At 49.5% G+C, this 138,760-nt stretch overlaps 6 protein-coding genes across 22 annotated transcripts; 4 read left to right on the top strand and 2 right to left on the bottom strand.

Annotated features, from left to right (window-relative positions):
* Positions 1-1,853: 1,853 nt before the first annotated feature.
* On the top strand, positions 1,854-38,766 carry FUBP3 (far upstream element binding protein 3). Of its 14 annotated transcripts, none has more exons than XR_014936169.1 (19): positions 1,854-1,999; positions 8,767-8,872; positions 14,934-14,964; positions 16,275-16,324; positions 17,907-17,978; positions 18,799-18,856; positions 21,380-21,542; positions 22,396-22,494; positions 24,437-24,541; positions 24,920-25,022; positions 25,670-25,770; positions 26,838-26,979; positions 30,939-31,099; positions 31,929-32,002; positions 32,451-32,527; positions 36,070-36,141; positions 36,237-36,463; positions 36,624-36,751; positions 37,206-37,880. XR_014936169.1 is itself a non-coding variant. In XM_015879352.3 (19 exons), the coding sequence occupies exons 1-19, from the start codon at positions 1,913-1,915 to the stop codon at positions 37,212-37,214; spliced, it is 1,689 nt and encodes a 562-aa protein (XP_015734838.2). In that variant the 5' UTR covers positions 1,854-1,912; the 3' UTR covers positions 37,215-38,766. The 14 variants fall into 14 exon arrangements, 11 of the variants coding, with proteins under 11 accessions (XP_015734838.2, XP_015734837.2, XP_015734840.2 ...); XM_015879352.3 differs by lacking the exon at positions 36,237-36,463 and adding an exon at positions 14,394-14,444 and having other exon boundaries at positions 37,206-38,766; XM_015879351.3 differs by lacking the exon at positions 36,237-36,463 and adding an exon at positions 14,394-14,444 and having other exon boundaries at positions 14,931-14,964; positions 37,206-38,766.
* A 6,394-nt stretch (positions 38,767-45,160) lies between these two features.
* Positions 45,161-51,546, top strand: PRDM12 (PR/SET domain 12). The gene is made up of 5 exons (XM_015879264.3): positions 45,161-45,402; positions 46,094-46,284; positions 46,950-47,105; positions 49,394-49,505; positions 50,233-51,546. Exons 1-5 carry the CDS (start codon positions 45,189-45,191, stop codon positions 50,613-50,615), a joined length of 1,056 nt encoding a protein of 351 aa, XP_015734750.1. The 5' UTR covers positions 45,161-45,188; the 3' UTR covers positions 50,616-51,546.
* Positions 51,547-51,933: 387 nt separating this feature from the next.
* Positions 51,934-56,903, top strand: EXOSC2 (exosome component 2). 2 transcript variants are annotated; one of them, XR_014936168.1, is made up of 9 exons: positions 51,934-52,065; positions 52,139-52,240; positions 52,360-52,405; positions 53,727-53,816; positions 54,021-54,086; positions 54,233-54,301; positions 55,127-55,409; positions 55,590-55,718; positions 56,118-56,903. XR_014936168.1 is itself a non-coding variant. In XM_015879262.3 (9 exons), the coding sequence occupies exons 1-9, from the start codon at positions 51,941-51,943 to the stop codon at positions 56,196-56,198; spliced, it is 885 nt and encodes a 294-aa protein (XP_015734748.1). In that variant the 5' UTR covers positions 51,934-51,940; the 3' UTR covers positions 56,199-56,903. The 2 variants fall into 2 exon arrangements, 1 of the variants encoding a protein (XP_015734748.1); XM_015879262.3 differs by having other exon boundaries at positions 55,233-55,409.
* A 3,237-nt stretch (positions 56,904-60,140) lies between these two features.
* ABL1 (ABL proto-oncogene 1, non-receptor tyrosine kinase) lies at positions 60,141-118,408 on the top strand. 3 transcript variants are annotated; one of them, XM_015879259.3, is made up of 11 exons: positions 60,141-61,208; positions 96,123-96,296; positions 97,007-97,302; positions 101,825-102,097; positions 105,830-105,914; positions 106,280-106,457; positions 108,752-108,936; positions 110,977-111,129; positions 111,716-111,805; positions 112,046-112,210; positions 114,720-118,408. In XM_015879259.3, the coding sequence occupies exons 1-11, from the start codon at positions 61,073-61,075 to the stop codon at positions 116,417-116,419; spliced, it is 3,435 nt and encodes a 1,144-aa protein (XP_015734745.2). In that variant the 5' UTR covers positions 60,141-61,072; the 3' UTR covers positions 116,420-118,408. The 3 variants fall into 3 exon arrangements, with proteins under 3 accessions (XP_015734745.2, XP_085377054.1, XP_015734747.2); XM_085520928.1 differs by lacking the exon at positions 60,141-61,208 and adding an exon at positions 80,618-80,657; XM_015879261.3 differs by lacking the exon at positions 60,141-61,208 and adding an exon at positions 89,569-89,907.
* Positions 118,409-119,438: 1,030 nt separating this feature from the next.
* On the bottom strand, positions 119,439-122,451 carry QRFP (pyroglutamylated RFamide peptide). The gene has a single exon (XM_085520930.1). The coding sequence runs from the start codon at positions 120,891-120,893 to the stop codon at positions 120,531-120,533; it is 363 nt and encodes a 120-aa protein (XP_085377056.1). The 5' UTR covers positions 120,894-122,451; the 3' UTR covers positions 119,439-120,530.
* Positions 122,442-134,787, bottom strand: FIBCD1 (fibrinogen C domain containing 1). Its single transcript, XM_015879384.3, has 7 exons — positions 134,544-134,787; positions 130,171-130,647; positions 129,256-129,415; positions 128,463-128,599; positions 125,427-125,523; positions 124,793-124,972; positions 122,442-124,625 (listed from the first exon to the last, which is right to left on the bottom strand). Exons 1-7 carry the CDS (start codon positions 134,613-134,615, stop codon positions 124,366-124,368), a joined length of 1,383 nt encoding a protein of 460 aa, XP_015734870.2. The 5' UTR covers positions 134,616-134,787; the 3' UTR covers positions 122,442-124,365.
* Between the last annotated feature and the right edge of the window lie 3,973 nt (positions 134,788-138,760).

Below are 138,760 nucleotides of genomic sequence, written 5' to 3'. Positions count from 1 at the left end.
ACGAAGGCAAAAAGAGGGAGAGGGGGGAATTTTCTCATTGAGACCAAGTGAAGTGCCAAACAAGCTGCTATTACGGTGGCTTTGAGAGGCACAGGGAGGGGGCACTCGGGGGAAGGAAAGAAGGGAGAGGGAAGGGGGAAGAGGACTCAGGGAAAGGTGAGAGTGAGGGAGAGGACAAGGGGGATGTAAGGAGCAAAAGGTGCAAGGTGGGAGATGGAGATAAGAACAGGTGGTGCAACAGTGGCAGGGCAACCACATGCCATGTGCCATTCCCTGTGTCCTATATCCATTCCCATCCCTGTCCCTGGCCCCCTCCAGCCCCCGCACCCATCAGCACCAAAAGGAAAAAGAGAAAAAAATAAAAAATAAAAAAAGAAGAAAAAAAAAAAGAGAGATGGAAAGAAGCAAAACAAAATATCTCCAGTTGTCGAGACAAGGGGAGAAAAATAGAGGCAAACATCCATAATTTTCTCTGTGGGGCTTTGCAGTAATTGAGCCATTTGGATAAAAATAAAGGCAGCAGGCCCTTTAGGTAAGAGGGGCTTTTGCAATCCAAGAAGCCTGAATTATGCGTCTTGTATCACTTGAAATCCCCCCCCCCTCCATCGCCCCCCTCTGCCTCCCCCACGCGACACCAAACCACTTTCCCTTTTTCTTCTTCCTTTTTTCCCCCCCTCTCTTTTTTTAAGCACCCTGTCAAACATCGTCCAACGAGAAGAGAATTTCAGCTGTCACAACTAATTTCAGTGCGTGTGTGTGTGTGTGTGAAGGTGTGTGTGTCTCAGGAGCGGGGACAGTTGGGGGGAGAAGGGTGATGGAGGCATAGAATCACTCCTTTCTTTTGCTTTTTTTTTTTTTTTAGTCTTTTTTTTTCCTCTTCAAAAGGAAGATTTACATCAGAAATTTGTTTCTGCAAGTGTTTAAGGCCTGTAATTTCCTCCTTTTCAATTGCTGCTGCCTGATGTCTTGTTACTTTGCTTTGCTGGGCTCCATCTTCCTCTATCTGCCTGCAGAGATTTACATCTTGCTCATGTTCCTTAGGGTCAACCAAACACCTTTTGCCAAGCAGCCGGCACCTGGACCATCCCTGCCATAGGAAAACAGTGAGATGAGAAAGTGAGACGTGAAGATCTGCCACGACTACAGAAACTGCTTTGATCATAGAACCATTTCATAGGATCACAGGATGTAGGTTGGAAGGGACCTTAAAGATCATCTGGCTCCAACCCTTGCTGTGGGTTGGGCTGCCAACCACTAGAACATGGATAAAAGATACCGTTGATGCAGATTCATGTTGTTGTAAATCCTTCCATTGTCAAGCCACGTCCCTAGTCCCCATATAAATAGGGTTTTTTGCTTAGAGGTGAGATCTGCCCCCATATAAATAGGGTTGTTTTGCTTAGAGGTGAGATCTGCCCCCATATAAATAGGGGTTTTGGCTTAGGGGTGAGATCTGCAATGATGGGAGAAGAGGAAATGATGCTGGGAAGAGCAAAGAAGAACCAAGGAGAGCAGCAAGAACTTCCAACATTGGGATGATGGTTTGACTGTTGAATTGAACACTCTGCTCCAGCAGCTTTGGGAAACTCTGGGATGAGATGGCTGCTGTTAGAGCAGCATTCACCTCTGGGGGGGGTCACAGGTACGGATCTTAGAATGGCCTGGGTTTAAAAGGACCATATAAAGGACCATATAAAGGACCATATAAAGGACCATATAAAGGACCATATAAAGGACCCCGGCCAGACAACCAACCCACCGCCCCCCCCCAACCAGCCCTCCACGTGCCACGCCCCCCAGGCCCATTTCCGCCGGAAGTGGGGGGCTCTTTCCCTTTCCGGGTGCGGGTCCCCGGGCGGAGCGGCGGGACGGCGCGGCGGCGGCGTCAACGGGCGGGCGCGGGGCTCGTGTCATGGCGGAGCTGGCGCAGGGACAGAGCGCGGCTCCCGTAGGGATCAAACCCGAGGGATTCGTCGATGCTTTGCACAGGGTCCGGCAGGTGAGAGCCGGGCAGAGCCGGGCAGGGCAGGGCCGGGGGGTGGGAGGAGGCCGCGGGGCGCTGCTAGGCCGCAGGGCCGAGCTGAGGGGCCGGGCCGCCGCCACGCTGAGCTCAGGCCACGGTCGGGTTTAGGGACCTCGGAACCTGGGAGCTGCATGGAGTAAGTCTGTTGTAAGTGAGGCCTTGGTTAGAATTGAGGCTCAGCAGCTGCCCCGGTGTGGAAGAGCTGTGCTTTCTATCTTGGAATGAACCGGTACCTGGGAGGAGTGGTCCTGGAGAGCAGCTCGGCTGAGAAGGACCTGGGGGTCCTGATGAATGAAAGACTCAACATGAGCCAGCAGTGCGCTCTGGCAGCCCGGAAAGCAAATGGGATCCTGGGCTCCATCAGCAGAGGGGTGGTCAGCAGGGATAGGGAGGTGATTGTCCCTCTCTACTCGGCTCTTGTGAGGCTCCATCTGTTGTACCGTGTCCAGGTGTGGAGCCCTCAGTACAAAAAAGACATGGAGATTTTGGAAAGAGTCCAGAGGAGGGACAGGAAGATGATCAGGGGGCTGGAGCACCTCCCCTATGAGGACAGGCTGAGGGAGTTGGGTTTGTTCAGCCTGGAGAAGAGAAGGTTGCGGGGTGACCTCATTGCAGCCTTTCAGTACCTGAAGGGAACTTACTCCCAGGAGGGGAGTAAACACTTGGAAAGGGCTGACAATAGCAGGACACGGGGAAATGGTTTTAAGTTAAAAGAGGGAAGATTTAGGTTGGATGTTAGGTGGAAGTTCTTCACTAGGAGAGTGGTTAGGCCCTGGAACAGGCTGCCCAGGGAGGTTGTGGATGCCCCGTCCTTGGAGGTGTTCAAGGCCAGGTTGGACGGGGCCCTGGGCAACCTGATCTAGTAAAGGTGTATGTTTGGTGGCCCTGCCAGGCAGGGGGTTGGAACTACATGATCCTTGAGGTCCCTTCCAACCCGGGTCATTCTGTGATTCTGTGTGACATGCAGCCATCAGCAGCTCTGTGCACAAGGTGGGTTGTCTGCTGACTGTCTGTGTCTCACTTTGTATAAAGGGGCTTTGGGGATGAGTAGCTGTAGCCCCGCTGCATGGATGTGCTGAGGATTTGCTGTGGTTTGTGCTCTGTTCCTCTCACGTTGGATGTCCCAGCTGTGACCGAGCTGCCCTCCACCTGCGCTCAGTTAAACACACTGTAACAAAGTGTGATACAACCAAATGCCAGGCCTGGTGCTGGAAGACTGACTTGACTCTTTCTAATGTTGCAGGCCAGGTGGCAAGTATCTCCTGTTTCCCACACTTGCTTTTCTCACTTAAATGAGAAACTTTGAAGAAACTAATGCGGACCCTAGGACCTTTCAAGCAGTTGCTCTGGTGGGACTCGAGTCACTTACAGTCGCTTGCGGCTCACTTGTGAATCAGTGTGCCAGCAAATCCTGTTCTGCACAGTCTGCAGCAAAGCGTACAGAGGCACTCGCTGTTCCAGAGGAACACCCTGCGCCTTCCCAGAAGGACTCCCAAGCCAGTTTGCCCTTCATCTGCTCATTTGCTTCTTAACAAAAGCGTTTCAGTAGGCGGGTTGTGGTAGCTGCCTCCCAGGTGAGGCCGAGCGCATCCCTTCTTTCAGTGGCTAATGCAGCATCATGGCCTTGACAGTGTGCACTATCTGAAAGCTTTCCTATTACCTCAGCTTGGTGCAGTTAATTTGCAAGGTGTGCTTGTCTTGATCATCTGTAACTAAAGGCCTCTCTTTACAGTAATGTCATTGAGTTTTGATAATATAAGTGCTTGCTGGCAGTTGAATAATCTATCAATAACTTGTGTGTACACAAGAAAATCAATTACTTGCTGATCTGTGTTGGAAGTACCACGTTATATACCACCTGTCTGATCAGTAACAGGTTAAGTGTGAAGGTGGGATATCTTGGGCTGTGTTAGGCTAAGGCAGTGCTGGCTGAAAACTAAGTCACATCAGTGCTCTGTGGCTGCTGTTTATCATGCTTGTAGGTCTTGTGTTGACACGTGGAGAAGATAAAGAATTCTTTGATACTCTATTGACTCTGATTTTGCTGATCTTTTCAAGTCTGTTATACTTGAATATTTTGGATTTCTCCCAGCACACAACCAAAGTTAGTCTGATCTGATCTGAAATGCTTTAAAATCCTCATAGCTGTCAGCTTCAGGTCAGGCACTGCAGAACAGCAGCTTTCATGCTCCTTTCATTCTGGATACAAGTCTGTTGAGAAAACTGCTCTCTGTTTGTGTTCTTGGGAGCGCAGTGGCCTATGTTCTCGTGCTGTGTGTTGTATGCTGCCTGTTGAATGTTGTTTTATTTTGTTAGCATTTGTAGGATGAGAAACATCATTGCCAAGTGCTTTGCAGGCAGCTGTTTCCATTGCTGCCTCTGCAGTGTCACTTCCTGGCTGGGAATCAGGTGTGTTGCAGAGGCAGTTGCAACTGATGTTTCTCTGGAGGTGATGGCAGAGCTTTCACTGACTGTTCAATGCAACAGGTTGCCTGATGGTCCAGGATGTGGATGTCAGTTTTTGTATTGCTTCTGGCCATTGTAGCTGTTCAGAATATCACTTTTGCTCTAAGAAGGGTGGGAGCAGAGGGAAAAATGTTGGTTGTAGCTCTTGCCTCTTGCTTCCTGGTTTGGACTGGCATCTCTGATCTGATCTTTGCATTATTTCAAAGCTTAAGCTTGCACTTAAAACTAGTAATCAAATCTACTAAATTCAATTCTCATGAGAGCCATTACAGTAAACTTGAGCTGCGGTACACTGTGCTTAGTTAGTAATAACTAAATAATTCAGGACAGAGAAGACTTTCCTGATCAATCACAGTAACTGAGATGTGAGCTGATGTGGCAGTGAGACATCTGTAGTGCTTAAATACTTGAGATATACCAAAGAAGACTTTCACAAGTGAATGCTAGAGCTTTGAGACAGTCTATTCTGCATCTTCCACACCGTATCTTAAGTGAGTGGGTTAGTTTATGGGTTGTAAATGGTGACTGATCTGTACGTGAGGGCAGCTGCTCCCAGGTGTGGTAGCTTTTTACTGAGACATTTTGGGGTTGGAGAGTGGGGAAGGATGTTTGTTCCCCTCTCAAGTAGTGGGATCACACACACACAAAAGCACAGCTGCCAGTACTTTGGATAAGAATTGATTTCTGTTGGACTGTCCTTGGGTTTAGCTCTCACTGACAGAACAGCATCTTGTTTGATTCTTATCTTCTCTCCTGAGCAGTCTCATTATCTGTACAAGGTGTGCATTAGTGATTCCTTTGGTATGGATTCTTGTAACCTGCCATATGTACCCTGAATCTGGGTTTCCAGCAGTGATGAAGAAAGGCTGTGGCTTAGCAGCCTGCAGTGGCTGATCTTGGGTACCTTCAACATGGATGAAGTGGCCTGAATCTTACTGTGAGTCAGTGGGTTGTGTGTGTACGTTCCTTTCTAGTCTCAGGCTCCAACTCCTGATTCCCTTTGGAGAGAGATTGTAAGACTTACTCTTCTTTAGGGGTGCTTTTGCAGATCATCTTCAGCCAGATTTACGTCTTTGTAAGTTGGCAAAAATATTTAGGAAAACCACCTGTGACCTGAAACTAAACTGAGCGTGGATGGTTTTACTGCTTCCTACAGAGCTCTGGGGGTACGGCTGTCGTGCAAGTGTTCTGTTTGAGTGGGAAGAGTGGCAGAAGTGCTGTAACTGTGTGCAGGGCCAGGTGACGCTGCTTCTCATTCTATATCCTGCTCCTATCTAGAATGGCTGATGTGATCGGTTGCTGCTGTTTTGCAGGGCAGCAGGGAGAGGTTTTTCCTGGAAGCCAGGCCCTTTTTTGAAAGCTGAATTCTGCAGATCCTGGTGGCTGAGTCTTAAGAGTCTGGACATTAAACCTCTTTTAAAGGGTGTTAAAGTTATAGAAGGAAGGACACCTCAAGCAAGTCTTATTTAATTCGATTTTCTTGGCTTTACCATTGCAATCTTATAGCTCAGCTCTATGCTCTGCCCATTAAATTGTTCATTAGGGGGCTTTACTTAGGGGGGTATATGTAGAAACAGTTGTGTGCTAGCGATGCTTTCTTCAGAGTATTTCAGAGCTTAACAAAATGGATGTACTGGGTTAAAAAAAAAAGCCACTGACATGCAGAGGGGCAAAAGCAATGTGGAGCAGCAGCTTGCAGTACATTACTCAAGGTCATTTAGGCAGATAAGGGCTAGGTCTGCTTACTTTTGCTATGTTCTAACTTTGGTGCTTATCTCGCTGCTGAAGCTGTAGTAAAAACGGAGGTTCCCATTCGAAGCTGAACACAAGAAGTTAAAATGTATTTTAACTGTTATATCTACTTGAAAAGCTTAACTCTTAGTTTTGCAGCCTGTTTTCCCTACTGTAGTGAGATGGCGTGTTGTCTGCGTGTAATCCCGGGCAGCTGGGAGCCTTGGGAGATAAGGGTGTGAGTTTCAATAAAGGAAGGAAAAAAATACACGTATCCCAGAAGCTGATAGTGCAAGAATTGCTTTGACTCTCCTGTTTGGCCCCATGTTTGAGGCTCATGAGCTGGGGTGATGGCTGTGTGTGAAGCACAAGAAGGGATTTGCAATGCTCTCCTGCTGTAGGAGTTGGCAGCTCTGGTGATGAGGATCTGCTCATTCACACCTACGTGCTTCATGTTTGTAGGCCAGCCTTTTCTTCCCTGTCCAAGTGCGACGTGTGATTTTAGTTCCAAACTATCAGCAGTTTCTGTTTGTTTTTTTTTTTCCCTCAGTATCTTTTAAGGGATTTCACAAATTAAAATCAAATATTCTGCCAGGGTGCATTCTACTTGACTACAGCTCAGTGGCATACGTTTGGATTGTAAGTTACGATGTTGAAGCTGTCAATGGTTTATTGTAAAACCTTGTTTGTTTTTTTTAATCTCCTTTTCAGCATTGAAATAGTCAGGAAGTATCTCTGCTCTTTGTACCTTCATTAAAGTCCTCTGCATCCCAAACAAGGGGGAAGCAGGTGAGTCAGGGGCCGGAAGCATGGATTTAGTGCAGCATCCAACAGAAGAGCAGGGCATCTCCTCCTGCTTCCTAGTACAGAATGGACGAGTGCTTGTATGTTTTCATGCCTTCAGAAGTATGTTTCTCTGAGCTTATTGATTCTTGGAGATGCTGATGTGCAATGTGCCCTGTGTAGCTTGTCCTTGTGCTGGGTTATGGCTGAGCAGCACTTCCTTTTTTGGGTCTAGATCAGCCACACTGTAGGTTTAATGGTCCAGCATTATGTTTCCAGTTGCTCATCCCAAACTAGTTTTAAGTCCTGTTAAAGTAGGAAGGATTTATTCTCTAGCTCCTGGCACTTGATTAAAACCAAGTTGTTATCTTTCTAAAGGAGAATGGGAAGGAGTGGTCAGAATGCAAGAAAATGGTCAAAACTTGGAGCCCTATCCACACAAGGCATCGAGAATATTTTCTATTCTTTCTAAAAGCAGTGCCCTCAATCTTCCAAGGTTATTTCATATAGCATTTTTCACTACCCTGTGGTTCTACATCTTGTGCAGTTGTTTATTCCGCTGCAGCAGTTGATAGTGTCAACAGCCAGAATTACTGTGGATGTCTTTTTGTTGCAGTAAAACTGAATTTTAGAGACACCTTCAGTTATGTTTGTTGTTTGCCCTCGCCTTCGTTTAAAGCCTATCTTTGTAAAATGCTCTTTTTTCGTCTATTCCTTTTGCTTCTTCTCTGGTGATCTGCTAGGTGTAATAAAGCAAGATCATACTCCTAGCAAGGATCCTTGTGCTGGAAAAGGAATTGAGTGCTGTACAACACACAACATATTTGTTCTGCACTATAGCAGAGTAGGCAAGGAGTGCTGAGGGGCCATGGTTTGCCCGTCCCTGAAGGGTGTATTAGTCGAGCTACTAAAGCTGGTTGGCTCTCAGACTTGGCTTGCATTGGTTAGTCTGGAGAACAGGTCAAAGAGCTCACCTCTGTCTCATCAGTTCGTATAATTGTCTCTCTGTTTCGCTTGTATTAAGTGATGCCTCAGAGTGTCTCCTGTTTTATTTGCATTTTGTGATGCCTGAATGTCTCCTCCCTCAGTGTCTTCCTTGCCTCCCAGCTCACTCCAGAATGGCTGTTACTCCTCCAAGGGCTGGAAGCAGAAGCACAGGCAGCCTTAGCCGTGCTCATACTGCAGGAAATAGAAACTTACTCTGGGCTGATAGTTTGCCCACTGGCTTATTCTTCGTACAGTAAACACATACTGATCCATCCCTTTGACCAAACCTGTCCTTGTGCTTTGTATTTGCACATTCTTCTCCCTCCACTCCCCTCACCCCCCACTGATGTACAACTATGCATTGCTGTGTATCTGGGTATGCATGAATGCAGCAGAAATGTATGTCTTCCTACACTGCTGTGATGGTGGCAGCTTCTCCAGGACGAGGCTGGGGGACTCGATTTTAATTTGTCGGCTGTCTGCTGAATGAATGAACAAATCTGAATGTAATATTACAGGGAGTAAATGCGTACTCATGAAGAGGAGCTGGGTGAATGCAATCTTAATTACACAAATATCAAAAGCCAAGTGGAAGGCTGTTTACTTTACAAATAAAGCACTGCTTTCCTAGGACTTTTATAAAGCCATCTATGTAGAAAATAGCAGCCAAGAGATTGTTGGACTGGGATAAATGCTTTGTTGGAAGAAGGAATGTGTAGCTGCGGTGGCTGAAACTGCAAATATGCTAACTGAGTTTTTGTCATCTATTTTTATAGATTGCTGCTAAAATTGGAGATATTCCTCACTTGAATAATTCTACAACACTCGTGGACCCATCAGTTTACGGTTATGGAGTGCAGAAACGGCCCCTTGATGATGGAGGTAAGCTGGGTATGATTAATCAGTCTTGTGAATTCACTTCTGAAATCCATCTGTGGTGGCAGCTGTCTTTTTTTAAGGGCAGAAATTGATGCAACTTGTTGTGTATAGAATTTGTTTGCAAGATTCCCTGTGCTATTGAGTCTCGTGTAGCACTGGGTTCATAGGCATTAATAATAGTGATGTGAAGCAATTCTTCTCTTAGTTCTTGAACTCTGGAGATTAGCAAACTGATTTTGTAGTTAGTCTTGTCCCATGATCGTCTGGGGAGGATACTCCATGGGATTGTGCTGGGGCCTGTGTGCAGGATACCAGGAACACATGGGCAAGATGTCCCTCGCTTTCTGAGTTCATGCAGTGTATAGGAGCAGTATTCCTGCTGCTTCTTTCCATGAGTCACAGCACAGCAGCTGAGTGGATGTCATGTTCCCTTTGCTTTGCCTTGCACATGGATTTTAAGGTAAAACAGTGCTGACGCAAGTTGATCTGAGTTTGAAGGAAATTTCTTATATTAAACGTAATATTCATGACTATTCTTCTTAAATCTCTGAAGCATTTAATGTTGACTGCAACCAATGAATAATTTACTGGGGTAATTCTGCTAAACATAATGAGTTGTTTGAGTTGTTACACGTGTAAAGCAAACAATCTGTTTCTGGTCTTGGGGAAGAAGCAATGTTAGAATGGATGTTTTCTGCTATTACAAATCTAATGTGCACTGTGACAAGAAGAATGTCTGCACTGTGGTACCTGCTGCTGCTTAGACACAAATTGCTCGCTGTTAGTCATCTCTTTCTCTCCTAGTATTTCTAAGATAGCCCTGCAGGTTGGTTCTTTCCTCCATAGATATACTTAAGAGTACTGAGGAGATATGCGGAGCTTCAGCTCAGCACTTCATTTTGAAAAGATTTCTTTTCCGTTTGATAAAAAGCTGTGTAAGACAAGGGCTAAAAATACTGCCTGTCTGCTTCTTGTGCTGGTGCACAGGAGAAGCTGCTTTCATGTGGAGCCTCTGGCTTACAAACATGGCTGTTGTCTGAACATATGCCATAACACACTTTGTTCTCTGGCATTGGATCTATTTGAGCAAGAGGTTGCTGCTTGTTCAGTTTAGTGTTTTGGGAAAGTGTGGGTTGGTAGGTGTGAGCTTGGAGCGTCACTGTATGGTTATGTGCTGGTTTCTGCATAGGAAGGTGCTGGGCTGTCCAGCAGTGAGCAGTGAAACCTGCTGGGTTTTTTTGTGATCAAACAGATGTGTTCAGTGTGGGTCTAATTGCTCGGCTACACCAGCTGCAATGAAACAGTTTGCAAACATGTATTGGCCTTTTCCTTTCCATCAGTTTTCAGCTTCATCTCTGCTTAAGGCAGTTCTCAAGCAAACGTCTGATCATGGACGTTATTTCAAAGGGTGTCATCTTAAGATGTTTCTTCCATTCCTGAAACGTTGTTGGAGCAGGAGATGTGAATAGGTTCTATTTTGCTACGGACTTGAATAATATTCAGTGTAAATTTGAAGATTGCTGAGCTGTCTGATTGACTCGGATAAGTGTCTGTATATGAGAAATAATACATGTAGTCCTCAAGGAACCATTTACTTGGAACATTAGTCCTACTGTTTGTTTTCATTGATTCAGCAGACAGAACGTGAGTAATCCAGCCTCTTAAGGTGTCATTAAATGCATTTTTTTTAATATATGAAATAGCTCTAATGCCTGATAACAGCCCAGGTTAGACTTTGAACTTAAACTTTTACCAGTTAGCACTATTACTTGCTGACCCTTGTTTGTGTTGACACAAACCATGTCAATACGGCCGCAGGCTGCAGTGTAAATGCATGTTACCTCTGGTTCCTTGTGCTGTGATAGGCAGCCCCACGTAGCAGGGGTTGGCTTTACGAAAGCTTCCCAGAGTGGCTGGACTCCTGAGCGTTCCTCACATACATCTGTAGGTTCTGTAGCTTCCAGATTAAGAAAGCACTTCCCATTTGGACGATCTTTTACTGCCAACAAGGGGAATCAGGACCTCATGCCCACACTTTGCTGCATCTCCTGCTCTGAGCTATGGTTTGGGGCCATCGTCATCAAGAGGAGAGGGGTTCTGTCTTCATGCGTGCTTTGGAAATGTTATGGCGTGGAGGACTGGATATGTTCTGCTACTCCAGATAGCTTGAAAGCAAATGTGGTGGTAAATCTTGTTTGTTTACCTCTGTACGCTGTGTGCTCATGGCTACATACGGCTCTCACTGCTCCCTTAGCCCTGTGTAGCTGTTAAAAAATTACTTGTGTTCCTCAGACCACTGGAAAAATGGATTGAGAGAATATGAGAGTATTTAAGGTGACAAGAGAACTGTCTGGCTTTCAGGGATATCTAATTCTGCCTGTCCATTTTTGTAAACAGCTGCTGGCGCGGCTGATTGATGTCAGCTTAGGAAGTGGTCTTAAGACAGGATGACAGTGCGCTGGTCAAAACAAATTCAGCTGCTTTTAGAGCATTTCCAGGAAAAATAGACTTGTCATAGTATTGGAGGCCAGACAGCGTGAGTTCCTTTTGCATTTCCCTTAATGTAACATTCATCAAAAACAAATAGCTGCTGGGGCTGACCCTGGTGACCCGGCCTACTGGTATTAGATAAAGTTTGAGAACTATTATGTTTTTTTTCCTTGCATTTTGAAGGATGTTTCCAGAGGGGGAAAAGAGGACCACTGAGATGGGGTCCCTCCAAGATCCAGTGGCATCTTGCCTGTGGTTTGCTGCTGAGAATAGATCCTGGCACCTCCTATCCATGGCCAGCAGCAGCTCCTGGTCTCCATCCAAATGAATGTGTCCATCTAGTTTCTAGTTAGCACAATTTAATAAGTTTATTTTAGGCTAAACCAACCTCAAAGAAGCAGCTTGCTTTGCTTCAAAGGAAGCAGGGGTCTTGTCTGCCAGAAAGACAGTGATTGCCAGAACCCTCAGCATCAGCCTTTGTGTGCGCTGTTCTGGATTGCTTTGAAGATGCTTCCAGTGATGTAGCTCGGGTTCAGCAGCAGTGCTGTAGTTGAAGGCTGAAGCACCCTTTGAGCCTGGGGAAACAAAGACAAGACCTTGGAGAAGCCCCACGCCACCTCCCCCCTGCCTTCCCCAGGCCTCTGTGGTACATCCAGATAGGTTTTGTTCTAATAGAACCTGATTGTGTTAAAGCCTGGGGACTCAAACACACGTGATCCTTGCATAGCTCCAACATGTTTTCATGGGCACGAAGAAATCTTATTCCTGTCTTCCTAACAGAAGTTAGCAGGGATGCTCTTTGACGCATCAGCAGCATGACCAGGTAACAGAAATCCTCTTGGCAAAGGCTTTGTGTGCTGCACGAAATGGCAGCGTTGTTCAAAACTGCTCACGTCTCTAATAAGACAGTCTAAAGGTGCAAGCATTCTCTATAGAGATTCACAAGGAAGACAGGCAGGAAAACTGGTTTCGACCATTAAATTAAACACCTGCCAATATTTAAGGCTGAACAACAACTCCAGTAATTATTACCTTTCTTGCAGCTTTCTGAAGTTTATGATGATCCAATTTGGGTTCCGAAGTGTGAAGTGCAGCCCCATTCCACTGCTTTCCAGGAGCACTCTGGTTTTGTTCTAGCCACGAGGATATCCTCGATGACATTGTATATTCCTATCATGCACGTTAATTTAGTGGGAGGCACTGCTCTGTTCTGTGGGGTGGAAAAAAAAATCTGCATTTGTTTAGAGTGTCTGTTAGGTAGAATTCAGTTAAAGGTGAAGCCTAAGGAAGAGTGAAGAGTTATCAACCAGCAGGTGCCATTAACGGGAAATTGTGCTTGTTTTATTCAGTATTTTTCCTTATTTGCAGTAAAATGACTGCAGTTACAGTTAAATTGTACTCGATAGATGTAAAAAGGGGGAAACGTGGACGTGGCTTGTCAGAGTTCAGCTCCCTCCCCAGCAAGAGGAGGGAGGTGGGGGAACGGGATGGCAGCTTTGGTGCTGCAGCAGGCATGTGCTGCCCCAGCCTTGCCTCTCTATTAGCTTCATCTTTCACAGCAAAATGGGCATTTTAGGGGAGGAATTAAACCTCAGATTGGTGAGACGAGGAGCCACAGCAATCTTTTTTCCCTGCAAATAGAGAGAAATCGTATCTGACTTAAAGCAAGTCGCGCCAGCTTTCTCCACCTGCTCTGCTTCACGGCTCCTGGAGGCTGTCTGTGTGCAGAGGGAATGGTCTCCTGCTTTAATTACTGCGGCTTCATTTGCTTTTATCAAATTGCTTCAATAAATGTATATAAAGTAGGTGCGCTATCTGTCTGCCTGATTCAGCTTCTCATGCTCGTGCAGTTTTCCTCTGGGAAGCTGTCTTCTGGTGTTACAAAATGATGGCTCTTCTGTTCCTTGCATGAACTTTGGGATGTGATTATAGGATGCGTATCCATCTCATAATTTGTGGGCTGCAACTGCAGTGTAAGAGACTGCAATGAGATCTGCTGAGGTGAATCCAAATGCGAAATGGTTGTTTAAATACTGCTGAGCGTTAGGAGAGCTTCTTCCCACACCTTGGGGTGCCAAATGACCTGCTCCTGTCCTGCAGACCTATTGCTCTTGGCAGCAATACACCTGAGTGCTGGTTGGGGCAGGGTGCTGAGATTCTGGATTTGTTTGATCGCATTTGCTCAACTCTGCAGCAGCAGCTTATCAGCAAGAGCAAACATCCCCCATTACATCAGCCACCTTTTCCAGCTACAGCATTGATAGTTATCAAATTAGAGCTTTTTATATTCAGGGTGAGAATATGCAAAGGCAAATCTAACAGCGTCAATAATGCAACAGTTGTCTCATTGCTGAGCTGGAGAGAGTAATAAAATATATATGTTGTCGATATTTTGGTCCTGAACTATTATAGAGATATTGACACACCACAGAAATATGATATCGACTCTCTTTGTCTGTTTTATTGGAGTGTTTGGCCACAAACTTTGTGGGGCTTTTTTATTCCTACCGGATTCTTTGTGCCTGGGATGCATCCGCTGTCTAACCCTGACAGCTGATTGCCAATTTATTTCAGGTCAAAGAATGTGCAGGTTGCTGTAAGGTAGTTTGAAACAGCATCTTTATTATCACGGCTCACATGTTGTTAGCCAGTTCCATTTGTTTCGCTACTTGTGCCCTCCAGGCATGCAATATAATCTTCAACTGGTTGTTAGGACCAAATGGTCTGGTTTTTAGCTGGTTTGCTGCAGGCAAAGTCCTGCAGGAAGCCCAGCAGGGCATGTGTTCCCACTTTGCATGAGTTGGTCTAATGATATTTTCCCCATTAAGGTTTGGAAGAAGGATCTAATCTGTGGGGGCTGGGGGAAAAAGTCTGTCTGAGGGCTGTCAGCTGGGAGATAACTGCTAATGGTAACGGGCTGCCAGCTGACATCGCAGATATGCCTGGAATGTGTGTGATCAGTCAAACGTGTTGGGGGAAAAAAAGTAGAGTTTGGGTGCCACGAGGGTTCTGAACAGACTTCTTCCTTTAACAGGTCTCCGTGTAAGTGGGCTCCATGGAGCACAGATAAGAGATACAGAGAGAAGTATGTGCAAGCAATCTTCAATGCCGTTTGCCTAGACTAAATCTCCGAATCTGCTCAGCTTTTATGTTTGTTTGTAGAACATACTGATCACTTGACGTGTCTTTTCTCCCCCTGCAGTCCCACCTCTCCCCCTTCCTCTTTTTTTCACTGTGGGTTTAAATGGGGAAGGAGGGAGGTTAGCTGTGGGGATTTGGATTTGGGCAGGCAGGATTTTCTCCCATGACTCTCAGCATGGGAGACGCAGATCAATTCCCTATCCTGTGTTCAGCTGGACACTGGGTTATGGTGTGTGCTGATCAAGAAATCCCCTCCTGTTTTGTACCCTATAACGCATTCATTTCAGCTGCTGAACCTAAATTACTGTTTTGCTTTTCTTTCTTTTTTGATGAAATGGTAAGAACTCTTTTTCTATAGGGATGAAGTTAGTTTATCCGTGCTAATGCTTTGATTTTTTTTCTTTCCCCTTTTTTTCTCTCTCTGCCACAGTAGGTAACCAGTTAGGGGCCCTGGTACATCAAAGGTAAGCAGTGGGTTATGTTTTATTATTTATTGATCAATTCTAATTGTTTATTGATCCGCCATCTGTAGTAGTGTTAGGAAGTCAGAGGTTGGGAATGTGGAGAAACTGTCAGCTTGGGTTTTCTCCAGGCTGAGGCTTCTGCTAAACCCTTTAAAAGCTATTTGTTGTTAGGAGGAAAGAAGAGTTGAAGTAAAACTTGGATTTGATTCCTGTAGCTTTGTAGGACCGAGCAGAATAAATTCTCTCCTTTTCCTTCTCCTGCCCAGCGGGGAAGAAAAGGATGGGAGAAAAAAACAAGGGCAAACTGGCACTTTGACAGAGTTTAAAACTGTTAAACAAGCAGGTAGATTTATTGATATATATAAATATACAGTTTTGTTAATGTAGTATGACCTGGTCTGACTCCTTTGATTGTCAAAGATGGTGTGGGGAGACTGAAGCAAATGAGAGTTGTTGCACAGCATCTATTAGCATCTAATACAAAAGTAGATTTCTCAGTAGGGCTGAATAGAAACCATGGGCAGCGTTGTCTGCTCTGCTGTGATGTTTGTGCAGGGTATTATGCACTGCTTTTGAGACTGCTGTACGAACTGTGTGAAATGCATATGGCAGCAAACAGAGTTTGCAAGTTCTGTGTTTGTTGTTGTTTTATATGAGAATTGACCAACAAAAGCCCCATGAGGAATTTCCTCTGTGCTTCACTGTAGTCAGGTCTTAGGAAATCGCTTTGAGCGCTATGTGTTTAGGCACAGATAGGCTGAAAAAGTCCAAAGAGCAGCAGATAGGGAAATCTTGAGATGGTGAGGATGGTCAGAGACAGCTGTTATAAATTCCAAAGGAAAGAACTGTAAGGACAGGCAGGCGAGAAAGAAAATCTGAATATCAGAAGGGGCATTCAAATTGGCATTGGTTAGTGTCTCCTGGCAAGAGCGTATCAGAAAGTAGCAGGCAGAGGCTGCAGCTTAGGAGGTATAAGACTAAACATTGAAGGAGCTTTGCTGTTTTTCTCTTAAATCTGTCTGGAGCATGGATGACTAAATGGTTCTTCCACTGATGATAACAGACGGTAGGGTAGAAACATATTCAGTGTAGGAGTAACGAGGTGTGTTGTCTCTGCAGCCAGGACATAAAGCAGGGCCTAAAGGTCTCTTCCAAAACACACAGTTTTAATTGTGATGCAGTATTTACTTCTGTGTGAGCAGGAGCCTTATGCTGTGCCTTGTTTCCACAGCACGTCTTCTGTCATCTTCTAAACTGTTCATTGTAATGACTATTCGATTTCTTTTTTTTTTCCCCTCCTTTCCTTTCAGGGCTGTAATAACAGAAGATTTCAAAGTGCCTGATAAAATGGTTGGATTTAGTAAGTACCTTGCATGCTTTCGGTATGGTTCTTCTGTGCAGGAATGCTGCATGTTCTGCTAGGATAAGGCATGATCACAAGTGTTTGTGCTTGCTAGCTTTGGGTGAGCCTTGTCTGATGCTCTCTTTGTGGGGATCACATCATCTGCATTTAAAATCCATGTGCAAATGGCATGGAAAAGCTTGGTGTAAAAAGTAATGAGAACAAAGTCTGCATGGTACAGGCTACCAGAAACTCTAGTCGTTCTGTTCCTTAAACATGCTATATAAGTATATCAAAAGCGAATTCATTTCCCCTCATTGAAACATTTTACTTTTGACTATGCAAAGGTGTGGGAGGTGAGGGAGGAAAACAGTATTTAAATGTTAAAACAAGACTTGACTCAAGGCAAGATAAGCAGAATTTTAAATCATCCATGCCTTTGCTGCAGGGTAACGCAGCCAGTATGCATTGCTCAGCTGAGGTTTTTTCCCTAGACTTCTGTTCTTGGTGCTGTTCTCTTCTAAGCTTTATTTTAATTCCTCTTTTCTTTTTGATGTTCAATACTCTTTCCTTCAGTGGCACCCATCCTCCTTCTGTTGTGACTGTAGAGATTGCATTTACCCTTCCACTTACGTATCTGTGCATCTCTTCCAATTTGATATACAGAGAGTAAAAAAGAAAATAACAGCCCAATTACCCCTTAGGGTGGTGTGAAGCCTCATCCCAAATTTACACTGTCAAACTGTAACTCTGAAATTCCTGAGAAGGAAATCTGTCCTCACACCAACCCTCTTTATTTATCCATCCTGGTACCATGTGTATAGAGGAAGGGAAGTCAGAAGGGTTCTATGACTGGATGAGGTGGGACCCTGCATATTGGTGCATCATCCGTGTATTAAATACAATCCTGGTTCAGCAGCAGCCAGGTGTGAGAGAGGGGATCTGATTCATAGATTCATGGAATGGCTTAGGTTGGAAGGGACCTCGAGGGTCATTAAGTTCCAACCATCTGCCACAGGCAAGGCCGCCAACCTCCACATTTAATACTGGACCAGGCTGCCCAGGGCCCCGTCCAACCTGGCCTTGAACACCTCCAGGGAGGGCTGGGAGGTTCTCCTGCTGGAGCACCTTGAGCCAGGCATACCTGTTTAACTTGACAGTTCTGCTCTTTTGCAGTCTGCAAAGGATATAAGTGGTGATAGGTGCACACTGTCTCTCCTCAGTGTGTCTGTTTGTGAAACAACTGATAGAAAAGCAAAAGTCTGTAGCTTTTTTAGGTTCTCAAATAACTGATGTATTTCTTTGGGCTGAAATACACCTAAATGACTCTCCTAGCAGCACTCAGACTTCTGCCTTCTTTCTTACATACTATGCATCTCCATTCCAGTGCAAGACAGGGTTGTTTTTTTGTTGGTTTCCTTTTTGCTTTGTTTTGTTTCAGTTTGGTTTTTGAATGTTATCATACTGTGGATGCCTCTTCTACAATCCTGTAGTCAAACTGTACCTTTATAGAGAGCTGCAACAGAGTGGAAGTGGGGAAGTTGCTCTGCAGTTTTTCAGGATAAGCAGCGTGTGCTGATGCTTGTTGAACTCATTTCAGTAATCGGCAGGGGAGGTGAGCAGATCTCACGGATTCAGATCGAGTCTGGCTGCAAAATTCAGATTGCTCCAGGTAAGATCCTCTTTTGTGGTGGGTGAGCAGGTTTTAGGGTTGGAGAATGTCATGTCCGTTGTATCAGGTGCCTTGCTCATCATTTGTGAGTGGTGATAATTCATTATGTACTAGGCTGACGTGTTGGGAGGGCCGTTGTAGGACTGGCCTCCCTGAGAAAGCAGGTTTGTCAGGTGGTTTAGGGAACTGAATAGTTAGGGAACTATGTTTAACCAACAGATGGATACAGTACAAATGGACAATCCACGTTTTTAAAGCAGAAATTGCTTCTGCTTAGTTTTCTCCTGGCGGTACCATTTAGCTCAGCTCATGCAATTTATCTCTGATTAGTCTGCTCTGCAACAGCTCCTGGCAGAAAACATTTCTGGAGGGTGGCAGCACTTCTTCATACAATTTGCCTTGCATTGAAAAAATGCGAGTGTGCCATTTGCTTTGCTTGTGCTGCAGCCTGTTTGCTTTGGGGAAGGCTGTACTACAAGTGCTAAGCAGGACACTGCTGATGAACGTAATCTAGGTTTTAAGCCTCCCTTTATTTGGTGGGGAAGGCTTGAAAATAATACAGATATGCAGCAAATCATTTAAAATATATTGGCCCTGGATGTCTCCTGCTCTGTGCGCAGAGGGGAGTGTTTTCATTAGTACTTGTCAGTTACTGAAACTGCTGCTATTTCTTATTTCTGAATATTAATGTAGGATTTCTTTTAGCTTCCAAGCCATGAGAGGAGTCAGTGCTTTTCTGCCTTCCTGGCTACTGAAGACAGTTTGGGTGCTAAGAGTTGGGAAGTATCTGATCCCTGTTGTCTTCTTCTTTCCTTTGTAGACAGTGGTGGGATGCCTGAGAGGCCCTGTGTGCTCACCGGGACGCCAGAGAGCATTGAGTGAGTTCTGATTTTATTCTTCTCCTTTCTCCTTCTCTCTTCTCCCTAATGCTGTGCTCTGTCAGTGGTGCTACTTGGTTAGCCACACCAGCAAATGTTGGCCTAGAGAAACTTGAGGGTCCTGGAACACAGAGCCTCTTGGTCTGATGCTTTGAACTGTGCACCTCAAAGGCTTTTTTCCAGTTTCAGTTTGAACCCTCTGCAGAATTGTCCATGGAATTCCCCTCCGCAGGGCAAGGTTGCTCCTAGGGCACCTAGAATGCAGTTTTTGAACTGCAGCTCTCCAGAATATTTAGATAAGCTGTTGAAGGGCACTTGTCTTCCCCCCTTCGCTTCCCTCCTATTGAGCTGACATTCTTGCAGCTGAAGAAGGTCTGCATGAGGCCTCCAAAGCCTGTCGGTGCCACTCCAGAGTTACCTGGAGGTGTTGGTGTTGCTGCAGAGCAGCACGAGGCCCATGGGTGTGCTTGCCTCTGCACTGCTGCCAAAGAGAAGCAAAGGACTGAACCAGAAATTCTTGAATTCTGATCCCTGCATGGTACAGACACATGGCTAGCCAGCAGGGGTTTCTACTCTTTAGGCCTATAGAAACTTTAGGGACAGTGTTTCCTCCCTCCCCCTTCCCAGGAGCTGAGTTTGAGACTCTCACAAACCAGTTGAGGACCTTCTGCTGGAACTGGATCCAGGATCCTCAGGCTTACAGGAACACACTTAACATATGGAGCTGCTCTTTCTCTCCCCAGCCTTTGGGTAGGTGGGTTTTTTAAAATCCATCTGGAAATCTTTGAGTTGCATTTGATAGTGAAAATACATGGGCACAAAGACTGTCTCTCTAAAGAGACGACAACCATCATTCTTCCATTCCTAAGAGATCTAAGGGTACTTAAAGCTTCTTATGCTACCATAATGATGCAAGTGATGAGCCAGAATAAATACAGTTGGTACTCTCACTTTACAGGGCAGGCAATGTATTCTTGCTGATGCTGAAGTGTTTTTTCTCCCTCTGCTAAAGGATATTTCAGAACAAGAACAAAATATTAAAAAACTGGGATGCCTCAAAATGCAGATGGGGCAGAATGGGGGAGAGGTACAGCGAAGACCTCGTTATGCAGAAATATGCAATTAAATGTCTTTAAATCGAAATAAAAGGAAAGGTGCAAATATGCAATCTTTGAAGCAGAACAAAGTATTAAGGTTGTGGAACTAGCTGAAATTTTGTTTGCTTCTGTGCTGAAATTGTTGTCAAGTTAGTTGTTTGGGATACTTCTTCAGGTTGCTCGGGGAAAATTACCTGAAGTGAGAAGACACTTCAAAAACATGAGATATCTCAATTGATTTTGTGTGGGGAGCATTTCCTTTAGTTATATCTGGAGGCAAACTAACAGAGCTAATTTCCCAGTGACCCCTTCTCATCTGATATGCATGGTGTAAAAGAACGTTGTAATCTCTGTTGCCACATTTTATGCAAAATGTCAAGGTAAATGAATAAAACCTTCTGAATCTTTCAGAGCATTTGAATCAGGCTTCCAGAAATTCCACCTTTTGCCTTATTTTGTGAGAAAGTTTAGAGGGGGCAGCACACTGATCTTTGTGTAGCCTCAGATCACTGTCCCTTGAGCTGTCTTGCCTGCTTGCAACAGATAGTTTCATACCATTTCTTCAAGTTTTTAGTGTGAAGGCTGTCCGTGTGTGGTGCCTGATGTGCCTGGGTATGAAGTAGGGAAGACTCTGCTTTAGACTGAGCAGGGAACCGGTGGCTTTCTTCTACCTGTTAGAGAGGTGTTGTTGGAAAAGGACAGGAAAAGAGTGTGTTGATAATAGCAATCCTTGTGATGAAGGGAAGATGTCAGCTACTTCTGACATGCTAAAAATGCTCTGAGAAGGTATCTTTGCTTTCTCGTGTCTGCCTCTTTTCATGGGGAGGAGAAGAACCCAGTCTTCCACTGGTTGCTGCTACAGTGTCCTTGCCTTGCTTCCTGGTGTAGCTTTAGCAACTGCTGCTTGGGGCAGAGGCTGTGTTAGAGCAGTGTTCTGGTGCTGCTGGTAAGGGAGAGCAGAGAAGGGCAAGGCATTGTCTGTGAGGGTTCAGAGTGGTTCAGCAGTGTGCTGTGTTAGTATTGAAGCGCCGTCTGTTTTGTCTTGATCAAGAACAGAGCTCGAGTTTGTTTTTTACCGAATATTGCATATACGTGGGGGAAATAAGTTTAAAGGAGTTCAGGATGTAGAACATCTTCATTCAAATTGTGCACCCCAAATGTAACAGCTCCTTAACTTCCAAAGATGTTGGAGCATGCTGCTGGCTCTTCCTTCTCTCTTCCCCTTACAAAAAATCAAGCTGCTTATAAGTGATCACGATAGGGGAAATTGGATACTGCTCTCCCCCCCAGAAATAAAGTTGTGCTAACTGGTTTCCTTCATCTTTTCACTTCTCTCCCCGATTGCTTCACATTCCAATGGTTCCAAGTCTCTTGGTCACACGGAACAATGTTGTCTAATGGTTGTTTCCCTCGATTCTTTTCCAAGACAAGCAAAACGGCTACTGGGGCAGATTGTAGATCGCTGTCGGAACGGACCTGGTTTTCACAACGATGTTGATGGCAACAGTACGATTCAGGAGATTTTGATCCCGGCATCCAAAGTGGGTCTAGTCATCGGCAAAGGAGGTGAAACAATAAAACAGTTGCAGGTGCGCAAGATGCATTTACTTTAGGGCTCTCTTCCCTACTGCAGCTTCTCTAGATCAACAAGAGCGTGCTGAAATGGAGAGCCTATAAATGCTCTAACCTTCTACAGCAGGGACTACTCTTCTGCCTTCGGAAAGCTGGACCCAACCTTGTGTTGCAAATAAAATCGGTTTAGCCCCAGCTACACATGCAGAGGAATTTTCACAGAACTCATGTGCTTTAGATAACATTTGGTGCGTGCTGTTCAGGATGGGATCCCTGTAGACAAGAAAAGTCTATCTCTAGTCTGCTGCTGCAATAGTTTTTAATGCCAGCCATGCTGTTGTAGAGTGCTCCGCTTCTCCTTTGTTGTTGATCTGTGATAAAGCTGGCATTTGTCTTCCTTTTTCCTCATCCCACCCTTTGTAATTAAGTGTTTTGTTATGTATAAACCCATGTTCCTAGACATTCTTTATGCTGACATCCTGTACAAGTTTTTAAAGGATAGAGGGTTCCAGAAAGGAACCTAGGTCAAAAATGCAGGTTTTTTTGGTCGCCCTCTGTCATCCAGTAGTTTTAAGGCTGATCACGTAACAGCTACAGATTTTGGAAAGGGCTTCAGAAATCAGTTGCCAAGGTAGAGGAGTTCTATTTTTGCAAGAGATTCAGCTATTTCAGATCGTCAGGAGTAGCACACTTTCTGGCAGTCGTTTACACTCTAGGACTGTTACTGAATTTGTGCTCTAAGTACTTGTGAAGAGCTACGGTAGTGTTCTGCAAAGCTGCTAACGTGACCTACCTAATGTCTAGTAACCAAAAGTAGTCCCTGGTTTTAGGGACTCTGCTTTAGCAAAGTGCTCTGTGCTTTTTCTTCAGGAGCGAACAGGTGTGAAAATGATTATGATCCAAGATGGTCCCATGCCTACAGGAGCAGACAAACCTCTCCGTATTACTGGAGATGCATTTAAAGTACAGGTATGTAAATAAAGTAAGCAGTTGCCCCAGAGTGTTGGGGGGAAGTTGAAACATATCTGTGAACATCTAATGGACTTGAATCCTGTATAACTCCATCATAAATGCTATGATCCCTGCTGGTTTTGTTTGTTTGGTGAAGTTAAGGTTTGAATAGAGCAAGTCAGAACAAAGGTCTAGCAAGTATTGGCCTGTCTATGGTATGACCTGGGGATTCTCACCCCATGTAGATATTAGACCTGGGTAGAAGAGCTAAGAAGGAAGGTTTGGAGAAGGCAGAGTTGAAAAACTTTCTAGTCCTGAGGCACAAGTCATAGCGACGTGTTACTTAAACAGCTGGATTCACAGTGACAAACTTAAGCAGACATCTGAGGAAGTTTTGTGGAAGGCTCAATATCTCAGACAGCCAACTGACACAGGTAATTAAAAGTAGAAAAAAAGAAAAATGTGAAAAGTACAACTCCTGAAACCAAGGGGTTTACTTAATGCTGGTGTGTCATTCTCCTTGTGTCAGGGTTCTGCAGATACGGTCATGCTGCGGTTTCCTAACAAAAACCCACGATCATCCGGAGGCTGGAAGACTGCAGCATGATAGGAGCTCTCGAATTAAAGTTTAGGTGTGGCGTGTTCCACTTCCCAGCAAGTGCCTTTCATACCTTGCTAAATGCTTAAATCTAGCTTAGCATTCCTGTCTCTAATAAAAATAGATCTGTTTCATTGGATCTTCCTAATCATAAACAGCTGTAACGATTGATGTTGGTCAGGTGTGTTTGGGTAGCACTTTTCAAGCCACTTATTAGTTAAATCTGAAAGCCCAGTTTGTGTTAATTTCCACAACTCTTATACTTATCGCAATGGTATAAACACGTAGAAAGTTTAATGAGATTCTTGCTGCTTTTAGCCAAGTCATACTGTGAGTGGTGATGCTTTCCAGATGGTTCCTTCTGCCTCGCAACATTTGTTGTCGCATCTTCTGTGCCATAAATCATGGCAAGCGATTGTGAAGGCTTCATAAACTGGAAGATCTTTTGAGGCACTTAAAGTTCAGCACACTTAGAAGGCACTGAAGAAGTTCATTGAGTCCTTGGCTGTGGGGGGAATCTCTGCATGCTGCAAATTGCAGAGTTCCTAATGATCTCGTATTGCCAGGAAAGGTCTCCGTTGCCCTTATTTCTGTCTTAACATCTCTGAAATGTCTTGAGTTGTCCCCTTCTGTAATAAATGCCACGGGGACCTGGAGAATACATAAGAACAGGAAAGGAGGCAGATTTATTTGCCACTGTCCCTCAAACTTCCAAATAGAACCTGACCATCCAAACCTTGACAAGAAATATATAGAAACAGTGGTATAGGTTTTGACAGGCAGTCTTGTTTTTAACGGTGGCTTACTGCTGCCTTATTTCCAAGGTATGCTTTTACTAGCTGGGCATATCTGCAAGTTTGTGAAAGGCCTGGAGAGCTGTGAGTAGGTAGGAAGAACATTCATTTTCTCCAAAAAATAATAAATGAAAGCCTTGCTGGATTGCTGCAGACTTGAGTGTAACTTGGAGTGTCAGTAAGCTCGCTGCTGCTCACCTGCCTTCTTGTACATGCTCTGCCTCTTAGCGGATATGCTGACTACTGTGCTGCCAGAGCATCTGCTGTACTGTTGGTTTCAGCTCTGTCCAGTAGGAGAGGATCTTCCTTCAATTAAATAATAATGATTTTTTTAAAAGGTGAGGGAAAAGTGATGGTTTTAAAAGCAAAAGCTCCTTTTTGAAAGACTGGAGTATGCGATTGCACATGAGAAACTGCAGCTTCGCACACCTGGCAGACTTTGACATCTTCCACATCTGATGAAAGCAGATCTCCTCTGACAGTGGTAAAGGAGCCACTATCGAGGCCCTAACGCCCAGATGGCGAGCAGAGTATTTATAAGCTAACTGTAACTTCTTTCCCCATGTAGCAAGCAAGGGAAATGGTACTGGAGATCATCCGAGAGAAAGATCAGGCAGACTTCCGAGGCGTACGCAATGATTTCAGTTCTAGAATGGGAGGAGGCAGCATAGAGGTATGTTTTCTTCACAAGTACTCTGCTAACCTCCCCGTGGGACGGGCAGTGGGTGGAAGTCCTCAAGTTTCATGTGTAACCTGTAAGCTTTATTTTTTTTTAAAATGCATTGTTTTCTGTTGCCAGAAAAGTGAGTCTGGCTGCAAAGGGGAGTTCTCATGGACTCCCAGATGGCACCTTTCTAATTGCCTTTTGAAGCTGCATTCTTGTAGCGCAGAGTTCATTTAGTGGGGAAGGAATTTGTGGCCTCGTTTGTTTTTTTTTCTTATGGAATATCTTTGTGTAGCCTGGAGCTGCTTAACGTGGCCCATCTCCTTGTTTAATCAGAGTAACTCAGTCTAGTTCTGAGCTTTCATACTGCTTTGCCTTTCCCATCAGGTCTCTGTGCCCAGGTTTGCTGTTGGAATTGTGATAGGAAGAAATGGAGAAATGATCAAAAAGATTCAGAATGATGCTGGAGTTAGGATTCAATTTAAACCAGGTTTGTGTGAGGATGGAGAGCCATTACTTTCTGACCAGTGCTCCAGTTTGGGATCGCTGCAGTGGTTCTGCTCTGAGGTTACAGCAGCTAGGCTTTCCTCGTTTAAGGGTGCATTGTCTCTTTCTGAAAGCTGTTTAATGACCTACTTCTTCCTCATGCACTTTCTGTTTTTCAGAAAGTAAGATTATTTATGTCTTACTTACAGACATTAGATGTCACAACAGTAATGTCTTGACTGGTAACTGTATGGACAAACAAAGTAACACTTCTGTTTCCTGTTAAGGAGTTCTCCTTCAGGACATGAAAGCCTTTGGGGATCAGGAGTTGACTAATTCTAAGTAACTTTCTCTGGGTCCTTGGCTGTCTGATCACCTATCAAAGCTGCCTTTGTCCTCTTAAAATTATATCGATCTCTCTCGTGACTTTTTGACATTTGAAAGTGTTGTCTTTTAAATGCTGTCCCCTTTGCAATGAGATTTTGTCTCCTTTCAGTATGTGGAAGTGTGGCTGAAGGTGGAGGGGAGAGAGAGTTTGGGCTAGATGTGTTACATGAGAGTGCTGCTAGCAGTGTGGTGCTAGGAGGAAGCTTTTGTTAGTGAGTGGATATTTGCTTCTTTTAATTTAGTCTTTGCCACTTCTCTTCACAGATGATGGGATTAGTCCTGAAAGAGTCGCACAGGTCATGGGGCTTCCCGATAGGTGTCAACATGCAGCACACATCATCAGCGAGCTTATTCTTACAGCACAGGTGGGTTCTAGAAGCTCCTGGGGGGAAAATGCTCATATGAATGTCCATGCGAGCAGCTGTGTGGATGAAGAACATCAGTGTTGAATTTTTCTTCTCGTAGGCCATGCGTGCTGCTGCCAAGGAGAGAGCTGCTGGGTTTGATATTGTTTTGTTTTTAAAATGTGACCAGGGCTGACTGAGCTATGAGAGGAACTGAGCTATCCTGTTTTGAGGCAGTATCAAGAGGCTTTGTTACAGTTCTACGTTAAGCTGTTTTTCAGAGCTACTTAAAAACAGTGACCTCATGGACCGTAGTCCAGCATTACAATGAGACAGAGGCTGGAGGCTCTACTCAGAAGGGCTGAATAGCACTCTGGGCAGCAGAGCATTCACAGTGCTCACAGCACCTCCTTTACCACCTCTCCAATCTCTGGTCCTTGGGTCTGGTGACTGTGGGAGGCAAGGGAAGGCAAAATCTAATTTCTCCATTAGTGTTAGGTCTCGGTTTCTCTTCGTGCCTTGAGATTTGGTTTGAATACTTGCTTATGTATGATTTTTGAGATGCCCTGGTAGCCTTTGGCTGCCTATAGCCTTTACTTGTGGAGAAATTAGTTATCCAAACCAGGTATGTCCTTTAAGTGTCTTTGAACTTAAAAGCTTCCTTTGGAATTTCTGGAAATTGTGCATTTCAGCTGAGTAGTTCCTGAAGTTCTTTAAAGAGTGACACTTGAAAGAGTTTGGATGCTAACTTGTGCATATGTCAGTGCCAAGATCTATTATTGGTTGTTCTAAGCAAACCCCTCATCACTGAATAAAAGCAGCTGATGCATGTTTATAGGTTTATTTCGGCAGATACAAAGGCAAAAATATTTTTATCTTCCTGAGTCAGGAAGGCAGCCATAACCCACGTCACTGACATTTAAATTGCTCCTAAGTCTTGAACGTGGAAGTCCAAGAATATCTTAATTCAGCGCCATTGATTACAGTGCAGTTTAACTTACCTTGCTTTATTTTGTTTCTAATGTATATTGAGGCAGACAATAATAACAAAAATAAAAAGCACTGACAGAAATTCTTTGCCTTCCAAGGAACGAGATGGCTTTGGAAGTTTGGCTGTAGCCCGGGGAAGAGGTCGTGGCCGCGGGGACTGGAGTGTTGGAGCACCTGGGGGCATGCAGGAAATAACCTACACGGTGCCAGCTGACAAGTGCGGTCTCGTTATAGGCAAAGGTAGGTCTGGTGACACTAAATACTCAAGCGTCCAAGTTTTTAGTCTTGGGATGATCACGTTCTTGCTGCCTGGCAGTTCTCTGAGTGCAGGTATTTAGTGGCCAGTGAATGCAGCACAGGGGTAAGCTGGGAATGCTCTTGGTTGTTTACCTTGTGGTGTTCTCAATCATCATTGTACTCTCCAGGCCCTTGTTCACAATGTGTAAGAGAGGCTCTTCATGTGGAGCTGTCAGACAAGCCTGTTGCAACAAGCAGCTGGCTGAGAAAAGGCAGTTTCATTTGCAGATCCTTTTTTAAAGAACGCATTTAAAAGGCAGTTTGTCAAGGAGAAGCAGAACAGTCGTTTCGGCACATTGAATTTCTGTGAGTGCTATGTGGTTAAATGGAAGATGTGGTAGTGACTGTATCTGCTTCCAGCCACAAACCTGAGTTGTGTGATGAGTAAAGCAAAGGAGCATGTTTGTCTGTGTCTCAGCTGACATCTGGGACTGGCACAGAGCAACCTGGTGTCCTGCCTGATGTACACCTCGTCTTGCTCAGACAAGTGTCTTTTGCTGCCTAAGCCACTGAATCACTCCATGCAAAGCACACAGGCAGGGCACCTGGCCTTCCTCTAAAGAATCTGCATGCTGCCAGGTCACTCATAAAACCAGAGCATCTGCAGCAGTTGTGTTGCGGAGCATCAGGGAATGCCAGTAAGGAAATCAGAGCCAGGAGTAGCTCTGTTGCTCTGAATTGTTGCAGTGCTTTTGAGTTAAGACACTGACGTATCAACAGAATTGTACTTAATTTTTTCTATCTGCTTATTTCAGGGAGAATGACATATGCCTAAACCAGCATTTAAGTAATCACAGTTGGCTTTTAGTGTCAGCAGAGGTGAGATGCATAGAATAGGAGCAGATTAGCTGCCACGGTAAAGGAGGCAAAGGCGTGAGGGCATTGTGCCATGTTTCAGTGGCACTTAGTTCCCTTCCGTCCTGTTGGGCAGCAGTGAGCTTGCAATGAAACGTGTTGTGGCCTTTTCCCTTACCACACAGCCCTGCTGCACCTCACTTGTTCCCTTTCTGGCCCCGGTGGCACCCTGAGTGCTGCCTGATTGGTTGACTAGGGGCACAAGTATGCAATGCAGGCATGTTAGGTATATTTCAGATGTTTTTCTTTGCTATAAACCTGTTCACAATCCTCAAAACTTTTTCAGTATGACTCTCCCCACTATGCAGATATTGCAGAGTGATTGTACTTTATCTCAGTGAATAGTCCAGCTGGGCAAAGATCAAGCAAAGCAAATTTTAAGCCCACAAGTGAGAGCTATATATATGGAAAAATCAAATTATAATGAAACTTTATTGCTGTATCCATTAGTCATCCTTAATAAAGGAACAGAAAAGGTCACTTGTTGTTCAGCTGTGCACTGAAGTGGAGCATTTGTGACTACAGAGAGCACTGTGCTGAAAAGATAAATGCAGGTAGTGGAGTTAGATATCCTAGCATTCAAGTGCAAGGCCTGGCACGGGCTCACTGTGGGGGTGAAGGGTGGCTTTTTACCTTTGTTTCCACAACAGCAAAACAAGGATTCTTACCCAGCCAGATCAGAAGCTTTCTGGAGTGACTAATTACTAGTTGTATGGTGATTTGAATGCTTGTAGCTTTGTAATACCACCTTGCAATCGGTGCTCTTACAGTGCCTGTGCTCTTAAATACTGTTGCAGCATTCATTTTTTTGTCAGGTGAGTGATGGCTGTAGCATTGCCTTTTGGGGTCTGGATGGGGATGGATGCTCTGCAGTCTCCATTTGTTGAAGCAAGATATTGTTGTCTGATTCTTGTTGATTCTTCTCCCACGGCCTATGGGGCATTATAGGGGTGAGGGGATGTTAATTTGGGGGTTTAAACAGCCACCGATTGCAAAACCTTTGCTCACCCCTATTTTAGTTTCTCAGCAGATTCTAGCTGGTAGTGTGTCTGTTTGGCTGTTAGCCCTCTGTACAATTCAGCCATGTTCTGTGGGCACACACAGCTTTGCCTCTGAGGTCAGCACCTGAGCAGAGGTTCCCTTGGGATGCAGGGTCTCAGATGTAGCCAGGTAACTGCTGCCTTGCTTCAAGCTCTGTGTAATCACTCCAGAATCTGGGAGAAGATGGGCAAGTTTGCTGTAGCTCAGTCTCTGCAGTGTCTGTGACAGAAGATCCAGGGCCCTTTTCCTATGACTATTGCTACTTTGCTTGGCAGTCTGAGCCTTTATGAGCTGATAAGGAGTTCCTGGCTCCCTGGAAATCCTGTATGTAGCTTTTTCCTCTAGAGGGTGGGTAGGTGCAGCTTTTCTTCTGTGAAAGACTCGAGGAAGGGTGGAGACGAGCACCATACACATGTCAAGTGCTTTCTCTGTTTGGTGGTGCATGGAAACAAACCGCAGCCTCTCTGGGCCCCCTCTGGATTTCCATGATAAATACAGCAATATTGACAGATAACGTGGCTGGCCTGGCTCTTGTCAGCTCTGCCTTTTAGCAGGTTTGATTAATTGCTTTACAATTTCACGTCCAGCTGGGGGGCCACTCTTGGATCACTTCTGCCCCCCATCAGGTAGAAGAATGGAGTGGGGCTGCTGAATGCGGCTGCAGACAGCCACCATGTGCCGAGCGGTTGCTGCTTTATGGGAGCAGATGAACTCCATCCAGCCCTTGCAGCATCGTGTTGGCTGCGTCACTTTGTTTGTACACTGCTGAAAATCAGGAAAGCTTGGATGGGAGGGGACACTTGGGCATGTAGCAGAGTGGAGGGTGAGGAAAAGAAGGAGGTGGGAGCCTGCAGTCTGCCACCAAACCTGGAGAACAACATTCAGGATCCTTCTGTATGGCCAAGGAGGGAGCTGGTGAAACAGCCCCACAGTAACCAGTTTGGTGCTGAATGCTGAGCAGAGAAATAACTTGAAATCTATGTCCTTCTGATGAGAATGCTTTGGATTTCAGTTCAGTGTTGGAAGGAAAAACATAGTGTGCAGCGCGAGCAGCAAGCTGTGCTTGTCCCTCTATCCTGAGTAAGAAAGTTGTCCCACTCCATTGCGATCTGAAGTGTGTTCGGGTGCCACTCTACTGTGTTTTTATTAAGATGAAGTAACTGCTGAGTCAAATTTTGCCTTAACGTATAAAAACAAAGGCACGAGGGCTCGATATGAATCTGCGTCTGACAAAAGCATAAAATCAAACGTCTTGGATTTGAGGCTCGATCTTGTGCCTTTCCCATTCTTGTCTGAAAGCGAGTGGCCTTGCTTTGGCTACACAGTACAATCCCTGTTGTCTGCCCAGCGATGTGACATGACTACCTTTTGTTAAATGCATCTTCTAAAATTCATTTAGAAAGAGTTAATTGCCCTTTGGCAACTTTTCCTCCTCCCTTCCCCAGAAAGGCTTTAAAATGTTAAAAAGGTCACGAGTCCATTACAATGAAACGAACAAGTGTCTGCAACATCCACAGTTTGTTTTTGAAGTTGTGCTGGATGTATAGAGATGGAAATGTGAGCAAAATGGAGGAGATTTTTAGAGACTCCTTTTAATTAAAGGCGAACAAAAAGCTCTGGTTACTTTACTTCCCTTTCCTTCCTGCTTACTGTGTGTACTTCAGGCTGGCGATTTTGGTTTGTGATTTGAAAACTGTAAAGCCCTTTCCTTCCATTACCCTTTAATTTTTTCAGTTGAGTGGAGCTGGTCTGTAAGTGTGAGCTTCCAAAAGAAGAATCGAACCATTGTAGTGTTGGCTGAAGCTTTTGTTAAGCAAATTTCATTAAGAGACTGGGATCTAGTAGGTCTTCAGGAAATCAGGCTGTGTTGGCTGAGCTGTCCCATCCTGCTCCAAGCACTGCAGTGCTCTGCTGTATCTAGATGGCAAACTGTATGCCATTAACTTCGTTATGTTCTTATGGAAAGAGATGCTGAATATCCTCTGTCTCGATTTTCTTTTCTTCAGGTGGTGAGAACATCAAGAGCATAAATCAACAGTCAGGAGCCCACGTGGAGCTCCAGAGAAACCCACCTCCAAACACAGACCCTGGTGTACGAATATTCACAATCAGAGGAGTTCCCCAGCAAATTGAACTTGCGAGACATCTCATAGATGAGAAAGTTGGTGTAAGTTCCATCTCTGTTGATTTTGATCTGTCTCTTTCAGAAGTGTTTCCACCTGTATGTGTGTGTAGGCCTGGACTTACGGGGTGGCACAGTGTGCGTTCTTAACATTATTTAGCATCAAAACCATTTGCCTGTTAGCAGCCATCTTGAGCTTTGGCCCTTGAGCATCCGTTGGACTAATTTTTGCTGTGGTCCCAGGAGGATCCGACTGCTGACATAATCAAGTGCAGTGTGCAACTATAATAAGGCATGAGAAGGCTGCCAAGTGGGATTTTGGAGAGAAGACTATAGCGTTACTGTGTGAAAATGACATAATCTTGGCATCATAACCTTAAAAGTAACACTGCTCCTTGCTCCAGTAAATCCAGGATGATGTTTATCTTCTGCTTAATGCAGTGCTGTGGTATTGAAGCTTAATAATGTCAGGCTAGAGTACTGCTGAAGGGGGAAACTTGGGTAAAAGGAGGTAAGGAAAAATACTGAACTGGAGAATAGTAGAACTGAAAAGCAACCTTTGTGTTGAATTACCTGAGGGGAGAAGGCTTGATACCAGCCTCAGGGTCCAAGCTATTCAAAGGAAAACTTCCAGCTCTGCTGTAGTCCCATTAGCCCCTTTGTAGCTGGCCATGGTTGCTTTTGAAGCTGAGCTCCTGAAGCATGCTGACTGTCCTGAGAACTTCATTCTTGGAAGATCAGTCTTTACTTTTGGGTGCACGGGTTTAATGGAACATAGCCCAGGCTGTCTTCTCCCCTCTCATATTGTTCCTACTAGCTATCTGCACCCTCTCTGTGTAGAGCTGCCATTAAATATTTCTGGTTTCCATGACAGGGTACCAGCATGGGTGGACCTGGAGGATTTGGTCAGAGTCCGTTCAACCAAGCACCCACTACACCTCATCAAAAGTAAGCTTCTGCATCTTGTTACAGATGGGTGGTAGGGAATGACTGGGAGCTGTAAAAGCATTGAGAGAAGTATGGTGGGCCTTGGAGGGGTGGTGTGCAATTGCAGCCTTTTAAAGAGGGAGCTGGAACCTTTAAGACTGACTACAGGAGGGATTTCAGCTATGAAATGACAAACAAGGTAGGGATTTCTGTCTCCGGTGCAATGAGAGCATGGAAAGAAGCTGGAGCCTCATTTGCTGGGGTGCTGTTCAGTACCCCACATGTCCTTGACTTCACAGACAGTTACCATGCAGTTAGCAGTTGCGCCCGCATGTTTCTTTCTGTTCCATGTTCACCTGTTTGCTCAGCAGTCGCTGACTAGAAGTAATAATTTTGTTTCTGTGGCTGATTTCATGCATATCTCCCGTTAAGTATTGCCTGCTTCAGCATGCCTTTTTATCCTCTGCAGTGGTCCTCAGGCGTTCATGACGCAGGGTTGGGGCAGTACCTACCAGACGTGGCAGCAGCCTGGACAGCAAGTCCCAAGTAAGTTTTTAGGGCCTGGGTTTGAGAAAGGCTGGTGTTGTCTTTGCCACCGGACACAGATTGAACCATGAGACCACTCATTTGAGCTGGTGTTAGAGCTTGGAATAAGCCAAAGTCCACCATAACCTGTAATGCTTTCTGTGCACTTAACTGCTTGTTTCTGCTCCCCTTGTGTAGAAAACCTACTTGGTAACATTTCTGCCTTAAGCTTTTTCTTGTGAGGATTCTCCAGACAAGCACTTGCTATCCTCTATTAGTGTCTCCCTGACAGGCACACCGTGTCTGGTGGTGAGCCCTCCCATCTCTGCATTTTAACTCATCAGTTCTTGATTATCTTTTTTTTTGTACATATTCTTTATGAGCTCTTCTCTCTTTCCCACATTGACAGAAGTCTGGGAAATAGATGCAGAAAATGGAGAAGATAAGTGTGGTTCCTATCCTGCTTCATTCACGCTGGCTGTAGTAGTGTCCTCATTTCCTTTTGGGAGCTGTTAACTGCTCGGCTTCCGCAGCACTAAAAGCATGGAATGTGACCAGCCAGATATTAACATTAAGGCAAAAGTGACAGTGCACAAATATCTGCAGTAATGAGTTCAAAAGCTGAACTCAGATCACTTCTGCTACTGGTCTTAATGCTTTGGGCCACTGGCACAGTGAATCGAACTGGCTGTTGTTCTTCAGGACTCAGAGTGTCCACTTTCTCACAAAACTGTTCAAAATTCATCAGGTTGGAATGAGAGGTTCCCCCATTTCAGAGTAACTGAAGTAGTGGTGATGTTGGTAATGGCGTTATCCTGTCTTCAACAACCTGAATGATGCTTTGAGCAGATTCCTGGTCTACTTGTTAATCTCAAAGCTCATGTGATGGACTGAGATGCCTTTCAGTGCTCTGACTGGCTCAGCGATGAAGTAGGTGGTTAAGTTCAGTTTAAATTCCCTCTCTTTGGTTGCCTGAGATGGAAGGATAATTGGCGTAACGATGCCAGCAGCTGCATTTGCGATTCCCTGTGACGCAGATCACGTTTAATGTAAATGAAATTGTGCATATCTGAAAGCTGGAAGTCCTCAACACCGTGTTTTTGACACTGTGCGCTTCTGGAAACCCTGCATGGGACTGGGGGCTTTGTGTTAAACATTGAGAATGTGTATTTGGAAGAGGTTTTCATAGCTCTTCTGTAGAGCTTTAGAGACAGGCAGCAGCGGTTGTGCTTTTAGGATAGGTGGGCTTGGAAAGAATCTTTTATTGTACAGGACTGGAATAACATGATGCTGAAAAGGGAGAATTTCCCCACTAGTTTGTCTTAGAGGAAAAATTACTGTTCACATCCTTTCTTGTGCTCTCCTATGAGCACTGAACCTTCCTGAGGAGCAGAGCAGGGAGATGTACAACAGGGAAACCTCTACAAAAAAATCCTCGACTTTCAGCTTAATGTAAAACCTTTGAATAGAGGCTGATGAAACTTGCTTTTCCAGTTGCCTTCAGAGATGCCTTTAGAACTCACATTACATATTTATCTTCTTCCTTGCCTCCCTCAGGTGTCCTCCCACCCTCCCCAGCAGACACCGGGGGAAATAATCTCCCTTTCTGTAATGTATGTGAGCTGTGTCCTGTGCTCACAGCCCTTGGCTTTGGAGCTTAGTGGTGTCGTAAGTCCAGACCCTTTGAATTTCCCAGTACCAGCAGTGTGGCTTGTCCCACTGGCAGCTGCTTTGCAATGCATTTGTGAGGTTTCTGGTGGCTCCAGTGATTGTTCCCCTGCATGGGATTAGTACCACAAAGTTGTGATCTGGGGATAAAATATTTAATTTCTGCTGTTGAACGTGATGGAAAATATCAGTGAATGTCAGTTCAGTAGGTTCATGTCTGCTTAGGGTCCTCTGTACTCCTGTTTATGGGCAGACACACTGAGGGCAGTCTTGGTATGATGAGAGGACAGATGAGAGAATGCTGTGCTTTAAGCAGAGCTGGCTGCTTTCTTTTCCTGCTGCAGATAGCAATGGTCCCCTGTCATGCCAGGTGGAGTTCACGAAGGCATGGGAGAATTATAATGAGAAACTAAGCAAATACCTGGTTTTACACTGTGAGTTTTAATCTGAGAACAGTCTGGTGAAGGGGCCCTGCCCTGTGGCTCTGCTTCCCCCAGCAGAGCCGTCCCTTGACTTCCCAGGGACAGATCCCAGAGTGCCCTCCTTGTGGGAGGAGGGGCAGCCCCCACCCCTACACATGTATTCAGATTTTAATTACTTCCCCCATCTTAAATAAATTAACTGGCCAGAGAAACGTTTTGCCGTGAAATGCATTTAGCTGCGTGTCCTTTCAGCCCGCTGCGGACTGTAATTCTCCGAGAAGAAAAGGCATTGAAGGAGGTCCTTTGTTGGCATTAGCAGGTGGACAGTTGAGGCAGCCTTGACCTCTGCCAGAAAAGGTCCTGACTTGTAGCGTTGGTCAAGTCTTTTAACCTGCTTTTATGCCCCTGGACAGGACACTGCTGCCCTGTTCCCTCCACCCACTTCACACTCACTCACAGTGCATTACGTTCCCCCTTTCCCCTCCACTTCAGAGCCCTCTGAGATGAAGCCGAGGCGCTCGGATGGGCTGTGAGAGCTGCTGTGTGTGCGTGCTGTCCTTGCCTGCTGTGTGTGCAGCAGCTTGTGCTTTCACCACGCCTGCCTTCCTCTGCAGTTTTCTGATTGCTGTATTTTCTGTCCAGGGTTGGTTGGTTTTGTTTGCTGCATGTCTGGCTGAGGCTCTTTGCTCTAACTGCGGCCTCTGCAGCTGGCAGGTTGGACTCTCCCTTGCAACAACACTTAGACACACTGGCTTCAGTACATCTTAGCGTTAAAAGAGGGAGATTAGTGCTAGGTGCAGGCGGGCTTTGGGCTCTGTGGTCTGTCCCTATGGCTCTTAGTGCAGTGCAGGAGCCCAGAGCCATCCCTGCAGAGCTGGCTGTGTCTGTTCAGAGAGCTTACAGGTGCTGCTGCATGGGGTGGTGCTGGGGCTGGCAGCTCGCTGTGTGCTGACCGCACTGTGTGGGTAGGCATTGCCACCAGGACTCCTTGGGATGTGTCCTGCTGCAAGAGCAGGGGGTGCAGACTGCAGGTGACTGCAGGCATGGTTGTATCCATGGCAGCTCTGTGGCTGGAGGTTGAGGTGATAGGGCTCTGCTGTCAGGGTTTGAACCCTGGGTCCCTGTATTCAGTGTGAGCAGGCTGGCAGCTTTGGGTGGTTGATGTGCAGACCCAACAGCTCCCAAACAGCGCATTTGGCCTCGAGCAAGTCCTGACACAGTGGAGGGGAGGGGTGGAATTTGGCTTTGTGCCCTTCAGCAGCACTCAGGTGAGACAGAGTCAGGAGCTCGAGCCTTTCCTTGGTGTTCCCCAAATGGAGGATGCCCAACTCTATAGAAACATGGAAGCTAAAGCTTGGAGTTATGGGCAACTGAGGTGGAGCCGGGGCCTGTCTAGTGGAGAGGTAGATGTCACTAGCTGGAAACTGTCACCTGTTCCATATTGACATGCCCCTTATTGTCATCTTTGCACAGGCCAACAGAGCCAGCAGCAGAACAGCCATCCCGATTACAGCAAAGCATGGGAGGAATATTACAAAAAACAGAGTGAGTGAAACAGGGTTGTTGGAGATTAAGGAAACTTTTGTTACAGAGTTCACTCTAATCCGATGACTTGCGTCTCCATCCCCTGCCATCATTAGCTTCCAGTCCTCTGCAATTCCCTCTGGTCCCTGCAGTTGGTGATGGTGCATGGTAGTTCTTCCACTGGAAGCTGTCGTGGTGCCTGCTGCTGGGCCTCAGGAGGGCTGCTCCTGCTGAGCTTCAGTGCGCAGCAGAGCCCGTGTCCGTGCTGGGGAAGCATTGCGTACAGCGAGAATCGATGCTGGCAAAACAAAACCCAGCACGTTGAAGCTGGGTTGTCAAATAGGTAGGAGTGCTCCGCACACAGGTGTGTGGACAGTCATGGCCCTGCCTTCCTCCGCTCCATTAAGAGGCGTGTGGTGCCAGCTTCTGGATTTGCATTTGGCAGCCTGGGCTTCATCTTACCAAACACCTCATCTCTCCCTTTTTCCTTCTCTTTTCTCTAGGTCATGCTGCCAGCGCTGCTTCTCAGGCAAGCTCCCAGCCGGACTACACGATGGCCTGGGCAGAGTATTACAGACAGCAGGCTGCCTACTATGGGCAGACATTAGGGCAGGCGCAGGCCCACAGCCAGGTGCGTATTCACCCTTGTCCGGGTGTGGGGAGAGCTTTGGAGTCATACAGTGAATGAAACACAGGGATGTTTTGTGGCTGAAGAAGTCAGAAGTTGCACAGTGCTACCATTGTATTATCTCAGCATCAGACTGACTTCCCTGTGCAGGGTGGATCAGTGGGGAGAACTGGGAGGTTGTTGGTTTATTTTCCTTAGGGGATTTGCTCAGGGTCCCCAAGCTGTTCCATGGCTGTTGGGGGGAATTGCACGAGCAGGGATGGGGGCAGTGAGCAAGTTGTGCTCCCTGAGCTGAGCTGCTGGGGCTGCTGGAGGAGCACAGCCCTGAAGCAGCGATGGAAAGGAGCTCAGCTGGCACAGGGGGGGTGGGATGCAGCACAGCACAGTGTGGTTGGTACCAGGGGGCTGGTTGGTGCTGGGGGTGTTGGGTGACGTCCCGCTGTCCCTCTGTCCACAGGAGCAGTAGAACAACGTCCTCACGGCCATCGTCGCGATTTGGTTTCTCCCTCGGAATCATTGCAGAAGCAAAAACCTTTTTTTGTAACAGAGGTTTCTAGATTTGCAACGTTTTGATGAAGACTTTTTTCTGTTGGTTTGTGAAACACTATAGCTGTAGGATAATCCGTACTGAACTTTTCTAAGAATCAGGAGCAATTAGTAACGTACTAAACTGACGGACATGCTGGTAATTTTGTGTCTAAATTTATATGAAACTGCAAAAAAACAAACAAACAACCCATAAAAACACACACATAAAACCCCCTCCGGGATCCCCTTTGGATGGAGCTGGGGGAGCTGCAGCTCCAGCTGTGCACATTGGAGCTGTGACATTTCAACGTGCGGCCGCTGCTCTCCACGTGGGGTTGGTTGGGTGGGATTTTTTCCTTCCTTTCTTTCTTCCTCTCTTCCTTTCTTTTCTTCCCCCCCCCCCACCTTTTCCATTTCATTTTGGAACCTTTTCCTGTTGCAGCACAAAGAGTGGCTTTGGGTGTCTTAAGGAATGAATGTGGAACGAATCCTTAATTGAGGGGATGGGAGGGGGGGGGAAAAGAAGAAAAAAAAAAAAAAGGATTTTAAACAGTATTTAAATATTCTTAAATATGTAAATTCATTAAATGTTTTACTTCTCGTCTTCTCGCATCCTTGATTCGTGCCGCATTGCTGTGCTGTAAGGAAGAGCAGTGTATCCTAATAAGGACTGTGCTGCCCTGCTGTCACTGCTGGCCTCTCCCAAGGGCTCCATAGGGAAATGGGGGTGGCTTTTTGGAGCCTTCTCCTCCCCATCCCAGAGCTGAGACCTCAGAGCTCCTTTGGTAAAGAAAAAGAGTAAAGAAACAACCCTGTAAGCTTCCTGTAAGCTCAGGCAAACACGGTTACCGCTAATGCTGAGCTGGAGCCGCTCCTATGGGCACCTTTTAGCAGGCGCCATCAGAGGTAGGAGAAGTAGTTCGTTGGGTTTTGGTTTTTAAACTCCAAGGTGGTTTCGTTTTTATTTTGGCTTCTTTTTATGTCGTCATTGTCGTTCCTTTTAAATATTGCCCTATCTAATATTGTCAGGGTTTGAATAGAGAGAGAAATGAGTCTCGTCTTTAACCTCCGCGCTGCTCGGTAATGTCGATGTAATCAGAGAGATGTTATGATCCGCGCCGCCGGCCGTAGTGTTCCTTGTACAGATAACAGTGTATTTTTTAAAGGAAGAATGGAATCGAAGCTATTTTTTGCCTTTGGAGAGTTCCCTGCGGGACGTTCCCTTCTGCCATGTACCCCCACGTTGCCGTTCTCGGGTTCTATCCTTGTTTTATCCCCCCTATGCTTGAGATGTTTTAACTGTAAAGAAGCCGCCGCCGGGTTTAAAATGGAAAAGAGAAGTTTAAAAAAAAAAAAACACAAGAAAAGAAAAAAAAAACCCAACCCCAAAACTGTTCTTATTTTATTTTATTTTTTTTTCCTTTGACTGACAGTTGCATTTTACACTCTATATAATAAAACCTCCACAAGGGCGGCTTGTGGGCGAAGGACTGCGTGTGCTGTGCTGTGCTGTGCGGGGATGGGAGCGCCGAGCCCAGCTGCAGGGCTGAGAGCCGGAAGAAAAAGAGAGCGGCCGAGTGTCTCAATGTACCTCCAGAGAATCGAGGGAGACAGTGAGCGATGGGATGGTAAAAGCCACTCGGATAGAGGGAGGGGGGGGAAAAAGGGGCTGGAGGAGGGCGAGGGGCTGCTGATGGGAATTGGGAGCGGGCATTACCGAGAAGACTTCCTTCTAATTCATCTTCCAAGCTCTGTGCCAAAACAGCATTTGGCATGGTTCACAGGGAGCAATTGTGTGATAATGAACCCTAAGGTGTCCCTTAATTGAAGACTGAGTATTACAGATTGTGCCAATAGTCGTAAATGGCGCAGGATTGTGGGAGGATGCATTTTCTTAAATGTATCTGTAAGTACAGATCAGAGAGTCTCCCCAGTGAAATACCCATACTATAAATTATGGAAATATCTCTTTCTGATGCAACCTTTTATTGAGGGGGCGGGGCGGGGAAAGAAATAGTTTGCAGGGCTTTGAGATTTGGCCTGTCATTAAGATGGTGCCTGCAAAGCTGGGTTTTCAGCAGCACTCTGCTGTCCTGGCAGCCTCGAGTGCTCCAAATGTTCCCAACTGCAGCGGTTTGTTTTCCATTATCGCTACAGCCATTGAACCTCTGCTCCGCTAAGAGCTGGGGCTGGAGCTGCTGGGAGCTCCATCGCTTCAATAGGGCCCAGGGCTGTGGGTGATGATCCTGGGTGTGATGGAAGAACCTCAATGCGATGGGAGGACACCAATCCAGGTGTGACCGTGGCTCCGTGATGTGATGGAGGTCCCTCCCATGGCAGCACCTGCTGCTCTGAGGTCTGTGGCCAAGATCCCTGCAGCCCATGAGCTGCTGTGGTGCCTCCATTGCTCCTCCAGCAGAGGAGCAGCCTCCTGCTCAGCTCTGCACAGCTGTGATCCCCCAAATGAAGTGCATTTAAACCCCGATGGGGGCTCAATGCCCCAAATGCTCACGGTGAGGTGCAGGGGGGGGCAGGTACTGTGACCTCGGTGCATCTTCCCACCCTTCCCCTTATCACTTGAGGAAATCCTATTTCAAGGCCGCTCTAACGCAGCCTCTGATCTCCGCTCTCCCTCTAATCCGGGTGCAGGTGCTGCGGGGTGGGGATTAGCGGTGCCTTCCCTTTGTGTGAGCCATCACTCATTGCCCAGAGCTGCTCCCAGTGCTGGGGCTGCTGGACAAGGGATGTGACAGGGACACGACTGCCCTGTCCTCAGCTCACAGATGGATGGGAGGACACAGACACAAGTCTTCCCACTTCTCCAGTCCCAAACCCTCTTTGCTTCTTCCTGTTATCTCAATCCATGGGGAACATCCCCAGCACCCAGCCCTGGGTGGGGTCCGTACACGCTCCTTGTTCTGGGGCAGCTCTGATGGTGTTGGCTGCAGGGTCCCACTCCCCAACAGCTCCATGATGTGCCACAATCATCCCTCATCAGCACCTGAGCTGTGCTGAGCGCTGGGACAGAGCTGGGAGCTCACAGATGGGCTCGTTCCTTCCCTGTTTGTTTTTGTGCACCACGACCTCACCAAGATAACCCAGGAGTTACTACTTATAACAAGACAAGAAATGAAGCAAAAGCAGAAAGGAGGCACCCAGCACCTCCATCCACAGCTCCGCTGCCTCACACAGTGAAATGAAGACAAATAATGCCCTGAACAACTTGGAGCAGTGCAGTCAACCCGGCTCTGGGTGCTGCGCTGGGGGTCTCTGCACTCTGAGCCCCCATAGGACCCAACCAGCACCAGCACTGCTCAGGGACACCCCAAACCCACCCAGGGGGGATGCTCAGCTCCATCCTACAATGCAGCACTTTGGGGACGGGCACTTTAGAGGTCCCTATGGGGGCAGAGAGGTGGGACACACACACACACCCCCCATACAGCCCCATCTCAGCCACGGGGACATCACCACGGGCTGTGTGTCCCCGTCCCCCTTCTGTCCCCATCTCCATCACCGGGCGCTGTGGACACACAGGGAACATTTGGGTGCATTCCCATAACCAAGTGCTGCCAACTGCTGCCTTGCAGGGCCGCAGCCCCTCTCCAGAGCCGCTGTTTGCTTTGCAGCCCCCTTAGCCCCTATTGAGGCTTTTCAGCCCCGGCCCCTTCAGAGGGTTGAAGTAGGTAAAACCTGAGGAAGAGGCTATTTTCCTCCCTCCCTTTTGAGCCCTGCCTTGTGCCCAAAAGGCCCCCTTGTTTCACGCGTGCCAGTCACCTGGCTGGGCCCCCGGCCCCTTTCTCTCCCAGCCTCCCTTTTCTTTCTCCTTTCTCTCTTTTGACTTTTCCAGGAGCCCTCGCTCTCCAAACGAGCTTCAGATTGGATCCAGATTGAGGTCCTTTTGTCTTTCAAGGGTTGTACTAAGCTAATTAAATGTGATCCCAACAAATAAACGCCGATCTCCCCATTACATTCAGTCCTGCCTTTCAGGCAGCACCGGGCGGCCCCTCGCCCCCGCCCGCTGCGCGCAGGGTCCCCCTCATTGAGTCCCGGCCATTGAAAGCACTGCCAGGATTTCTTTTGTGCCGGGGGTCTCCGAGCCCTTTTTCCATCAGAAAAGACCCCCAAACAGCAGCTCGGCCTTTGTGAGTTTGCAAGCAAACGCCAAAGAAAAGCCCCCTGAATGCTTTAATAAATGACACATTTAGCAACTTCGGAGGCGCCTGGCTCCTGCGGCAGCCGCAGGGGTGCGGTGATCCCTCCTGCCCCGGCTCCCGCAGGGTGCGATGATCCCTCCTGTTCCCCCCTTCCTTCCTTATCCCCCGGCTCCGGGGTATTTGCAGCGTTGATGGTGCAGGGGATGCGGCCGCCGCACCTGAGCCGCTCTCAGCCCCGTTCTCGCCGCCCTCTGCCCGCAGCTCGGAGCCGCCGATGGGGTCGGACGGGCCGCGCTGCGCCGGGTCGGGGCACCAGGACGGCGGGCAGCGGGGAGGGCACCGCCCGGTTCTCGTCGTTTCAGCTCGGACCCCCCGTGTCCCTTCTACCGGTATTAGCGGTGGTAAATCCAAAATCGTCTTTAATGATTTTTCACCCCCTTCAGCACCGGCTGGGGGGGGCCGCGCTGGACTTTTCTCAGCTCAACTAATATCTTTTTAATGACTTTGGGAGGGGGCAGAGCCGTGCCCTAGAGCTTGGATTGCTCCAAACAGATGTTGGGGCAGAGGGAGGGGGGGATGCTCTTCGCTGCCAGGGACTTTCTTCTTAGAGTTCAAACGAGAGGGGAGCTTTCAGTCACCGCTAAAAATGTATTTCTCCCCATTGAACAATGGGCTCCTTTCTGCGCCCGGGGGGACTGCGCTGAGCTCGCGTTTCTGGTGCGAGAGAGGAGAGAAACCGGAGGTTTTAGGGCAAGGAAAACTCCGCTCCGAGAAGGGCTCTTCGCTGCGCCGCTCGTTTCGTAGCTCCGCATCCCGTTTGCGTTCACTGTATCCTTTAAAAATAAAAACAAACCCAAATACACTCGCGCATATAAAGGTAGATACGGCGACGGCGGTCATTAAGAAGCAGAGCAGCAAAGGTCCGTCCGCTTCTGCCGCTCGCAGCCGCGGAGCGATGCGCGGATCCGACGCCGTTCAGAGCCCGGAGCGGCCGCGATCCCCCGCTTATCCCACAGCCCCGGAGCGATCGGCCCCACAAGAGTTAAATTTTAAAGCAAATCAAATTCCCATTGGCCACTGTATATTATCTCAGCAGTCTTCATTTGATACCTCTTTAATACAGAAAGGAGCTTTTCAAACCCCTTTTCTCTCTTTTCTCCCCGCCACTCTTTAAGAGCAATAAATGTTCAACTGCAATAACTATAAATCAATCTCAGCTCTGTTCAAATCCTATTCATGCCGAGGGCTGGAAGAGGGGAGAGAGCTCCCCCCCTCCCCCCCACCCCCCAAAAAGCAGCTGCTGGGCTCTAATCTCCTTTCTTGCACTGTCATTCACCCTCATTTTTCCTCCATCACCCCATCCCTGCAATCTTTTCTTGTTTTGCTTTTCTTTTCTCTCTTTGCTGCATTATGATCCCATGTCTCCCCTCATCAGACCCCAACCTTGTCCAGATCCTGACCATCCCCTTGTAGGCTGTGAAAGAAAAGAAGAGTCCATGGATGTCAAATTGGTCTCAAAAAGACCATGAAAGATTGATTTGCTCCACTTTTCTTCTGCCTGACATTATTTCTGAGGGTCCTGAATGGGAAACCAGAAAGTCTGGGACTGGAATAAAGATGTTCTCTCTGTAAGGGGGAGACGGGGGGGAAAAATGCCCATTTACTCCTGGCCCATCAACCCTGCAAAACAGAGCAAAAGAAAAGAGGACTGTGGCTATTCAAAGTCAGACCAATATGTACACCTCCCAACAATATGCCAATATACTGAGGGCTTCTCTATTAACACCCATGAATATTAAAGTGCTCACTAAACGCTCAGAAGGAACTTTGGGAATATACACATGAAAATACAAGCGGCATTGTGCGGGGCTCGGAACAATGGGGCGGCGATAATGGCCCTTCTCTATTAACAGCCATGAATATTAAACTTGTTTCCTCTTAAATGTTAAAAAGGAGGGATAGCTGCGATATTAAAAAAGAGAAACGAGGAGGGGAGGGCGGCTGAGGGGGGGGGGGGTGGTAAAGCACCTACGGTGGGGAAAAAGGTTTGGGAAACAGCTGGGGATATTTAAAACCCAGCACAAAACGGGAGGATTTTTTTTTCCTCCCACCTTTTTCCTTCCCCCCCCCCCCGAACCTCCAACTCGAGGAGTTTGGGGTGGGGGGGGACGGGACACGCATCGTTTTGTAGCGGGACGAGGAGCGGGGCGACTCGATGCGGGGATGGAGTGCGGGCTCTGCGGCTCCACCTGATGCGCTGAGCGCGGAGCTGCCGCTCCGTTCGGAGCCCAGAAACCCGAAATCAACTCGTTTGCACCTGCATTAAAACCAGCCCCGAGCAGGTTGCGAACCTTCCTGCTTTAGAGGAGCGTTGCTTTATTTTTTTCCCCCTGAGGAAGCGCGTTCGTTAATCAACATTTTGGGTGCGTTTCTGACATTTGCGCATCTTCTTGATGAGGTCAATGGGGAGAAGCGGTCGCACCTGGGCTGTAGCCGCGCTCTGTGTGCGGAGGGAGCAGCCCGAAGGGTTCACCCCGCTACAGCCGCCGGGGGCTGCGGGGTCCCGGTGAGTCTGGGGGCGGCCCCGGCTCTTTGCGGGGCTCGGAGAATCGGAGCCGGCTCTGCTGGGTGAATTTGGGGGCCCGTCCTCTTCTCCCCCCGCCTCCCGGCCCTTTGCAGCCCCTCGTCCACATGAAAATCAAAAGAACGGGGCTGCAGAGAGGGCTCTAAGCTCCGACACAGCGGGATCGGGTTTAAATCCAGGGAAGGTTAACCCTTTGCTGAGCCGGCACGGAGCCCCGGGGGAGAGGGGGGTAAAGCTGCTTCTGTGGGGAGCGCTCTGTCACTCCGTGGGGACAAATGTGCCACCGCCGGGGACAGCGGTGGTTGCGAAGTGCCCGGGGCTCGGAGGGAGCTGTAGGGGACGGGAATAAATACGGGTTCAGATGTAGGGATACTGTGGGTAGAGTCTCGGAGATGGGGACGCGGTTTTGCTCCGAGGCACCTGCCCGGTCTGTGCCTCGCAAAGCGCAGCGGGGCCGCGGGGTTTGGGACCCGCTTATCGCAGCCGGGGGAGCCGACCCCGATCCGGGGCTGCCGGCCGCGTTTAGGGAACGGCCGCCGGTTCCGGGCCGGCCCCGAGCTCCGTGCGTCCCCCCGAGTCCGCTCCACGGTACCCAGAGCGAAACCCGTTGGGGGCTGCCGGGACAGTGTGGGTCCGGTCCGCCGGAGCTCTGCCCGTTACCCCGCGGTATCGGGGGCAGAAAGGCTCGGAGAATCGGCGTGTAGCGGCGTCGGGGAGGCGGATTTCGTTGTTGAGCTCCGCGGCCCCAAAACGCAACGTTTTGTCCCCGAAACGAGCTCCGGGACCGGCTGGGAGATACCGGGGGCGAAGCGGAGCGATCGGAGAGAGCGGGGCCCGACGGGGCGGGCGGGAGGGGGTGCGGGGGGTGCCGAGCCGGTGCGTGTGTGTGTGTATGTGTGTGTGTATGTGTGTGTGTATGTGTGTGTGTATATGTGTGTGTGTGTGTGTGCGGCTGTGTGTGCCGTGTCCCTCCCTCCAGCCACCCCACCCCCGGGGAGGGGAGGGATGCAGAGGAGGGGGGCTCCGACGGCTCGCCTCGCTCCGGCAGCCCCAGTCGCTCCTCCAACGTCAGGGAGGTCATTAATAACCAATTAGGAGGGTCAATGAAGCTCATATATAGGCGGGCGGGAGCCGCGGAGCCGCACGGAGCCCGGCCGCCCGCCTCGCCCCCATGATGGGCTCCGTGCTGCCCGCTGAAGCCCTGGTGCTGAAGCCCGGGCTGAAGCCGCAGGGGCTCTCCCTGGCCGAGGTGATCACGTCCGACATCCTGCACAGCTTCCTCTACGGCCGCTGGAGGAACGTGCTGGGCGAGCAGCTCTTCGAGGAGAAGAGCAGCCCCAAAACCGCCTTCACGGCCGAAGTGCTGGCGCAGTCCTTCTCCGGAGGTGAGTTGCGGGCTCCCCCCCTTCCCCCCGGGTGTGTCACAGCGGCTGACGGCGAAAGAAGGGCTTTAAATTCATGTGGTTAACTTGGGCTTGACCTGAGAAAGTTCCCACTTAAACCGCGGGGGTGGGGGCCGGGGCTCCGTCCCCGCCGCATTCAGCCCCGCACAATGTCCCTTCTCGCGGCCCCGCTCCCTTTTCCCCCTCTCGGATTTCTGTTCCTCTCTTAATTTACCATGAAGGCTAATTCCATTTCCATTCACGATATGTCAACCATCTCATCTCCCCATTTTGTAAGAGGAATTCCTGGGCCCTTTTAAACAAGCCCTCTCTCCATTCAGCCGCAATGTACCGCTACAGCATTCCTAAAGGACTAATGAATTTAGAATTAGCAATTTCTTTCGAGTCGAGTTTAATGAATGCAGATCACTTTAACAGCGTGACAAATTGCTGGATGGGCCGAAATAGACACCATTTAACCCCCTTTCCCAGCCTCGCTCCCTGCCCGGCCCGGGCCGCTGTTCCCAGGTACCGCTCAATGCCCGGAGGGATGCGGGGATCGCTTTGCAGCGGAGCGCTCGGGCGTTCATAGGGCTCAGCCCGGGGCTGGGGGCACAAAGCGGCGCTTTGTGGGTGTTCCGGGGGTCGGGGGGGGTTGGGGGGCCCCGTTGTGACCCCGCTCCCGTGGCCGCAGAGGTGCAGAAGCTCTCCAGCCTGGTGCTGCCGTCGGAAGTGATCATCGCGCAGAGCTCCATCCCCGGGGAAGGGCTCGGCATCTTCTCCAAGACGTGGATCAAAGCCGGCACCGAGATGGGGCCGTTCACGGGCAGGGTGATCTCACCGGAGCACGTGGATCTGTGCAAGAACAACAACCTGATGTGGGAGGTAACGGCCCCGCAGGACGCGGGGTGACACCGCTCCGACCTGCGATTCGGGCGCCCTTCCCCTGCCTCAGTTTCCCCTGGTCTCCCCCAGGGCAGGAGCTGCTCTCACAGCCCTCGGGGTGTCCCCATATCCCCGATGCTGTGTCACCTCCTGCTCTTCCCACTGAGCTCCCGGGCGGGCGCTCCCTGCCGCATTCCCGGCCACACAATGGCTCTGCCCCATCCCCTGCTTTATCCCAGCCCTGCAGTGGTGCTGTGGGTGATGTGATCAGCCGGAGCACTGTGGCTATAGGGAGTGTTTTGCTCAGACTGAGCTCCAGCCTCACGCTCGTTATGATCTCTTCCTTCATGACAAAGCTTGCCTCAAAGCTTTGCCTGCTCAGAATGGCTCTGGCAGGTTTCCTCCTCCTCCATACAGGGGAAGATCTCCCCTAGGTGATGCCCTATAACAGCCCTTTTGGGGCCATAGAACCAATGCAGAGAGCCGGGCTGCCAGGCTGTGCCCACCCGGCCCCACAGCCCAACAGCAGCATCTCCCCGAGGTCTCAGCCTTGAAGCCGTGCTGGCTTTGGGGCCGTTATCTTAGAGCATCCCCTGGCACTGGGGCTGTGGGAAAGGCTCGTTGTTGTGGGCAGCATTGCTGCAGCTGCTGCGCTGCCCTCCCAGGTCTTCAATGAGGACGGCACAGTGCGGTACTTCATTGATGCCAGCCAGGAGGATCATCGCAGCTGGATGACCTACATCAAATGCGCCCGCAACGAGCAGGAGCAGAACCTGGAGGTGGTGCAGATCGGGAACAGCATCTTCTACAAAGCCATTGAGGTACGTGGGGTACAGAGCTCACCATGCTGACCTTCCCTTGTTGTGGGGGCTGCTGCTGGGAGCACCCTGGTACCCAGACCTATGGGGTAGCACCATGTGTGGGCTTTGGGGAGGCAGCAAAGCTCTGTTCTCTGCTCCCTCTTGGTGGGCACACCATTGCATGCTGTGCAGAGGGAGAGCAAATGCTGACCAGGCTTTGGAGCACAACATCCCTGCAATCCTGGCACTGCTGCAGCTTTGGGCAGCATTCCCATGTTGTATTGAGAAACAGGATTTAGTGTAGAACCACAACCCAAAGCTGGAGGCTCCTGTGAATCCAGGTGGAGGCTGCGCTCCACTCTGCAGCTTTTACCTGGAGGTCAATGTGGTTGTGGCAGTAAATGCATCCCCATGGACCACTGCTACTGAAGGGTGATGGCATCGCAGGGATGTCACCAGGCGGCTGTGTGGGCTTAGAGGGGTTGGAAAAGGGACAGCTCTGTCTCAGCTGCCTGTCCCATGGCTGAGAATCAGCTGCTCTATGGGCAGTAACACAGCACCGAGGCAGCACCCCAATGGGGACAGGGATAGGAGCCATGGGGTGGGGAGAAGGAGCTCCGAGCTGCCCTCCCTGCTCTGCACATCCCTTTGCAGGCTCTCGCTGTGCCCAGCTTTAGATCCTGATGCTCCAGTGGGCAGCTGTGCCTGGTGTAGCATTAGCAGCATTAGCTTAATTGGTTTTGATTCTTACATCATGCAAAGAAACAAAACAATTCCAGGCAACACCCGTGCCCAGCCATTGGGGTGGGTGGCAATGTTATCTGCAGGCTTTGCACAACGATAATGATCTGAGCGCCGGGGCAGCTGTGTTTAATTCCCTGTGCTCAGATAGTAAAGCTGAAGCACTGAGAGCTCTGAGCTCTGTGCACAGGGGATGTGGGTACACGAGGTGCTGCTGTGCTGCTGTGCTGCTGCCATCGGGGCATGGAGCCACTGAGAGCTTCTGCTGGCTCCAACTGTTGGTGCAGCAACAAGAGGAGGTTCTGGTTTTCCTCCTGTAGCTCACTCTGCTCATTAATCCCTTTACCCAGAGCTGCATGGGTGGAATATTGTGGGGCACAGACCATCTCAGTATCTTTCCAGCAGTATTAATTTCTATTTGCTTGTATTAAACGGAATTCATTTTCTGTTATAAGGAAGTGATGGGGAGGAACGGCACTGGTTTGGGATGGGAAGCGATGGTCCCATCTTTCAGATCTGTAACCACAGTGATGCTGAAATAGAAACGCATGGAGCCGAACCAGCACTGCTTTCAGGTGCATCAAATCAGGCACTTTAACAGTGCTGTGGTGACCTGACTTGCAGTTCTGCTTCTCCTGAACTCTGTGCATAGAAAGCCAACCTCTGAAACTCAGTATTCTCTTGCTTCTAAATTAGATCCATAGCGCTAAGGACCTGCAAGGGGGAGATACGTAGTTTTGTAGGGCGGTGTTGCTATGAGTGCTGCCTGATGCTGTTGCTGTGAGCACATCCATCCTCTGGCCGTGGCTGTGCTGCAGAGGCTGCTTGGGCGCTGTCCCTGCTCTCACTGCAGTGCAGAACCAGAACCCAAACATCAGTGGTGGGAGGAGTGCTGTCATCCCATAGGAACAAGAGCAGCGCTGATAGAGAAGCCCTTCCTGTTCTCTGCTTGAGCTGGTGGAGGCAATGGGGCTTTGGAACAGGCAGCGTCTCATGCCTGGATCATGCTTTCCTGCAGCAGCCGCTGGGATCTGGGCTGGTTCCCTACGCTGGCCGAGCCCAAGGCTGCATCTACATTTCTACCTCCATTTCCACTGCTGGGGAATAACCCTGCTGGGCTGGGAGATGCTGTTGTGTCCTGCAGCACAGAGTGCCAAGGGCTCCATGCAGTGCACTGTGTATAGCACCGAGTCCGATCTCTGCATCACTTGCACCTTGCTGCAGTCTGTGGGTGCACAACAGCTTAATTCTACACGTCAATGTGTGCTGCTACACCTCCTTCTCCTTGAGCTATGGGGATGTGCAGGCTCTGTGCCCTACTGCTGCTCCTTTGCCTGCTCCTGGACCTGGGCAGACTGAGGTGCAGCTCAGTGCCAGCACTACGTGGTGCTGCAGTACGTGGTGCTGAGTGATGCCATCACTGTCAGTGTGCACGGTGTCCTGGCAGTGCTGTGGGCACTGAGCAGTGCTGATGGCAGTGCTGACCTTGCAGGAGTCTGGAACAACTGGCTGAAGATTGCTGGCTTGCTGTGCCATCCCAACACCCTCATGTCTGTGTCCTTCTTTAGATGATTCCTCCGGATCAAGAGCTGCTGGTCTGGTATGGGAACTCACACAACACCTTCCTGGGCATCCCAGGTGTCCCGGGGCTGGAAGAGGAGCAGAAGAAGAACAAACATGGTAGGTAACAACAGAAAAAGCCATGTCATTCCCTTCTCACCCCAACCCCAGCTCTGAGGGCAGGGTGGGCATGGGGCAGGGTGGGCATGCATACGGAGCTCTGAGCAGCACAGCATATCCCATGCTGGGCACACAGCCCTCCATATCCCCATGATCCTATAGAGAGGAGCCCATCAGCCTCACCTATAAGACAGAGCCCACCTCCCACAGAACAGAGCCTGCAGCTTGGGCAGATCCCCAGCAATTTGGGACCCCATGGTCCACTGCCTGAGCAAGTGTGGAGCTGCCAGGTGGGGAGGAAGGAGCCCCAATACACCGTGAGGTGCTGGGATGCACTTATCCATTTCCCTGCTCTGCATTTAACCTTATTTCTCTGAATAGCCAGTGCAGGAGGCTTTGGCTCTGTCTATCCCAGCTGTGCCATGTGCAGGCAGTGGAGCTCCTGAGCCTTATTGGGAACGCTGTGCTCTGAGCTGTGTCCTGTCCCATTCAATCCCCCCTTTTCTTAGTGCTGCATGCTCTGAGTGAGCCCCAAAGCAGATCCCAGCGGGGCTGGGGGAGAAGCTGGGACTGGAGCAGGTTTGTTACAGCCACAGATCCCCACTGAGAGCTGCTGGTCACAACACTGCTGTGGGTGCAGTGTGCAGCATGGGGTGTTTATATAGGACATGGAAAGGGGTGTGAGCAGGGCACAACCTGACCTTCCATCCCCTTGTATTGCTCGCAGAGGACTTCCATGCAGTGGAGACCGGGGCCAGCACCACGGGTCGCATGCGCTGCGTCATCTGCCACCGCGGCTTCAACTCCCGCAGCAACCTGCGCTCCCACATGCGCATCCACACCTTGGACAAGCCCTTCGTGTGTCGCTTCTGCAACCGGCGCTTCAGCCAATCCTCCACCCTGCGTAACCACGTCCGTTTGCACACCGGAGAGCGGCCCTATAAGTGCCAGGTGTGTCAAAGTGCCTATTCCCAGCTGGCCGGGTTACGGGCGCATCAGAAAAGCGCCCGTCATCGACCCCCCAATGCATCCCTGCAGGCTCATTCGCCTGCCCTACCCGTGCCCCATCCCGCTTCCTTGGCCCATCACATCCCCACCATGGTGCTGTGAGCCATGGAACGGCAGCAGCACGTTTCTGGATGGTCGCTGCCCACGTGCAAAGACTGACATTGAGATGTGAGAGGAACTGGGAGCCCGTGGCAGAGCCGCTGCTCTGAGTTTGCATTGGGAGCATCAGTGTTTCCATAGGGTTTGGTGGGAAAGGGAGAGTGGGAGGGCACGGCAGGACGTCCCGTGTGGATTTTGCTGGTGTGTTTGGAGCTGCGGCTGCACCTGGATGAATCAAAGTTGGGTTTTATGGATCATTTGATAGGAAGGAAAATTGCTTTTGTCCTTTCTCCTCTGTGCCAGCGAGCGCCCAGCAAGGAGACGTGGCACAGCATCACTGGGACCATCAGCTTTGTCTGTTCAGCCGAGTTGGGTTTTCCTCCCTCTATCCCCAGCTGTGCCGTGGGGTTTGTCTACAGCTCCACCAAGGGATGGGAGGCTGAGATGGGCTGTGAGACACCCGAGGTCAGGCTGCCCGGGGCTCTGAGCACTGTGTGTGTAGGGAGTTGGACCAGCCGGCCTTTAGGAGGGGTTTGAGGGGGGGTCCCTTCCAACTTGGACCATGCAATGACGGCCCAGCAGCTGCTCAGCCCCATCCAGCCCTAAGGGAGCGCTCAGCTCTGCTGCCCTCTGGGGACCGCACAGCCCGGAGCGGCTCTTCCCATTAACTTGGAAGGTTGTTGTGTTCATCCTAAATCCGAGGTGTATAAAAGCTCTCATAAAAATAAAAACACTGCGTTTTACTGCCAGAAAAGGGAAAAAAAGAAACCCAAGAAGGAAAATATATAATAACCCGTCACTTTAACTTTGTAAATATTTATGTAAAACATTATTTACAAGCCTTTGATATTCTATATTATGGGATTGTATACGCACAGCGCTGTAAATACATTTGTACCTCTCTCTTGTACTCGAAATAAAAAGCGATTCGGGACCGAGCGTGGTTTAACTTGGTGGTGGGGGGGCTGTGGGTCCAACCCCATTAATGGGGGCTGGGACCCATAGGGGAGCACTCAGCCCCATAGGGATGGCTGAGACCCATAGGGGAGCACTCAGCCCCATAGGGATGGCTGGGACCCTTAGGGGGGCACTCAGCCCCATTGGGATGGATGGGACCCATAGGGGAGCACTCAGCCCCATAGGGATGGATGAGACCCATAGTGGAGCACCCCCTGCCCCATTCACATCCCTGCCCCCCCCAACCTCCCTGCCAGGAACCAAAATGGCCGCCCTGTACCCAACCCACGTGACTCTCGTTACGGCCCTTGTTCAAGATGGCGGCCGGAAGTCACGTGTAACCGCAAGGCGCAGTTCCGCCTTCAACCAAGATGGCGGCGGTGTCCATGCGGCTGCCCGTGATCCGTAAAGCCGTGGGGCCCAGCCGGCCTCGGGGCGGCGAGAAACACCTGGTTGTACCCGGAGACACCATCACTACGGACACGGGATACATGAGGTGGGGATGGAGGAGCATTAGGGGACGGGGCAGCCCGGGGTTTGGGCTCTAATGGCGTCCGTTCTGTCTGCAGGGGACACGGCACTTATGTGGATGAGGAGAAGCTCGTCGCCTCGGTGGCTGGAGCTGTGGAGAGGGTGAATAAATTGGTGTGTGTGACACCGCTACAGAGCAGGTGAATATAGGGACGGGATGTGCAATGGGATGGGTAATAATGGTGTGTAATGTGTGTTAATGCTGTGTAATAATGCTGTGTTAATGCTGTGTTAATGCTGTGCTCTGTCCCACCGCCAGGTACAATGGGGAGGTCGGAGACATCGTGGTCGGGAGGATCACGGAGGTGAGGAGCTGGGAGGACACGGGAGAACGTGATGAGGTCTGACAAAGAAAGAGTGAGATGTTGGAGCACAGAGAGCACTGCGCCATGCAGCGCTGCATGAGGGAGTTGGTGGCAACCGGGGTGCCCATCTGGATTCATTGCAATGAACTGCTGTCTAATGGGCCCATAGGGGGAACCGGGACCCCACACTAAAGGGGGGGACCCATAGGGATGGCTGGGACTCATAGGGGAGCACTCAGCCCCGTAGGGATGGCTGGGACCCATAGGGGGAGCACTCAGCCCCATAGGGATGGATGGGACCCGTAGAGGGAGCACTGAGCCCCATAGGGATGGCTGGGACCCATAGGGGTGCACTCAGCCCCGTAGGGATGGCTGGGACCCATAGAGGAGCACTCAGCCCCATAGGGATGGCTGGGACCCATAGGGGAGTACTCAGCCCCGTAGGGATGGCTGGGACCCATAGGGATGGCTGGGACCCATAGGGGAGCACTCAGCCCCATAGGGATGGCTGGGACCCATAGGGAAGCACTCAGCCCCATAGGGATGGCTGGCACCCATAGGGATGGCTGGCACCCATAGGGATGGCTGGCACCCATAGGGATGGATGCGTGCAGTGCAGTGCGAGCTGTGGGACAGGGAGGTGGCTGTGTCCTTGGGTGAGGCCTCATCTGTAGCACTGTGTCCTGGTGGGGCATCCTCGGTGCAGGATGGACACGGATCTGTTGGAGCACATCCACAGGACGGCCATAAAAGTGATCCGAGGGATGGAACAGCTCCCTGCGGGGACAGGCTGAGAGCTGGGGCTGTGCAGCATGGAGAGGAGATGGCGCTGGACAGAGCTGAGAGCAGCCTGTCATTATCTAAAGTATCTTTCTGTAAGGAAGAAGGGGACTGACTTCTTAGCAGGGTCTGTTGTGATAGGACAAGGGGAAATGGTTTCAGTCTCAACAGGAGAGATTTACATTCAGTATAAGGAGGATGTCTTTTACAATAAGGGCAATGAGGCGCTGGCACAAGTTACTCAGGGTGGTGCTGGTTGCCTCATCCCCACAGACACAGATCAGGGCTGGATGGGGCTCTGTGCACTGAGGGACCTGCAGGTCCCTGTTCATTACAGGGAGTTGGACCAGGTGGCTTTGAAGGGTCTTTTCCAACTGAAACAATTCCTTACTTCTCTGACAGCCCCTGCTGCACTGGTGGTCATTTCTTATGGCTGTCACAGTGCTTTGCTATAGAGTCAGTCATCTGCATGACTTCCCACTTAGATTAGAGATTTAGTTCATTTTCTGAGTGTACATTAACGTTGTTTTTTCTTCACCAGGTTCAACAGAAACGATGGAAAGTGGAAACCAATTCCAGGCTGGATTCAGTCCTGTTGTTGTCGTCTATGAATTTACCTGGTGGGGAACTGGTGAGTGCAGTTTGTGCAGAGAAGGACCACAGTGCTGCAGGGCAGGATGCTCTGAGCCCCTCCTGCAGTTAGCACACGTGTGGTTTTGACTTCCCATGCATTTTGCACAGTGTCCTAAGGAGATGATCCTCTCTTTGTGTTGCTGTTAATTAATGTTTTCTCATTCTACGTGACCCATAACTTTTCTTGCATTGTCCATTTTAGAGGAGGAGATCAGCAGAAGATGAGCTGGCAATGAGGGACTATCTGCAGGAAGGGGATCTCATCAGTGTATCCTTTCACTGCTTGTACTTGGACAGAAGAGTCAAAGGGATTGGAAGGGGGAACAGCCAGACCTCAGGCAGGCAGGGAAAGCTCTGTTGGTGGCTGTTGGTACAGGGCAGCACGAAGTCTGTTTCCTTAAGAGGCACTGACAGGCAGAGGTCCAGTCTGTGTTTTCGGATGGGGCTGTATCACTGCACACCAGGAGTCTGAAATATGGGAAGGTATGTTGTTCAAAAGTCTCATTTTGTGCTGGTCGGATTGTATGAGTCTCTAACCCTTGTGCTCAGTGGTCTGTTAGAGGGTCAGATCTTGTTAAATACAGTGCAGTTCTATCCATGTCAGTAGAATTTCTTTGTATTTAGATCGAGATAGCAGCAGGATAGAGGTTTGGGGGGAGATCCTTAAGGAATAAAAGGCTCTGGAGTAGAGTATGATATTATAGCCCTTGTCAGTAGGTTAGGAAGAATTTTAGCTCCTACGTGGGAGCTCAAAGCAGAGTTCCTCATTGCACACAGAATTCCCTCTGAACTGCTGCTGTCCCTCTCCACAGTTACTGCATGAATCCATTTCTCCCACCAGTTGCTTGGGACTTGAGCTCTGGGAAGAAAAATCTTCTATCTCAAACTTTATCACTTTTCTTCTGCAGGTCATTGTCCCCATGGCTTGCTTCTCACTCCAGGGCTCTATTTTAGGCTTTATGCAGTTGGCATTTATCTCTGTTTTTGCACATTGAAATAAGCCAAGGGGGCTGCAGTTGGGATTACTAGACCAAAGGTATTAGCACTTAAAAGATGAAAGCAAAATGTGCTTTTTGCACAGAGGGTGAAGGACAGAGACTGGATTAAGAGGGAAAGTGTTCTGCTGAATTGGGCCTCTTGCTCCTCATTTTTCTGCAGGATGGTTGATGTCTAGTTACAATCAAGACATTATTAACATTTATGCTAAGCACTGAGAGTATTCTTCATCTTCAAAGGGCTGCACAGGGCATTAGCTAATCCTCCCAGCACTCCCAGAGGCAAGCAGGTTTTATATTCACTGTTTCACAGGAAAAGATGTTAAATTGGCTGGTTCCTGGAGTGCACGTCGGTGACTGGGTATTACCTGTTGGCAGCACGTTGTCTCTCATGCTGAGTCTCATGGTCTCCTCTTCAGCTTGGTCAGGGTGTGCTTGTTCAGGTCTCACCCTCCCTTGTGAAACGCCAGAAGACTCACTTCCATGACTTGCCCTGTGGTGCATCTGTGATCCTCGGCAACAACGGTTTCATCTGGATCTACCCAACTCCAGAACAGAAAGATGAAGAAGCAGGGGGCTTCACAACCAACTTAGAGGTGAGGGGATGGGGAAAATGATGAGCCGTGTTCTACCAATGGTGCTGTGCTAGTTGAGATCCAGGAGGCATGTGAATCATTTAAGAAGTGGTATTAGATTTGTGGCAAAATGTTACTTTTTTCCAGGAGACTTGCATGATTTCCCTACATACTCATCTCTGTTCCTCTGTCCTTCCTCAGCCAGTTCCCCTGTCTGACCGGGAGGTGATCTCACGGCTCCGAAACTGCATTGTAGCTCTGGTTACTCAGAAGTTGATGCTCTTTGACACTAGCATCCTGTATTGCTATGAGGCATCCCTTCCTCATCAGGTACAGAAACCAGCACTGTTTGCTTTATTCCACAGCGTGGGAAAGGATTGGGAAGGCTGAGTCTGCTGCTGCTGAAGTCAATAAATTAGGCAGCAGGGCTTCCTTTAGTCTTCCCAAAAGGTTTGTAGTGACAGCACGAACTTCTGCTCTCATGCATGACAGAAATTGCCTTGGATGTGTATGATGTCCTGGCCAAACTTAAACAATCACAGAGAAAAGGTACGCAGCAAGAGCTCCAACTGGGGGAGCCTTCCAGTCAGTGCAGAATGGCCTTCAGTGAAGGTTTTTTAGCATTTCATTTCTTATGATCTTTATAAGAGATATTAGCCCAAAGTTATCTTCAGGTGCAATGCTAGTAGCTGCTCTTTGTTGCCAATGTGACCTGTCTTCCCATTCCAGATCAAGGACATTCTCAAACCAGAGGTGATGGAGGAGATTGTTCTGGAAACCCGACAGAAGCTGCTGGATCTGGAGGGATAGAGCCAGAGGAGGTCGTTTTAAAATCCCCACCATGGCAGCTTTTGGTTCTCAGTACTTTGTTTTAATCAGTGTTGCAGTCACCAATGTCCATTCCACACTTCAGAAACTACCACGATGGGTCATTTAAACTCCTCAAATATCTCCCGAGCCCTTTTAGTACAATAGCACTAAATAGTACTTAAGTACAATAGCCTTTTGGTGCAGCAGCCCGGGAAATGGATACCTGACCTTTATGAAGACACAGATGCAATTGGGACATATCTTGTGACACTTGTATAGTGCTCCTTAACTTCTAGGAAGTTAGGGAGGAGGGGATGCATTTTGTGATTGGTTTCTTTCTCCACAGAGGCTTTAAAAATGGTTTTGATTTTCCTTTATTGTGATGCAGATCTGCCAGTCCGGCCTTTGACTCAGTTTGGGGTGGGTTTTCTTTTGAGACTTCACAGGTGTGAGTCCTTAGACTGTTTTGAGCCATGTTTTGTGTTGTGCTGTTTGTGGCTTCTGCGTCCTAAGGGTTTGAGTTTGGACCTGGCTGTCAACATGGGCCATATAGCCATGGGTGAGCAGTGCCTTCTTAATCTGTGTGTATCCTGCTGGTCCCTTTTATATTCATGTTGTGGTGAGCTCTTCGTCTGAGGAGGCTCTCATGTTGTTTTTTATGAAATGCTTTACATTTAAATAAAATTCTTGTACATTAAATAGTCATTCATTGGTGCGTGCATTGGCTTTTCTTGCTCCCAAATTAATATGATCTAACTAGAGAACTACAGCTGCCTTAAAGTTTTCTTCTACCTGGAGACTTAAATGGTTGAAGTGTCCTCTTGCCTCTTCAGTAGTTTTTCTTCAGCCTTTTTGAGCAGTTCACCTTCTTCAAGTTTTCCACGTGGGATAAATAAGTAGATTGCCCGGCATTGTTCATGGTGGCTTTCTCTCAAGATTTCCTTGCAAGATGCCATGGAAAGGTGTGTCATACAGCTTTTGTGAGGGTGGAAAAGGGGAGCCCAGCAGACACTGGCCAAGTGGCCACGTCCTTAAGGCAGTGGCTAGATGATTGCACTCCATCATTTGCATTCCCTGCCTAAGAATGAATGCGATGCTTCTCATCTGGTTCAGATTCTCATCTGGTTCAGACTGCTTTGCCTGTGGTTAAGAGTAAGCACTAGGTGGCACCTTTGGATCAGTAATCTCCAGCAGCTTTACTTCATTTCCTTCCGAAAAACAAAGGCTGGGCGTCTGCCACCAACACTGCTGCCTAAATACTGGAGCATTGTGGAGCTTGGTGGCTAAGGACAAGCAAGGACACAGGTAATCCATGCTGCTGCTGCAAAACTCAAACTTCACTCCATGCTGCCTCTGTAAAATAGCACATTCTCAAGGATGTGTTGGGCTGTCCCATGCAAGGTCCAGGAACTGTTACTATTTCTGAGTGTTTTCACACTTCTAAAGGAATCTTCCAACAGTCACATCCTCAAGATGATCTGGGGAGGCTGAGGACTAAAGCTCGATGGTGACACTGACATTTGTGTGGGCAGGATCAGCACAAATTGGCTAAAAGCTTTAGCAGACTGCAAGCTTCCAACCCACTCTTCCCAGCATGAACTTTCTTGGTTGCTTATGCACAATAAATGAATATTCAACTTAAGAAACAGTGAGCTCAAGGTCTAGACTGCCTCAGCTGCTCATTGCCTTGGGGATGTGGGTACATAACTCATCCATTTCCTGGTACTTTTGCTCTTTGACCCAAGTATCAGAGCACCAGCAGGAAAGGTTTGTTGATCATTTCTGATCAATATGGGGGACTGTCCTGGTACTTTTCTCCATGGCCACGAGGGGTCATTGCTGTTCTCTGCAAATTCAGCCAGGGCTGTGCCAAGCCCGGAGCTAAATCCTTTAATAAGGAGAGGGCATTGCTGACCGTTCCTGCAGCTCCATCTAGCGCAGCTTTGCAAACCAGTAACAAGAGATGGGAGGGAGGAACTTCCTGGGGTATCTAAGAGAAGTACCTGCCCACCAGTCATGTACAGTTCATTTGATTGAAGCCCTGTGGGTTTTTCTCTCAGATAAACGGTGAGAGCTGCTGGTGCTCATCCACTTCACAGGCAACTGGATGTGCTGCTGAGGCTCACAGTTACCATAGAGGCTTTAAGTATTAGTTGTGGCCTACAGTATAGCAAATAGCTTTTCCATATTGCCCATCAGAGATGAGTGAGAAGGTTGGGGAAGCCAGGGCCCTTCTCTCAATGGCAGGTTCACATATAAGTGTAAGCACTGGTGAGTGTTGTCTGCAGAAACTACAGTGCAAAATACATAGAAATAAATGTCCTGTTTCTTGGTGTCAGTGTTTTATTCATGTGCTAATATGGAGAATGGCAACCCCTCCCTTCACTCCCAGTTAATAACCACTGGGATTTCGGATTTGAGCTAATGGATTGTTAATCCAGTTACTGCTGCTATTATGTTACTTCTGTATCATCTGCGTGCAGTTTTTGCTGCTCACATGAATGGTATAAATGCAAAGCCCAAGGAGATACTGAAATTCCACCGAGACAAAAGGCAGCCTTCAAATGGTCGTTTCGGGTTCCTGAGGACCAGCAATTAACGTGCTGAAGTTTGGCATTTGGTAAAGAAGTTTAATATATTGTTATGGAGGGAACATCAGAGCAGCTGTTAGGTGTAACAACACACACAGAGTGGAAGGTAAACAGAGAACGTGCTGAAATACCTTATGGAGTTCACTCTGCTTCAGTCCTATTGTGGTGTCTGATAGAGAGTGTCCAAAATGCTGCAGTTGCATCCAGAAAGGAATAGCTTTTACAATAAAGGGTGATGTTTTAGACTGACCTGTTAGCAGCTCTCTTGTTGCTCAGCTTGTGTTGACGGCTCTGTTTCCTCAGTTGGGATCATGCAGGGTCTGTGCTGGAGCAGAGAAGGTTAATATCATCAGTGAGATAAACCTGCAGTAATTCTGTGGGGCTGAAGGGATGTGGCGTTGGGTTTGTCTCAGCACAATGTACCTGAACTCCTTTTTACTGCATGGAAACACCCTCAGTTACCTGCAGTCTGAGTCACCGATGGGGAAATGCAATAAAAAGAGGATTGTGATCCTTGCTGTGAATTGGGTGCTATGGCAGAGGTGAAGGATCCAGTCGGCCTGAATGAAGTACTTCATTTCAGACACTGATGGTGAAAGAAAGCATGTCTGCCTTGGGGACAAGGGACCTTGAGCATGGCGTTGGAGCTGTGGAGGATGTTTGCATTTGTCACAAGGGAGGAGCTGATATAAACAAGGCAGTCCACGTCCAGATGGCCACCTCGAGCAGCAAGCAGAACCACATTAGTGTGTTTTCCTATTGTGAATGAGAGCAACGGCAGAACTTTGACCAAGCCGCCCTGACCTCAAACTGCTGCCTCTGTTAGTTTCAGTTCTCAAGGTGAAGTAAAGAACATATAAAAACCATCATCTTCCTGCTCCACATGGCAGGGAACACGTACCTCATGGGCAGTGTGAGTGATGTGGGGGTTTAACTTCGTTTTTGCCTCTGTGGATGGGGTCGGTGTCAAGCTGTGAGCTCACAGCACCGTAGGGAATGCAAGGCCTTTGTGCGGGGAGGAGGGCTGCCCCTATGAAGTGAGGGCTGCCCCTATGAAGTGAGGGCTGCCCCTATGGGGTGAGGGCTGCCCCTATGAAGTGAGGGCTGCCCCTATTAGATGAGCGCTGCCTCTGTGAGGTGAGGGCTGCCCCTATGAGGTAAGGGCTGCCCCTGTGAGGTGAGCGCTGCCCCTAATGAGATGAGGGCTGCCCCTGTGAGGTGAGGGCTGCCCCTACGAGGTGATGACTTCCCCTATGCGGTGATGGCTGTCGGATTCTCCTCACCGCCGCTTTCCCGCAGCCGGGGCCGGGAAGGAGAAGGAGGAGGAGGCGGTGGCGGAGGAGGAGTGGCCGGAAGGGGTTTGCCCGCCCGCCCCGCCGGCCGGGGACGGGGCTGCGCCGCGGGTTCCGGGATCTCCCCGATCGCTCCGCCGCCCCCCTCGGCCCTTTGTCCCCCTTCCTCCGCCCTGCCTTGCCCTGCCCGCGGTGATGCCGGCCTGTCCTTCCCATCCCCACCTCCTGCGGACGCGCTGCGGGCTCCATCTCCACGGACGGCCTCGCGCCTTTCGCCCGGCGGCCACCGGGCCCTTGTGAGGCGGCCGCCACCTGCTCGGGCCCAGCGCTGTTCGACGCCGCCATGGCCCCCCGCGGCCCACCTGCCTGCTCGGGCCCGGCCCGGCCCCGGGAGAGGTAGCAGAAGGAGGGGACGAGGGGACGGCGAGCTGCGGGCGGGCATCGGGTCACCACCGGGAGCTGCCGGGATGGTGGTGGTGGTGCTGGGAGGCTCCGGCAGGACGTGAAGCCAGACGTGAGGTGCTTTGGACTTCGCTAACCCAATGCTATGCAAAAGAAAAGGAGAAAGAGGAAAAAGAAGAAGAAAAAGAAGAAGAAGAAGAAGCCTTGACGCTGGTTGTGGTAGGAATGAGTGTTTCCTGACCACGGTGAGCCTGAACGTGGTTTCGTGTCTGTGAGGTGGACGGGTTCTCCTTGGTGGAAGACATACCACGTCCAGGGAGGTGAAACTTACAGCGTCGCTCATTAACGTGTTGTTGGAACTTTTAACTCATTTATGTGTTGTTCATAACGCCGTGCTGCTGTCTGCAGAATCATCTGGTGCTCCGCTCCATTGACTGCACCCACCTGGCACGGGAGCACCGAACTGTAGGGGCTGGAAGGGGATCTGGACATCATCCGACATAAAGGTTCTCCTTCAGCCTGGAAAATAAGGAATCACAGACTTCTGCAGAAGCTTATTGTCCTGGGAGAGGCTGCCCAGAGTTGCTTTATGGGGCAGCAGCCTGGAAAAGTTCTTGGGGACCAAAGGAGGCCGAGTCTGCCTGCCCTGCACTTCATCAAGGGAGCAGGGAAGAAGGAGTCATCGAGGCATGGGGGCCCTCACTGCAATGTCTTTGTGGAACACGGTGAGAGGTTTCAGTTGGTTTCACTTTTGGTTTGATTTTGATTTGCTGAGTTGGATGTGATGTGGGTCTCCTAAAGAGCGTAGTGTAAGATGCAAACATGCTGTGCTTCTTGGAAGCTGTTTTCTTTCCCTTGCCTCTTAAGGTAACACTGTTGTTTTTGTTGATACTTCACTTATGTCAGATTATGAGAGGTTATGGCACAACTAGATCTGAAATACAAGGAAATAACTCTTTAACATCATATAAACTTCACATTTCTGCCTTGGATGTGTTGTGGTTTAAGGCCTAGAGAAGTGTTTGATCCTCTTTGAGTTGTTTGTTATAGGTGCAGACCAAAGCCAGCTGAGGGCAATGCTCTTGTGAGTGATGAGTGTTCTTAATTATCTCTACAAAAGGGGGCTCAGCTGCTTGGAAACAAATCTGGGCTGCTTTTGGGAAGTTGCTGGGTGCTGCTGTTGTAATAACTGGTTGGAATGAAGCAGTTTCTCGTTCATTTGCTTGGTGTGCTTACAGCACTGTTGGTTTGTGGTTTCTCATGGCCAGTTAAACATGCAGCTTGTGTTGGAACAGGGGTAAGTGTGGGAGGATACAAGCAGCCGGGTGAGGGGTACAGCAACCCGCTCACCTCTCTGCTCCAGATTAAAAGGAGGCAGAGAATCTCAGGAAATACAGCAAATTGAAGTTATTTGGAGTTCCACAGAGCTTTTAAATGCCTTTTCTTTTTCTTTTTTAATGAGATTTCCAACTGAAGGCATCTCTTTCAAAAGGCACAGGCAGAAATGTGTCGTTTCAGTGACCCTTTATGGAGTAATGCTTGGTTTTGCATGGCACTTTATGGTGTTCCTTGAAGGGACGTACACCAGGCTGCTGCCTCAGGCTGGAGAAATGGGATCTTCATAAGGTTTCTTCAATAGTTTGACCTATAGTTTTTCTCAGCTCTGTGATATACTTCTCCTCTGGCCTCAGTTTGGTCACTGCTTGTACTGCATTGGACAGAGTTTCAAGGTCAGGGGAGATACAGTGAGCACAAAGTGCAAGCGGTACAATTTTCTCACAGCCTTTGGTGCTTTGATGTAGCAAAAGAGCCAGAAATGCTGCTTTTTGATCATCTGACAGGACTAGGCAGATGGTACCTTTCTGCTGCTATGACCTGAGGTCAGAAAATCCCAGCACATTTGTGAACAGAGATAGCATCTCCAGTGTCCACGTACCATGTGTCTACGAGAGACCTTGGTTGATTTAGAAATCAACTTGAAAGGGGACATGGAGGTCAGTACAGCTGGTAGGAGAGCTGCAAAAGATCAGTCTCGCTTAGCAGCACAAGGAAGAGTTTCCTCCTTTGTGTATGTGAAATGGTTCTTCATCACACAGGCAGGAGAAGACTGCACCATGGGTTCTGTGTTGTCTGTCTCTGGGCCTCCTTCTAGCCTGGTACTCTAAAGTACCTACAAAGGTAGGTTATTCTTCCTTGATTGTTTTGTTTAATAGCTGACTTTTGGTTTTGAAATGCCTGTACAGTCTGACACACCGACCTTCTGACCATCTATAGTTAATGGACAGAACAGTATTTCATAGTGTAGCTTTCCTGTTGTGGAAGTGGCTTTTGGTAGAGCGGCTCAGAACCTTGGTTTGGTGGTTTCAATGTGAAATTCAATGTGAAAAATTGTTCGTATTGCATTGCAGAACATGTCAGAGCTTGTACAAACTTCATATCCAGATATAGAAAGAGGAGGAACTTCCTATTGGGTCTGTATTGTGCCTTAAGAAATCTCTTAGAAGAGACTTCAGATTGAAGTGAATTTCTTTGACGCTGTTAAATATTACGTTTCAACTGTTTTGATTGTGAAAACAAATGAAAAGCTGTGGTTCCTTTCTATGGATTCAATGACCAACCCACATATATGAGCTGTTATCAGTAGTTTGAAGACTTTGGAACATAGTTTTGCCAGCCAGGAGGACCTGCTGTGATCAAGCAGTAATACGACTTGGTATTTATTACCCTTTATCTTATGAGTGAGCACAAGGCGTCTGCTTCATACGCAGTATAAATTCATTAGGTAGCCAATTGCCTGTACATGGAGGTTGTTTAAATGGGATTCCTTCTGTGCTAGATCTCTGTTCTTTAGCATGCAGGTGGTTCCAGGCCTTGCCCTCATACCTTTGCATTGTTCCTATGGGTGAATGACCTGGGACAGGAAGGGGACTGCTCTACTGCTCCTGCTTTGGGCTTTCCCCTTGAAGCTGCACCATTAACATCAGTCTAATGGAAGCTCCTTTGGAAGCCTCCCTTCAGTATCTGAGTTGATGTTCCAAACTGACCAATCTTTTTTCATTGTTAGCTTAGAGATTTGTTGGCACCCAAGCTTTAATTTCCATCTCTGTTCAGAGGGAATTATCCCCAGCTGTTGAGATCATTGCTATGTATCCATCCTTTGATGTGATTCAGTATTAATCTGGTTAATGCTGACATTGCTCCACGTGGAATGCAGATTTGTGTACTGCTTCTGCCTGCATCCCCTTCTATCATACACTGTAATTCCTGTTCAATTACCAAACACAGGCAAGTTCCACTAAGAAGCCCCTGTGCAGAACTTGATCTGGGCTTGGGATGTGTTAGGAGAGAGGCCTAAGACTTGCTAAACTGCTTTCCACGCACCGAGGTGGAAGATGAGGCAGTGGAAAGGCTAATCCTGCGCCTGGGCAGAGCAGCCCTGCTCTGTGTGCTGATCTCTGAGGCCTTGCTGTGTGTAAGCAGCTCATCTCCTTTGTGATGAATAAGCGTCGTTTCTCATATGCCAGAGCTCCATTAAAAGATTGTGCTGGTTCTGCGTTTTGTTGTTTGCAAGTGTTAGTGGAAAGGCGGTGTGAGGAGATGAGGACAGGAAGGCAGGAGGAAGTATTAAAGCAGAGATGGGCGCTGTGAGCCATCCTCTTGTTCCACGCACTTTAACATTTACCAACAAACTTCTGGGGTTTTAAATGGAAGAGTTTAAGATTTAAACTTGAAAGTGAGGGCATGGCAGAGTCCCATAGGGGAGAGCTGGGAGCTGTATGGTGCTGTGTGGGACCTGCCCTGCACTGTGGGCAGACTATAAGGGCAGCCCTGGGAAGGCTCCCACCCAGCAGCTGTGTGTCTTGGAGCCACGTCATTATCCTTCCATGTGCAGCAGGGCTGCCTGGTTTATGTTGAGTTCTCTCTGTGCTGTCAGCTCGTGGTGGTGACCCAATGATCTGATCAGCTGCCCACGGTCTCAGTTCTTGATGTGACCACACTGGGCTCCTGTGCAGTGAGCCCAAGTCTTTCCACTTGGATTTTTGGGATAACTGAGCTGCCATTGGGTGTGCTGGCCGCTAGGTGTCTGTTGTGAATCTTTTTCATAACATACTCTGGTTAGAGCATCCCCTGCAGTAAGGAGTGTCTGGGAATCCAGCACTGGGGGCCAAAGGGACGGCTGTGAGTTTGGGACATGGTGCCTGTCAGATCTCTTTAGTTACTTAGAGAGCTGTAATCTCCCTGAGCTCACTTGCTGGTGGAACAGGGCCAGCAGGTGATGTTTGCTTTTGCACTTAATATGAAAATCCTGCTCCCTCATCACCTCGAGCCCCGTTGCAGCTCATTCTTCATCTTCTAAACACAACAGAGAATAGTTTTCAGTGCTGTCTTCCCTTTCACTTATTGTTGCCTTCCTCATGGGATCTGATTTTCCCCTCCTCTATAGCTACACCACACAGATTCCTTCTACTTGTATATTTATTCTCTTCCATGAAATGCTGTGGTCCTCTCAGTACAGGAATTAATGCCATAAATCCTCTCGCTGCGTTGTGTCCATCATTTCTGGATGGGAGAGCTCCCCTTGGCAGTGGCTGCAGGGAATGGCAGAGAGCAGTGTTGTATCTGCAGCTATTTACACAGTTGTGTCCCAGTGCCAGAAGTGCCATCACAAAACTAATAGTGGAGTTAAACTTTCATGAAGTCCTAACAGCGCTAACCAACGAGGAGCTGTAATCCAGCAGCGCTCCGTTTTACTCTAATCACTTTTGGATGGGAGAATTTTATTACAATTCAGAAGATTTAGAGCGTCAAGCGGAATAGTTTCAGCTATAAATATCTGTACTCAAAGAGTTGATTATTTTTATTAGCTCTAAGCTGTCTCTGTACCCTCTGTGAATCTGACAGTAGCTAATGTTGGTTTAAAAGGTACCTCCTCATTTAGGCAGAATTATTGCAGTAGCTCTTAGAGCTGCTGTTGTGTGGTTGCACCTCCTGTTTGCAAATAGCTCTGGAAAGCTTGAATGAGAGGTATTGAGTTAATGCTGAGCTGTTAGTCCTTCTTATATGTATTCAATTTGATGGATTAGAAATGCATTCAAAATTACTTGTTGTTTAACCTTTACTGTTTGTACGGCTGATGGATTCCACCAAATATGTTTACTATATATATTTTCTCCAAACTTCGAGTTATTGAATGAGAAATAAATGTCCTTTACTGGAAGGCAACCAGAGGGAAAGCAAAGCCATGGCTGCCATTCAGTGCCAAAGCTGCACTTCCATTGGGTTCTGTGCTTTGTCTGTCACTCTGAGCAGTGACCCCATGTCTTGGCTGCCACCTTTCACTATCAGTGATTACTGCAAGGTAGTCACACAAGAACACGTGTATTTCTCAACCCTTTGTGTTTGATATCATTGGGAATGAAAAAGCGTTGGGGAAACATGGGTCTACTGAACCTCACTGAAAGGATTACTGATGCCTTTCCCATTGTTGGCTGGAGATGGGGTGTGTGCTGAGGATCAATGTGAGGACAAGGACAGTGCAGGTTGTGCAGGAGCTTGTTTTGACCTGCTGCTCTGTGCTAATAAGAGCCAAGCAGAAGGTGCAGTGCTGTGGCATTGCAGCTGTGCATAAGAGCGTGGGATTTCAGTATTATTAGATAGAAATAGTGGTCAGTGCTGCAGTGGTCATCAGGTCAGGATTAATAGAACTGAGGTGTTCCAAGCCCATGGAGATGTGGCACTGAGGGATGTGTTCAGTGCGTTGGGAACCTTACAGACCTTTTGATTTCACAGAAATATCTTGATCATTCTGCCATTAGCTTAAATAGCATCATGGATGTCACTGTTTTTAGGTTCCAGGTTTGGAAGGGCAGCAGCTCAGATGTGGCTGAGGCTCCATCTGCTGAAGCTGTGCTTCTGGAAGCTGACAAATGCTCCCCTAAGGCAAATCAGGCCCTTTAGGGAAGGAGGCTGAGGGCTGGAGCGAATCAGACAGGCATTTTATGTTTCCATTATTAATACAGTATGTTTTACGGTTCTCAAATTGGAATTGCTAGCAGCTGGATTTTAAAAATGCACTACCACTAAAAAATTCAGGAGTAAAAGTGACCCAGCGCAAGTAACAGTGCTCCCTCCTGCCTTGAGACCAATGGGCACAGCCTCACACAGTCACACTCGGGCTGAGCTCCTCCTCCCTGCCCCGTTGTGTGCTGTGCTGGGACCCCAGCAGTGTTACTGGGTCCCTGCAGTGTCCTTTGGAGAGGACTGAGCCGACAGCAAGGTGTGTTATGAGAGGTGTTGAGCAATTCCTGGCTTATAAGGAGATTGTGATTTATTTAATGTGAATACAGACATGCAGCAACATTACAATAATTATTAATGGTGGATACGAAGCTGAAGTGCTTGTAAGCAGGCTCCATTTAGCCAGGAGCTTGTTGGGGTTGCAAGGCAATAAAAGCAGATAAGGCAGGAGAGGAGGTGAGGGTTCTTGTGCTGTTTCCTGCTGCACCACAGCCTCTGGGATGCTGAAAAACCCCCCGTGTACATCTCATTGTGCAACTAAATACATGGAGACATTCAAGGTCAGGCTGGACGGTGCTCTGAGCACCTGATGGAGCTGTGGGTGCCCCTGTTCCTTGCACAGGTTGGACCTTTAAAGGCCTCTTCCAACTCAAACAATTCTTTGATTCAATGAAGTTGCATCTCCTTGCTCTGTTAGACGCTCTCTGCAGCTTGGCTGGTCGCTTTGTGTTCTATCAGACTATGGAAATCCTGCTGTTGAGCTGAAGGAACTGAAATTGTTGTTTAGAAAAGCAAATAGTTATTTGGAGCTGCCTGCTAGGAAAGCTGTTGGCCTGAGCTTGTGGGTGAGCTGCCAAAGATTTAAGAAAGAGAAATTGGATTTTATCCTCTTTATTTTTTTTTCTTTCTGTTTTTAAGATGGTCAAAGCTGGCATGAAGAATGGGAGCTTTCTAAGAGGGGTTTTGTCTGCCCTAAGTAGCAAAAAAGAGCAAGCCTAATCCTGTTTTTCTTCTCAGGTCACCTTTTAAGCTCTGGGCTCCATTAGCTTGCTCTTGAAAATAGTATTTCCTTCTTTCTGCCTCTTGCTGTACAAGGAAGGAGATGTCTTGCCCACTCAATTTGCTGTTTCGACAACTTCTTACCCTCGTTTTGCACCCTGTTGTTGCTTTGGGAAGGTGACATTTGGGGACAGCTGTGCCCAGCAGTCCATGAGTACAGGGATGTTCCCACTGGGTCCCGAGCTGTGCCAGCATCCAGGCAGCATTGCTGCTGCCTCTCATTGCTGCTGCCTCTCATTGCTGCTGCCTCTCATTGCTGCTGCCTCTCATTGCTGCTGCCTCTCATTGCTGCTGCCTCTCATTGCTGCTGCCTCTCATTGCTGCTGCCTCTCATTGCTGCTGCCTCTCATTGCTGCTGCCTCTCATTGCTGCTGCCTCTCATTGCTGCTGCTGCACGGAGGCCATCTTTGCTTCTGCCATCCTTTGGGCTTTGAGATTTTGGTATCTTTTCCCTTCATGTCAGGGGACGTTTTATCATCCTCCTCTTTCCCATTCTGAGCAATTACCATTTATTTTATCTTCAAGCAGCAGCCTGTGGCAATAAATTTGAGGAAATTCCTTCCCTCCCTGTATTAAGCCCTACATAATGGCTTCCTCTACTCGCTCATACGTTCATTAAGAAGAATTAAATGAGTGCTGGCGGCCATTAGCAGAGCATTTAATAACCTCTCCGAGGGAAGGTGCAGCAGATCGGAATAAATGAACGGGAGTGAAAACAAATGAAATAACTCTACAGAAAACGCTCAGCTAATTTGTTCTAAAAGGAAAAAAAAGAAGAGTTACTTACATGAACAGAGCGTTTTTTACAAGTGCAACTTGGAGATGGTCCCCAGTGCTGAGCTCTGCAGGTTGGCACAGTGTGCCTTGGCTGTGGGGTCTCTGGGAGGCTTTTTTAGGGTGAAAAAGGGCATTTTGGAGTGTCCTGCCCTCTTCTGTGTCTGCTGGTGGCTCCTGGTGGCAGGCTGTGCCATTCCTTGTGTCCTGATGGAGAACAACCAGAGGCTTATGGTGATGCCAGCTGCTGTTTCACCATTGCATTTGTAAAGGTGAGCTTCAAAGAACCCGCAGTGTGCACAGGTGGGATTTCCCATATGAGGGTAAGTGCAGTCAGCCTTGCTCAGTAACCTTCAGGGCTCGAGGACCTGGTGGCACTGCAGGGTCTGAGCACACTGCTTGATTCTCAATCTCGATCGACAGTTGAAAAACAGATTATAGTAAACAGCAAGTCTGAAAACTTTACATAGCAAGTGTTTATGGCTGCTGTTTAGTAAAGGAAATACTGTCTGTGTTAATGCCATTCCACCATCCCCTGTTGCAGAGGTGAAAATGCTTCTGTTTAGAAGTCACCCAGGTGCTGCAGGTGGCAGGTTTTGGTTGAGATCTCATGGTTGTTTTCACTTCATTTTCGCTGCAGTCATTTCTGCTCTCACTGGAGGAGCTCAGCGAGTTGAGGACAATGCCAATAATTGCTGGTATTGAAGCGAAGATGCAGTTTAACAGTTTTACCTGGATCACTGATTGATATTTTAATTTGTTTCTGGCAGGTGAGAGATAATGAGAATCAGCTTCCTCGTTTTGTTCACTACCTACATAGGCTTCCTATTGTAAATTATTCATTATATTTAAAGAATCAACAGTATGTGAAAAGAGCTAATCTGCACCAATCTGATACGCTGCTAACACGCCCTGAATGTCTTATTCTGGTCCCTGTGCCAGGTATGAATTCAGTTAATAGCTTTCAGGTGCGTTGCAAATAACATGAGAGTATTGGTATGGGTGTTTGTTTGTAATGAACAAATGCGTGTACAAATGTGGATGTTTGCATTGCTTTTTAAATGGCCTGAATCCCCTTTCACTGATGGAGGAAGGATTGGGAGGGGAAGGATGTTGCTTGAGCTGATGGGTCTGGGATCTGTCTGATGTTGTGGGCAATGAAGTGTTAGAGCAGCAGGCTGCAGCATAGCAGAGCAGGGCTGAACTGCTGCTGGTGAGCTAAGGTATTATTTGGGGTCTCTCCCCTGCTAGTTAGTAGCAGTGTTGGCAGTTGATGCTGTTTTCTTGCCTGCCTGCAGTATTTTGTGGGTGGGCCCGAGCTTCCGAATGCAAGCAATAAAAGCTGCGTTTTTAATAAAAGGGATATTAAAACCAAATAAAGAACAGCCTTGCTTCAGCATTTCCCTTTTTATTTGCCCCGTAATTTTCACTGTGGCTTGAGCTGGAAGTACTGGAGTTGGTTTTGCTCCACTTTAGTTATGCTGGAAGCTTTTGTCCCACGTTTGAGACACTCGGTTCAGGGGACGATGTAAATTGCAAATGCTTGCCCTCATGTTAATAAAAGCTAAAAATTGTAATAATATCTTTATTGGTTTGAAACAATTCCCTGGCCCTTTCCTCCTCCCCAGTAATGTAAGCCATTCAGCACGCTGACATTTGATCTGGAGCTGCGGCAGCGTGGAGGCGAGCAGCAGCTTGCTAATGGATTTCTGATTGTTCTCCTGGTCCATTCCCATCTTGATGAATGGTGCAGTCGGCTCATGCAGTCTGGGGAACTGATAAAAAACACTTTGCCCTCGTGTTATTACGTTTCTCCAGGAGAGTAGAAAAGCAGATTTCCTTCGCTGTCCCGATGGCTTGCTATCCTGCTCAATTAGAGAGGGGTATAAAGAAGCAGCCTCCCTATTTGAGGCTGAAATTGGTTTTACGGCTTATATTGGGTCTGTCTTTGGTGGCTGGTGTGGAATCCCTGCTTGCTCAGCTTGCTAACACTGCTTTCCCTTGAATGCTGCTGCTGTTTTATGGCTGCTGGTGTAGGGCACAGAGCATGTTTGGGAGCAGGGTGGCTGCCTCCAATGCAAAAGCCCCTTTTGTGTCACACCTCTACATGTCAGGGTAACATGGAGCTGTTATGCAAGGATCTGTTAATGTATTAGTTTAGGAAATAGGTTTTTATGGGTTTGGGATGCCTGTCATAAGACTTGGGGGTGCTAATGGGAAAATCCAGGATCATCATTTTGTTGCAGTTGTTGTAGGATAACAAACATCTTGACAGTGAAATAAGGACAGTTGGTTAACATGTTTTTTCTTTACTTGATAATGGTGTTTTTACCCTGATCACCATCCCTAACAACTTTATCCAGCTCTTGCATTCCCTTGATGAATTAACCTCATCCCCAGGACGCTGTGAGCTGTGAAAGTGAATTTCAGGCTTTGCAATTAAGGTATCTTGAGTTGTTTCTGATTTGTCAGCATGACTAATGAGAAGGGCTGTGTTGCAGCTCCCTCCATAGCTGCACAACTGAACGTGAGGGGATTTCAGGGGAAAGGCTTCAAGCACCCTGGTAGCTGTTGGAGGGACAGCACAGCAGGGGATAAGGGATCCAGGAGGAGGTTCCTGGGTTGCATTGGTGATAACTTGCTTCTCTGTGTGATAGAGGAGCCAACAAAGAGAGGTGTTCTGCTGGACCTCGTACCTGTACTGAGGAGCTTGTTGGGAAATGGGAAAGTTGGAGGCAGCTGTGGTTGCAGTAGTGATGGGATGGTGGAGTTCAGCATCCTTAGGGCAGAGAAAAGGGTGAAAGGCAAGACTGTAGGCCTGGAGTTTCCAAGGATGTGCATGGAAGTGTCCTGTGGCATAATGCCCCAGAGGGACGGGGAGCTCCTGAGAGCTGGTTAATGCTCAGGGAACACCTCCATCAAGCTCAGGAGTGGGCTGTTCCTAAATGCAGCGAGTGGATGGGAGAGAAAGGAGCTCCTGACCACAAAGAGGAGGTGTGCAAGGAACCTGGGAGGAGCAGAGAGACATTGTCCAAGCACACAGCGCTAGGCTGATGTAGCTGACAAGTTCAGGCTGTGCCTTTCTTTCCATGACAGGCTCATTATATTCCACAGCTACCTCTGTTGGCGTTGTTCAGATAAACAGTATTAACTTGCATTAAACCCAAAGCCTGCATGCATAAACTTTGCTGTCTTTCTGTTGCACAGATAAATGGGATTGAGGTTGAGTCATCTCCATGCAGGCAGTTGCCTCTAGGGAGTGCCAATGTGCAGTGGAGGATCCAGCTGAGCTCAGTAGCTTTTCAGCAGCAATATTTATGGGGCTCATCTTCTCATGAGAAGAGCAGTGTTAACTCAGCAGATGCTGCCATTTGATGGGACTGGAAGGCAACGCTCCTGTCGTTGTAAGAAGCTTTTAGGCAATCTCTTCATCTCATCTTATAAAGGAGAAGGCCTGGTTATCTTGCTGCTCATCGCTCACTCTTACCAGGATTCTCATTGTGCTCAGTTTTCCTATTCTCACCATCTTTCTGTCTCTGGTCACTTCAGAAAATGCGAGCACGACTTGCCCAAATCCAGCATGGCCAACAGATCGCTTCCAAAGGCCTCCAGTGTGAGACTCATCACAAGGTAGCTGGGTTGGGAGGTGACGTGACAGTGCCCAGCTCATCCCAGCTGGGGTTCTCTGTGCTTTTTTGTTTGGTTCCTGACAACAGCCAGTTGAGTTTTTCAGCTGTAACATTTATACCCCTGGCTTGAGGATGGGGTAATTCTAGATGTCTCTGCAGGCTTCCATTATATATCTTCATGTATAGTGCAAAACATGTAAAGAAATGTTATTACTTTTCCTGTATGTCCATAACACGTGGCTTAGTAACTGCTTGTGGGCCTCGTCTACTGTCTGAATTAGAGCCATCTGATATTTGCCTTTATTTGAGCGGGTGCCAGCAATATGCCACATTCAGATGTTTCCAAACTTTCCCCACGGCATCTCATAGAGCAAATAACCGCAGTGCCAGAACCAGCAGGAATCTTTCTTATCATACATGGGCTTTTCATTGGTTACAGCCCTGCAGAAGGGCAGCATTCAGGCACACATCTCTCCGTGCTCCCTGGGATGGGCTGTCAGCATTAGGCCTCCAGCAGTCCCGTTTATCCACATATGCCTATGGAGAAGTTGAGGCTCAGCAGGTCGGTTTCTGCCTTTGTTCACCGCTAAGCAATTAGAAAATGATTTATGTCTTTGTTTCTGCTTTCAAATCCCTTCAGAAAATGATGGTATATTCTTAACCTAAGAGTTATGATATTGAGACGTCGGCATAAGGCAGAAGCTGTTCCTCATCTGCGTCAGCGCTGTCTTCAGTGCTGGGGCACTCTGCTGCCCGCTGGGCCCTGTGGCTGTTACTTAATTTTAAGTGAATAATGAATTTCCCCATTCAGGCAGAGCTAGGTAAGTGGTACAGTGATGTACGTGCTCGATCCTTGCCTGGGAGCAGCGATGTGACTGAAAATCAAATGCGCTGCTCAGGCCTTGGCCTCATTAATGCTGGAGGGCCCATCTGCCCCCTGCTACCAGGTAGTTGGGATTCTATATAACCCCATCAACGTTTGTGTTGTGGGCATGGAATTAGTGCCTGGCTTTATTGATTAGTTAATAGCTTGGTCCTCTGCTGTTGTACCTGCTGGAGATTAATTAAAAAAAGGAATGGGTGATGCCGTGACCTTGTTGTTAATCTGAATGTGACTGGGCAGAAGTGAGCTGTGCACTGATGTTGGTTTACAGCCTCCTTTAGATTCCCTTCCCTCTGCCCACTGGTCTGCGCCTGGCATTTCTTCCCAGCTCGACATAAATATTTGGCTAAGGCTAAAAGGATGAACAGAATTGCATGCTATCAGCAGAATTAGAGGAAAAGTACTTCTGCCAATCACATCATGCACTGGGCACAGACTCTCCTTAATGCATCTCATTGTGCTTGGCGTATGCTAAGCAGGATGGAGAAGCAGTGGGTGCAGGTCATCGCCCACGGTGTGGTTCCCAGGCCCAGGGAGAGCCCTGGTGCAGGCACTGAGGGCTGCAATGAGCTGCACATGGTGCTGCTGGAGCTGCACCGTGACCCCAGTGCGTTCCTGGGCTCATTCCTGGCATAGCTCTGCTGTCCGCCGCCCCTGGCCTGGCTGCTGCTGCATGAAGGCTTTGGGCTGGTGTAACCTCACTGTGTGAAGGTGTTTGTCCTTGCATAGCAAACTCTTCCAAAGTAATTTAAGCTAAAGAGAAATAGAAATCAATAATGCTGGAGTAAGTGTCAGATAATGGGTTCTGCGTCTCTGTGTGATCTTGGGGTTGCAGTGAAATGCTGAACGGGTCAGACCTCTTGCCGTGGGTTGTCTTCCAGGGTGATGATGGGTCTGAGAACAGCTGTTTGTGCGAGGCGTAATTAAAGTTTAATTGGGGATGTCCATTATTAGGAGGTCAGGACACCGGGAGAAAGTTCTGAATAGGAGAATTTAAAGAAGAAATGGCAGCTGAGATGATGTGGGTGTGAGGCAGGAGAGGGAGGATGGCTGAGGATGTGCTCTGGAGCCATAGGGCATTGGGAGAGGGTGGGCTTATAGGATTGGAGCTTGGGAGTACATAAATACAGCATGAATTCCTCTAGGACAGGAAAGGAGAGGAGCTGAGGAACATCAGGGCATGAATATGGGAAGCCAGCAAGCAAAAGGATGAGGTTTTGACGTGGCAGAAGTGTAAGTGCAGATGGCAGGTGGAGCAATGGTGTGTCAGGGAGAGGTGTTTGGAGGATGTGTGTTAGCACTTGTGCCCCCAACAAGTGTCAGTGAGTGCTGGATTACAGCAAAATGCCTTTTCTTCAGGGTATCGTTGTTCATTTCTAAGTGTCAATGCTGTGTTTACAGCCTTTGCTTTTGTCATGTCGGGGTTTCATGGGGCTTTATGTCGAGCATGTTTGTGGTGGCTCAGGGGAGGTAAATTGCTCTTTCAGTTGTTGTGTTCTGCTTGGTGAGAGCAAAACAGCAAAACCCCACAGATCAGGGCCCCCTCCAACCAGTCCAAAGGCTCTTCTGAGCTCTGTTCTTCCTGCTGGAACTGAAGGCTGGGGAATGCTCAGTGCTCCATCCCTTATCTTCCCTGTGGCTTTGCTGGAGCCGAGGCATTGAGAAGCGCAGTGCCTTGGCCTTGGCTGCATGGGAAGTCCATACTGGGGCTGACTGTAGGCTGGTGGTCATAGAGGCATTAAGGATGGCAATGAGCTTCCTCTCTGGGTGACCCCAGTGGGTCCTCAGACCCCTGCACATCACTCAGCCCAAATGGGAAACCCAAGGCAGCAGCAGAAGCTTTGCTGGGAGCCAGGAGCCTGCAGCCACTAAGTTACTGTAGGGAATGGGGAAACAAAGTCAATCATGAATTAGCATCAGGGAGGGAGCGCGCGGATTGTTTTGTGGAATTATTTTCTCCTTAAACATCCCAAACTACGTTAATGGGGCTGAGTTTGAATGGGGGTGAAGTGATTTGTGCCATCCTACCCTCCAGCAAAGAGGAAAAAAATAGATGTAGTCACAGTTTTCCTTTTTGTCAGCCTGCTTATGGAGCCCGTGGAAATGGAGTTAATCAATATTTCTATTAGACACGCGCTCGGGCCTCATGCCACAAGCACTCATTTTTAAACCCTTCAATCTCGTATCATTTATGGAGATTGTATTGTCAGAAATAGCGCCGTAAATAATTTATTTTGCTGCCAGAGCTTTTCTAAAGGTCTCTGGGCGCGACACAAGATTTCCTCCAGGAGCTGTAAAGCTTCCAGCTCCGTTTGCTATGGCAAAGGGATTTTTTTTAGAGAGAGAGAGACGAGGAGGCTGGTGGAAATGATTGGTTATTTCAGGAGTGGCTGGCAGCTGTTTCCTTCGCGTTGCTATTGTAATCTAGAGCAGAGCAATTAGTAAGTGAAATTATTCCCATGTTCCACGGTCTGTGCGGAACAAGAGGAGGTTCCCAGCACACACAGCTGCCTGCAGCCTGGGCTCTGACAGTCTGGGATGTGCCCTGTGTGCTTGCTTGGGGGAAATATACACAGGGATCCTGCTTCTCTGAGGGTGCTGCTGCAAGGGGCACTGTGGGCATCCCAATAGTTGATGTCCTTTGTGGTCACTACTGTGTCCTTGCGAGGCACTGTGGGAGCTGCCATAGGTGGTGTCCTTTGGGGACACTGATGGAGCTCTTCCCATCGTGGTGTGCAGCTTCTCAAAGGCTGGCAATTTTGCTGATTGAGGAGAGAACCTTATAGAGCTAAATAGACACTGGCTGTGGACTGGGAGGCAGGTAAGAAAGTCACTATTTCCAATTGACTCCTCCAAGTTCCAGCTGGTCAGCAGCAGCCCTGACCCACACGGGTTGGTTGTGACTGTCATCGATCCTATTGACTCCTTGAAATATCCCTCCCCTTCAGTTACACACAGAGAAATCAACAGTGTCAAATACATTAAATCTATAAGGAATCAAAGAGAGAAACTCTGCGGCACCAACTCTGTTGTTGCATTGCAGATGGCAGTTTCCAGGTATGGGATGTAACCCACACATCTGTGCTCCCACAGCAGCTGGGGAACCCAGCCCTGGAGGGGATGCTGGTGCATCAAAACAAACACACACAATGCATGGTTTTGGATGGAAAACACTGTGTTTTGACTCGTGCTGTATGTTAAAGCAGGAGGCTGGGACTCCTTGCAATAAGCTGCATCCTTCCTTTGCTCCTCCTGCGCGCATCTGGCTGCTGTTTCATAGGAAACACTGCCTTCAGACTTTGTTGTCAGCAATTCTCCTGCTTCTAATGTAAGGATCAGAACCTGAATTTATCAGTTTATATGCTGAAAGAACAGCCCTCCCAGGAGCTGAAGTTTTCTCCTCAAGGGATGTTTTCCTTCACTCAGTTTTGCTGCATTCCAGATCCAGCGGCCGTTCATAGCACTGCCGCGTGGTGACAGCCTTACCAAGTAAACCACTGCTGGCAGGAGGGCTTGGGCTCACTGCACTGTGCTCTCCTCTGCAAACCTCCATGTAGGCAGGGAGTTGTTTCTAAGCACTTTGTTTCTGCCTTCCAGCTGTAAATAGGCAGTTCATTTTGCCAGCTTGCTCTGAGTGTCACATCGTCAGCTCCCCGTAAATCACCGCCTGGGACATCGGGTGCTGGTGGAACTGCTTTGTGGAGTAACAAAAGGAGCTCATGACAGCTTCTTGCTGCTGGAGCGTTGCTCAGAGGGGCTGTCACCTGGGGGGACACCTACCCACAGATTCTCAGCCTCCCACAGGCTGCTCCTGTGCCATTCCCTGCTCCCTGCGGAGATGTGCACAAAGGCACTCCAGGTGTCAGGTAGGCTGTCACTGATCCTGTTTTGGCAGCGAGCTCATGAGCTGACTGTTTTCCAAATGAAGAAAATTCATTTTAAGCAGGTTTCCTGTGGGCCACCTCTCTGTCCATCAGGCAGCTGCTCTGTACCTAATGACATGTGAGGAGCAGCAGCATAGCACCCGTGTTTCTTGTGCTGGCACAGCAGCTGGGCTTGGACCATGCCTGCCTGCTGCTGGGCTATGTGGCTCTCCTATCTCATATCTCCTTCCCTGCCCTCCCCAGCCACTCATACAGCTCTTGCTGGTACTTCAGAGCTTTCTGTTCCCAGCCTGATTTCAGTTTCCTGGCACAGCACAGAGCTGATATTCTCTGCATTCTCCATCTAAAGTTAAAAGAATAAAAAAGGATGAGAACTCTGTATCTTTGAAACACTATGCTGGCCGTTATCTGGGCTTCAAACATGTACAGCAAGTACAATTACTCTGTCAAAGACCGATTTCTGTCTGAGTTGCGGAGGTGCTGCAGTCCCACTTTGTAGTCCTTCTTTTCCATTTACCCACTGTGATCAAGGGAAGCTGATGCTAATGTCTGAATGAATCGCTCTGTGCTCACAAAAGCTCCATCTCGCAATGCATCCATCGCCTTGGGCAACTTGCATTTGGAGAAGAGGATGACCACTGCCATGTTTGTGCTGGGATTTATTTTGACCACCAAAATTGTATGCATTTAAATCTTCGACATGACTTCTGTTTATTGCACGTTTAATCCTTTAATTCCACTGTATTTTATCTTCCATTTTCACTCAACACCAGCAAAACTCTCCCAGAATGTCAGAGCAGAAGAAACAAAACCTGAGCAGCTTGTTCTTTTTTGTGTTCCTGCACAGCAACACGCTGGCTTTTGAAACATTTATGAACCCGTCTTGTATTGAGTTATTCTAGTGGATTTTGTGCTGCTGGTACCAGGAGACCCTTTGTGGGAGATACAGACCTGGAGCAAATGGGCAATCTGAAGAATTCGGGATCAATGTGCTGGTTTTGTGAAGTCTTGTGAGCTACAAACAGCGTGATAATTTGTGTTATGTTCAATTCATTGCAGAGCCGCACAGCGCGTGATGAAGGCAAAACACTGCTGCTTTTTGTGTTTGTAATATGCAGCAGTATCCCAGGGCTGTAGGAGCACAAGAAGAATACCAAGCATAGACCAGAGCTTCCTTTGGAATCATCCAGTTGAACAGGTCTGTTGGAGACGACAGATGCTGATGTAGCACCTGCTCATGCAAGACTTAAAGTACAGACATGATGCTGGCTGGTCTTCTGAGCCCACATAGGGAAGGATAACAGGATGCCATTTTTTTTTGCATTCTTCTTTTTTGTTGCATTTCCTGAGACACCGATGGGGCTGTTGTGCAGCAATGGGCAGTTCAGCTGGCTGTGGCCATGCTGCTGATGTTGCCTGGCACGAGCAGCTGCCAGGTGAGTGGATGTCGAGCTGCAGTTGTGGAGGGAGTGGAAATAACGTGGCCTGAGACATGTGTATGTAATTTGTTCAGATGATTCAAGTGAGAGCCATGGCAACTGAAATAAACAGAGGAAAAGATACTGGAAAACCGGCAGCAGCTTCTTTTTAATGGCACAGCCCTTATTGCAGACAGCTCAGATGTTTACTATGAGAGCTCCGTCCCCTTGCGTCTTCCTCCCACCGCCCCCATCGCTTTGCATGCACTGAGTCATGAGATCCGATGGCTTCTTGGGTAAAGCACTGCAGGCCAAATTCCACAGCTTCTACTGGAGCAAAAGAGCCATTGACTGTCTTCAGATCCGGATTGCAGAATTCCTCTCCCTTTTTTCATGGAATCATGGGTCGGAAGGGACCTTAAAAATCATTCAGTTCCAACCACCCCTGGCAGATCAGGCTGCCCAGGGCCTCATCCAGCCTGTCCTTGGATATCTCCAGGGATGGGGCACCCACAGCTTCTCAGGGCAGCAGTGCCAGGGCCTCACCACCCTCTGATTGGCCTTAGATAAAATAATAATAATCAAAGCACATCGTACTGGGGTTTCTTATGGCTCAAATGTACTTTCCACAAGCATCACAGGTTTTGGGCTAGGTGGGAAGGCTGAGCACGAGACAAGCTTCTGCTTAAGATGAAGCTGTTGGGCAGCTGTCAAGGTCGTGTCTGACATGGGAAGAGCAGAATGAAGAAGGCCACTGCCACGCTTTGAATGTGAAGGTAAAGATTGGCTGCTGTATGGCTGTAAAATAACCAACGCTTCTGCCCAGAGAGGTGGAGGAATCCCCATCCCAAAGGGAGATCTAGAACCACAGGGATGTGGTACTGGGGGACATGGCAGTGGGGTGTGCTGGGGTTGGGGCTGGGGATCTGAGAGGGCTTTTCCATTGGGGTTGTGTAATGTGTGCAGTTGGGTGCACTCATCCCAAATCCCACCCCCGGGGGGATGTGGTGGTGACTCACCTCCTTGACTCATAATTCCTGACACTTTGCTAATCGCTCTTCTCCCTGCCTCCTTGCTTCCTGGGCTTCAAATCCACTCCAATGGGAAGGAGCCTGCTTGCAAGCAGTCCCAAAACTGGCTGCTTTCCTACAGCAAAGCGTTCAGCCCACTGCAGGGTTGTGTCTTCGTGGCCCCATGCTTATTTTCTCTGTCACTTTAGAAGTGATGAGTTTGGTATAAAAGTCCCGGTGTCCATACAGAGGATGCTAATGATGTTCTGTTACAGGCTTTTAACTTTTTCTCTATGACTGACAATACGGATTAAAGCTCATTTTGCAGATAACCCCTCAGTCATCGTAGTGACCTCTTGGTCCACAAACCAGCGAAGCCTCCCTCTGTTGCTTGCTGTAAGGAGTGAAGTACAAGCAGGTTTGTGTCAGACATTCATCTTGCTTGACCTGGCTTGAGGAGGGGCAAGAAGGCTGTGTAGGAAGGACACGTTCATCTGGAAGTTTTGATTAGCAGCGTTAGTGCTGCTGACTAAATGAGGCATTCTTCATCCTTCTCTGATTCTTTTTGTATTCCACTTCACTGTTCAGTTTTACATCTTCTCGTCACTCCCAGCTCTCTTGTCGCAGTGACATCTCACAGAGCAGACAGATGTGGGAAGCTACAATCAGAAAGAATGTTTCAGCTGCCTTTGCTATCAGACAGCAAAGCCAAGACAGGAGCCCAGGGTTTGTTTTGCTGTTGTTACCATCCTGGTAAGGAGCACAGATACAGGACAATATACTGATGATACAGTATACAGTAGTAGATACTGATGCTGGTACAGTACTGGGTCTGTCTTGTGTGCAGCCATCGGAGGAGCAAGAAAAGCTGAGTGAATGAATTCAGAAGGAATCAGGAATTTGATCTCTAGACAAGGAAGAAACCTTCCCAGTCTCATGTTTTCACATGCACCTTTCCACTCTGTGGCTGCTCAGGTCTTTGTGTAGTATCTACCTGTTGGCACAACTGCACCTAGAACATCTCTCCTCTTTAACTTCCCAGTTTTCTGCAGGTAGAACCGAGGAACTAGGGGCTAATATGGAAAAGGTGGGGCAGATGTTGTGTTTTGGGTTCTTCAAGAGCCCGAGGGTGGAGATGGATACCCAGTGGCACGAGGGGACAGCAAGGTGATACAGGCAGTGCTGAGCTGGCCGGGCTGCAGGAGAGGCGGGCCAGCCCTGCTGGGTGTGCAGTCAGCAGGGAACTATTTTCCACTGGATCTCAGGGTGGAAACTTGAGCATTCCTAGAAGTATTGCCTAGGAATGACAGTACTGGTGATTAATTCATTTCCAATCAGAAAAGAAACTGAAGCTTGCTCCCTGCTTCGCAGGAATGATGGCTGCACAGTGAGAACACCTGATTTATAGGGATCTTTAGTGGTCATTTTGTGACTGGAAACGCTTGGAGCCTGTTTTGAAGCTGTGCAGAAGAGCATGCTTGCGTCATCCCGAAAATGCAGTGAGTCAGTGGGGTCCTGAGGGAGCTGTAACGGCTCAAACAGAAACTTGGAAGAGGAAACGGGGATAGATTTAAAGTTGCAGCATTGGTGGCTGCTGCTTGGTTCAGGGATGTTCAGAGCGCATGGAAGGCGCTGGTGGTGAAGGGGTTTGTGGAGGGCTTTGCTGCTGTAAATACAAGTGAAGCTTTATAGCAGTGATCCACCCGGGGCAGGGTGTGGAGCTGGAGGAGGGCGTTCAGTTAGCTCTGCTTGCCGTTATACTCAGAATTTTGGTATTCAGGGAATCTCCATGAATTCCTCATTGCTGTGCATGTTTTGGTACGTTAACGAATAACTTATTGGGAGGGGCAGGAAGGAATAGAGGGGGCAGCCCCTGGCATAGACATTCTCACTGCCACAAATCCCATCCTGGTGGTGTTCCAGAGCTGTGGGGATGCAGCACTGAGGGCTGTGTCTGTGGGCACGGTGGGTTGGGGTTGGAATTGATGATCATAGAGGTCATTTCCAACCTCAGTGATTCTGTGATTCTGCCCTTGAGACATTTTCTGTTCTTCTTGCAGGTGAAATAACACAGATCTGTTGTGATGCTGTTGGTGTTGTGGTGGTTTGAGTTGAACACTTTGTGATGTTATTGTGCTATTCAGGGGCCTCCGAACCACAGATGAGTTTGTATTTATGGAAGGGAAAAAAATCTCTGTAGAGGGACAGCACAGTGAAGTTAAGATAAGGTTTTGGGCTTCATAAACTCTCTGTTGGATCCCTAATATATATATATGTTTCTCTTTTTTTGCCCATCTACAAAACATCCTGCTGTACGGAGCAAAATGAGACCATGCTTCCTGGTAAAGCTAATAGAAAATACAAGCAAAACCTTGAAGAAATGCCCTCTATGGACCAGGCACATTCTGCTCTGCAAAACTAAATGACAACTCATCCTGCTCTCAGTACTTGCCCATGGCTGGGTGATGCAAACCCTGGCAATGTCTATGATGGGGTTCCTCACCCAGCAGCCTTACCCTGGGAATGCCCACTCCTTGAGTCTGCTTCCACTGTGCTCTTATTGATCAGTGCATTCTTCTGTGTCTGTGGGCTGCTTTGACACTTCACCATCAGGAATATAGAAGCGTTTTGTGACTGCGATGTACTCACGCTTCAGTGTTACGGTTTAGCTTTAGCTAATATTCAGGCCACGAGAGCTCCATTAGTTCATTGTGATTGAAGAACAGTCTGCTTCTCAGCAATGCTTATGCAAATTAATGACTCATATCTTCAGAGTTGAATTTAAATATCTATAAAATCTTAGAGTTAGGCGAGTAATTGCGTTACCACTTTGCAACTGGTGAAAGAGGTGGGTTTTTTTTTTTGACTCCTAAGGCATATTTCAGAGCTGTGACCTCATTCCCATAAAGCAAAGCTATTTCATTACATCATAGCTGGGCAATTTGATTTTCGATAGCTAGTATTTGCATTTATGTTGACTCCATTGAATATTTGTCCGCTGAAAAAGCTGCCAGCCATGAGGCACGTTGGCATGTTGGCAAAAAAATATACATTTAAAGAGAGAAAAAGCTGTTTTTTGGGCCTTTTTGCTGGCAGTTCTGTTGAAAACAAAAGGATTGTAGTTTTCCCTTCCATCACCATCTGCTTGGTTTGTAGAAAAGCAAAAGATCAATGATTTATTTATTTCTTTTTGCATTTGCAGCTGCAATATTTGATTACAGTCGTGACCTCAGCAGTGATACATTCGGAAATACTTCTGCATTTAGTTGGAGTTTTATCAGACCCGCAGTGGAGTGACCAAGGTTGTACTCAGATGGGGTTGTATTGCCACGGGCAGGTCCACCATCTTTGAATCCTCTTGTATTCCATCACTAAACCCCCCTGGTGAAACAGGTTAAAACAGGCTTTTATCACCATTATGACTTCCAATCACCCTTTTTTTCCTTCCTCAACCCTTTTCTATCACCTCCCTCCTGCCAGCAAGCCGCGTGGAAGAAGCATCCCTTGGGATCCAGTGCATCCGCCTGGCTGGCTCTGAGTGACGCAGCTGGGGAGGAGCTGCAGCCCTGTGCCATGGGGCACAGCTCTGACTGCAGCCTTCCCTTATAGCACCCAGGGCTCTGGAGCTGTGGGGTTAATTCCTACCCCCTAATAACACCTCCGTGCCACTGATCGATCCGTGTTAGAGAAAAACCATGAAGGGATAATAGCCCGAATGCTGTAAAATGGCTAGTTCTGTACAGTCAGCCTCAGATGGCGTTTGACCCTTAATACAGATGGTTTCACTTAATGGATTTTGTTCAAACAATCCCTGTTCCTGGAAGTGGTTTCAGAATGGGCTGTTCCTCAGTGCTGTTCATGTTTGCTTTTTCTTGCCATGCTACAAGAGGCTGGAGGAAGGCACCTCCAGAAAACACAGTTGATGCTAATGGGCACTGCCAGAAGCTGTAGCCTGGTCCAGTTGCAGGTTTGGGGCACGTTGTGCTGCAGAGCTCACTGAATTTCACTTGTTCTGCTCCATTGGAGACCTGGGGGAGCCCCAGCACCTTGATGTGCTGCAGCTGAGTGTGAGATCCTGAGATCCCTGCTCCTCCTGTTTCCCCAGGGAGGGGCTCCTGGGTGTTCTGACATAGGAAACCTTTCTCCTGGATGCCAATGAAGCATTCCTTTGTGAGTCTGGGGACCAGGCCCTGCTGTGTGCTGGGTGGTTTGTCCTGAAGGCAGGTGGCACCAGGACCTTCGACCTTCAGAGAAAGTGGAGGCACAAGCAGGGTGAAAGCTTTGCCTGTGTGTCTGTGTGAATACAGCTGTGCTGCATCTACTCCATGAGTGTATGTTTAAGCTGTGAATGGATAATTTCCCCTTAATTTTTTTTCCTAAAACATTTTTCACGTTAAAAGCCAGATCAAATGTGAGGGTTTGACACGAAGCAAAAGCGAACCGAGCTATTATCAGCTCTTTGCAAAATGATAACCTGCTAATCCTCCCAGCAACGTGGTGACATCCTTTATCCAGAGCTCCAGGTGTAATTACAAGATGAGAGCTCACATAATCTGGGGGGCTTTTCCTCTCTGTGTTTCTGGATCTGATAACTGCAGCACTGCACAGCTGAGCTCTCCCTGTGCAGTATATTGTGCCTCACACACGTTATGGGCGATGCATTGCCTTCGTCCCCTCTCAACTCCAGAGCTGCTGCAGATTTCTCATCTGTTTCTTTCCCCAAACCTCCTCCTGCTTTGAGATTAAGTTTGTGAGGCTCTGCTGGCACCCTAACTAACATGCACATCGCCAGAGGATTAGGGAACACTGCAGCTCTTTCACCCTCTGCAAATCCTCGGGCTGTGTTCCAGGAGCAGGACTCGCACAGGCTGAGCTGAACCGAGTGGGGAGGAATTGGGGACGTGTGGCCCACCAGAGCCCAGCTGGCCTGCTCTCCTCCTTCCCACCTCTGCTTGGCTCGGGCATAGCATCCCTGTTCCCAGAATCGTGGAGTCATTAAGGTTGGAAAAGACCTCACAGATCCCCAAAGTCCAACCCCAGCCCACCATGCCCACTGCTACGTCCCTCATTGCCTCATCCCTACAGCTATGGGACACCTCCAGGGACAGAGATCCCAGCACTCCCTGGGCAGCTGTGCCACTGCATTATCACTCATTCTGAGAAGAAAATTGACCTAATATCCAACCTGACCCTCCCTTGGCATGGAGCAGGTTGGAAGCTGACAGCATGGCAACTCGCTATTCAGCTGGACTTGTGCATTTTTATTTCCTATGTGGTATTTGGGCAGAAAGCATCTCCAGCCTTTCTTCATGCCAGCAGCTGTAAACCTCAGCCCACACATGATGTATCTGCTCTGTGAATGGCTCTGATTAGAGGCAGACAGGTAGGGGAAGGAGGGAGTGAACAGAAAGGAATTTTGGCTGGCTCAGAACACATGGATAAGGCAGAATTTGGGGTGATGGCTGATCAGGAGCACAGATCTCATTTTTTAGGCCATCTTTCATTGCTTTCTTGCCTAACTCTTGTACCTGGAAAAGCAGAAAACGGGGAAGGCATTCCAGAATCTCATGCCATTTTCTAACTCTGAATGTAAATACAAGTATTACATCCTACACACACTGAGGAAACTCATTCAGAAGGGATTTAAACTAAACACTTCTGCACTGATGAAGCACTGCATTGGGTTTTTGCTTTGTTTCTATGGTGCAGCCTGGAGGGACTGTTACCTCTCTTTTCCAATAAAAAAAAACAACCCTAAACAAATTAAAATGCTTCTTTAAATGTTGTTTTTGTTAATGCCCAGGAATTAACAAGAGCACTTCAAGCAGTTGTGAAGATTCAGCACAGGCCTCGTGCTGCGCCGCACCCCATTGCACACCAGTGCAATGCAAATGGATGCTTCTCTCCCTGCAGCTGGAAAGGGAGGTGTGTACATGTCTGAGTTTGCTTTTCTCCATGGTGAGATAGCTCAGTTCTGGCTGGAGCCTGAGCCTGTTGGCCCCCACATTCACCAGAGAACAGAACGCTCCTGCCTTTACGTCACGGTCCCAGCACGGCTCTTCCAGCTCCTTATGTTGTGTCCTGACAGCGCAGCGCTGGGCTGGTTGGGGATCACTGCTAATTAACTGGAAGCTTTTGCCTTCCTGGTAGTGTATACTTAATTTCTTACACTGGGAATAATTAGTGCTGTAGAGCACTGGGCATTTCACCTATAAACCTAAGGAAGGTCGAAGGTAGCTGGAAGTGGATAAGCATTCATTGAAGTCATTGTAGATGGTGGTGGTTCGTCTGTTTTGTTTTCTTTTTAAGCACTTCAGTTTCCTCTACAAATATATCCTGTAAATGAACCAGCATCAACATTCAGAGCAATGGAGTTGGACTGATGCTGGGACTGATGGATACGTCCCTACATGAGCTGTGCCCTGAGCTCTGTGCAGCACGATGGCGTGGTTGAGTGTGGTGAGAGGGGAGGTGCTTCATTGGCTCTAGTAGTGCCCATTCAGTCCTGTCCTTCCCAGCTCACACCTCTTCTGGTTCTAGGAGAAGGTCCCTGATGTTGGCCAGAGCTAATGTATTCAGTGCAGGATGGTTCCTGCTGTTTGAATGGCAGGTTTGGAGTCACAACAGCACACGTGTGTCCTCGGTGCCTCTCACTGCCCCAAACCAGCACAGGGGGAGCGTTGCCTCCTCCCCACCCTCCTGGGCCTGCCTGGCCTAACTCAGTGCAGTGCTCAGAGAACTTGTTTTCTTTCCTTCCTCTCCCCTTCCACCCCCTCCTCATGTGTAACTTGATCTCCAAGGCCTGGTCTTCTGCCTTGGCAGATTTTTCAGCTCTTGAGTGGAAGGAATTAACTGCTTAGGTGCTGTCACAGCAGAGCTGTGCTGCTCCTCCCGGCTGCTCTGGGCCACGTGTTGGGGTTGCACAAGGTACCCGTGAAGTCAGCGACTTTGAACACCTTGGTTTAACCTCTGCTTTTATCTTTTTGTTTGCATTTCCATGTATTTTATTTAAATAAATTTAAAAAAGAATAAAAAAAAGGAAATGCTCCCACTCAGATTCTGAGTCAGGATTTGGCAAAGAAACTTTGCAAGAAAAAATGTTGTTTTCTGATATTTTGCAAGCATGCATCTTTTCTGGCTCTGTGCTGGCTTTAAGCCTTCTGCTCTGGGCTGGCAGAAGATGCTGAACGTGGTCATGCTGCTCAGCTGCTGTCCTGTGCCCACCACAGCAGCTCTCCCTGCCCATTCCCTCTTCCACCCTTTCAATGAGCCAACCAGGTGATGAAAGTCCAGCAGTCACAATAAGGTGCTTTGTGCTGTTTGCTGTCCCCCAGGTAAGCCTCTGCTTTTTTCAGCTCTGAGAGCTGCAAGGTGCCTCCTTCTCTTTCATTGCCTGCAGATGTTTCAAAAAGCTTTTAATGGGAGAGACCAAAAACTTTCAGAGGTTTATAAAGAGCTCCTTTGGACCTGGTTTAACCTCTCAGGCTTCAAATGCCAATGACACAAGCAGCTTTCTCTGGAGTTTGCAGTCCTTGCATGGTCTCCCATAGACAGCCAGCTCTGCAGGAATTGAGCTGTACCCTCTGCCTTGTTGCTACCTTAAAAAGGAGGATTCTGCCCTGCTGCTTGCAAGGAATTTCAAATAGCTGCACGTTTCTCTAATCCCACCACTTCTCAGCGAGTCTTGAGTCCTGAAGATTGCAGATAACAAACATCTGTTAAATCAGGGAGCAAAACCAACAAACGCACATGCTGCACTGCAAAACCTTTTGTTGTCTTGTTGGGGTGTGCAGTGTGCTCCTTGCAACCTGCTGGGTTTATTTCTTCCCCGCTGCCAGAGGCAATGATGTCTCTCTGTACAGGCAGAGAGCTTTGGGCTCTTGGTTCTCAGCTGGCTGAATGGGTTCTGAAGGAGGGAAGATTCTTTGCACTTTGAGCAGCCTTTGATGGGTAGGTTTGTGATATAGGGCTGCTGGGGGGATAGGAGAGGGAATACCTGCTCTAGAGAGATCATAGCGAGAGGGTTTTGGTTTTAATGCGCTGTTTTAACTAGCAGTGATAGATGCTCTTGTAAACACGCCAGCTGAGCTTTGAGAAGAGATTTAAATGGAGGTGGAGTAATGGCCTCTATAAGCATTCCAAGCAGGGACTGAAGAAAGAAAGGCAGAGTGTCCTGGTCTCTCAAGTTTCCTCCTTATGTGTGTGAGCAAATGTGGGAAGTCTGAATGAGCTCATGGAGTCAATCCATGTGCAGCCACCTTTTGGCTGGGGCTGTTGGCACCCTCACCTGTGATGTGGCAGGTATTGCTAAGTGACCCATGAATGCTCAAAATTACAAATAACCTTCGTGCTGGGTAAGAATAACGCGTCTTACAAGTGATGTGAATCAATTTGTTGTTGCTCTATGCATCCACAGACGGCAAAGTGCTTTACAGCCTGTGTTCAGTTCCTTTACACCCATCTGCATTTACAGAAGAGCTAGACAAGGCACAGGTAATCCATAATGGGAAGGATTGCTCTTTTCCTAGTACTCTCCTTTGCTCCTTTCCTTTGCCCACTGTTTTGAGCTCCTTCTAATTCACATGACTTCAAGTTAAACGCACCTATGGAAAAAATCCCCAGTGTTTGGGCCTTCCAACTCCATCATCTTTCTGTGTTTCAGAAGAGGGTTTTAAAATGAAGTTTTGCTTTTAAATGGGTGATGAGCACTCAAGCTGTTTTTCATGGTATCACAAGAAAATTGGCTCCAGCTGTTAGTGGGGTGGGACTACGCCAGAACTCACTTTCTGCTCATGGAGCCCAGTCCTTTCACTGCTGCTGTCTTGTATGTGGATGTGATCACTCACTTGGATAAGGCTGTCCTCAAATGTTGCATAGCTTTAAGAACAGGGTGAATAAAATAGCCTCTTAGAAGAAGCTCAGACATTAAAGCAGTTGGCTAAAGAGGCTTATGCTCTTGTATGAGCATAAACAATAAGGGCTGATGGCGTACTGGGTTGCATTAGCAAGAACATAGCCAGCAGGTCAAAAGAAGTGGTTATTTCTGGAGCTAGCAAAGCCACATCTGGAGGGCTGTGTTCAGTTCCCTCCTTATACAAGGAGATATCAAAGCAGTGCAGGTTGGGGCTGCCTGGGGACAGGTGATGCTTGGGGCTGAGCTGCCTGTGCCAAAGGGGATTGAAAGGAGAGGAAAGGGAAGGGAAGGCATTGTGCTCTGTATGGCAAAGCAAAACTGGTCTGCCATTCTGTTCTGAGTTGAAGATTGCATCAGTCACTCCATAGCCCAGAAGTCTGCACGCTTTTCATGACAGATTTTACTCTTTAAGATGCGAATACAACAAACATTAAAGGGATTAATAGATGTTAGCACTAAGAGTAGCAGCGTTTAGTGTGACACTGCCAATGTGGCTTTTATTTCCGTATCGCCAGCTAATTTCATGGCACGCACTAAGTGCAGAGAGCTCTTGCTCTGAAGCATTTACAGTCTGGCTTGCTGTGACACAAATGAGGAAGCACAGAAGGATGAAGTTTGTAGCAGAGGGATCACACGAGCTTGGAACAATAAAGGGAATTAATTTTAGGCTTTATCTACAATGGGAGTTATCCCAGGATGGCTCTTTGTACTCAGCTCCCTGAGTGGAAGCGCTGCTCCAACAGCAAGGTTCTTCTGCAAGTGGGTTCATTTAATTTGAAACGAGGCATTCTTCTTCTGGAATACCAACCCCAGGAGTTCACCAGGAGTGTAATCCACCTTCATTCTGCTGCTGTAGGAGCCCTAATTGTGTTGGTTGGGTGCTGCTGCCTTCATACCTCCAGGGGAATTTTATGGGAATTCCATGCTCTTACAGCTGTGGTTGAACTCGAGGCAGGATGGGGATGCTCGTCACATACAGACATTGCGTGCACGATGCAGGGTCTGCTCATCAAATGTTGCTTCACCCTGGCTCCCTGAGCATAACACGGGCCTCAGCATGAGATGGCCAACTCAGCTTTCAGCTCCTCTTTTATTACTCCCTGTTCTGTCCCACCTCTTTGTTGCAGTGCCTTCTGAAGCCAGGTGGGCAGGGAGCAAGTGGAGGGGCATCAGTTTCCTTTGAGCCTCTTTTGCTTCCATGGGATGGAGACCCCCCTCTAGAAGCGGATGGAGGAAGAGAAGGCCTGGGGATGGTGTCATGGTCCTTCCTGCTCGGGGGGCACCTCGTGCTCTGAGCAGCACAAGCTTTGGGAACAGAATGGGGATCATGCAAAACCCCACAGCTGTATGTGCAACCAGTCCAGTCTCCTTTATCAACAGCTGCCTATATATACGCCGATATGGAATAAACAGATGCTGAACGTGTGTACCTCCCCATCCGGCAGCAGCAGGGTTAAGGAGCGAGGGCGTAGCTTGCTGCCTGCCGTCAGGAGGCCGGCTTGGAGCTGAGGCGCGGAGGCTGAAGGGGGCCCTTTGTTGGCAGAGCTCAGCACCCAGCACCCTGCCCTCCTGCTGCAGGGGGATGGCTGCAGTCCTGTCCGGGCCGGGGGACAGCCGGGTCCCGGAGGCTCTGTGCCTCTTGGGATCAGCATTTTAAGTGGTACGGGGAGCGCTTTTTACTGGGTAACTTTGAGTGAGAAGAGCTGAAGGGAAGAAAGGAGACCGTACAGCTGAGGCCAAACTCTAACAAATGAAAATGTTGGAGATTTGCTTGAAATTGGTGGGCTGCAAGTCGAAGAAGGGGCTCTCTTCTTCCTCCAGCTGCTACTTGGAAGGTGAGCGGGATGGGAGGCCCCTTTTGGGGATGTGGGGAGGCCCTTTGGGGGCATGGAAATACTTTCTGGGGATACAGGGAGGCTTTTAGGGGAGCTGGGAGCCACGGGGCTGTGTGTGCATGACTTTGGGACCAGGTGATTTTCATTAAGCGCAGCGTACAAAGGGAGCCCGGCTCTACCATTTATGGTTGTGAAATGTCAAGTGATCCCATGGCTGATCCAACAAACAAAGCCGTCTCCATGGGCCTGGGCTTCGGGTGTGCGCGGAGAAGGAGCTCCCTTCTCTTGGGGCTGAAAGAACTAAAGTTACTGTGGGCTAAGGAGGAGAATCTAGATGCACATCAACTTGCTGAATACAGCAAAGTACTTTCTGTGTGTGTTACTCGCGGTCTGTTGGCTCCTTTTGGCTATCCCTCTCTGCTGGCATTTCCCAGGCGGCCACACAGCTGAATTTACTTGAGCAGTTGCTTTGAAAAACTGAATTGGAGCCATTCCTGTGAGTGGAGGAATTGAAACGTGAATGAACACTTGGGGAGGGCCGGAGCTGGGTGCCCTGGGCTGGAGGAGCCCAGCCTGGCCCCATTGGGCACAGCACAACCCTGTAGTGTGTCCCCTTGGCCGTGGCCTTGCTCTGTGCTCTGCCAGGGCTCTGCAGCCCGCCGTGCTGTGTTGGGGCGATGCATTCCTCGGCTTCTTTTGTGTCGCTGGATGGAACTTCGGTAAAAATAAGCTGCGTGCCAGGAGTACTTTGCTAACTCATCAAATCAGAGGGAAGAAATGCAGCCACCTGACCGCGCGCAGCCTATGGCCGGCGGCTCTTGCTCAACTCTCGAATATTCAGCGGAGAAATGTTCCTCAAATTCATAGTTCAGGAATCTCAAAAACTACAAATGGCTGCTGGCGGCAGAGCGAGCCGGAGGGATCTCATAGCAGGAGGCTGCGCTCATCGGATGCGTGCGGCTCTGAATAACTTTCTGTTGTCAGGGGGGCTGTTCTTTTTTCCCCTGTTGGTTCTCTTTATCTTTTGCAATCCTTTGTAAAAGTTTCACAGACGTAGCAGGGGGTTGATGTGTGAATTGCGTGGATCTTTCCTAAGTGACCAAACGGTTCGCTGAGCTTTTTCAGGTGCACCAAACCTCTGTTTGTGGCACTTTGCTGCTGCTGTGCTGGCCCTGGGCCCCCTGCTCTGCATTGGAGCCTTTGGCTGCCTATAGAGTGTGGGCAGGGCTGCTGGGGGCCTCTGGGTTTGTTAAAGCCAGGGCTGATGTGACCTGATGCTACCGGAGCTGTTTGTGTGGGTTTTCTCTTTTGTACATTCTACAGCCACTCCCCCTCCCCACTTTGCAATGCAGTTGTATAATAGGATTAGAGCGCAGTTTGACTTGCTCCATGTAGGCAGTATCGAGTTAACAACATGATCAGGCACAGTAAATACTGCGGTATTTTCACCTTCAGCTTCTCTGAGACCACGGCTGTGTGTGTATCCTTTTACTAAGGGATGGGAAACGAGCATTGGAAGAACTTTAAAACATTCTTCTGTCAAAGCAGCTCAGCCTCTACTCAGCACAGCACCCACCAGTGTGTCACAGCTCCACAACCGAGATCTTAATGCATCTTCCTGCACTGCTGTGACAGCTGTTAGGATATGGATAGCCCAGGACACACTGTGATGCTACAGTGGTGGTCGACCTCTTAGAAAGCAAAGCAAAGGGAAAACAAAGGAGAGCTTTCTGTTATTCCTTTCTACAGCTGAAGGGGCCCCACACAGCTTTTGTGTTCAGGTTGTGGTGAGGTTGAAAGCCCTGCTGAGAGGGCAGAGCAGAAGAACAGGGGGAGATTGTGGCAGGGCACAAGTGAAAGGCATTTGCTTGATAACAGGTTCTTACAGGTGGGGCTCATTTGGGTGGAAGCCACTAAAGCTTGCAGGCCTACAAAGGGCAGACTGGCAGATCCTTAGGTGGGGGATAGGTTTGTGTTGGGGTTACTAGGTGCATCTCTGGGAGCTGTGTGATATGGCCAAGCTGCTCCCTGCACAGCCTGTGTCTCACTGGAGCTTCTGGAGGGATTAAGGAGATTATGGTGATATCACTGGAGGATTTAACTCTACTCTTGTCTTTGTTACATGGGAAGCTGCCGAAGGCATGAGGGGAAAGCTGAGTTGCATTGGAGAATAAGAAACTGTAGAGAGAGCTACTTAGAGGTTGAGTGGACCATTGGTTACATGGTAAACTGGTTGCAGCCAGGAGGATAGATGGAATTTTACCTAATTGAATCTCTTGTATTGCTTTGTAAAAAGCCAGCATGGCAGCATGTGATGGCTGGCACAAGGCTTAGAAAATCAGGTTTGTTTGTAGTTATTTAACTAACTAATATGAAGGTGATGACTTGAGGAGGCCTCCCTGACCTGTGGGGATGTGGCACTGAGGGATGTGTCTATGGGCATAATGGGGTGGGCTGGGGTTGGGCCTGGGGATATGAGAGGGATTTTTCATCCTCAATGTCTCTGTGCTGTGGCAGGGTGTGGGCAGGCAGCCCTGCATGCTGTGTGTTAGCATTTGGCTGAACCGAGACCTTGAAGATTGCTTTAACTTGATCAAAAGTATGTTTTAACTGGTTGTGTGACTACTGAGCTTCCACGCTGATGATTTTAGCTGGCCGTTTTTTGCTCTCAGTTTTATTCCCCCTAGTAAATATTATTCCTGTATGTGAGATATCTGAGCTTCTATCATCTGCTTCCTCCTTTTTGCCTGTGCCAAACTGAATAATTCCACCCTCGCTTCACACCAAGAAAGGGTAAAGAGTAGAAGGGACGAGGCACAGCAAGCACTGCTGCCAATCTGATCTGGAAAGCAGAACGTGTCCATGTCCCAAATAGGGGCTGAAATAGTCTCGCTGCCTTTTTGGGCTTGCTCTACCACCGAAAAGCAGAAACCTTGTTTAAAACCTGTCAGCATCCTCTCTAAAGCTGAGAACTGGTGTATAGGCACTACTCAAGCCCTTTGTTTTCAAACCGAAGCAGTTTCTGCCCTGCCAGCTGTCAGGTTGCCCATATATCTTTTCTTTTTCCAGCGTATCTTGTTACAGTCAGAGCAGAGGAGCTCAGGGAGGAGCAGCCTGTAGCCATGGCCTCCCAGGGAAGAGCCTTCTGTCTGTGTCTTCCTTCTGTTTTCTGCTCCTCACCTCTTGGCCTCACATCTGCCATTGCTCAGTAGAATTTTTGCTTTTAAATAAGCATTCTGGCTTTGTAGTGGCTTGCTGGTTGTGTGTTTGCTGCAGTGGTTTTTGCCTGTCCCATCCTTATTTTAATAATTCTGGCTGCTGATGCTTGTTACCATCTCCCATGGGTTGTGGTGAAGGTGTTATCATTTCATACAACTAGAGCTGTCTTCAGACCTAAAGCTGATCATCACAGACCCGCATTCATCTTCCCTTCTCAGTCCTGAGATGTTAAAGATACTATAGCTGCAAATCTCTGTGGCTCTAAGATTAGACACAACTGTGATCTTCTCGCTGGTTGGAAGATGGTATTTACTGTGTTGTTAAAGGGTTACAAATGGAAAATACCCAGTGAATGAGCTGTTGTGGAACCTGCAGGCTCATAGAAGAGTGAAGTCTCCAAAAAGAAAAGATGGAAGTTAACAGAATGGTCTCTTAGAGTGAGTGGGAGAAGCTGTGCCATTGGGGGTACTTAGCATTGGTAGGATGAAGCAATGTCTTTGACTATGGGCCCTCTTGCATGGGCAGTGAAGCAGGCCAGAGGTACCTTCTGTCTGAGGATGCTGGTCCTTTCACCTTGAAGATAACCCTGTTCCATCAGGGATAGAGAATCTGTCAGTGACCAGTAAGGAAATCAGTGGGACAGAGAGGCACAAAGCCAGGAGCTTAGGGAGCGCATTAAATCTAGAGTGATTCTTCCACTTACCCTAATTTCTTTTAGGGGAAAAGGAAGGAAGGGAGAAGGTAAGGAGAGGAAAAGCTTTAGACAGCATGTGCTTTGACTCCAAAGTGATTACTGAGTGTATTCTGTTCTCCTTTGCTTTGGAAACCCTGTGGAAAAAATGCCAGCAGTTTGTAAGAGCACAGGATGTTTGTTTTGCAGGGAGACAGGAGGTCTCCTCTTTCCCCCGGGACTGCCCTGCAGTCAGCTGTGGAGGAGCTGCTTGTCATGCTGTTCTTCTGCATCTTTTCCAGCTCTTCACTTACATTTGTTAAGGGAATTTGCTTGTGTTGGTCTGGACCAACATTGTTCGCATCAGAGAACTTCTTACACGGTCCCTAGCAGTGATTCATGGCTTTGCATAAACAGTAATTAGCAAGGGATAGCTGTGCTTATGAAATCTTTTGGTGTACGAACATAAATATCTCCTGGTGCAAACTTAATCTGGGGAGAAAAGTAGGCATCCATATGGCTGATGCCTCCAAATAAAAGCTCTTGCTCTCTCATTTCCTAGTCTGGCAATGGAGAGTTGTATTTAGCTGCTGTGAGTGTGGAGCTGAATTCCACTTCTGCCCTGGGATTCCTCCCAGGTATCCAGGTGCCACCTGAGCCTGATGTGATGGCAGCAAGAAGCTGTGGTTGTGCAGAGCTGCAGCAGCAAGCTTTGTGGCTGCCTGGAGGGAATTTCAGCTTGGTGATAACTGATGGAGCTCACCAAGGGAGCTGGGCTTGCTTCCTGCCCCATCACCAAATGGGTATGATGTCCCATGGCACAGCAGCTGGTCTGATTCATCCAGAGGCATCTATTGAGGGGCTCCGTGGTGCTGTGAAGCTGTAGATAAGAACAGTGTAGGATGGGGACAATGCAGCTCCGTAGGTGCTCAGAGCCATCCCCTGACCTCGGGTATCTGCAGGGCTGGGGCACCTCCACCTCTCTGAGCAGCAGTGTGAGTGAGCTCTGCTGTCTGCTGCTCTGAAGCACAATCATGTCTGGGTAGATTTACCAGCAGTTAACTCAGAGATGAATGCTGCTGACAGCTGACTGTACAGTGCACCCAGACAGACCTGTCCTCTCTGGTTCTCTTGCATCATGGATTCATATCTTGAATCTAATAGCCTCCTCTAGGGGCCTAGGCCTTTAGCAGCACGTGTTGTCACAGTCTATCAAGCTTCTCCCCCCGCATCCCACTCTGGGCTGCGCATGGGCCTGGCTGTGCTGGAGGCTGGAGGGGAGCCCGCCTTGGATTTCCGGCCTTCCTGTTGAATCAGGCCCCACGGGGCAGGCGTTTTCCTTCCTTGCCGAGGTTATGGCCGGCCCGTAATGCTCAGGGCCTGCTCTGTGCTGTGTTGGGCAGCATTGCTGCTCACAGCCATCTACCGGCCGTGTTTGAGTGGTAAAATGCTGATAGCTTTGTTTTCTGAAAGGGGATCTCCTGCCTCTGACAGCCCCATCCCCAGAGCATGGATGTGCGTTGTAGTGCAGACACATTGGCACAAGGGGCACTGCCCTGAGCAGCCCCAGCATCCTGGTGACATCCCAACAGCCTTCCCCATGGTTCAGAGGGAAGAATTGGCAGGAAGTAATGGAACTGAATTCCCCAAGCTGCTTGGATGTGCCTAATACTGACTGAGCATTTCACACCTAATGTGCCTCACTGTGCACGTTTGAAGCTCAGTTTTTGGGATCTGGTTTATCTCAAGGCCTCTAAGGTTCCTACAAGTGCATGGTGCAGCATACGCTCGCTGTGTACTCCCTTGAGGAGTGGCAGAGAGGTAACAAAACCAACCCAACTTTTATTCATTTAAGAGGAGGGATGGTTGAAGATAGCATGGACTACAAAAATACGTCTCTAACTCCATATGCACCACATCTTATAAATCTCATCCTGCCTGACTTTCAGTGTTTCAAGTTCCGCTGATTTCATTTATAGGGTAATTAAGGAATTTGCATTTTAGAGGTCTTTGCTGCTTTCAGGTCTGACCGTGGCAGCACCGAAGGATTTATGGAGAGCCAGGATGTGAGCAGCACTGCCTGCAGGCAGAGGGTTTTATTCTGCTCCATGGCCAAGGCAGGCAGCTCATGTGTTAGGAAGGGGCTCTGCAGACACAGTGCTGTGTGCATGTAGCAGCAGGTCTGCTTAAAGCAGATCTGGGTTTGTCCTCTGATACATGAGCAGTACAGATGTTGAGAAAATGAGGGAAATCGTAGCACGTGGGCTCAGCAGATGGCTTTTATCAGCAAAAATGAACCTGCTTTTCTCCCCTTCTCTTCCTGCAGAAGCCCTCCAGAGGCCAGTTGTGTCAGATTTTGAGCCCCAGGGGCTGAGTGAAGCCGCTCGCTGGAACTCCAAGGAGAACCTCCTGTCCTGTCCCAGTGAAAATGACCCCCACCTCTTTGTTGCACTGTACGATTTTGTGGCGAGTGGGGACAACACTCTCAGCATAACTAAAGGTAAGAGAAACGTGCAGGGTGGTATCAGGGACCAGCAAGAAGCACGGAAAGAAAAGCTGCAGTGGGATGGCTGAGTTATACACTAAACACTATGGAATTTTTTTACTGTGGGAATTCTTCTTGACCAAATCCAAATATTTCTTGAAGTCGTAACCTTTTAAAAGGTTAAAACTATTTGAGGTTTTTTTGTATTGGACAAGACTCTGTCAGAGGAAGGTCCTCCACTAAGAACAGGAGTTTGAGCTGAGAAATTGAACTAAGCTGATTTCAAATGTGGTTATATGTCACTTTTATTGTTCTCCAGAATTCAGTTCTCCTATGAAAAATGACTGTGCAGATGCAGCGTTTTCTTACTTGATCCTCCCATTCCTTATGTGCAATTCAGGTCTGCTTACTTGCTAATCAGAATAGGTTTTTGCCATTTATCCACTCCTGGTCTAGCTCCATCAAGCCAACTCAGCTCAAATAAAATTTGTTGGAATCTTTTTATTAAGCTCAGGCAGCATCAGAACTGCATGAGGATTTCACAGACCCTTGGAGCATGCATGTCATTTAATTTGATTACAGTGGCCCACTCAATCTTAAAGAAGCGCACATGGTCTCTGCTCAGTCAGATACCCATTCTAATGATCTATAAACCAGAAATAATCCATCTTTTTACTCTACTCCTAGGTTTGTTATGTCTAAATGTGTTCTCTGGTTGTGCTTAGGTGAAAAGCTCCGTGTCCTGGGCTACAATCATAACGGTGAATGGTGTGAGGCTCAGACAAAGAATGGACAAGGTTGGGTACCCAGCAACTACATCACCCCAGTGAATAGTTTGGAGAAACATTCCTGGTACCACGGACCAGTGTCACGTAACGCTGCCGAGTACCTCCTGAGCAGTGGCATCAATGGCAGCTTTCTGGTGCGAGAGAGTGAGAGCAGTCCAGGACAGAGATCGATTTCACTGCGCTACGAAGGAAGGGTGTACCACTACAGAATAAACACTGCGTCCGATGGGAAGGTAGGCTGCAGGTTGTCCAGAGCAAACCTTGCTGGAGTGCTTTGTGCACTGAGTGCTCAAGCTTGAGGGGTAATAATTGGAACGTGCAATTCTGAGCCCTGATCGCATTGTTCAGCATCCGTAGTTATAATGAACTGTGAGATTCTGACCAGGCTGTGATGAAACGCTCTTATTCCTTTAGCCAGCTGCTGAGATGTAACACAGCTCAGTAGCAAAACGCCATCCTAGAGCTACATCAGAGCTGAGTGCAGTAGATATCATCAATAAGATGTTATCTAGCAATGGATTTTCATTACATATGTTCAAAAGAACCTCTAGGACTGCCAAATCAGAGAAGTCTGTGCCTGTTGCTAATAGCCCTGTACGTTTAGGAACAGAATACCTTTTGAACCCTTATTCAGCCTCATTTTAAACTACTATTTTGATTTCTCCACAGTATTTCCATGTGACCACTGAAAATGGGTAGGCACCTTCTGATTTGTATGGACCCCTTTTCTAGTGTCATCTTCTTTCTTTTCGATCTTTATGTGCTCCATCAGTGCTGCATTTCATGGATGCTGCAGGGAAATGTTAACATAAGAATGGGTTTTTTTTCACAGATTTTTTTATGTTGGAATTTCATGGAAACATTTCTGCTGGCATTGGATTTCAGAAATGTTTGTGTTTAATGAATCTATTGTAAGCTGTATCTCTTTAGATCCTCTGCAGTAGTTGCAGCATGGATCTGGAGCATGGATCTTCTGAGGCTCTGCCAGTAGTTGATAGTTATTGAGAGTGGTGTATATTCAAGTTATGGTGCTTTGGTTCTTCCTTTTTCCTCCCTCATAGATGCTTTGTGGTGAAAACCAGCTCTGTGAGTTGCTGATGTGCTGCATACTCAGGGGTGTGCATGGTGACCTGCAAAATCCTTCCTCCTCCTGTCCCTGTAGTTGATGTCCCTTTGACTCACATTGATGCTGGCAGACGAGTAGCGTGCACATGTGAACGTTCTGAACCCTGGCCTCCTTCAGTTGGTGTAAATAAGCTTGTGTCCCTCATGCCATAGCACGTTCTTCATTTTAACTGCAGGAGGTTTTGGCATATGAAGGCTTTCATCCCAGCAGAGCTGTTATAATCCCCCCCAAAGCAATAATTTGTTCAGGTCTGTATTGGCCAGGTCAACTGTTCATTTTCCACAAAGTTGCTTGAATTGGTGTTTTTTTGATAAAAATGTGCAGGTCAGCACAATGCACTCACACAACACAACAGACCTGCAGTCGGTGCTGGTTGGAAATGCAGAATGGAGAAGCAGCAGTGGGGTGAGAGCTTTGGGAGGAGGCTGCTGCGTGCTGAGGGAAGGGAATTGCATTGTGCCATGCTGCAATTAGCAGCCTGGCACATTAAGTCACATTTGTGTTTCCATTTGTGTTAACAAAACTGGGCAGCAGCGTGCTGCCTCTGCTGCCCATCTCCAGCCTGTGCTGGGCTGGGGACACCGTGCTCTTCCTTTCACCTGCCAGAGTTTAGGGGTGAGGAATACAGACAGCCAATATCTCCGCTTTCCCCTTGTGAAATGGAGGCTGCTGAATCTCAGAGCTGCTGCTGTCATGCTCCATTACCCGTGTTGCAGCACAGCGTGGTTCTGCAGAAGGAAAGCTGCTACCTCCAGCTCCCTGGGTACCTGGGGCTGCTATAGCCTGCTGTATCGTTAGTCAGCCTGTCTGAGGAGTTTAATGTCAGCAAGTGCTGCAGGAAGGGTGAGTGGCTTTGGTGGATTGTGTCCTGCAACTGTGAGAGCAAGGAGCTTCTACAGAAGTGTGCTTAACAACTGCTTGGCATGGGGGTATGCTGTGCATCACAGAGCCCTGTGCTGCCTTTTTGCTGTTAGAAGAAGGAACAACATGGGGGATGTGTACATCTTAGCTTTAGCATTGTTCATGCTGAATGCACTGAGATTCAGCATTGGCTCCTCAGGGAACTTCTTCTTTATTTCCCATTTTAATGGGACTTATTCTTCCGGACCACCTCGTAATGTTTTTTGTTTTAATGAAGACATTCAAAATGACCTTCCTTGATTTGGCTGGCATGGTGCACTTAGTCATTTGGTAAACCACTTCTGTGGAGCAGAGCACTTGGTTTTCCTGACTTGGTAGTACTTGAGGCAAAGCCTTATATTGAGTAACCGAACTGAGTAAACAGCATTGCCCAGCCAGCTTATGAAATCCTGCTGTCCTCAGCATTAGGGGCACTGGATGTGTCTTGCTTCTCTTGGAGCTTCCAGTGGCTTAAGTGTGTGCAGGTTAGCTCCTTTACTGTGGATCTCAAGCAGTTTTTTAGTGTAACCCTTTCAGATTGTTGGCTGATGACAGGGTAGGGAATGACCTTGTGTTAAAGATGTAGTTCACGTGGATCATCACCCCTACCTCCAGTCAGAAGGAACATGGTCTGATGGGAGAAGCTGTGGATAAACTGACTTCAGGTGTGAGTGCTAAGAGTTAGTCACAGAGAGAGGGGAGAAAAAGTGCATCCATGATGAGCATGTGTGGTGGGCAGGTGGGCGTTTCTTCATTTAAACAGTAAACTCTGTGTATGTGAAGGCATGGAGTGCTGTCCCATGGCCTGGGCATGGTGATCCTGATTGCTGTTCCCCAACCTGCTACAGGTTTGCTGTGAAACCTTTGGCCATCTGTTTAACTTCCTTCTCATAGGATCATATAATCTGTCACAGAAATGGGAATGTTTCACATTTATGTGAGATTTTGAGATCATGAGATCATCAGAAAAGCAAGGATAACTTCCTTCTCTGTGGTTCCTTAATAACTCCAGGTGATCCAACAGTTCAGCACGATTTTACACTTCTATCCTCACTTTTGTACTCGTTTCAGTCCTCGGTGTAACATGGGAACAGCTTGTACTACTGCTCACACTGCAAGTTCTTCCCAGATTGATGTTGTTTTGCATTCTGGTTGTGCTGGCTATGCTTGGTGGTCTGAAGAACTGTTTGCTTCTTGCCATGCAGCTGTAAGACCCTTAAGTTGGCACCCTTCTGTTCTCAGAACACGTGTTTTTAAGGTGATTTCACCCCTGGCCATGACAGGTGTTGAGGTTTAATCCGCTTACTCACATTTTGTCTTTTTGGGGTTATGCTGTGTGTCTGAGCTGAGCGTTTTACCTTCTGCAGTTCTTTTTAAAGCATCTGTGACATATGTAATTTAGCAGTTGCTGCCAGTTCTGTCATCAGCCATCCTTAAGCCTCTGCCTAATTTTCAGACACTGAAGTAAGGAGTTGGGGAAGCAGGATGCTGAGAGGCCACTTCTGTCACTCTGAGTGCCCTGGATGATACAGCTGCTATTTTCACTCACCTTTTCATTTTCTTTATTTATTCGTAGTGCTCTTGTAACCTTCAGAACATTTGTTCTTCTCCAGTGCCTCTTATTCTCATTTTTATAGTAAATAGGTGCTTGCGAAGGAGCATCCATACAGAATCTGCCAGTCTCCAGTTCAAAGACTCCTCAAGTTTGACCTTTTTTCTTCCTTCCCTGCAAACACTTTTTCCCCCCTCTGCAAATGCATCTCCATTTTCTGTTAGACACGTTCTCTTATTGCTGGAGCTTCACAGATGTGTTTTCTTTTTCCATCCAAGCTTTCTGTCTGGGGGAAGGAAGTAGTACTTGGCCACAGGTTTGGGATTTGGGGATGATTGGCATCCCTGTCAGCTTCCCTGCTTTGTGAGATGAGACAGATGGATACTGCACATGCACAGCCCGAGCTGTTGAGTGCATATCCAGTGAGTCAGAAGGTTTCTCCCTCTCCATCAAGTGCTACCAGCACCACTTCATTCTTACTGTATTTTGTGGCTTTTGTCACCTTCTGTAGCGGAATATTGATCTTGAGTGTGAAATTGGAAGTACTAAACTGTAGCAGGGAATCACTTGCCTATTGCCTTCTGTAAGCTTTTAGGCTCAAAGTGGAGCTTCTCTTTGGTTGTTAAAAGGTAACAACATGGGTTACCGTGCCTCTCAACAGACTCCTACTCAGCAATAATAATTCTGTTTCTGTTATTGATCTTTGCCCATTGCAAGGATGCAGCAGACCTGCTATCTTAGGCCAATGGCAGAGAAGCAAGCTATCAGTTTGCTGCTGAAACTTGAAGTTAGAAAGGTAAAATGTAATTGAAATAGTAGTAATGCGTCTGAGACACTGAGGTAGGAAATCCCCACTGTTCAGAAACATCCCCCAACCCTCACTGACCAGCCTTTAAAAAGAAAACCCATTTCAAGCAACAGCATGCCAGTGTAGTGCTATTTGCAGTCATTCCTATTGCTATTTCAGCTTAGTGTGTGTGTTTTCTTTAGGATCTGTGCATTTCCCGTGCAAATGTTGATCTTTCTCAGCTCCGGTCCTCTGCAGAGCTCACGGTGTTGCAATTCAAGTAGAAGTGATATGATGCTTCTCTATTGTGACTTTACACCATCCTTTCTGCATGTGAATGTTCCGGTGTGAGTGATGTGACTGAGCTTTCTATTCTCCTTGTTCCCTTAGCTGTATGTCTCTTCAGAGAGCCGCTTCAACACCTTGGCAGAGTTGGTCCATCATCATTCAACGGTAGCAGATGGGCTCATCACCACTTTGCACTACCCGGCGCCCAAACGCAACAAGCCCACTATTTATGGGGTGTCTCCGAACTACGACAAGTGGGAGATAGAGAGAACTGACATCACTATGAAGCACAAGCTTGGCGGCGGGCAGTATGGAGAGGTGTATGAAGGAGTCTGGAAGAAATACAGCCTCACGGTGGCTGTGAAGACACTAAAGGTAGGACCTGCATCTCTGAGCAGTCCTGTTTGTCTCCTTTTCAGCTCAAGCTGGCTGCCTTCCTCCAGCCCCATGTGACATTTGGGGTTGGTGATGGCCGTGCCTTTCTGTACTTTGGCCTAGAATTATAGGTAACTTGATGAGACTAAGCAAAGGAGGATGCTAACAGTGCAATTTTTGCTTTAGAACAGGTGAAATGTAAGAGAAGTAAGTACTGCTGTGGCATCCCTTGCATTCGGGAGGTGGCAAAGGTGTGTTGATCATAGGCGAACATGCTAACGCAAGTTGATGCCTTAAGGAAGGTTGTGGTCTGTGACTCAGCCAACATAACATTCAAAGGCTGCATTTCAGGGAAACTCTTAATGCTTTGATTGTCTGTCTCATGTGGCTCCTTTCCCAAAAGACAAGCTCCCTGTGTACCCAGTAGTCTTAAGCAATTGTTCACAGCTGTTTATTATCAGATGATACAAGAGGAGGAAAAAGTGTATCCAAGCTAAAGTGTATTAAAATTCGTAAGAGGGCTTAATGAGGGACTGGGTAATCAGTTCTGCTTCTGGCTCTGCTCCCTTATTTCTGAGTCTTGGTCTCTTTGCCTCTTGAAATGCAAATAATGCTCTGAGTTCAGAAGGTCATTGCTTAATTCATTTATGTTTATAAATGTGTCTAGAGATCTTCTGGCACCATCCACGCGCATTGCATTTGATTGCTTAATAGGAGTTTAATGCTAACTTGACACCATGTTTTCTCTCCTCGCATGAGGACGTGGTTTGGTCTTGCAGAAACAAATAGAAGAGGGTTTTTTGTTTGTTTCTTCTAGGGTTTTGTTGCTTTTTACAAAGGAACTTTTGGAGTGGAGAGAGCTGTATGGAGGTATAGTGTCAGGGGGAGAAAACTGCCTTGATTTGGGGAGCATATTTCTTCCTTACTGTCTGAACAGCAGTAGTTCTGGGTTGCTATGGCCGCAGAAAGTATTTCCATTTTGGCCTTTTGTGTATGGTGGAGATTCCCGTTCGGGCTCCCCAGTGGAGAAGAGCAGAAGCAGCAGCTTACACAGGCAGCGGGTGACACCTAGTGTTAGGGCCACCGCACGGGGACTGCGGGGCTGCTCTGAGCACTGTGCAATGGGACCAGGCTGTGAACAGGGCAAGCAGAGTCCACACCATACATGAGAAAGACAAATTGCTTCCTGGTGTGTTCAGTTTGCTGCAGCGTCTTCTTTCTGCTTTCTGGCTGTGATGTGAGGATCCCTGATGTCTCTTGTCCCTCATCTATACCAGAGTATCATTGTTGCATTCCTGTACCATCTCTCTAAAACCCATCGAGAAAGGCAAATGACGCATTGTGCCATCAAATCTCTGTTTGCGCGTCGGAGAAACCTCAATACAGACCATGACTGTTGCGAATACATCAAATAAATATTTAATGAAACATGACTGAAAGTGGTTCATAATGTAATATGGAACAGCGTGTGCCACTGGGGAATGCAGGAATAACCAAAAAGAGAGTTAAGAAACACTTCAGTCTGCAATTATGCACACTAAAACCATCCTTAAAAGCAAATTTATACTCCACCTTCTTTTAATCCATCAGTCTCCTGCCTGACAGGTGGGGTTACAGCTCCCTTCAAAGTTGTGGGAAATATTTAACAATCACATTTATATTCTGGTTCTACATGGGAAAACAAGCTCTCAGCAGCTTCTGCACCAACATTCAAGTGACTCGCTTCATTTTCTGCCAGGGAATGTTTTTTACAACTTCATACAGCTCTCCTTGTTCCTTCCCTGTCTGTTCCAGAAAGAAGGATGGAAGGGAGGGAGGGTTGAAGGCACTGTAAATCCATGCAGTTTGTGTTGTCGAGCTGTACTCAGGAGCACCCATTTGTTGTTCAGTTCTCTGTCGTGTCCAGTCGTAGCTCACAGCTACACAGAGCCTGGATCACACCAGAAGACAAATGCAGCATGCCCTGTTTTTCAGTCTCATGTAACTGTCAAGTGCAAGGCAACGTGTTGGGGCTTAGATGGTTCCCATTGGAATGTTCCAATTGGAAACCCAGCGAGCTGCACAGGATGCAGCAGGATTTCAGAGGGTCTGCTGCCATGACATGGCATGCTCTGTTTGCTTTTTTGCTCCTGATTCTGTTGGAAAGGGGCAGGAGAGCTGCAGGGACTGGGCTGGAGCATCATGCCCTGTCTTGTTCTGCAGCCTGCTGTGCTTGTACCCCCAACTCAGTTCCTTGGGAGGGCTATTCAGTGGTTGAGCCACTGAGAGCTGCCCAGCTTATTTTAATGCTTATTTTTGACCCCAGCAATGCTTATTTTTGAGCCCTGCTGTCCCTCAGTGAGGTTTGTACAAGTCCAGGTTGAGCCATTGTCCTGTTTGGTTGAGAAAATACCGTATTACTGGAAGTGTTGTATTTATCTTGTGGTTTTGTGCAACAGAAGATGGAAATTGATAAAAAAACTGTGCCATCAGATTTTCAGGGAAATCATTGTTACTGTAATTCTCTGCATGCATCCTTCCTATTAATTTGGTCAGTGAGAGGCGATAGATTTAAAACCACGGAGCAGCAATGCAGAGAAACAGCCTTGTGCAGGCTGCAAAGCATACAGAAGATAAGTGCGTGTTTAGGGTCATTTTGCAACCTGGATTATTAACCCGGTTTCCTTTGCCAAAGAAAATGGTTTACAGTTCTGTTCCTCAGGACCTTTGGGTGATTCGTTTTGACAGAGCTTGTTCAGAAAAACACAGCTGCCAATCAAGCTAATTGGCAACGAATAGCGAATGATGGATTGAAGCTGTTTGAAAGAGGCTCTCATCGCTAACTGCAGAGCAGAGTGCTGGCTGGATCTTACAGCAGCAGCCCACTGTTATCATTCTCACCAGCAGCAGTAAATCCTTTCCAATCCTTCCTTAAAACACTTCGTCCATGTAGGCTGTCAACATTAATCCACCAATGAAAAAAAAAATATGGATTTAGAAAGAAACATTGCTTTAGGAATGGATCTGTATTTTTGCACCACTTTGAAATGACCTTCGGGCCGTGGGGGTATATTTGCTTCAGAATCTGTATCTTCTGAGCAAGATCGTATCTTCCTCAGCTTTCTGTCTTGCCAAGCAACTTTATGGGTGCTCAACAAATAGGTAGTGACACATCTGCCCAGACCCATTGCGTCATGGGTCAGGCTCTAAATGCCAGGGATGAGATATGTGAAACCTCAGGCTCTCAATCCCCCCCACCATCAGCCGTGCTTCTCTCTGCAGTGGGGTTTCCTCGCTTAGACCCACTAAAATCAGGGGTTTGCATCTCAGCAGTTGCTCAGACCTTTGCTCGGTTGTCGCCTTCCTTTTGATTTTCTTCTTGTTTCATTTCTTTCCGTGCTGTTGATTTTGTGTGGGGTTTCTTTTTTCTTGTTAGGAACAGGCGCTCTGAGCTTTTTCCTTTTCAACTCCTGAGTGGTCCTGTGAGAGGCCCTTCACAAAAGGGATATGGATTTTCTCACCCCCCCCAAAAAAAGCTCCCTTACAATAAGAAAGATAAAAATGTGTTTTTAAAAACCCTACAAGAAAAAGCCCCAACAAAACAAAAAACGTTCCTCACTCCCTGGCTTTGTGATGTGGCTACAGGGAAAAACTGCCTTGAAAGAATTGTGGCTGGTGCTGTCACTTTGCAGTTCTTTTTGTGCCCTCCTCTGTGCACGCTGTCCTTGCCAAAGCTTTGCTATTGTTCTGCAGGAGGATACCATGGAGGTGGAAGAGTTCTTGAAAGAAGCTGCGGTAATGAAGGAGATCAAGCATCCGAACTTGGTGCAATTATTAGGTAAGTGATAAATACCAAGCAGGGGGATTTGAACTAAACCCTTGTGCAGTGATATGGATGTTAAGGAGCAGATAAGCTGCTTACCATACCAAGGCTTTAAATACAGGCACTTATTGTCTGGCAGAATTCACAATTTGTACCGGTAATACATGATTTTTAATGATCTCGTCTCCCTAACGTTTTAAGTTGCCAGAGCCTGAAGCAGGAAATTAAAATCCTCTATTAACCAGTTCCAAGCAAAACTCATTCTCTGTACAATCCCCCCTCTTTGCAGCCATTAGAGATATATGTTGCCTGGGATGACAGCCTGGAAGAGTCACCTGATAGTCTCAAATGTTCATAGGAAACTTTATCTTGGTCCATAGGGGTGTGCACACGGGAACCTCCTTTCTACATCATTACGGAGTTCATGACATATGGGAATCTGCTGGATTATCTACGTGAGTGCAACAGGCAGGAGGTCAACGCAGTGGTGCTGCTGTACATGGCAACCCAGATCTCTTCAGCCATGGAGTACCTGGAGAAGAAAAACTTCATCCACAGGTACGATGGGCACTGAGTGCTCCTGAATCTCAAGCACAAAACACCACCTGATGTATTTTGAGGTTGTCGTGGCCTTCCCTTCAGCTGCAGCCCCTATCTGCTGTATTCTGATGCAGTATGTTGACCTGTTTATAGGATGGTCTTCTAATGGTTTTCCTCCATTTTTTTCCCTTTTTTGAAGCAGATGTAGGTTAAAGACGTATCAGTGCTTTTACAGTTTGAACAAACACCTTAAATATAAATGCTTCCTCAAGTAACAGGTTCTTAGTGGCTCACATAGGCCTCTTTGTTGATTTCAACAGCCATTAAAGGCTTCTGCAGATGGGTGACACTGCTGGGTGTGTGCAGGTGCTCACAGCAAAGCCACCCTCTAAGTGTCGTTTCACCCTGTGTCCATTCTTGTTTATCTCACTCTTTTCCTCCTCTGCAGAGATTATTGTCCACCACTGTCCAGATTATTTGACTTTATTAAGTATCTTTGCAACCTTAAAGTCCCAAAGACTCTGACCTTTAAGTGTGCTGCAATTATGACCAGAGCTTTGCATTCTTTGTCTGTAGGAGCGACCTCCTAGCAATATAATGACACATCCTGTGCGAGGGATGAGAGCTGCTGAGTTCAATACAAGATGTTCTCTGTGCCACAGTGTGACCTTTCCTGCCCAATTAGCTAGAATATAGAATTAGCACATGTTTTTTTATAGAGAGAAATATGAAGATCGCGTGTAAAGTTCTAGGTGTTCCTCAGACATGCCTTGCTTTTTGCTGCCTGAAAGAGCTGTTTAAATGCTTCTGTCAGTCATTGAAGCAAACGGTGATGCTGCAATTAAAATTTCCACCCTTTGAATTGCTCTGTTGAAAGTATTCCATCCCTTCTGCCTGTAGGAAGTGAGCTTTAAAATCTGCCTTGTATGAATCCCGTTCGTCTGCTCTCCCGTTCGTTTCAATTCATCTTATTTCTGATGACCCATTTATCTAAAATAAATAGTAGCGTTTTTCCTTATCAGCCACCCCCACACCCACCTACCCAATTATTTTAAGAGTGTTGTCACCATTCACATCCGTAGATTCAAATGCTGGGCTGTGACCTCATTTAATGAATCAGGAAGGAGGAGGAATTTGATTATGAAGAGGAGCTTTTATTTAGACATACATTGTAGTAATCAGAATTGATAAGGAGATACATTCAAAAACATTGTGAAAATATAATGGGCATCTAGTAAGGTGTACTTTTTCCCCCCCTTAATTTATTCCCATTGAGCAGAACAAGTAAAAGAAACAGCAGAGTCTGCCTCCTATCTAAAGAAGATCTCACCTTTTCTGGTAGAATCAATTTTTAGTTCAATGTAACATAATCTGAAAAAGTGCTTTTAATGAAACCTGGTATTAGGAGAAATGTATTTCTGTGCTTTACATTTCTATGCAGTGCTGAGGGCGCTGGCAGCATGTTTGAGCTGGGGGGGTGGTAAATGCAACGTGTGCATCTCTCACCTGCCAAGGTGAAAAAACACAGAGGAAAAGCTCAGTCTGCTGCTTATCCAGTCTACTGAAAACAGAAGTACTGATAACAGAGGCCGGGGTAGTTTGAGAAGGGCAAAACCACTTGTGTTTGAAGAGTAGGGCTGAAAGGGTAAGAAGAAACTGCTGTCCTGCAGCTGCCCACACAGGCTTTGTTCTGCCTCCTCACTAGGCAGCTGCGGTTGCTGCTTTTGTGGGTGCTGTCACTGAGTCGTCCGTATGGTCACCAATGACTTTTTTAGGGGGGAGGGTGGTAGAGAACATGGTGCTGTAAGATATGTGATACTTGGGAGGGAGGAGGGCACAGCTGGGAGTTAAAGCTGGCACTGAGCAGGGACTGGGAGAGGAGTTCTGAAGGGTGAACGGTGGTGATTGGGTTGATGGAGGTGTTAGAAAGGTGGGCAAGAAGGGGAGGCACTGCGACGTCTTTAATTCAGCGCTCATCCTCAGCTATTGATAACTTGAGCACTGACATTTCTTTACATTATTTTTATCCTGAGGGTGGCAGCTTTTATTGAAAGTGAGGGGGTTCTTGGAGCTTTCATTTTGCATTTAAAAAAAAAAAAAAAAAAGAAGTTGGGCTGACAGTCGTACAAAGCCAGAATGGAAAATAACTTTCCCTCTTCCATGTATGTGCAGAGCTGCATAATTTCTGTGTAATACCCTGATCAGAATAATCACGTGCAGGCCCAGGCTTCTTTGGGAACAGCAAATTTCCTCTCTCTTGCTAGAAGTGAGAGGACAGACTTCTCATTGCTTGGTTTTGTTCTTGTTTTTAGGGACCTCGCTGCCAGAAACTGCCTGGTAGGGGAGAACCACTTGGTGAAGGTGGCAGACTTTGGCCTGAGCAGGTTGATGACAGGTGACACGTACACTGCCCACGCTGGGGCCAAATTCCCCATCAAGTGGACGGCACCAGAGAGCCTGGCCTACAACAAGTTCTCCATTAAGTCTGATGTCTGGGGTAAGAATTTGCATGAACAAATTAATTCAGATTACGGTCTTTTACAACCTTCGTTTCCAGGGCTGTGAAATGAGGATGCTGTGAAATGTTTCAGGAGAGAGCAATGCTCCCTGCTCTGAGCTGTGTTGTATCAGAGTGCAGGAATTAATCTCTGCCAAGTCGGTCTTGGAGTGGAGAAGTGAGGCTGCAGACCTGGCTTTACGTGTTTGAGTCATTGACAAGTATGAAAACAAAGGACACTGTGGTGTTTATAGAGTTGTATGAAATGGGGCTGGAGGGCAGCTGTGCTGCTGACTTGATGGAGCTCTGGCACAGAACTGTGAAGCAATATATTGCTTTATCGCCAGGAACTTTCAAACTACTTTAAGGAGAAAAGTGAGGATCTGGTTCATTTTATGTTAAAAAATTATGTGTGTATCTGTCTGTCTGGTGATAGCTCCGAGCTCGTCTTTCTGCATTTTAAAAGAATAATCTTTGGAATGAGATGAGCAGAAACAGAGAGAAAATTTGATGACAAATGGTTATTGAAGAGCCCTGAGGTGCTGGTGATAAGACTGGGCTTAGCTAAATGGAGCTAAATTCTATGAAATCTGACTGCAGAAAAATCTCATTCTACTTCTTTTTTTATCAGCCTTTCTTTGGATTTTATATCTCTTCCATAGCTATTGGTCAGATCCTCAGAAGTGCCCAGTGATACACGATAGAAGCTTGCAGGACTTCATCCCAGGGGTACATTGAAAACATTACCCTGAGCATCTCCTATGTGTTTAAAAGATCAGACGGTGGTGGAGCAGCAGTGAAGTTCTCTGGAGTTTTGAGGAGACGGTGCAGAGAGAGGCTTTATTTTGAAGGAACTCTTAGAGCACGGCTGATCCAAAACGTTTTAGAGATGAGGGAGCTGAGCTAAGCTTTTCTTCTGCTCCGAGCTGCTGTGTGACGCTGCTGGCCGCGCCGGGTGGCTGCGGGGAGCCCTTGTACTTCAGTAGTGGAGTGCTCTGGGAAGAAAGATCTGAAAGGGATATTGGGTATCTTTAATTAGGGTTGGTGTGACCTTGCAGAGAGACAGTCAGAGCGGTGGACTTGGGGATCTGATCAGAGCAAGCTGGCTGTCCCCAGAGGTCATGGCTGCTGCTGGCCATGCCAGGGTTTAGATGCTTTTCACCTCGCTGCCTCCAGACAGAAATCAAAGAAAATTGTGCACAGAAATGTCTAATGCAAATTGCCCTTGGTGGTGTTACCATGTAATGTGATGTGATTTCCTTACTTATGCAGAATTGTAATCGCTTTCTCTTCAGTTTAAGACCAGAATAGGGTGACTGAACCAATTACATGCAGGTTGTTGAACTGGTGTTGAGTCTATTCTGCATGGCTGACTCCTGGGTTAGCTGCCCGACCCTGATGCTGACCTGCATCCCCGCTGAGTCCGGGGACTTGAATGCCTCTCCTGTTTAAAGAACCTTTTTGTGCTCTCCCCTTTTCTGCTCAGCTTTCCCCATGACCAAAATGTCTCATGCAGACTTGGTCTCATTGGTAGCAACTACTGAATATCTCTCACCAGCAGGACCCTCTCTTCCCTTCCAGTCTGCAGCTAAACAAGGGCACCCCAAAAAACACTGAGCTATTAAAGCACGCGAGTCCTCTAGGGAGAGACTGCAGATGAGAGGAGCTGTCAAACTGGGAGAGAGACTGCAGTGCTGCAGTGAAACAGTTTCAGCTAATCCACTGTGAAGTCTCTTAATTGTGCCTTTAATAGGACTTGAAGGATCTCAAGGCGTTCAGGTTTGAGACAACTGATACATTCAAAATTAGTCTAATTCTATTCTGTCATATCGCAGGAGACTTGTCTGTGCTGACGAAGGGGCTTGTTCCACTGCTTTAACATTGAAGCTAACACTGAGCATGGAGTCTGAGCCACTCAGAGCTGGTTTAAGTGTGCAGCACTGTTTAGCGACTACTCCCACTAAATGTCTCCTCAAATTTAAGATGAAAATAAAGTTTGTTGATTTTAGTTTGTTTGTTTTTCTTTTCTACCCACTGCAGCCTTTGGTGTTCTGCTATGGGAAATTGCAACCTATGGCATGTCCCCTTACCCTGGGATCGACCTGTCTCAAGTCTATGAGCTGCTGGAGAAGGACTACAGGATGGAGCGCCCTGAAGGCTGTCCTGAGAAAGTGTATGAGCTCATGAGAGCATGTAAGTGTTCTTCATCCTTGCAAATGCCATTACTGCTTTGTAGCTCTTCAGCAATGCAATGAACGTGGCCAGATCTGGTCACATCCAGCCAGATACGAGAAACTCTCTGTTGGTTCTAGTGAAGACGCAGTGCTGTGTGGAGATGCTTGGTTAAAGCTGCTTTCCCCAGAGGATGGAAGCACTATGAAACCAGCCATTCTTCCCTGCTGGGAGCTCGTAGGCCTTGGGGAGAGATTTGCTGGTTTTTTTTCTCCTTTTCCCTGACTGCTTACAGATAAACTTGTGCTGCAGGGGTGAGGCAGGAGTCTGGTAGGCTTCTTAAGGGAGTAGGTGTTGCTTTTCCACTGTGGCCTCTTGGTACGTGACTTGTAATGTGGTATTTTTCCTTCCCGAGGTGTTCCGTGCCTGCCCTTACTTTGGCTCAGTGGTGGTTACCGATGCCCAGCACCATTCACACCAAGTTTCCATGCTGGTGTTTTCTTTTGGCCATTTAATAAAAAGGGTTCTGTGATAGTTGGCACCTCCTCATGTACTGTGATGGGTGTGTAATGCTGGTAGGAAGTTCTCAGTGCTGGTGTTTTTGCAGGCTGGCAGTGGAGCCCCTCTGACAGGCCTTCCTTCGCTGAGATCCATCAGGCGTTTGAGACGATGTTTCAGGAGTCCAGCATATCAGATGGTAAGTCTGGGTCCCTTTGGGGCTGGCGGTTCCAGGGACAAGGGATACCTGTGTCCTGAACTCTGCACGTAGCTCAACAAGGGCACGTGTCTAACTATAAAGAGCCAAATGGCTGACCAGCCCTAAGGATCTCCCTTTTTGTGCTGTTTCATTTGTTTTGTGCAATTAACTCGGAGCAGTGCTCTGGTTTTTTTATATTCTGTGTATTACAGTAATCTTTTTTTCTTGTGTGCATTGCAGAGGTGGAGAAGGAATTGGGAAAGAAGGGCATGAGGAGTGTAGTGAGCAATTTCCTTCAGGCCCCAGAGTTACCAACCAAGACACGAACATCGAGGAGAGCTGCTGAAAGCAAAGATGCGAATGAGAGCTTGGAGACTGTACATGCTCGAGGCCAAGGGGAATGTGGTAGGTTTTAATTAAAGTCATTATTCCTTCAGGAAATAATAGGAAAAACAAAAGGCATGCTCAGGTCTTTGCTTAGGAAAAGCCATGTCTGAAAACAGGTGCCATCTTTATGTATCAGCATTGTATTTCTGGGTGACAGGCTGCTAAGTTTGCCTTCCTGCTCTCAGAACTCCTTTCATCATTTATTACAGAAAGGCAGGCTGTTAATCTTGGGACCAGATACAAACATAGAGCATCTGGGAGTGTGAATCCATAGCTGGCTGAGCAGTTGGCGCTATACCTGCCGTTGCTTAGAGAATTCCTTGGAGTTCTTTTAACTTAATGGCAATTGCCTACAGCTCCCTATAGACCAGAGCCTGAGCACAGCTCTCTGGTCACATTCTCTTCCCATTCCCTGGTAGGAGCTATCAGTGGGATCTCCCACTACATCTGAGCACTGGGTAATCTGCGGTGTTCAAGCCTCTTTACTACCACACTGCATAATTTAGAGCAGCACGATTGCTCAGGTTTAGCAAGCCCCATAAGGGAGGTTTCTTCACTGTTCCATCACACCAGTTTTGTGCTTGGAGCACTGAAGAGTATTACTCTTGGCAGGTACCAAATATAATTGCAGCATGGGACAAAGAGGTATTTACAGAATCTTCCATGAAATTAAACTCTATTCAGTCTGTTTCTCCAAGCATTTCTCTTCCATTTTGAGGTAATGAACGCAGTGCTGAGGCACTGAATGTATACAGTAGATTCGTATCCAGTTTGCTTGAAAAACATCAAGATAAAAACAAAATGTAGTGTATGATAAACGCCCTGTCTGACCATTCCTGTGAGTGACCTTTTCCGGATGACGCCAGACTCACCTAGTGGTACATCTTTCATAGTAAATGTACATCTCGATAAAGAAAGGGGAAAACACACACACAAAAGGGAGTGTAAAATGCTGGAAAAGTGACGGTGACTGAAACAGGAAAGAAAGTTATTCACAGAATGTACTGATTTCTGAATTGACTTGTTTGCTAATGAAAGTAACAAAGAGCCTTCTGTTTCTATTGGAAAAAGATTTGAATAGTGAGCTCACTATTTTTGTTATAACTTAATTAATGCAATGTAGTGTTAAAGACCGATGGCAAATCCAGCCCGCTGTATACAGGAGGTATAATTGCCTAGTTTTGTAAGCTTTGAAGTAAAATAACTTCATTTAAATACTTAAGGACTTTGAGAGATTCAAGTGCAGCAGGAACAATATGATTTTAACATTATGCTGGGTATTATTTCAGTCTTTATTGTGGAAAAACACATATTTCCTATAGATGTTTCATTGCAATTTCCTGTTTAGTTGTCAGTGTTCTCATAGTCCAGTGGCTGGAAGCTGGTCCTTAATGAAAGCTACTAGTTTTCCCTGGGTCTCCAAAGCCCCACTGTGTCTGAACAGCACTGTCTGAAGTGCTGTAGGAGCTCTTCTGTTTGTTGAGGTCTGCCTCAGTTTACATGTGAATGGTTCAATGGCACTTAGTCCTTTGGAATCATACTCTTTTCCCTATGTACCAAACTGTTTTTCTTCTAACTCCTTCCTCAACCAAAATCCTACCCTCAGCATGATGATCACCAGTATGTGACTGAGAAGCAGCCTTCTTTTGATCTATATGTCTGCTTCGTCTCCCTTCTTACTACCTACTTGAGCTCTAAATGTATATGCTGCCCTAAAGGCATTGCTCTCTTGAATTAGCATGCCATCTGAGTGCCTGGCCTGGAATGAGACCCCCAGTCAGTCAAATACAGAGACATGCAGGACCCAGCATAAATTTATTATAAACCACTATTCATTTTTAAATACCTCTTGTAAGTGGAGAAAGGGTCACCCCACTGTTTTCTTCTGGAGCAATCCTGCTGAAGGAGGCTGTTATTCCCACTTCCCTCCACTACTGTGCTAAGCTGGTGATCTTTCTGGTGATGTGACCTGAGGCATTCAGCTGCCAAGGGATGTCTTGGTTTTGCTTGTGAAAGAGTTATTTCCATTCCCTATGAAGAGCGACGTCAGGGAAGGAGGTTAGGAGTATCAGAAGCTAAAAGAACAAGGGTGGATTACATAGATTTCTTATTAATTCAGAGGGTCAGCCGTTCTAAAGGCAGCAACCTCACAGGGACCGAAAGAAGCAGCATCATTGTATTTATCTTCTTCTCAGTACGAAGTTCAGACAAGTCTCTAGATGCAAGGATGGGAATCTGAACATAAACAGTTTGTGTTTGTATATTGCTGTTTAAATCAGAAGCCTACAGGGAATGTAGTTTGGCAGCCAAGTCTGGCCACCTCACAGGTGAGTGTGTGGAGGATTAAGGATCACATTCAGTCTGGGCTTCTGTGTAGCTGTACTTGAATTATTCTTGGTCTGAGGGTGGTTTTCTTTTCAGAACCTGCACCTTTTTGGAGGTGCTGAAATGGTTTAGATCATGGAAGAAAGCAGCTTGTCCTGGGTACTGAAGCAAAGCTCAGTAGTCTCTTCTCTTTCCCTTGCAGACCCTCTGGACCACGAACCTGCTATTTCTCCTCTGCTGCCACGGAAGGAGAGAGTGGCCCTGGAGAGCAGTTTGAATGAAGATGAGAGGCTGCTTCCAAAAGACAAAAAGCCCAACCTCTTCAGTGCCCTTATCAAGAAGAAGAAGAAGACTGCCCCCACCCCTCCAAAGCGGAGCAGCTCCTTCCGAGAGATGGACGGCCACTCGGACCGCAGGGTGGGTGGGGAGGAGGAGTGCAGGGATGCTGGCAATGGAGCTTTCGTTGCTCCTCCCACAGAAGCAGCCGACCCCTCTAAGTTTCAAACCCCAAGCAATGGGGCTGGTGTCACCAACGGGGTTGTTGCTGGGAACTCTGGGTTTTTGTCTCCCCACTTACGGAAGAAGTCCAGCACAATGAGCAGCAGCCGGGGGGTGTCTGGGGAGGAGGAGAGCAGTTCCAACTCCAGCAAGCGTTTCTTAAGGTCCTGCTCAGCCTCCTGCGTGCCCCACGGTGCAAAGGACACGGAGTGGAAATCAGTGACTCTGCCCCGGGATCTGCAGTCCACAGGACGCCAGTTTGATTCCTCCACTTTTGGGGGGCACAAAAGTGAAAAGCCAGCACTGCCTCGAAAGCGGGCAAATGAGACCAAGACTGACATTGCTGTCAGGGGGACAGTGACACCCCCTCCACGGCTGCTTAAGAAAAATGAAGAGACCACTGATGATGTGTTCAAAGATGCGGAGTCAAGTCCTGGCTCCAGCCCTCCCACTCTGACTCCAAAACTTGGCCGTAGGCAACCCGCCGTCCCCCCCTCCTCCAGTGTGCTGCACAAGGACGATGGAGTCAAATCCAGTGCCTTAGGTACCACTGCGACAATGGACCAAGGTTCTGCTGCCAAACCCAACTCTGCTGCATTTGCAGGTGCCAGCAAAGCTTCTGTTGAGGAGCCGCGGCTCAGGAGGCTCAAGCAGACCTCTGAGTTGGCAGGGAAGGACAAAGGGAAGTTATCAAAGCTGAAGCCAGCCCCTCCAGTTCCACTGTCCTCATCCTCTGTTGGCAAGCCTGGAAAAGTATCTCACAGTCCCAGCCATGAAGCAGCAGCAGATGTGGTGTCTGGTCCTAAATCCAAACAGTTGACTCAGGTTGCAGATGCTGTGAGCAGTGAAGCTGTCAAGCCAAACCAGTCGGGGGAAGGTGTGAAAAAGCTCGGGATCCCTTCTGTACCAAAGCCGCAGTCCTCTACAAAGCTGCTGATGAGCACAGCAACCTCAGCTGCCTCTTCCTCATCTGTCCCCTCTGCCCCAGGGGGGGACCAGCCATCATCTACAGCCTTCATCCCTCTCATATCCACCAGGGTCTCTCTGCGGAAGACCCGTCAGCCCCCAGAGAGGATTGCCAGCGGCACCATCACTAAGGGGGTGGTGCTGGAAAGCACCGAGGCTCTACGGCTCGCCATTAGCAAGAACTCGGAACAAATGGCGAGCCACAGCACTGTCTTGGAGGCCGGCAAGAACCTCTACACCTTCTGTGTGAGCTACGTGGACTCCATTCAGCAGATGAGGAACAAATTTGCCTTTCGGGAGGCCATCAATAAGCTGGAGAACAACCTGCGAGAGCTTCAGATCTGCCCGGCGACGGCTGGCAGCGGCTCTGCGGCCACGCAGGACTTTAGCAAACTGCTCAGTTCCGTCAAGGAAATCAGCGACATCGTTCAGAGGTAGCAGAAACCAGGTTGGGAAAGAATAATAAAGTCACAGTGGGCCAAAGTCAACTGTGGAGAGATTGAACAGCATGTGTGGACTGACCAAGGACTGGGGCGTTTGGGTTCGGGCTGTGCAAAGGCGCACAGACTGTTGATGGATGCCCCAGCTCCAAAGAGCAGGGCTGTGTTCAAGAGGCACTTTCCACCCTCTTAGCCCAGATTCCCTGTGTTTCATATACTTGTAATCGTCTTATCTGTGGAGTTCCTGCCTTGTGGACTACAAGTCTAAGTGCTGATGTCACGTCATGCCTTTTGATTAATATTTTATTGTTCTGGACTTAAACGTTAAGGCTGAAGCCGGACTGATGGACACTGAGATGCCATCCTCCTCAGGAGGACTTCCTACTGCGTTCTGCCCCACTGTACACACGGCTGAGTGTCTGAATAGCAATATTTCCTATTGCATTTCTTGAGAGAGCTGCAGCGTGCATCCCTTGCCTGAGTCTGACATTGAACCTGGCAGTAATGCGATAGATTTGGAGCTTGAGAGAGGAAGGAGGGGAGGGGGGGGGAAGTTGTTAATGTAACTTTGAGAAATGATAGAATGCTACCAGTGGTGTTCACTCACATTCTTCCTATGATCCCACCTGCTGCCCTTTGTATCAATGTTTTCAGCCTTTCCTTGATGCTGTTGAGCCCAGTTGAGCTGCCTGGGTTCAAACCCTTCCGGACAGCACCCACTGATGCAGCAGCATTTGCAGATCCCCCACGGTAGCACTTGAGGGCTGGCAGAGGGCTGAAGGAGGACGCTGCTGCTGCTATTCAGGCTGGTGCTCGGGGCAGGGGGTGACAGAGGAGGTGTGGGAGCATCATCAGGCTGTGCTGAGCAAAGCATCGCTCCGTGGGTGACAGGAGGGGATAGCTTGGGCCGACTTCAAAGATACCACTGTGCCTGCAGCAGTGTCTTCAGTTGAGCTTGCCCGTCGCAGATGGGCAAGAACTGCTGTTTCTCTAGTTGTATTTGCAGCCTTTTCTGTTCTGTGGGCCTGGTTCCTGTGCTCCTTTGAGAGCGCTGCCCTACCCTTGATGTGCCAGTGCCAGCTCCCTGTGGAGAGCTCGGATGCCGGTACTTTGGGGTTGGAACTGTCATTGCCTTCATGGCTGCGTGGCTGCACCCATCGTATGAGGTTCTGTGAAGATGGCAGCCTCTTTTGGTGGATCTCCCAAGGAAACGGCCCCAAAATGCTGACAGCAGGGTGGATGGGCTTCCTGCCCATGGCCCTGTAACCTTCCCAACTGATGCAACACGACTGGGGACTAACTGTGACCTGTGACAATAGTGAAAAAGCAAAGTTTAGGGCTATTAACAGTGCAATTTAACTCTTCTTAACAGTTCCAAACAAGAGGAAAAAAAAAAAAACTGACATTTTCTACATCCCATTCCCCCATAATTATTGTGGCTCCTCTCGTGTATCTTAAACACTGATTGCCTTCAATTGTATTTTATGCTGTTCTCCTTGGAGCTGACCTTTTGTATATCGTTTCCAGCAGTTCACTCTGTGTGTTCACGCCGTTCCTCGCCCTCACAAACAGCCCTGACTTCAAAAACCCATGGCAAACGTTTAACAGAGAAACCACACACTCCTGCCACAGGCTGCCTTTAAAAACTGTAAGAGAAAACAAAACACCTTGGACTGTCTCTTTTCCTGGAGGTACTGTTTTTACTTTGATAACATATTGTGCCACTATATTATACATTTGTATCTCGTTATTACACACTTTTGTAGGCTCGTTTTTGTTATGGTGTGTAAATAGCTCTGTCCTTCATCTCTGTGATTCTTCAGGGGGTTGTTTCCTCTTCCATTCGGTTCAGTACAGGTTGTTGCTGTACATGATTCCGCCTCCTCTCTTTCTCTGCTTTCTGTTTCGTTTTGATTCATTTCTTTTTTTTGTTTTATTCTGGCCTCTCTTGCGTAGTGTATTTAAAAATAAATCAGTGTTGAGGAAAGCCCGTGTTTGTCTGCTAACAAACGTTTGCATGGCAGCTCTGCTGAAGGGCAGGCTTTGGACAGGAGCATCCTGACAGAGCAGCACTGAGGTTAGTATTGAGTGCCAAGCTGTGTCTGAAATGAGATGCTCTGCCTTAATTAACTGAGATCATAGAATCGCTAAGGCTGGAAAGACCACAAAGATCATCTGATCCAACCATGGTGCCAAAGAACAAAGCCAGATGGGAAGGAAGAGAGAGCAGGTGAGAGCGCTGCACCCAAAGCCCTGCAATTGCTCAGTGGTGGTTTTGGGTTCTATACCCAGGTTGCCCCATTTCTGACCCTATTACCAACCCCTGGTGCACTCTGAGCCCCAGCACACGGCATGAGAGCTCAGCAGGAGCTGTGGCTGTGGTGGTGTGGGGCTGGATCAAGGCTTGAGGATGGTGGATACCTGTAGGCTGAGATGGAGAAGCTCCATCTGCCCACGAATAGAGGGAGGTCCATCCCTCTATGCTGGGATGCTCTGCTGGCGTGGGAAGGCAGAGGTCATTTGACCCAGCTGGGGAAAGCCCTGGGATCTGCCGTGTTGGGAGTGAAAGGGGGATTAAAGGCTAAATTTAGCCAAGTACAGTAGGAGTTGATTTAACAGATCGATGCATTTAACAGTTTGATTGCTCCAATTTTCAAGGCTATTGAGCTTGAAAGTGAGAGTGCTCTAGGGGAAAAATAGCTGTGTTTGTGTTTTTGTTTTGCTTTTTGTGTCTTGGAAATTACAACGTTGGCTCTTTTAAGTTTCCCTTTAATGTCATCCTGCCTCGTTTTTTGAGCAGTTCCTTGTCATAAGATGGGAAATGTGGTCAATGATTTGTGCATAACTTTTTCCCCACGATTGCAGCTGTGTTGGTGCTGGAGATGTGTGGAAGCTCAGCTCGTCCCATGTCTGATGAGGGGCAGCTCCTTGCCTTGCCCTTGGCTGTGCACTGATCCCTTCCACCTCTGTTAAAGGTCCCATCTGTGCTCCCCATCCCTCCCATTCCAGCACAGGGGTAAAATTGATCACTGCGTATTTATTGATGTTATGAACACTTGAAAGAAAGGAGGAAGAAAGAAATGTTGCCATAGAAACATCGATATACAACCTCCCATCCCCAGCACTGGGGGAGAACAGTGCTCCCACCCCCCTGTGCCGCTTGTGGGGAGCAGAGGAGAGCTCAGAATTGGTTTGGAGGGTGCAATTTAGCGCTTGCAAATTGTTGCCCTGCTGCACTTCTGTGTGCCTGCCATCAAACAGGAGCATCGTTTGGTGCTGAGCTTGCCCTGAGTGAGGCAGATGGAGCTGGCATTGCCAACACCTCGGCTTTACCAGGAGCAAAGGGAAGTGTTGGCATTAGCAGTGCTGAATCTGCCCCAAGGAGAAGGCAGAATGGCTGTGGGGCTGCTTGGGGGGGTGGGGGCTCTTCCCTAAACTGCTGCCCCTTTGGCACTGGAGCCAAAGGGACCCAGGACTGTGGCACCTGGGGCTGTTCCAGCCTCTCTGCAGTGCTGGGCTGGATGGGAGGGTGTAGGTGAGGGCAGGAGGGGACAAGGATGCTGGAGGTCAGTCACCGCTGTGCCACCCGCTGCATCAGGTCGGTGCAGGGCAGGTTTGTGTGCTCACATGGGGATGTCTAAGGGCTAAGACGCTCTCCAGCCCTGCTGCCGTGTCTGGGTTGGCACGCAGGAGCTCACTCATGCAAGTGGCATTGTGACACTAAGCAGAATTTGCTGCCGGAGGGGCTTCTCATTAATAGGAAGGAGAGTGCAGAGCTGCTCCACACCCACGGCCGTGCTTGGGCTGTCCCCGTGGGGACTGTCACTGCAGCATCACCCCGCTGCAGCCCTGCAGTGCACCTCCCTGGGTCTCCAACTACAGTCCCAGCATGGCATGCACAGCTCTGGGACCCATCCAGCACAGAAGGAAGGGATGCGGAGCTCCCTCCTCTTCTTCCATCTCTGAGGCTGGGAGATGTGGGGCAGGGCTGAGTGCGAAGCAAACAGGCTGCCTCCCTTCCCCAGGGCACCCCAGCAGCCGCCCTGCAGCATCCTTTGCTCCACGGCGAGTCGTCAGGAATGGTGGGGACGCAGCTCACCCCGCAGCCCTCACCTCCCAAAGCGGAAAGCGAAGCCCCCTTTCTTCCTGCTGTATCCATTGAGCTCCTCAGCCAGGTCCCCCAGCGTGCCGCCACCTCCACGCTTCTCCGAGCCCTCCTGCCGTCCCCGTGTGCCCACGCTGTGCTGCTGCCCGTAGCCCCGCAGCCCCCTGGCGATGCCCAGCAGTGTGCCCAGCTCCTCGCTTCGCCGCCGCATCGGGGCTGCCCACACACAGGGACCCGCAGCCTCAGCTCCTCTCCAGCGTGGCTCCAGCACATCCTCAGGGCGTCGGGGCTGGTGGTGCTGGTGGGGTGGGCAGCAGGCTGCCAGGCTCAGCAGGACGAGGCAGGACAGAGAATAGGATGCTCTCATCTGGGGGGAGCACAGGGAGGGAGAGAGGTGGTAAAGTGCTCAGCATCCTTGGGGGTATCAAGGGCTTCTTTCAATGGAGCATCTGAGCCAGGGAGCCTTCCCTCTATGGAGCATCCCCATTATGGAGCATCCCCTGGTCACGCTATGGGGCAGACACCCATATATGTGCTGCAGCACCCTTAAAGCAGCCAGAAACCTCCCCACTACAACCCCTCACTGAGCTGCTCTCTCTGCAGCTTCATCCTCCTTCTCTCCCTTCCTCTCTTCACTCCACGCTCTGCCTGCAGCCCTGCAGTCCCTCCCCTGGTCCTCTGCCAGGCCCGGCAGGTTCAGGTTGGCTGCACGGGGCTGTTAACGGGGCAGGCTGATGGGAGCAGCTGATGGGAGCTGCAGCCTCGTGCTCCTCTTAGCAGCACTGCGGGGAGGACTTAAGTGCGTTCACCTGAGCAGCGCTCAGCTCTGAGTGCGCAGGTCCCACCTGCAGCGCCCAACTAATGCGTGCAGGGGAAGGAGCTCGCAGCCATTGTGCTGCTTTATGGGGCTGAGCGGTGCCCGGGTGACCTTGGGCAGCTCTGCAAAACTTCAGAGAAGGAGAATGGAGTTTTTTCCTTTTATTTTCAGGAGCTGCTGCCTTAGAAATCACTGCTGGTGGCAGGGGATGGGCTGCCTCCCCTACTCGGGTGCTCTGCTCACCTGCAGACCCCGCTGAGCCCAAAGCACTGTGGATCCCAGCTCCCGTCCTGCTTTGGGTTTTGCTTTGGGGCGCTCTGTGCCTCCATCCCACCTTGCTCCCAACCTGGGCACTCCCAGCACAAACCCAAACCCAGCCCCATCCCATCCCATCCCATCCCATCCCATCCCGGGCTGTTCCCACTCCTGCAGCCCATGGACATGTCTCTGCTGTCCCCATCACTCACCTCTCTGCCTTGGGCGATGCCCAGCACCTGGCCCTGCTCCGTGCTGCCCTGAGTGTATCCAGGTTGAGCTGGACATTAAATAGCTGCGGGTGCTAATTGCCTCGTGCTGGAGGCTGGGCTGCTGCGGGGAGGTGGGGGAACAGAGGGGACGTGGCTGGCCAAGCCACTACAACAGGGTTAATGAGCCGCCTTCATTTGTGGCTTCGTTATGAGCAGGAGCTGTGCTCTTGGCTGGGAGCCAGTGGCAGTGACGCTGGTTGGGGACACGAGCACTCTCACCTGCACTTGATGTGTGTGTCACTGCGGGTCCAGCTGGGTGTGCAGACCCTGCAGACACTCCTGAACTCCTAAACCCACTCAGGACCCATTCCCGCATGGAGAAGCCCCTTTGTTCCCACCCAATGCTCACAGCTGGTCCCCAGCCCCAGCCCTTGGCTGCCCCCTCCCACATCCTGGGATGGAGGTGAGCAGTGAGTGAAGGGATCTGGGATCCCACTCAGTGCTGTGCCCAGCCGCACACTGTGGCTTTCCCATAGGTTTGGGTTCCCCGTGATGTTCCCAAACAGCTGCCAGGTACCACCATCCTTCTGCTGTTGGCCCCGTGCTGTCACCATAGAGGAGAGCACACCGGTAACGATGAGTTCCTTTTATTAAGGAGTTCAGAAAGTCCACATGGACAGCGCTGGACACCACTCACACACAATGGAGACCTCACGGCACAGCAACACGACGTGACGGCTGCAGGGAGGGACGTGGCTGTGCTCCATCCCCGGAGCCACACGCTGCCCCTTCAGTCCCCAGCACCAGGCTGCAGCTGTGCCATCCCCTCATGTCCCCATGGCCATCACTGGTGGCACTGGGAGTGGGTTCATCCCAGCCTGGGGTTATTGACTGAGTGCCATGTGCACTCCCAGCACTCATCCTGGAGAATCCATCGTCTCGGGTTGTATGGAATTAACCTCTCGTGCAATGCGAAACAAACTCATTTGGGAGTCCTGGGTGGGATGGGCAGGATGCAGGGAAGTGCTACCAACACACTACAACACCCCATTCCTGACCCTTCAGAGCTCGGGACCACAAGGACCCCACAGACGGGCTCTGGGTCCCTCCTCCCAAAGGCAAATGCTATACAAACCAGCTACGTCTGACCCACCAAAATCAACGAGCTAACAGCAAAGGTGGGCATGGCCCCACAGCCCCTTGGGGTGCAGCTGCTGCCCTGTGCGGGGCGGGTTTGGTTGGATGTGAGCAGTGCAGTGTCTCAGGGTGGTCCCAGCACATTGTGTGTCCCCAGACCCCACAGGGCAGTGGGATGGAGAATCACCCGCAGGAGGAAGCTCTCATCTGGTGTGGAATGAGAGCAGGGAAGGCTTAAGAAAAGGAGCACGTCGGGAAGCGCAGAGCTGCTGCTGCGGGAATGAACCTTTGATCTCACTGTGCTTTGGGTTCCTTTGCAGCACAACACTGGGGCTGCCTTCCCCTCCTTGGGGCGCTCCAGCTGTTCTCTGTAGGGTTGGGGTCAGTTGTGGGGCTGTATCCTCAGTGCTGTGGGAAATGATGCGAAGGTGCAGGGGGTCCTGGCTTCCCCTCCCCCGACACCAGCTTTTTGGGGTTTTTTTTTGGACAAAAGCCCCCATTGGAGTCCTTATGGGAGCCTCTCCCGTTCCTATGGGGCCGGGGCTGCTGCACCCCTTGGCATCACGGTGCCTGGTGGGCTGAGGATGCAGCCCCGTTATCAGCGCCCTGCAGATGCTAAGCCCCACTCAGGGCTGCTTTTTGCAAAACCTTAATGGGATTTGAAGAAACGAAAGGCTTTGAATATCTGCAGGTGCAGAGGCAGAGCTGGAGCGTGGCTCATCGGGGATGGAAATGAATGCGAGTCGCCGGGTGGGGGGCTCTGTGGGGGTGCTGCTGAAGCAGAGGGCAAGGTCAGAGAGTCTGGATGGTGAAAACCCATCGTGTGTCCTGGGCAGGAGCTGTGCAGGGAAGGCAGAGCTGTACTGGGGGGTTGAGCCTTCCTTGCTTCCTCCTCTTCCTCCTGCTCTCTGCTTCCCTGATGCCACCACGCAGCTTTGTGCCATGCTTGGCTGTGGGCATCCATCCCTGCAGCGCTGTGCCCATACGCTGTGCAGCTCCGTGAGCAGGGGGCAGTGAGGTCTGTAGGTGTCCCTTCCCCTCTCCAAGGGAGGAGAGGAGAATGTTTGCAGGCAGAGTAAGAATCACTGGTGTGAGCACCAACCCAGCAGAGCCCTCCCTGTCCTCAGTAGCACCGTGGGGGCTCAGTGCCCCAGAAATGGCCTCCAGCCCCCTCAGCCCCCTCCCCTCCCTGTGCACTGCTCCCCAAATCCCCACCGCACCACGAGCATCGAGAGTGACCCAGGGAGGGGACACCCATCCCAGTGGGAAACAGAGGGGTCAGGACAAAGCCATTGTCCCCAATGGGGAGATGCTCCCACAGGACCCCAGGGCAGGACGGTGGCATAGGGTGCACCAGGAGGAGGGGAACCATGGGGCAGTGGGGAGGGCAGGGGTCAGGGAGGGGCTCTGTCCATCCGCTAATTCTCCTCCCGGACGGGTCGGATCTTCATCTCAGTGAACTTAAGGGAGTATTGCCAGCCGGTCCAGGAGGACCACTCGATGCCGTCAGCATAGGAGCTGTGGTGACCCTTGAGGTACTGCCCGTTGAGGTTGGAGGTGTGGCAGTTGCGGTACCACCATGCGCCGTGGTAGAACGCAGCACAGTTGTTCTCTGAGTGGTCGTTGTCCAGGTCCTTGGTGGTGAACTTCATCCCGTTGTGCTTCAGGAAGGAATCTCCTGCCGCAGGTAAAAGGAGCCATCAAGGGCCCTCCCCACCCCTCTCGCTGCCCCCCCAAAGCCCCATGCACCCCAATGGAGCTTCTTGGTGCCGTATGGGGCACTCACTATTCAACCACATCCACCTTCTGTCAGTGGATAGGATTTGGTCCCCTGTGGAGCCCTACCTGCCGTCCCCGAGTAGTCGGCGATGGAGATGGGGTACCCATCCTCCTCGGGGTCAACAGAGAAGAGCCCCACACCAAAGCTGCCGTAATGTGCGAAGGCAGTGCCATTGTCAAAGTCCTCCAGGTCAATGCGCAGCTCGTAGCTGCCCTGCACCGTCAGCACGTGGATCCTCTTCAGCCCTACATGGAATGGGGTGAGCAGGGTATAGGGGGGGTCCTTGGGATGCACTGATCCCCACTTCCAGCTCCCACTGCCCTGGCCAAGGATGTGTGCAGCCCATGGGCAAACGGCAGCACCGCTCACCTGCCTATTGCTGCCTATTGCCCTGTGCTCCCTGTGGCTGCCTGGCTATGGCATGCAGGACATGTGTACTGGCTCAGCCATCGGGGTGCATTGGTTCAGACACTGTTTTGACCATTGGGTGCATTGGTTCAGTCACTGGGTGCACTGGTTTGGCTATTTGGGTGTGCTGGCTCAGCCATTGGGTGCACCATTTTGGCCATTGTGTGCATTGGCTTGGCCATCAGGGTGCATTGATTTAGCTATTTGGGTGTGCTGGCTCAGCCACTGGCTGCATTGGTTTGACCACTGGGTGCATCGGTTCAAGCTGTTTGTAAAGGACACCCCCCTCACCTAACCAGTGCTCTCCTGTCAGCTTCCCAAAGCCATCCCGGTACGCTTCCCAGCCACGGAAGAAGTTGACAGAGCCGTCCTCCCTTCGTTGGAATACCTGGGGAGACACAGGGGAAAGCAGAAGCTTCGAGCTCAGCCCAGCTGTTCTCTCCTCCCCTTTCCCCCCCCCCCCAGCATCTCATGCCTTGTGTGTTTTGTCCTCTTTTATCTTCAGTTTCGAGTTTGATTTATTGACAACGATCCAGAAAACGCTGCTCCCCCGCCTGACCATTTGAACGTAATTAAACCTCCAGCCCTGGATTAATTGCATTAAACTTGGCCGCTCCATCCTGCCTGGAGGGGAACGGAGCCGGCGAGATGGCCCCGGGCTGCTCCTGCCCTTGGAGCCACCCAGATCTGTCTTTCCCATTGCCCACCCATGGGACACCCACTGCCCGGCTGCTTTGGGGCCGGGTGTGATGGGGCTGGGCGCGGATCCAGCGCCGATCCTGCTGTACTTACCTTCTAGAATTAGAGCCTTAATTTTAATCCTTGCACTGAGCGCTTGAGAAGCTGCTGCTAAACCCATTTAAAGGGGTTTTTCAGTGGGTGAGGGGGCGGCGGGGTTGGCTGGGAGCCCCGAGCTGATCTCCCCATGCCGTGCCGCGCAGGGAATGCAGCAGCGGTGATGTTGATGCTCTCATTTAATCGGCTTTGACCCGAGGTTGTAAATAGGCCAATTGCTCTGGAAAGTGCACGGGACACATCTTCATTAGCTGAGCCCCGGCGCGGCGCGGTGATTACCGAGCTGTCGGCAGCTCAGGGTTGGGACCGGCACCGCAGGGACCCCGAGAGCCCCACTGTCCCCACGTTTGGCTGCAGGAATCCCATAACACTGGGATTCCGAGCTGGTGTGCGGTCCCTCCTTGTGCATCCCATAGGGGACAGGGAAGGGAAGTGATGGGTCTTGGTGGGCTCTGGGGGTCCGCACACAAGGGGACGTGGGGCCAGGGCTGCAGGTGGGGGGAGCTGGGGAGCAGGGCCGGCTGTGCTCGCAGCACGGGCTGCCCGTTCCTTCCCTCGTCATGAAATATGCATCGCCCCCTCTTAAGCAAAAAGGATTTCCTTCCCCGCTTTCAAGCTTAGGTTGAAATATTCATCGTCCCGGCTCGCTGCCCGGCTGCTCAGCAGAGCGGGGCAGGATCTGGGAATGCAGAGAGCCGGGAAAATGGGCAAAATCAAGAAGAAAAGGACGAGTGCCACCTTCCTTTGGGGTCAGCGTCCCCACGGGCACCGCCAGGAGAGCATTGCGGGGCAGAGATGCTGAGGTGCAGCCTGGTAATGATGAGACAGAGCAGAGCTTTGCAAAGAGCCCGGCATAAGAAGCAGCATCCTCAGGCGATGGGAAGGCCGTGCTGCCCTCAGACACACCGTTATTGCTTTAATAAAGAGCCAGGAGCGGAGGGTCAAGGGGGAAATATCAGCGTGCTGCCCCGCGCTGCGAGGCGGTCAGCCCCGGGTGAGCTGCAATTAATGGCAGTGAGGATGCTCCCGTGTGCTGGGAATGGGTGTCCGTGTGTCCCTGTGTCCCTGCAGCTGGGGACGTGCTGGGCAGCCCCATCTTCCCCTGCCAAAGCTCTTGCAGCTGAAGGCTTAGCTCAGCAGCTCCCGAACCCAAATGGATTCAGCTGCTTCCACCCACCCACCCACATGCAAATAAGCCCAAATGTCAGGAGTACAGCTCCAAAGGAGGAAATTTACCAGGCTCTGTACAACAGCATCCTTACCTGGAGCCCCGATGTGCCCCAGCACCACGGATAGGTGAGTCCCCCACCGCCCATGGGGACATCGGGGAGCAGGGCTGGGCCGTGCCATGGGGCAGGGGGATGGGAGAGCTCCGGGTGCTCTGACCCACAGTGCTGGGATGCAGAACAGGCTTTGGCCCTTTGTCCCCCATCAAGGCTGTGGCTCATGATGTGCAATCACTTCCTTTGCACCCTCCTGGCCCCGTTGGAGCCTTCCCAGCTGCAGCAGCTTTAAATAAACCTCTGAGTGTCTGGCTAATCACCTTGGGCTGCTCTTCAGGCAGCTCTTGAGTGTGTGGCTGGGGGAGGTTGTGCATGAGATTTGCAAGGACCCTCTATGCCCTGGGAACTGGAGTGCTCCCTCTGTGCCCTCTCTGACCCCCAGGATGTGGGGTTGCTGTGCTGTACCTCAGTTTCCCCAATGTGAACCCAATGTACACGTCTGCTTGGGTGGGCTCTGAGTGGAGAGAGACTGAAGGCTCATCAACCCCTGGAAGGCAATGAGGGGGGCTAAGCTGCCTCCTGGCACCACTCAAAGCTGCTTAAGAGAAGCAGATCGTGGGGATTTATTTCCTAGAGCGCCCAGCTGGAGGGGAGCTGGGCCATGTCCTCATGGAGAGGCCGCCTGTCGACCCTGCTCACCACCCTGGGGTCCCTGCTTTGTGCTCAGCACCCCCTGGGCTGGGGGCACCCAATGGAACCTGGGGGGTGGGGTTGGCCACGTCCCCCTGTTGCCCACTGCTGCATTACTGTGATTATGGGGCTGTCGCAGCTGCGGCACAAAGCGAATCGGACAGGGCGAGTTAATCAGCACTGCAGCAGAGGTGCCCCCAGGCACCCCTTCGTTAGTGGTGCACAAATGAGCTGGAGTGGGTGATGCTATGAGTGGGGGGAGGAAGGGAGGGTGAGGGCATGGGGCTTAGGAAAGAGATGGTCACTGCCCAATGGTGCCCTCTGTGTTGGGGCTGGGCCATGCTGGATGTGATGGAGATCACAGGGTCTGTTGTCCCCAGACCAGCACCTGGCTCTGTGGTTTAGGGATCCCTATGTCCCCATTGCCATGAAATATGAGCTCCATCCTTGGCACCACCCCACAGCCCAATCCCAACAGCACCCATCAGCCCAACCCCAAGCTCCAGCTTGCTGAACCCTCGCCAGGTCCCTGCTCACAGCCAAGCCCCATCCCTATGACATATCCAAGAGACATCTCCCACCCACAGCCCCCATATCCAGGCCTGGGGGCATCACTCACCGTCCAGCCGCCCCCATCGGTCGTCATGTCGCAGTAGACCTGGAAGCCTGAGGGGTAATGTGTGGGGAAGATGGAGTAAATCCCATCCTCTTGCTGTCCGCTCGCATAGATGTCAAAGCAGTCCCGGGGCCGGGAGCCTGCAGCATGACACAGGGATGGGGTGGGAAGAGGGGAAGGCTGGTTAATTAATGATCTAATTTCAAGGCTTGCCATTTCTTCAGGCTCCCAACCTCGCTTCTTTGCTCTTTCTCTCCCTTTCCCTCCAGGGATTGGGTTGAATGGTGCTGGGAGGGATGGAGGGACCGTCCCCATGTTCTCATGGGGTGGTTGGGGCAGGATGGATCCCAGCAGGGGGCAGGGGGCTGCTGGCTGGGGGTGGCCATGGGCACAGTGCTGGCAGCTCCAGGGCAGCTTACTCAGCCCCATCTCAGTGCAGCAGTGATGAATGTGACTGCTCCCAGGGCTGCACAGTGTGCCTGCAGTGATTGCACCCAAATAGAGGAGAAGGGTCAGTTCTGGCTTTGCTCCTCCTTGATGGATGTGAGGGGCAGGCAGAAGTAAAGTGGGTTTTGTGGTGGCTGCACGGTCTGTTTTAAGGAGGGCTGAGGGCTGCGTGGTGAGAGACCCCCTTTGTGGGCACATCTCCCTCCTGCCTCTTCTCCCACTACAATATCCAATGTCTTTCCAGGCTGTTTCCCCATCCCAACTACCTTCTCCCTCCACTCTTGGCAGGTAGAGAGCTGGAAGATGCCCCATGGCGCATCCCTCCCCAGGGCTGGGGTTCACCTCTCACCATTGGAGCAGCCCCGGGGCCGTGCTCCCCGTGCCGGGGCTCGCTGCAGGTCAGCCTTGAGCCGGGGCCGGATGCTGCCTCGTTCCTTCTGCAGCGTGTCCAGCACATCACTGACTGAGCTCACCAGCCGGGCCATGTTGGTTTGGCTCTCAGAGAGGAGCTGCAGGTGGGGGACATGTGATGGGGCCATGGGTTGGGATTAAATGGAACTTCAGACCCTTCTGCCTCCAAGGCAGTGGCAAATCCAACCCTATGCATGCTCTGCCTGCTCCCACAATTATCAAACATCTGTAGGAGCAACATTCCCAGCCAGGCTACAAGGTGAGGACACAGAACCACGGCAGATCCCATATGATATTTTGGGTGATGTTTTCCCCCCCCAGGTCTGCTCCAGGATGATGTCCAATGCATCAGTGCATTGGAAGTGAGAGCTCCCGAGCTCAGCCTGCGGGCAGCTGGGGACAAGGAGCAGCTGGGACACGGGGACTTTGGGAGGAGCTGTGTCCTGAGGCTCTGCCTTCCCCTGAGGTGACCTGGCTGGGAGAGCTCTGTGAGGTGAGGGCAGGCGGGTGCAGAGCAGCGGTGCTGGGAGAGGAGTGAAGAAGGAACAGCGCGGAGCTCAGCATCCAGCCATTCTCTGGATCTCACTGTGATGCCCATCAGAACCCCCTGGTAAGGTTTCGGTGGGTTTGGCGTGGTGAATGGGGCAGAGGGGTTATTTGTGAGCAGGGTTCCAGGGTGATCAGGGAGGGGACAACCCCCAAAGGTGATCCAGAGCGTGGAGACCCCAAATGGCTACAAACCCCCCAGCCCTTGGGCATGGAGCTGAACTTGTGCTACTTCCAAACCCCACCAACCCACAACCACAGCTTTTCCCTGCATAAAGAACAGGATTCACCCCTTGGGGACACCCACCTGGATGAGCCTGCCCTGCTCGCTCTGCAGGGCGCTGAGCTCCTGCCCTATAGCACTGTGCCCCTTCTTGAGGCCATCGCAGTCAGCTCGCAGTTGCGTGGCGTGCGTCACCAACTTGGCCACCTCATCGGCCACACCAACCAGCAGAGCCTTCTGCTGGCCCTTGGTGGCCTTGGCCTCAGCATCATGCTCAGCAAGGGCACGCAGCAGGGAGCCCTGCAGCCCCTCCAGGCGCCCGACGCTGCCCGCTGGGTCGGGGCAGTTGGGGTCGATGAAGATGTTGATGCGGGAGCTGTCGGCTTTCTCGATGGTCACCAAGGCGTTGGCCTCCTCTGGGTTGGTGCTGATGACGGGGGGCGGCTCGGTGACGGGCGTGTGGTAGTGGTTCATGAAGAGGATGGCTCCTGTCACTGTCACTGCCAGGAGGACGGCCACCGAGAGCAGGACGGTGCACAGCACGTAGCCACAGCTCATCCTCTGGGGATACAGAGAGAGAGGGGAGGTCGGGACCTAACCAAACACACCCATCACCACAGGGTGCCGTCAGAACCCATTCAAGGTGCTGTTGGGATCCATATAGATGGACCCATCACCATGAGGGGTCATTAGGACCCATCCAGGCAGACCCATCCCTGTGCCCTTCCACCATGAGGTGGGTTCGGATCCTTAAGAGGACTGGGATCAGTGATGGTGATGGGACAGAGAAATGAAGCTCATCCCCCCAAGGACTCCTATCCACAGGATGGAGCAATGGGAGGAGGAAGCAGAGATGCCTATCACAAAAGCAAAGTGCTTTAGTCCCTATGTAGAGCCTGGAGGGTGGTTTTGTCTTCATGTCCTCATTTGGGGTGGATCCAAAACCCAGCTCCAGAAAACAAACCTTGTACCCCAGGGACACTGGAGAGGTCAGGATGTGCGGCTTTGGGGGTAACACTATGCACGGGTTAGATCTGCTCCTCTGCTCCAGCTCTGGCTATGAGGGATGTCTATATTGGTATAATGCTGCAGGAGGAGACATGGGGACAGCAGGGAACCCTGCAGCGCCAGCAGGGTATGGGTGAGCTCGGCCAGCAGAGCTGCTGAAGCCACCTGGGAGCCATGGGTATGAAATAATAAAGAGGGTGAGCGGAGCAGCGTGCGGCCGCGTGTATGTTTTATTGAAGGCATAAAGCTCAGTGCAAGCAGCCCCAGCCCCAGGAGGTGAATGTGGGCTCCTCACTGCCCTGGGAGTGTGGGAAGGCAGGGAAGGAAAGGGAGAACTGCTGCACTGTGCCCTGCAGTGGGGATAGTGGGGAAAGCAAAGGGAGAGAGGGGAGCACAGGGTGTTCCCGGTGATGTGGGGAGGCTGGAGCCTCACTGAGCAGCAATGGGGATTGCTCAAATGGAGGTTCTCGCTGCTTTGGAGTGATCTTATCCCATTGTGACCCAATGGAAGAGCAATTGCTCCTGGGCTCAGCCTGCAGGAGCTGCTCAGGGTGCATTGAGAGCCCATTCTTGCAAAGCCATCAGCACGGAGGGTGTGAGCTGCCACCCAACCGTCAGCTCCAGCCCTTTTTCATTACACCTGCGGGACACGGGTGGTCATTTTCCCTTGACCCCAGTGCAGCTGTCACAGGGAATTGCAGTGCTGCCAGAAAGCTGCCTATTTGGAGAGACAAAGACTACTTTCTCCAGGAATGAGGAGAAAATTGCTGCATCTGCAAAGATTTCCCAAGCCCTGTCCCCTCCCGTGCACATCTATCTGGAGTGACACCTTCCTTCAAGCACCCTTCATTCACGCTCCTGCAACCATTTGCATTAAGGTGACCAGGGCTGCGGCAGCCAGGGAGGTGGGGGGGGGCCACAGCTGCCCCACACAACCCTAAGGATGCTCTGGGTTTTTTCATGCTGGGCTCAGCCCCAGGGCAGTTCTCCCCATAGAACGGGGCAGTAGAAGAAGGAAGCAGGGATGCACATCACTATGGGGACAATTGGGACCCTGTGAGCACAGAAGCAGGACAGGACGGCTGCTGGGAAGAGGGGAGCATTGGGATATTGGGATCCAAGCAGGGAACACTGCTGGTTTCCAGCCTTCCAGCCCCAACACTGTCACCTTCCTTCCATCGCTGAGTGCAGGAGTGAAGGGACGATCCCCCTGCCAACATGCACCTCTGCCTGCAGCCGTGATACACTGAGCGGTGACAGCCTTCCCCGTCCCCCAGCGCTGTGCTGGCGGGTTGTGTTACCTGGCAACCTGCGGTGGGAGAGGAGGGAAACTCCTCCGGCAGCACCTGGAGCACTGAGCTGGGGTTGGGGTCTCTCAGTGCCCCCTGCTCAGCAGCACTGTGCCCAGCATCCAGCATGGAGCCCTGCCAGCACTGCGTTCCTCGGAGCTCCGGGGCTTTCTGCTGCCCATTGCACAGCCTTGAGCTCACTGATCTTCTTGCTCTTGAGCAGCCATAGGTCATCCCTCTGCCCTGCTGTTCTCCTTGCCAGCAGGCCAATGTCCCCACATTGCTTCTTCCCAAGGAGGGAGCAGAGCTTTCCCTGCAAAGCTGCTCGGGGTGTTGGGGTTGGGAGGGATGCGGCAGAGCAAAACCCAGCGCAGGTCCTGACTGAGTGCAGGATGCCAGGAATTCTGGTGGCCTCCGATCTGACATCTGCTGGCAGCAGTGCCAGGTTGGGGAGCAGAACTGCTGCCTATTGCTGAGGCCAAGCCCAGATCTCTGTGTGCACACAGAGACAGAGCTAGAACCAAGGGGACTGCTCCTACTCGCTGTCCCTGCACTCAGGGGACCCGAGCTGTGTGGTATGAGCTGCCCACAGGCTGAGTGCATCCTGGGGCTGGGGTGCCATTGTCACCCCGCTACACATCCCCTCCTCCTTGGCCCCCAGACACATGAGCAGCCATGTAGGTGCAGAACTCCAGCATGAAGAGCCAGAGCAGAGCCAGAGGGAGGAAGGCTGCTTGTCCCCGGGCAGGTGGAGCAAAGCTGGAGCCAAGAATGGAGAGTGGTGGTGGGAGAGACTGTGCTGTGAGGTGGGAATGCTCTTCAAGGAGGAGGTGTCCCTTTATTCCAGCCAAAGGCGCTGCTCTCTGTAACCCAGCAGGGCCACTGGATGGGATCCCAGTGACATGGGATGGAGCAGCCCCAGGGCTGTCCCCATGAGCTGCGTCCCAGCCAGGGATGAAGCAGGACCTCGGTTGTGCTCCCTGCAGAGCAGCCATCCCCCCTCCTACCAGGTTAACCTGGCTCCAGAGGAGCCCAGCCGGAGGACTGCAAGGTGCAGTCCATCCCACGTCTTGCTTAAGCAGCTCTCTGTGCATCCCAAACCCTTCTCCTCTGGGCTGATGCAGCTCTGCACCCCGGCCATCCCAGCCCCTCTGCTCGTTTCCAGGCACAGCCGAGCTGCATCCCCCTGCCTGCTCTCCCCCGTTCTCCTACAGCACAGCACAGCACATCGCGGTGCGGCGCTGAGCGCACACGGGGACAGGCTTCCACTGGAGCCTCCGGGAGCTGGAAGCAAACTCCGCTCCCTCTGCAACGTGCAGGAGCAAGCAGCTCCGTGCTGCCACGCTCAGCCCCGAATGCACCTCCCTCATCAGAGGGAAAAAGGGAAAACGAAACGATGGACACGGGGATGAGCGTGTCCCTGCTGGGGATCCCCCGCCCCAGGCAGCGGGGTGCAGATGGGAGCCAGAAGACGGAGCAGAGAGAAGGGAGATTCTATCCCTCAGCTCTCAGGCTTGGTCTGGACCATCTCCTTCTCTTTCTCCCTCTGTTCCCACGTCTCTCAGCCCCTCTCCATGCCTGTCCCTCTCACCAGGTGCGAGGCAGCCCCACGCCCCAGTCACTCTCCCCTACCTGCCGCCTGCGCGCTGCGGATCCACGTTCGGATGCCGCCCGCACCCCAATGGCTCCGGCTGGAGGAGATGGCACACGTGCAGCCGCCCCGCAAATCGCCTCCGGTGCACGCAAAGCTGCCCCACCGCGACGCCGGCCTCTGCCCAAAGCCCAGCCGGCGTTTGGCTGTGGGCAGGTTGGGTAGCAGAGGAGATAAGGAAGGCAGCTGGCTGAGGCTGCAGATCGCGGCCAGGACTCGCAATCCCCTCTAAGAGGTGATTTAAGCAGTTAAAATGTGCGGCGGTCAATCCGAGCAGGGTGTGAGCGTTCGTCCGCTGCCTGCCCAGCGCTCAGCCCTTGCGCCGGAGGGGGATGCGGGAATCAACACGGAGCCGGGGGATGCGGGAGGCAGCGGGTGTTGGGCTCGGAGCGGTGCCCGAGGGATGCTCCCCGTGCCGGGGCAGCCGCTCGCCCCCGGGTGGAAGTTACCGTGGGGTGTGGGGGGGACACGCGTGGGACCCCCGGCCCGGCTCGCCCCCCGGCCCGTACCTGCGGTTTCTCCTGCTGCCCGTCCTCAAGTTGCGATGCTCCTCCCATGGTTTTCCAGCGCTCGTTCCCCATCTCGCCTCCAACTTCGGCCCGAAGTCCCCGAGCCCCCGGCCCGGCGCGTCCCGCGCCCCGCACTCCTCGCCGGGAGGGAGGAACGGGCGGCTGCGGCGGCGGAGGGAAAGGAGGGAGAGGAGGAGGAGGACACGGGCACGGACGCGGGGGTGGGCCCTCCCTCCCCGGCAGCCCCGCCCGCCTCTCTCCCCCCCTCCGGCCGCGGGCAGGGGGCAGAGGGAGAGCGGAGTATCGCCCCCAAGCTCTCCCCGAGACCCTCTTCAGCTACCTCCGTTGTCAGCTCCATCCGCTCCGGATTCACTCCGGAATCATTCCGGTTTCGCTCCGGTTTCACTCCGGATCCACTCCAGATCCAGATGTGCCGGCACAGCTGGAGGAGCCGCAGCAGGTAAGGTGGTTTGGAGCTTGTGATGGGGCTGTTCTGGGGGTATGTCGTGGCCGCTCACCCCCTCTCCATGGCCACAATCCTGGGGCATCACTCCGTGTTCATGGGGCTCTGCACCACCGTGCCCCACGGGTGGGTTTGCCCTTAGTGGGAGGAGGGGTCTGGGCAGGGCCAGGGGACACTGGGATCGCCCCCCTCAGATGGAAAACATATGGGATCATCACCCCAGGCCTCAGTGCTAAGGGTTAGCCAAAGCAATTGGTAGTAAAATCCATAGTGCTGTCCCTGGGGGCATCATCAGGACATCCACCATGTGGGTCTGCTCATCATTGGCACCGAGTGAAGCATTTTGCCCAAATCCCACCATTTCCAGCCCAAAGGAGCAGCACCCGCCTGATTTACCATCACTGCTCTGAGGGGGGATGTGGGTTTTTTTTTCCCGTCCCTTTGTGGCACCTCCCTTCAATCTTTCATCCGCCGCATGTCTGACCTGCAGGCAGGATCTGCTGAGAGGTTCTGAGAGCATCCTGAGCACAGCAGTGGGGGGAGGATGGCATCTCCCCCTCTGCCAAACACCCTCCAGGAGGGGTACGGGGGAACAGAGCTCTGTATGTGCATGGTACCTAACCTGGTCTGCTGGCCACGTGCACCTCCCAGCTTTGACTCTGGTGATGCCGTGTGGATGTACAGGGTGATGGTGATGGCCAGCAGCCCAGCTCCTTCCCCATGGATGAGACCATCCAACTCGCTGCACACGTGGCAGTCTGTGCCGTTCTGGCAGCACAAGGCCCCAGGCGCCAGGGGGCTGCTTGAGCTGAACTCCAAACAATAAAAACTTATCATTAAAAAGAAATGTATCTTGGCTTCACACGGCCTGGCAGCGCGGGGAGGAGTGATTCAGTGGCTTGTCAGCCCTCGGTGTTAGGCACGCCGAGCTGAGCAACTGGACACTCTCCAAGTCCAGCAACTCATTTTCTGCAGATGGAGCCAGGACCGCGAGGTTTAATTTGCAATCCAACATACCTTGACATAACCCTCAGCATCATCACGGGTGCTGCTGTAGAATGGGATGAGACCACACCGGGACAATACCATGCAGCCCCCATTGTGCCCAGGTTATACCCCCATGGGGTGTCCTTTGGGGTGTGGATGCAGGGCTGGTGGCTCTCCATGCTTTGGAGCTCCCGAGTGATGCTCAGGGCACATTGCTTGGGCTCATTGCTGACTCACGCCATGCTGTGTTGCCTCATGTTACCCACCATGAAGACACAAGAGGGGGCACCCCCAGGTGGCTGAACCCTGCTGGCAACATCACTCCCATGCTTGGCTTGTGCAGGGCATGGTGACACTGGCCCATGAGACCAGGGCTGTGTCAGGTGGGATCAGGTACCCGGGGAGCACCCCAGGGCTGGGAGTGTAATGGGATGGGGAGGGGGCTCCTCCCGGCAGCCCAACACAAATCGATCCCACAAGTATGGCGTGATTCATGTCTCAGGCTGTGGCCTGAGGGCAAAAACTGGAGAAATGTTTGATGTGAAGCTGCGGGTCCTGTTGGGAGCTGCAGCTCTGCCTGCCCTGAACAGGCTCTGCCCTCATTGCTTGAGGGTGCCGGGCTGGGCCTGGGGCAAAAAATGACTAAAGCAACTTGGGATTAGAGCTGTGTGCTGAAATATGGCATTTCAACATTGTGTTTGGATGCTGTCTTCTGTGCTGCGATTGGAGGCAGCAAGAAGAGCTGAATGCATTACAGCTGGGCTCCTGTCAGCCCTATGCTTTGCAAATGGGGACAGACCTGAAGGCAGCACCCTCAGATGGGGCTGGGGTTGGGGCTGGGGTCTGCACCTCCAGAACACCACAGAACAGGGGATGGGTGCTTGTGAGCTCAGAGCCCACATGTTTCCAGCCATTGGATCAGTGCTAGTGGGGCAGAAATCCCCATTTCACAGTGATTCCCCCATTGCTGAGCAGGGCTGGGGGCCGGGGTTGGCTGCCAGGAGCCAAGTGCTGTGCTTGGATGTGTGCCATCAGGAGCCATCGCTGCACACAGGCGGCGTCAGACATCATCATAATATTAATAATGAAAGGGCAGAGCCTTCAAAGATCTTCGCCCCTGCGCTGCACGGCTGGTGAGCGCGGAATGCAAAGGAGCTGCGTGAGCCTCATCCCAAGCAGCCATGGGGTGATGCCAGTCTGGGTCATAAAAATGCCCAGGGAGCCCCAGGGTGCTCCCCATGTTTGGCTGCGGGGTCCCCATCTCACATCCCCTGTTTGGTGGCTGTATGATTTTGTGATTCTCCTCTTTGGCAGGGCACAGGGCACACTGCTCACTCTGAATGTGGGCACATTAAGGAATGGGCAAACTGAGCATCTCTCAGAGGACAGAGAGGTGAGATGAGCTGTGCTGCAAATGGGGACTGAGACAGCCTGTGGGGCCATGGGCTGTGCATCTCCACTCCTCTGCTCTGTTCCAGGAGCCCTGACCTCAGAAGGAAGAAGCCAAACCCCTGTGCTGGGTGCAGAGTGTGCCTATCCCATGCCCACCCCATGCCCAAACCGTAGCCACCCATACCCGCTCCATACTCAACCCATGTCCAACCCATGCTCACCTCATACCCATTCCATGCTCACTCCATGCCCACTTCATGCCCACTGCATAGCCACCCATACCCACTCTATACCCACCCCATTATCACCCATACCCACTCCATACCCATCCTACACCCATCCCATGTCCACCCCTACCCATATCATACCCACTCTACACCCACCCCATGCCCACCCCATACCCACCTCATACCCCATACCCACCCCATGTCCACCCCATAACCGCCCATACCCATATCATACCCACTCTATACCCACCCCAAGCCCCCTGCACACACTGTGTATCCCAGTGTGCTGTGCTCATACACTCACAGAGTGCAGCATCACCGGATCCCGCTGTGCTCCCATTGCCATCCCATTGTGCACAGCCCTCCCTCAGCCTTCTTTCCCCCCTCCAAACACAAGAAAAAACCCCAAATCCTCCACAAGTGAGAAATCTCTTTTTGTTCCTCTCTTTTTTCTCCGCCGCCGCAGAGGATCGATCAGAGCTGAGTCTCCATAATCCGCCCTTTCTGTGGGAAGCTGAAGCCCCTGGTGGGGGGGGGGGATGGATCCTGATGGGTCCCACTCGGGATGCTCAGGGCTGCGTGCTCATGGCATCCAGCATCCCAAACCCCCATCTCCTAGCAACTTCCCTGCACTGCCTCTCTGTGATTCCCTGCCTTCAGGATTTGAAGGGCAGAGCTTTGGTTCCTGAATGGGTTTGGGAGCGTTTTGTCCTCCCTGCATCCAGCGCTTGGGGAATGCAGGAAAACCTCCGGGCAAACCCCAGCTGTTAGCAATGGGATGTGCCACTGGGGGTGGGATTCCACCCCCTGGGAGCTCAGGCTGGAAGCAACGGTGGGAAAACAACATTCTTGTTGGCTGAAAAACAACATTTGATCAGGAGAAAATCATACAACAGGGTTTTGTTTGGCTTTGTTTTGGTGGTTAAGGAATGCCTGGCTGTTTGTAGGCTGGGAAATATGTCCACAGGTCCTGGAGAGCTGAAAGGGATAAATCACTGCTGGCACTGGAATGGGCTTTGTTGTGCCTGATCTAAAATACGGTGGTAAAAATGACCATACTGCAATTATAAAAGGGGAGGGCGGGTGGGGGGCGGAGGGTTTGCGCTGCTCCTGTTTGCTCAGCGCACAGCGATGGGTAATGAAAGCAG

Source organism: Coturnix japonica, chromosome 21 (assembly GCF_054131305.1).
Source record: "Coturnix japonica strain WE chromosome 21, WE-NBRP24, whole genome shotgun sequence".
In the NCBI taxonomy this organism is placed as follows: Eukaryota; Metazoa; Chordata; class Aves; order Galliformes; family Phasianidae; genus Coturnix; species Coturnix japonica.
This window is presented reverse-complemented; position numbering and strand designations above follow the sequence as displayed.

Coding starts and splice junctions, on each gene's coding strand:
- PRDM12 (XM_015879264.3), top strand. CDS start 45,189: ATGATGGGCTCCGTGCTGCCCGCTGAAGCCCTGGTGCTGAAGCCCGGG. Junction 46,285..46,949: donor ACAACAACCTGATGTGGGAG/GTAACGGCCCCG, acceptor CTGCCCTCCCAG/GTCTTCAATGAGGACGGCAC. Junction 47,106..49,393: donor TCTTCTACAAAGCCATTGAG/GTACGTGGGGTA, acceptor GTCCTTCTTTAG/ATGATTCCTCCGGATCAAGA.
- QRFP (XM_085520930.1), bottom strand. CDS start 120,893: ATGAGAGCATCCTATTCTCTGTCCTGCCTCGTCCTGCTGAGCCTGGCA.
- EXOSC2 (XM_015879262.3), top strand. CDS start 51,941: ATGGCGGCGGTGTCCATGCGGCTGCCCGTGATCCGTAAAGCCGTGGGG. Junction 52,066..52,138: donor ACGGACACGGGATACATGAG/GTGGGGATGGAG, acceptor TTCTGTCTGCAG/GGGACACGGCACTTATGTGG. Junction 53,817..54,020: donor ATTTACCTGGTGGGGAACTG/GTGAGTGCAGTT, acceptor TGTCCATTTTAG/AGGAGGAGATCAGCAGAAGA.
- ABL1 (XM_015879259.3), top strand. CDS start 61,073: ATGGGGCAGCAGCCTGGAAAAGTTCTTGGGGACCAAAGGAGGCCGAGT. Junction 108,937..110,976: donor CATTAAGTCTGATGTCTGGG/GTAAGAATTTGC, acceptor TACCCACTGCAG/CCTTTGGTGTTCTGCTATGG. Junction 111,806..112,045: donor GGAGTCCAGCATATCAGATG/GTAAGTCTGGGT, acceptor TGTGCATTGCAG/AGGTGGAGAAGGAATTGGGA.
- FUBP3 (XM_015879351.3), top strand. CDS start 1,913: ATGGCGGAGCTGGCGCAGGGACAGAGCGCGGCTCCCGTAGGGATCAAA. Junction 22,495..24,436: donor GAGATGCATTTAAAGTACAG/GTATGTAAATAA, acceptor TTCCCCATGTAG/CAAGCAAGGGAAATGGTACT. Junction 31,100..31,928: donor TCATAGATGAGAAAGTTGGT/GTAAGTTCCATC, acceptor TTTCCATGACAG/GGTACCAGCATGGGTGGACC.
- FIBCD1 (XM_015879384.3), bottom strand. CDS start 134,615: ATGGGGAACGAGCGCTGGAAAACCATGGGAGGAGCATCGCAACTTGAG. Junction 130,648..134,543: donor GGCAGCAGGAGAAACCGCAG/GTACGGGCCGGG, acceptor CTGTATCCCCAG/AGGATGAGCTGTGGCTACGT. Junction 124,626..124,792: donor CGACTACTCGGGGACGGCAG/GTAGGGCTCCAC, acceptor TACCTGCGGCAG/GAGATTCCTTCCTGAAGCAC.